The sequence below is a fragment of the Malus domestica genome, chromosome 13 (genome assembly GCF_042453785.1).
Source record: "Malus domestica chromosome 13, GDT2T_hap1".
In the NCBI taxonomy this organism is placed as follows: Eukaryota; Viridiplantae; Streptophyta; class Magnoliopsida; order Rosales; family Rosaceae; genus Malus; species Malus domestica.
Genome location: NC_091673.1, coordinates 1,393,203 through 1,534,178, shown reverse-complemented (window position 1 = coordinate 1,534,178; position 140,976 = coordinate 1,393,203). Strand labels below are relative to the sequence as shown.

Here is a 140,976-nt window from a genome sequence, read left to right as displayed (position 1 = left end):
TTTTATAAAAAAATAATATAAAATATTAACGTGGCTTAACCGTGACCACACAAAACAGGAGGGCACGGGGAGGGCACCGAAATGGGAGGGCAGACAATCCAAGTCCAAATTTCATGGATCCTTTTTAGCTTTATGTCCTTTGGTCTGCCACGCACCATAGATATCACAGGCTATTAGTTGGAAAAAAAATTGAGAAGAAAATTTTAAGCATCTACTTTTTGGCTGAGATGACTGGATTATGCTCTTGAACTTGACCAGCCAACTTCCAAGCTAACAAATGGCTAAATAATCTGAGTCCAATCTTATATTTATTTATTTTGTTTATTGTCACGAGAGAAACACTTAAAAAAATACACCATTTACCAAAAATTACACACTGATAAAAAAAGTTTAAATAGTCATCAGACAATCATAAAGTACATGATCACTCATCTTGGATAATTGAATGTGTTTTTAGTGTTTCGATCTCTACCTTTAATATTAGACTCAACAATGGATTACTCTAAATTATTGATCACCAAATGACCAGAAACAAAGATTTTGTACACCTAAATTTCACTCTAAAACAAATGCCACTTGATCATGTTAAGTCTTTATTTAGTTGGGGTCGAAACAGATTATGCTTTTTTTTATTAACAACGAGGCATAAGCTCGATAGAAGAGAAAATATTACACAGGAATATCCTCATGCCACAAGACCCAGCTATATTTGCAACTAGTAATCGACGATTAGGAAGAACTTGCTGAAGAAAATACTGGATCCAAACTGCATGACAAATCAAAACAAGCTAAATCATCAACAACAATAAAAAAAATTCACAAGACCAATTTTAATACATAAGAGCACGATAGAATCCGATTCACTATAACTTCACTGTATAAAATCTTAACTCGACCAATATTAACACAAAAGCCAAAGACACATGATCCGACGAGATTATGCTTTTTATGTCAAATGTAACAGCCCGTCCCACCTAATGTCCCAAACAAATTAGTATTAAACACAACAAATCAGCATCCCTCTCTCTCTTACCAACCAAGGCACGCTGGCGGGTTTTCCGGCATTCAAAAGTAAGCATTTTTCTATAGGAATATATAATAATGTCATTTTCCTATACAAATACCAGATCCAGGAATTTCTCTCTAATTAGACCAACAAACGCAGTTTTTATTTTTAGAACTAAACTGATTCTCCTAATGAAGCGGAGTGAAAAGCCGATACATGTTGGTTGGTTCAAAATAGTGTTTAAAATGTCAACATATAAATTTATGAAAATATCCATAATATATCAAACATCAATTGTTGATGAAAATTATGAAATTTGTCATAAAATGGATTATCAATTCATCAGTTTTAGTCTAAATTAAATAAATAATTTTCAAAAAAATTCAAAATTTTGAAATCCAAGCTGGGTTGTGACAAAAATTTTAAAATAAATCGATAAATGTCTTTGATATTTAATAATTGAGATGAAATTTATATTTCACCTCTTTTTAATATCGATCTTGAATGGGAGAGATTTTTTAGTGTGATCAGCAACGAGATGATACATTACGTGTCACTATACAAATGATGAGATATGTGTGTTAAAAAATTAGTAACTTAAAAAATAAAATTTTTCACCACTTATATAAAAACACGTTATACCACTATGTCACAATTAAAAATTTATCCTTGAAGGGTATATACTTTTACTAATTAACAGCAGTGAAAAACTGACAGGTACGAAGACGCGCCAACCAGAAGAGGAGGAAGCGGTAAATCAGGGGAAGTTGGTGGCAGTGAAATTTACCCCAACCGGCCCTAACATTTCCAGAACGAAATAAGCAATATAAAAGCAGGGGGCTCCTCTTCGCATAATTTCATCTCAAAAAACTCAAAGCGAAACAGAGGATTTGATTCGAGAGAGAGCCGCCGCGAAACCCTAACCCTAAATTCCCAATTTTCTTCCCCCTTTCGATCGGATTTCCTGTTTCTGTTCCGATTGATCCTCTCCAGAAACTCACGGTGTTCTTCCCTTTCTCAAAACTTCATCACGATTCGAAGCAAGCAAGTTGTTGATGGTAGAAATCTTAAGCGGCAGTAATTTCATGCGCTCCCTGAAACAATCAAGGGCGAGCGCTATTCTCCCGATCTCAGCCGCGTCCGCATTCGCTTTCGGCTCCTGCAAGGAAGGCTGGTACTACCGCTGCCTCGGCGTCGACCCGTAAATCTACGTCCAGAGCTCTCTCTCCCTCTATCTTCCTCTTTCTCATCGTCCGTTTTCGATTATCGCACCCGGATTTTCACTAATCGTCGCCGCCGTCCGTCGATTTTTTGATTATTTTGTTGAATTGAATCAGTAACTTGTTGGGAAAGAGGGAACTCTGAAAGAAAAAAAAAAACAAATTTAGATTTTCTGTTGGCTGGCTTTTTGCTGTTCGATTGATTGATTTGATTTTGATTACGAAACGACCAAGATGTTGCTGTACAAGCAGAAGAAGAACCAGAGCACCGCCAAGGGCAACAGGCTCTTGATCAGCATCACTGTGCTCGGCAGTGCCGGCCCGATCCGCTTTGTTGTCAATGAGCAGGAGGTCATCGCCGCGGTCATGGACACCGCCTTGAAATCCTATGCGCGTGAGGGCCGCTTCCCGGTTCTCGGCTCCGATCTCAATGACTTCCTGCTCTACTGCCCCGCCGTAGGACCTGAAGGTAACCAATCCTTAATCACTTTTGAATTCACCAATCTAATCACTTAAAAATTCCTGTTCTTGATTCATGTCAACCCAATTTTAAGAATTGAATCTTACCCTTTATTTCTTACCATTCCAATTTCAAAACCCGTATCTCAGTATTGACATAAATTTATGAAATTGAATAGTATCACGGTGTTCTTAGTTGAAATTGGTTCTGTGTTTATGCATTCTTTTTCAACGTGATTCTCCGTGATTGAATTCTGGTCGCGTTTGTAAATTTGATTGCAGCTCTGAGCCTGTGGGACACAATCGGAGCGCAAGGAGCTCGTAACTTTATGCTGTGCAAGAAGCCTCAGCCAGTGAAGATGGAGAAGGATGAGATACCAGCAGCTGCAATTACTCGCAAGGGTAGTGGGAGCTGGAAGGCATGGATCAATAAGTCCCTCAATCTCAAGGTCTCTTCCCACTAAATTAATTTCTCAGTTAACGGGGAAAAAAGGAGAGCAATTTGTGGTTTGTCTAGCTTTTGTTTGAGTTATTTGGTGTCTTTGTTCATTAGTTGCAGAGTCATCGTTTCTGGCTGCAACCTGTTTTTTTCCGTCAAGTTTTTGTTTTTCGAATAAATTACAGCTTGGTTGTAATGTTTTGTTTCTTTCATTTCCTTCAGTGTGCATTAGATGAAACTTTGATTTGGTTCGGTTGCATTAATCAATGGTAGTTCTTTTTTTCGTGATTAAAACGATTGTTGTAGCTGGGGCAGTCTGTATTTTCTGACATAATGCGTTCAAGGTGGCAATTAAGTAGGTAGGCTTAATGTTGCTGTTAAACTGTCGTTTCCTTGTTCTTCTTGCAAGTTCACAAACCTATCACCTTCATGTGATGATATTCGGTAGGATTGCCTGACTAGAACGGCTCTGACATTTAGTGTGCGGGTGGGGTTTGATTAGGTGGCACTCTCACATTAACTGGAAGGGTATGTGGGGTCGGTTGAGATTAAAATACAAGGGTGTACATACCATATTTTTTTAAGCATTTTAAAACAAATTTGGGGGAAAAGGAAAGGGATCCTCTTGGGATCCACTTTGTTGATCTTCATATGTTAGCTGTTTATCGTATATCGTGCAGTCAGTTTTTGTCAGATATTATTTGTGTTTAATTTTAAATAAAAAAATTAAATAATTTCTGACTACACGATACACGATGAATGACTAAGATGTAGGGATCCTCCGGATGGGATCCAATTCCGAATAGGGGTGTGCTATCCACATATCTCATTTTACTTCTCACACATCCCTTGATAATTTATGTTCATTGATCTTCTTCATTTCATTCGATCCGACGGCTGAAAATTAAAAATGTGTGTGGTAAGTAAAATGAGATGTGGATATCATACCCCTTCCGAATAAAGTGTTAAGGTTATGCTACCACAGCCATCATACGATAATTGATGCATGTGAAAGCTGCTGAATTATGGGCATGCGGGGAGGATTTAGTGACTGCAGAGTATCAACGCGATTGAAAGTTGAAACTGCTTTCCTGCCGAGTTTGAACGGTTTCTGATTCTCCACTCCAGGAACATGCGAATTATGCTATTTCCCATTCTTTTTCTTGAAAATTATATTATTATTTGGTATACGGCATATATCGGATCAATGAATGAAAAGTAATTTTTTTTTCCAAGAATAGAATCAATGAATGAAAAGATGAATGTACGGCAAAAAATTCCACGGGTCAGGCCCAAAGAGGTGTATAGCAAACAATAGACTACACAACAGTGTGACAAGAATAGAAACAATGAATGAAAAGTTGAATGTACGACATGAGTTGAATGTAGGACAACAAAATCAACGGGTCAGGTAGGCCTGGTATTTTGGACCCAACCCGTTAATTCAATCTGACCCAACCTGTTAATATTTGTATTTGGGTGGATGTTTAACGGGTCGGGTCACTAACGGATGAACCCATTAACAACCCGTTAAATAACAGGTCACTTTGGATCAACCCGTTAGACTCGTTAACACCCGTTAGCACCCGTTAGTTGAGGATATTTTAGTAATTTTAGTAAAGTTTTAATAACAAAAAATAAACTTTATGCAAAAAAATAATAATAATAATTGTTAATGGGTGAAACGGGTCGGGTTCGGATGACCCGTTAGCTTAACGGGTTGGGTTCGGATGATCCGTTAACTTAACGGGTCGGGTTGAACCCGACTCAAACCTAATAAACCCGACCCGTTTACAGGTCTAGGGTCAGGCCCAAGGAGGTGTATAGCAGACAATAGACTACACAGCAATGTGACAAGAATATAAACAATGAATGAAAAGTTAAATGCACAACATAAGTTGAATGTAGGACAAAAAAATCAATGGGTCAGGCCCAAGGAGGTGTATAGCAAACAACAGACTACACAGCAGTGCGACACTTCTTACCAACCAAACGTTGCCGTTAAACTATCAGCGAAGGTAAAAAGGCCTTGTGCTTCTTTGCCGAATGCGACTACGGCTCCCGCCCCATTCTCTAAACAGTTGAAGAAAACAGACGAAAAAGGGCGGCGTGAATCTTCCACTGAATTCGACACAGAGCTAGAACAGATTGGTTGGGAAGTTCCATGAGCAATTTTACTCATCTTGATCAGGTTGATCATCCGAACCTGGTCGGACAATTTTCCAATGGGACACTTACATGTTTACATAGAGATGTACCCGACCAGACTGAAACGTTAATAAACACATTCCACCAAGTACCTTCTCAATTTTCCGTTCTCACACCACGTAATCAGTTACAACAAGAATCAAGTTTTATCTCAGTAAGTAAGGTCGGCGGTTTGAATCATAAATGTCATTGCTCTCGTTTTTGTGCCAAATCTTATGTTAGTTTCAAGTATTCTATATTTTTTCTTACAGTCTCTTATAAAGTCTTCTTAAGTATTCCTCTACACCACGTGATCAATTACAGAATATAATTTCCCCACCATACCACTGATACCAGAAGCATCATCTATATTTGTCGTGATGTATTTCAATAGAGTATGATTTTATCCCTTTCTATTCCCTTCCTCTTCCCTCTCCTTCTCTAATATTCTATTTTTTATCTTTTGTCTCTATATCAATATAAGATGCTGATGGAAATTTTAATTGTAACTGTTTAAATAACAAGAACCGAGAGAGAAAAAGATTAAGAGAAAAGATAATCATTGACAATTTATACGGCCACAAAATAAAGTAGCTCTCACATTATTCCGATCTGACAGCAACAATCATCTCTCATAGTACCTATCCTAAATTTGTGGTACAGTTGTCAAACCGAGCACCACTGGCAGGCACATGTGCGTGTTGTGTTCATGACGGTACATGTTGGTCGTACAATTTCCTTGTCCCATCAATTTTAAAAGCCACGAACCTCTGTTCCTTTACCGTGCATCTGGGTCCAGAATTTTCTGTCTGCTATGAGTCTTCCAGACTCAGATGATTTGCAATTTATGGTTATGGTGTCTCTCTTTGATCATCAAATCTTAATCAACAATAAAGTGGACGAATCTCCTCCTGTTGAAGAATGATTTACATGTAACGAGTTCATCATCTTTTAAACATTTTGGTTTAATAATATATGACGGTGAATCTTTTCAATGTAAGTTGTTTTTAAAATCGCAGTTTTGGCTGGGCTCCTTTCTCTGCTTCAACTTTCAACACGCGGTGCAATCAAGCCCACCAATTTCTTTGATCATTACTACTGTACATTTAAGTGTTATGAGCTCAAATTTGAATTTTGGCCACAGCTTACAAGTATATGAAACTGGGCTCATAAGGTAGGTAATGACCTAGAAATAGTACACATCAATAACAAAACCGAAGCCCAAACTACTTATGGTTGTAGCCCAAAGTTTCTCTTTGGGAATATTTTGTGTAGGATTGTCCGACCATGTTAAATCGGAAGTTTTTTTTAACACAAGTATGGAACTCTAGACCCCATATAATCTTACTAAGTTTTTTTTTAATGTAAGGTCTCCAAATGATGGCTTCTTTTGAAATGCAATCATCCATAGTGCGATATAAGGACAACTTATTTTGCATAAAATTTCATAAACCACACTCCTCTATGTTTTTTGAAAGGGTGGTGCCATCCACACTCCCCTCTCAATTTTCGACAGTCAGATCGAATGAATTGAAGAAGATCAATGAACAAAATTAACAAAGGTGTGTGAGAGGTAAAAATGGGTGTATGAATAGAACGACCCTTTTTGAAAGCTTGAACGTGGATAAAACAAACCTGAGTTTAGTCAAATTGACTAGAGCCCAATCAACTTTGAACATCCTTTTTACAGTTAAGTTTAATGTAACATAAGATATTGCTCGAATAAAAAAAATCTCCAACGTGAATAAAAGTTCAAGTAGTTCTCTTGTTTTCAAACTTTTGTCACTTCAATTTCCATTATGGTTTAGTCTTTAGGCCAAAGCCACTTCCTTTTTAGAAAGTTTCTTCTTCTTTAATCTTTGGGTCAATTTTTAAGTAAGATTATGGAGTTGAAATTACTCTTAGATTAGTAATTTTACTTGGTCTCAATCAATTCACAACATCCAAGTGGTGCATTTCCAAGAAGGAGATTGGAAGAAGGAAAAACGTGAAGAAATTGGCAAGTTGGAAAGGAGGGAAGGAGAGTAGAGCAAAATGGTCAAAGATCTCTCGAAACCATGCTTAAAGAGGCAGGAATTAAGACATGCAGCACGTCGTATTCAGGATGTCCCGACATGCAAACAACTGTTCCCAAACGCACGAGTGATTCCGACTATTTAACAACGACATGTATAAAATCTCATCCATTAATTCATTATCCATGGAATTTGATAGATGTTTGTGAAGCAAGTTTGCTGGTGACTGTTGAAAAATGCGGCTAACCCTGCAGAATTTGATGGCAACAAATCACTTCCTCCAAGCTTCCATTATTACTCTCACTTGACTTCTTAACCCAAAGTTGCTAACTATTTTAGTCTGACTTGGCTTCCTCGTAAAATAAATAACTGTTACTCATCAATATTTTAGGTGACTGAAACAATAGCTCACTAGCACCGATATTGTCTTTAACTTGCGTATTCTTACCTACTAAAACATTGAACATATACAACGTTCAATCTCAAAATAAAGTAATTTCAACACGCTCTATTTTACCTTTTGCCTGCTTCCCTTGATTTTAGTTGTTGATTCTCCCTTGATTTGTTCAATCGATTGATTAAGAAAAAAAAAAAGTAAGGAGTGTGCAGGAGATCAATCAATTTTTATAAGTAATTTTTCTCTTAACAAAATATCTCGCTGCAATGTATGGTAGGACGAACAATTTATTATATATTGCATTCTATTTTATAAAATTTTCCATTATGAGAATTTAAAATGATCGACAATACCAACTTCCTGCACAAATACTTTTGTTTTAAGGAAAAAGGAAGAAGAAGAAGAAGAAGCTAAAGTCTCACGTCTGCATTTTGCTAGATTAATATTTTCGGCCCCCATAGTATTGAGACTTTTTAATCAAAACATTCTTTGAGATTGATATTACTCCTTAGTGTGGTCCTTAACAATGAAATTGATAGAGATGGTCTCAGAGTTTGTCCATCGTAAATTTGGTCTTTCCGTAAATAATATGTCAATATCCTTATTAAATTGTAACTGAACGGCCATGTGACCATCTTTTTACAGGTATTTTCGTCAAACCAACTCCTTCACTTTACGAGGATATTGACAAATTTTTCACAGAATGACGGAATAACCAAAACAATTTACGATGGATAAACTCAAGTATCATTCATATCGATTTTCATTATCAGAGACTAATATGAGAAGTTATGTCAATCTCATATACCAGTTTAACTAAAAAAACTGATCTTAGTGATTCTTTGCGGAATGGGGACAAAGTAATGGGAGTATGGGATGGAGAAAAGAGCATGAAAGGTTTCGAATAAAAGTAAAGCTCTAGTACAAGGGGTCAATAAAATTATAATTTAAGTTTTCCAAAAAATAAAAAATAAAATAAAATTATAATTAAAAAAAAAGTCCTTGGTTAAATTCGAACAAGTTGATATTAAAAAAATTATAAGCGCACCATTATATATTATTGCATGTAATTTAAACATCACAGATTATTAAAAATGTACGTGGGTTTGTCACATAATGTACGTAATTATCTGGTCCAATGCCCTACGACTAAGATGGCTCGGGCGGCCATCAGTGCTTCCCTCTTATTCTCTCACTAATCTCCTCCTTTTTACACCCCAAAACCAAAAGCTTTTGACCATTTCCCTTAATCAAATTATGATTTAAATGTTAATTAACAAATAACAAACAAGCGGATCCGTGTCACTATTTTTTGTTTCCACAACCCATGACATATTGTTTTGTGGGCATCTGGATTTTTTTTTTTTTTATGTTCTGATTGTATCTTACACTGATAGGGCAGGGGATATTTTGTTTTATTTATTTATTTATCATGCAGCATTAGTGACATGCATATAATTACAAAACGTTTAAGTCCAATCTAGGTGGCTAAAATATAATACGATATAATGCACAAATGAAAGGAAATTTAGGTGCTATACCAATTCCCCAGTCATAATTTCTGATATGTTTCTTTTTAAATTTCAACGTGGGCAAGCTTAATCCAGCTAACATTTTAAAGAGAAATTTGGGCATATAACATTATTAGAGCAACTCTCACATTGTATATGATTAGTATGAAGTGACCAAAACCCAAATAGTATTGTACTTATATAAGCAGTATTCTACATGTGACGCTATTGCAGTTTTTCAAATTAAAGAGAGCTCTAAAGTTGTATTCTATGAAATCACTAGGGGATGACTCAGTGGTTAGGGCAGAATTTCATGCACGTATTCTATACTGCACGTGTTGAGTTCGATTTTAGCGCCGGTAAATCACACGAGGTGGCAGGAAGTGGCTGAAATACTTTTATGAGTCTTCCCGGCCAATAAAAGGATCAACTACCATGACGAAGTCACCAATTTATCCTTTTAAAAAAAAAGTTGTATTCTATGTAATTATTGGTGGGTTCCTTTTGGGACACAAAATATTAGTAATATACTACATGAAATCTTGTATATATTATGTATATCATACCATTTGAGAAAGAGATGCAAATTAAATTTGAATTATGTCATACTTCATCTGATATTCCAAGGCAATCGAGCGTAGTTATACTCAATGACTCATATACTATTAGTTGGCCTGGCCATTACAGACAACAATTAGACTACAGAGAATATTATGTTAACTGTACCTTTACAAAATTTAGAATCTCAAGTTGAAAAGGTAGTCGTAAACTCCTTCAACTTCATGAGAGATTTTTCAGTGTGCTGGGCATACGACGCAGTATACTAAATGTCATAACAATTGGCTAAAAACTTGAAGGAAAAAATTCTACCAATTGTATCATGACACTTGATATATTAAACTGTATTTTCGGTACACTGAAAAATCTCTCTAACTTCATGTCTTCAACTCATTAGAGTGTGAATAATTAAAACAAATTAATTAAATAGTAAATTATTGTGCAGTCCATATACTTTGAAGCTAGTAATTAATTATTAAAGTATGCAAGTAAAAAAAGATATAGATTTGTTGCATTTGCTTTAGGGTTTACTAACTCATGGTGACTTTTGCTCAGTAGTATTAATGATTTGAAAGAGAAGGAGATAGTAAAGTTAAAGCACTCCCCAAACTTCATCCATTGGTCGGAACACCCTCGTACCTTCTTGGTAGAAGTAATACACGAGAGAAATTTGTGTAAGAATTCTTGAACCATATCATTCGTAATTTTGTACGACACTTTTTACAGAATTATATGACATCTTTAAATGTTAATTTCAGCCAAACTCACACGGTTCCCTTTATCGAAGATATTCTCTGCACTTTAGAGCCTAACTCGTTCTTTTTTTTAATTTAAATATAAAATAAAAATAAATTTATCTATGATCTCTTTGATATATATTGGAAGTGAGCACATGCACATGCACATGGTATTGTTTTCACCCCATGGAAGTAAGAGTTTGGGAATAAAAAAGTTTGAGTTCTATAACATCATGATTCATCCCGTGTACTATAGTTTATATTATCACGTTGACCGAAGCTATGGGGCTTCGAAATGCCTTAAATCTAGCAAAACAACGCAAACTCGGGAGAACCATGGTGGAAGGGGACTGGAAGGTTGTTATATGTTATCACTGGAAGACGTGAGATCTTTTGGAGAATTAGAACTATTGTGCGGAGGACGTTAAATGGCTTGCTTCCTCTTTTGCTTCGGTAGAGTGGAACTATGTCTATTGGCAGGCTAACTTTAATGCTGTTGCCATCACCTATTTAGGTCACAGATGCAACAATTTGTAAAAAGAAAAAAAGAAATGCTAAGGGGTTTCTTAAAAATAAAACTTTTTATGAATTCTCTGTCACTTTATAATTTAACGTCAATTCTCATGTCAATATTATATATATATATATGTATGTGTATATACGTATTCCCCTAATGGAAGTAACCTAACAAAAGGGGAGATGGAATTATTGCACTTGTTACTTGAGGAAAACCGAAGAGAAAGGGAATATTAATTCAGGTAAAGTTGGAGAAAAAGTGAGATAGATCGCGGCAAAGAACATAAATAAAAGCGAACTGTTTTTCGAGAAAAGTGGTCACAAAAAAGAAGAAAAGTTTGACATTGAAATTGGCCTGCCTTTTCACTTTTTTTTTTATTTTTTGGTGGTAAACGCCTACCTTTTCACTTTCTCATGATAGTGCTTTCTTCCCCGTTCCCTGCATGAGCTAATAAAACAGGATTCTTCAACACTGATTTTCCACAAATGTAAAAAGTTACTGCAACACTTCATTAAATTCACACACACATATATATATATATCATCTTTCTTTTTTTTCAGATCAATCGGTGGCAAAGCTACGTTAATCCTTTTTTTTTTTAATAGAAAAGATCACACACACGCACATGTATATCATCTTTCTTTTTTAAGATCAATCGGTGGCAAAGCTACGTTAATCCTTTATTTTTTAATTGAAAAGATTCATATAGGTATTTCAATTTTTTTTATAATTCATCAATGTTAGAAATCGAACTCAGAATAAACCGTGTAAAATACAGATCTGAAATTCGCCACAGCTACTGAAGCACCAAACATATAACATGAAGTGCGACAGTAGCCTAGTACGAAATCAAAGCACATTTGACAGTTTGGGTACAACCGTATCCCACCCTACAACAATAGGCAGTGGATGGTGGAATCCAGCCTAGATAGATCATAATCTCAGGGTTGGATTAGTGTTTTGCTCTTCTACCTTTTTCCGTTTTAGTTCCATCACCATGCCACAAGCAACCTAACCCTAAGTCAAGACAAAATTTCAAATGCAAGATAAGGACTCTTAATTGCTTGAGTTATAAGTCATTTGCCGTCACTTCATCGAGCTTGATTCAAACATAGGACTTTGGAGAGATTCAGACTAAACACGCTTAACTACTTCAATTATAAGTCTCTTGGCCTCGCCAAATCAACACGTACAATGTCAACGAAGCTTGTTTCAAACACACTGACTTCAAATACAAGCTAAACACTCTTCAACACTTTGACGTGCCCACATGAGGCAATAGTTGTCAAAAAAGAGTAATCGAATTTATTTTTACCACCAACTTATGTATGAAATATAAACATTCGTACACATCCACCTCTTGCTACACAGAAATAACCCCTAACAAATTGAAGTAAAAAGGTTAAAAAAAGAGGCTGATGGTGTTCTCAGCCAAACATTTTGCTGATGGTGTAAATGGTGGGCCTCTTTGGGTGTCCCAATCTCAATCTCCTAATCGCATCCAGCTCAGTACCACAGACATATGTCACATTTGGTAACCCCACCACCATCACCAGGGTTTGTTTGGTGGGCACCCAAAAAAAAGATCAAAGTTTTTGAAAAGTTGACCTAACTCGCTACTCAACTCAGTGAGCGATGACCGAGTTGGAAGAGGGTTTCCAAGCCGAGGTGGCAATGAGCGGGCGAGTGTGCCAGCCCAACATCAGACACCCGTCGTTCTCCTCCACCCGATATCCATCTCCGCCGGCAAACAACGCCAGCAGCATACTCGCTTGCTTGAACGCGTTCGACCCGAGATGAACGGGGACGAAATCTGCCGAGTCGAACCGGGCTCTCCACTGGGTCAACGTCTCGTGCCTCTCCACCCGGTCCAACCCTTCGCACGCCACCACGTTGCAGATTTGCTTCCCCAAGTAAACCTCCGACATCACCTTATCCTGGCTGTTCGCCGACCCCTCCAGCGAGTCAAACAGGGTCGAGTAGTAGTGGAGCGACTCGTTGAACCGGTCCATAAAAACAGGACCGTTGTGGTTCGCCTCCTGCTCCACCACGGTCAGGATCTCCGGCTTCATTTGCTTCACCACTGATAGCACCTTCTCAATCGCGCCGGGTCGGGCTAGCAGCTTGTGCAACTCGAAGACTGAGTTGACCGCCACAGATTCAGCCTCACTCGGTCTGAGTTCGAGCATCGACGCGTCCAGATCGGCCAAGCTGTTTGCCACAAATCCTCTGTATTCAAACTCAACGTGGATGGTTTCAGCCAATTGGGCGAGTTTCCATCCCACTTCCTGAAGGTGGTCGGAGTTATCCGAAGCCGGCGGCCCTATACCCGTGAGCCGAAAAGCGGGCGGGCCGCCGGGTCGGAGCGCCAACGCCTGCATCAGAGCGGGCCACTGCATCCCCTGGTTCATGGAGAAATCGATGACGTGGACTCTGGTTTTGCCGTGTAGGGATTCGAGGATGGCTTGATTGGCGGTGAAGTGGGCGAATTTCAGGTAGGGGCAGGTCTCGTAGAAGTGCATCTGCAGCATGTCGGAGAAGGAGTGGTCGATCGGCGGCTGAGGGTAGACTCTGAAGATTCGATGGGCCAGGGCTTCGGCGAAGAAGGTGGCGACTTTACGCATGGCACCTGCTTGTGAACCTGCCAGGTAGCCGATCTGGGTCACCAGGGCTTTGGCAAGGTTGAAATTGTTCTGCTGGACGGCTTCCGCGCAGGCCATGAGGCCGTGGACGAGTCGGACTCCGTTTTCCTGGGAGTCAACCAGGAGGGCTGGGCGGGTTGATGATGACTCGGCGGGGGCGGGGAGGGAGATGGGTTGTTGTGGTTGTGGAAGGGAGGAGGCGGCGGGGCGGTTGAAGAGGAGGTCAGAGGGAGAAGACCCGGATGAGGATTTGAGACGCTTGGGCTCCCGCGAGGAAGAATCGAGGCGGGTTTTGGTGAACACGGCGTTTCCGGGGATGGATTTGAAGTCGTAGTAGCTGGAAGAAGAGTTGCAGTCTTCGAATACATTTTGGGTGGGTGATGTGCTCATGGATTTGCTCTTCCGATGATCTGGGAAATCGACAGTGGTGATGGACGACTCCGCCGGAGCTAAAAAGGGGTCGTCAACGAGCTGGACTTGCTGCTGACTAAGCTGTATCCCAGCGACGGCGCCGCCCATTAAAGGATCGAAATTAGGCGGCGGGACGTTAATCTCGGAGATCATGGTCTCGAGCCACGTCGACAGATCCGACGGGTTATAGTGAACGGTGTCAGAAGCGAGCTGAGAGAGTCCATCTTCCTGAGCACAACCCATAAATTCTTCAAGCTGCTCAAGCTTCTGAGCAACATCCGCCATGTCCGAAGACCGAACCTTGTACCCCAACACCGCCAGAAGCTCGTCCATCCCGCCGTCCATTCTCTGGGATTCGTCCTCCCACATCTTGGCCTTGCCGAAGCCACCCCCGGCGGAGGCGGAAGCCATGGACGGGTCTGGATGCTGCTGCGGCAGCGGATACTGATTCAGCTGATGAATCTGATGCTCCCCTTTCATTTTTCTGAATCAATTTCCAATTTTGTTGAATTGGGTTTGCAACAAATTCCGAGTCGAGAAATGGAGGGCTCGGAAATGAAAGAGCGCTAGGAATGGGTGAGGAATCTGAGCATTGGGGATTGGGGAAGAAGGAGGGCGTTCGCTTGGTTTTTCACTACCACCACTACCAGCTAGCCCTCTTTGCCAGTTATAATATTTTAATTTTCTCATTTTTTCTTATTTTTTGAATGTTGAAATAAATATAAAATTAGAAAAATAAATATTAAAAAAAGGTGCTCCGTGACGGGGGCGCGACCTCCAATGAAGTACGCGGGCAAACAACAACCTAAACACAAAAAGATAAACTTAAACAACATTATTTTACATTTTTTTTATTTAAAAAATTTTAACAAAAAACTTCTGATACTGTTTATTTTAGCGAAAAATCAAATTTTTTGTACATTAAAAACTCAATCCTAATATTATTCATTTTATTTTTATCGTTAAAACTCAAAGTTTTCAAATTATTTCTATTAATTTTTATTTTTATTTATTTATTGGGCAAAATAAAATAAAAAAGTGATCACAGGCTCTGCAGCCTCGTATTATTCTAGTGATCTCCTGCTGCCTTTGATTCGTTTTTACTTCTACAGGCACGTGATTTGGGGGCAGTTTCAAAATTTCCTTGGTTCAAGGATCCTCCCATCTTAGATATGATGTTATTATTAAGATAGTAATTTTTGGGCTTACTTTTTTACTACTTTGACGTTTCAACAGAACAAGTCAAAAGAAAATCAAACTGATAGAAACCATGAAAGCAATGTATATATAAATTCTCATTTTAATTCATGAGATTTAAAATTAATAGAAGTAATCTTTAAGTTTGTAAATTATCAATCATTTTGATCCTCTTGTGAAAGGCTTCCATTATATGATGATAAATCGACAAAAATACTTACAACTTTTTACAACTTTTGTCAAAAGTATTTGAATCCATTGTTTATTAAATTTAGAGTACTTTTATCGTTTTTGTTTTTCTATTTCGTTGTGCAAAATGTTTAAACTATTAAATTGAGGGTATTGTTATCATTTTGATCATTATGTTTAAGCAGGCATGGAGCATTCTATTAGGGTATGGTTTTTCTAATCACTTTGTGTAGAAAAATGTTAAATTACCCTACCATTTTGACGATTAAATTATGATATGTAGCCCAACTCGCTTAATCGTTTATCTTTTGCTTAGGACTTTCTCTCTAGTTGCAACTTGCAATTGTTACGTCAAAAAGAAAAGACACGTGATGTCATTGGAGTTAAAAGATTAGTTGATTAGAGGGATTTACTTTTACTAAGCTAAAGGTCAAAGGAAGAGAGCACTGTTCATTTAACAAGGACACGTCCATGAAGTATTATTATTAAAGCTGTTGATTATTGTCTTGGTGGCTTGATGTGCACTTAATTAAGTGAATTAAGATGTAAACATGATGAGATTACGCGGATTAAGATAAGTGATTGCCGCGTTGGAAAGTTAATGCATCTCTTAATTATGGTCATGGTTTGCTATTAATTAACTAAATATTGTTCAATTTGCCGAAAATACGGTTCGATTACACTTGGTATAATAATACAAATAGTTGAAAACTTGGAGAAAAAAAAATTTCTAACCAATTGTATTATCACTTGGTGTTCCCCCCCCCCCGACACACTAAAAATTTCTATTAATTTTCATAATTAATGTGGCCAAATCGGATACAATCAGATGTATGGAACATAAATTTAGGTAAAATTATGGTTACTTTAGAATTAATAACACTTAATAATGCTTAAGCCAGATCACTAAAATGCTGTTGAGCTTTGAAATCGTGCAGCCAATGAGGTCCAATAAATGTGGAGATATTTTTTAATGTGATTGATACACAGGTTGATATATGACGTGTCATTATACAAATATATGATATGTGTGTTAAAAAGTTAATAATTTAAAAAATAAAAAATTTCACCACTTATGTAAAAACACGTGGTATACATTTTGTATTCCGATCACAATGAAAAATTTCTCATAAATGTGGACGGATCCAAATCTTTCGTTTTTCTTTGCCTTGGTTTTATTAGAGATGACAAAGTTTCAATCATCTGGAAACTAGTTTTTGCGTCAATGTGAGATGTTTTATCATTTATGGGTGATTTTGGTTATTAAAACTACGATTAAGAAAGACGAAAACTTAAATCTTGTGATACTTGAAGATCTGAGCGTAGATAAGTTGGGCTAAGACAGTGTGCCATGTCTCAAGATTCAAATTTAAGTCTCTTTGTTAAAAAATGTTGTTTAATTACATTAAATTATCACTCCAATAAGTATAAACTTCAGAAAATTAAGAGGCCCAGCAAAGAAAATTATGAATTCCTTCAACTGCCAGTGGTCAATTATTGAGTAAGACCTAGTTTGAGAGTGAGGTGCTTAAAAAAAAAACACCTATGAAAAAAAGCTGTGAGGATTTTAGGTGTTTGGTAAACTGAAAAAAAATGGCTTATTTTGGAAGCTGCTGTGAGAATAAGCTGAAATCAAAGGAAAAAGCTGAAGCTGCTATTTGCAGCTTTGGAAAACTGGCTTTTTTTCAAAGCACACGGAGCTACAGTGCTCCTTTAATGAAAAGACCCACTATCAGACTGCTTTTCTTTCCAAAAGCACTTTTACAAAAAAGTTTACCAAACGCTCTGCTGATTTATTTCACAGCCGCTTATTCTCACAGCACAGCCGCTTATTCTCACAGCAGCTTTTTTTCAAAGCACAGCAATACCAAATCAGCCTTAAGAAACGCATGGATTGAATTACGGCCAAAAAACAAGAAGAAGGGACGACACATATGCCCAAATAATGCAGGCACAGCAGAGAAAACTCAATTATTGATTGTATAATTATAATTTATTTAGACTTGTTTTTTTTTTAATAATAAAATAATTTACACTGAATTCATATAAGTTAAGCTCGTAAAATAGTATCAAGCATTTGACCTAGTGATAATTATCACTATTTAATTTGAGGTCTCAATTCGACTTACTGATTGACACAAATTGTCGTATACACTAAGCGTTGACCATTTGAGTTAACTTTGCAAGTAAATGTGAAAATTAAGGATCGATTCCTTAAGTACATTTTTTTTCTGTTTACATAAAAAACAAGACGAAAGTAAGAAGAAAAAAAAATCATTTTATGATTACATACGTTATTCATTAAACCAATGACATAACATAAAGTTTTAATCATTTGATGAGTACTCATGTATACAATATCATACACTAAAATCAATTGAGCATCCATGTGAAGCACTACCCTTTTCAAAATAAATTATTGCATTCGAGTGCTCATAATTGATGAGGGTGCTTTCTATTTTTAGTTAATAAACTTTTTACTTAATCTTTATCCATCATTATTCACTGTATTCCGAGTGCAAACCATATTCAACTTCTTAATCTAGCTTCGAATAATAATATCAAAAATTAAATTAAATTTGAAAAAATAATTGAGTAAGGGGTTTTTTTTTTTTGGTCAGAAGGCATCGACTACATTGTGTATGTAATTATGTGCTATCTATGTGGATAGAACTTCAGACAAAACAATCCATGTATATTGTTCTTATCGCCAAAAGATTTTAAACTAACACAATACTTGTAGGAAAATGGTGCTCATCTTTGGCCTTATACCTAAGTTCCACTTCCAAGAAAATGCAGATGGTTTCGTAGTTTTGCCATTTCCTTTTCGATTCATACAGAATCTCGAAGATAAGTCTATGACAAGTTCCTCAATGCATGTCTACCTTTCATTGCTTCACCTTTTCTTGATAAACCTGGCGAGGAACTGTCTCAGGCACCCGCGGAAAGACATCAAAATTTGGCACCTGCAACACATGCAACGACATAATGCAGTTAGGATGATCTCAGTAACCATGCATCCGTTAAAGACGAGTTTAGAGATGATAAATAAGGCACTTACTTAAAGAATTTGCTTAACCTTTCGGTTAGAATCATGATTCATCTACTACAGATTTTAACTGTTGTCGGAACGTTGGGATCTGGTCTGCTTTAACATCCATGACTAACCCCATTTGCTGATAGTTTCTTAGCTACAATGCAACCACGCAATCAACCTTAATTGCACCACCAATAGCTAGACATATTTGCGGTAGAGTTTGAATGTCTACAGAATAAGGTACTTTAGTATAGGTGTCGTGAAAATGCCAAGACCCATTTGAGCGAAGTGTGGACATAATAGCAACGAGGTAGTTTTCCTCCTTTTCTTTCCGATCCTCGTTACATATCATATAGTAACTTCAGAATATATTTTGAAATGTCCGCCATCATGTCAACAAGTAAGTTGGGTTGGTCCATTATCCACCAGTCCTTGATCGAGCGCTTGGTGATTCAATTGCATCACAGTTGATTCTCGAACAAGAACAGCGCTTAGACATTCAGTATGACCGGTTATTTCAGCAAGAGGGTAACAGATGAAATAGCTAAGGGCATTCTCTCCACCAGCTCATTCCCTTCCCCTTCATTGGATTAACTGGCCGTGGGATATCTTCCGTAACTTCAGAATATATTTTGAAATGTCCAATCCCTTTCTTTAGTGGTGAGCTAGTGAAAGCGTTAGTGGATTAGTTTTACGATGAATAGGAATCTATTTCAAAAATCAGAACAGGTTGCCAATACTACTACTTGCCTCAAGAGTTGGCTGCTCAGTGTGCAAAGGAAATTCGAAGGACCAAGAGCTCAGCTGAAATGCATTTAAGAAAACAGTGAGCGAATGAAACGCAAGAAACATGGAACAGTGCTTATGTCAAATGATCAGTACCTTGTGAAAGATGTCATCTTCTGGCTTTATAAATATTATTGCCTCGTCACTGACTCACACCCTTTTTCTGGTGTGCATTCCTTAGCTGTAATTTTGCATCAGAAACAAAATAAATAGATGTAAGCGAGAGAAATACCGGAGCTGGCTACAAAAGGTGAAACAATAAATGTTAGTTATGTAGAAGAATTTGTTCCGAGCATGTATGAAAATAGACACAAGTTATCAGTCCCATATCATTGAATCTAACGTCATCTTCTGTATCCCAAGAGACTTCATCAAAGACCGCATCATAAAGAGGTGGCAAGAGCTGCAGTGGCAAATTCGTCAGCCGTTGAGAGACCAAATGACCCACACTCTTTGCTTCCTTTCCCAAATGCGATCTCAGGTCATCTTTCACATCCTTCTCTTGACAACTTTCAGGAGAAACTCCTTAACCTCCGTGATACATTTATGGCCCCAATAAGAATCAAATAAACACAATGAAGGATCCAAATAGTAGGAAGAGGAAGAGCAAAAAAGATAAATTTTCACTGTATAAGATAAAAAAAAGAAGGAAAAAAGCTATGTAAAGATAAGAACACGCCAATCTATGGATAAATGGCAGAACGATATCAGAATAACTGGAATACAAGATATGGATCACTTGCCTTATATCTTTCCAAGTTAAGGGCAGTAGCAAGAGCGAAAACTCCATTATCTTCATCAGCCTCTATTTTAGCAACAGTTCCTACAGACTACAGTGGTCTGTTCCAATATTAAGTCTGCAAAACCACTCAAATCCCATTCTTTAGATATTTATAGCGAAATGGCACCGCTAGATCGCGTAGCAAGCTAACCACCACAAGGACTATGCCTTTTCCTATCATCGAGGTATGTCTGAAGCAAGGGCTTCACTCCATGACAGTCATCAGGTTTTGGATCAAAGAAAGCAAAATCTGCTTGGACGGTTCCCTTCCAAGATAAGAATAAAAATACTAATCGTTACGATATGAGTGAGTAATCACTTTTGTATTTCAGTTATCCTCGTATTCACGTACAGTATGAATAATGGGCACTACGAGAATTTCCCATCCATTATCACGGAAAAATAGTACAAGAAGAATTTGCTCACATCAAACTCTTCTTCATCAGAAGACTCGGACTGTTCTTTCTTGGCTTCCGAAGTTTTCTTTACTCAACCATTAGCTAAAAAGCATAACAGGGGTAATTATATGCCCATGTACGTGGTAAGACCTGTGGAGGTAGGTGGTGAACTTTTTGGGAGGTCCGTGCCTTCGGTGGTTGTCCATGCAGATGGAGACAACGTGAGCGACGTGACGAGCAAATGGAGAAAAAGTCAGAAGCTGATACCGGCAATGCCTTGTTTCGTATTCACAGCGTTGGGGCGAAAAACGAATAAATTGTAGCTCAAATGGACAGGGCAACAATTTGGCTTAGTTCAACCAAGCATTTTCCTAAACCTTAAACCCTAAACCCTAAAAGCTGAAAATAATATAAACCAACTGATTCAAACAATTTCTCCCCGATTTTTCACCAACTAAACAGAGAGCTGCATTGCTAACGAAAGATGAATAATTTAGTTATTAAAAACGAACGACAACAACAAAGGAGGACAACACAAGTAAAAACAACATCGAACTCGCAATTCCGCCATAGCATATAGCACACAACAAAGTCGCACAGCAACTCAAAGTCTCCGATTCCGACTTTTATATGCATACAGTAACTTCAGACCACTCATTATTTGGTTGAGTCGGTGATCTCAAAAAATACATTTGTGAGAGTTGAACTCAAATTAGGAGTTCTAACTTGTGTTGTTTGTTATTGATGCACTTTATTCAATTAAAATTGTTATATCTTTTTTTATTCTATTTTACAAATTTTGTCCAAAAATTAGTAAATCAATAGCCAAAAAAGGGAAGATTACCTAATTGTTGTCAATCAAGAGTTGCTTTGCGAGGTTATCCACCCGTTTTGGCTCTTAAGCTAAGGTTGTCCCCCATTTCATCAATCCAACTTTCCAAAATTCGGTTATTGTTGGCAAATTAATTACCAAAATAAAATCGACATATATACACCAAATTCATTACAAATTGATCACCTTCCGCAATTTGATCACACCGAACACATATCCCTTAAAATCTTCGTTAATTCTGAGAAGTTATGGGGTATTAAGGTACTGTAGTCATATTACGTCACTCATCCACGTGTGATAATATTAATAAATAAGTTAAATCTATTTAAGAAGTTGTTCATTTTTGGAATAGTAGATGCGCTCACATTTGGAGGCGGAGGCAAAATCCAATTAGAATCACTTAGAACTCCAACGAGGAGAGAATGAGATTGATTGGAGGGTGTGTGATTGAATTCAAATCGAACTGTATCTGATGACAGAGAATCAAATCACCGATGTAATTATAGAGAATGAGTATGTATGATGTGCAATATATAGAGAATGAGTATGTATGATGTGCAATATATTATAAGGAAAACTAACGAAAAATCATCAAAAACTTTAGTCTTAATGAAAAAAAACAAATAAAGGTGTAAGTGAATAGTACCAAGAAATGTAAAAATATCATTTTTCGTTAAAAGTGAACAATACCAAGAGTGTTTCGTTAAAACTCCCATTATTATAAAGGAAAACTAATAAAAAATGCTTGAAAATTTTGAGTTTTAAATATAATGACAAAATAAAGGGTAAAGTGAATACTACCATGATTAACTTTTTAGTGTAAAAATGTGATTTTTCGTTAAAATGAACAGTACCAGGAGCTTTTTGTTAAAATTCCCTTATTATAATGCATTCTTGACGAAGGTGCATTGGCTTAGGCATGTAAGAAATGCTTTTCTATGTCTACGCGTATACGAACAACGTGTAGAGATAATATGTGAGCCTATGTTAGGCGTAGAGAATATGAATTGTATATCCACCATGAGAGACTCAGAGAGAAGATCTCAGAGATCCCTGATAAATACTAGGTTGGAGTATTTATAGATATATTGAGAGAGCATTTCCAATTAAATCAGGAGATTATGATTACATTGAATCCCCAAAATATCTTAATTTGACTTGAATTAGGTGTTCCTCACTTTGGAGACAAGTAACATCTTTAATGGACTCCAGACTAATATGTCGGACTTCGCTTGGTATTCTGACTTCGTATGACTAGCCTGAGTAGTTTGATTTGACTAAGGCGAAGCCTGATTTGAATGATGTGTAGTAGGGGTGGGCATAAAAACTGCCAAATTGCAAAATCACATCGAACCGTATGAAAAAAAAACTAAAATGAATCGTGTTGACTGAAAAAGTCAACTTTGAGTCAAAAACCAAACTGGACCGTTCAAACCGGTTTCGAATGAACAAGAACTGATTGGAACCGAACCAAACCGTTTTATTAATAATAAATAAATAAATTATATATATATATATATATATATATATATATATAGACACACACACACACATGTCATGGTATAATAGGTTAAAAAATTAGTTTCACTAAATTGAAAAGCAAGGGATCTCATCCCAATTAGGGTTCACCCACCTCACTCTCACCTCACTCACGTCTCACGGCCTCACATCAGACCCCCCATTTCACACAGCCAACTACCTACTCACAGCCTTTCATCTAGAATTTCTACGATTCCTCAGGTAGCCCACAACCTTAGGTCATCTATAATCGAATGGTCCAGATGGTTGAAAATAGCCCTAAAATCGTCTCCAACCGAGGGCTAGGCCAGAGGGCTCGGGAATCTGGGAGGGCCCCAGGGAATTTCAAATGGCCAAAGGGTTGGTTGCTTTTGGCCAGCCAGCCAGCCTCGGGCTGGCTATTTTTTTTTTTTATAGTCTTCCCATTGCTGTCGATTATAACCGACATCATTAAAGAAAGATTTTTTAATACTGTCGGTTATAACCGACAGTAATAGTTATTCAAATGCAATTTTTTTTAATTACTATTAGTGTCGGTTATAACCAACACTAATAGTTTGAAATTTTTTGAATATAACGGCTAGTAGCCGTTGTATTAACTTTTTTTATATGAATTTAAACTTCTTTTTTTTTCCTTTTTTTTTCCTTTTCATATGAATCAAATTTTGTTTCATATTTTTTTTTCAATTCTATTTTACAAAATTTGTTTCAATTTTTTTTTAAATTCTTTTTTTTTTCCTATAACTTCTATTTTACAAAATTTGTTTCATATTTTTTTTTAAATTCCATTTTTTTCCTATAACTTCTATTTCACAAAATTTGTTTCAATTTTTTTTTAAATTCTATTTTTTTCCTATAACTTCTATTTTACAAAATTTGATTCATATTTTTTTCATATAACTTCTATTTTACAAAATTTGTTTCATATTTTTTTAAATTCCATTTTTTTCCCTATAACTTATATTTCACAAAATTTGTTTCATATTTTTTTTCAATTCTATTTTTTTCCTATAACTTCCTAGGCCATTTATAAAACATTAAATTAAATTAAGTAACATGAAACAATATTAAACACTATGAAACAACATTAAATAACATTAACCAACATACAAATTACACAACATAAAAAAACATTTAACAACATGAAACTTAAACAACATTTTTAAAAACATTTAACAACATAAAACTTAAAAGCCTACTCCATGCTTCTTTTGGCCCAAAGATGTGCAACAAGATCCTGTTGTAGGTACTTATTTGTGGCACGAGAACGTATCATTCTATAGCGCCTCATGTACTCATTTATAGAAATACTACCAGTTCTTGGATTGAAAGGCAAATTAGGCCCATCATATATTTTTGCTAGAGCCCTTCTTGACTTATTTGGATCTTCTTGGTCGTCATCGGACTCTCCATCAATATACCCATCTCCCTCATCCTCCACTATCATATTGTGTAATATGATGCAAGACATCATGATGGAGTTCAAATTTTCTCGACTCCACCCTCTTGCCGGTTCGCTGATGATCTTCCACCGTGCTTGTAGAATACCGAAAGCTCTCTTAACATCTTTCTGGTATGCCTCTTGGTGTAAGGTAACAACTTTTCTGCGTCATTCCTAGGGTTTGGAATTGCTTGGACAAGTGTCGCCCACTTTGGGTAGATGCCATCTGCCAAGTAATACCCCATACTATATTCACGGCCGTTGATGTAGTAGTCAAGTTGAGGTGCTTTACCTTTCGTCAAGTTATTGAAGAGGGGTGAACGCCCAAAAATTGTAATGTTATTTTGGGATCCAGGGACTCCAAAGAAAGCATGCCAGATCCATGTGTCATATGAGGCGACTGCCTCTAACACAACAGTTGGCTTTCTCGACCTTCCGCTAAAGCCTCTTTGCCATCCGGTGGGACAGTTCTTCCAATCCCAATGCATGCAGTCTAATGACCCTATCATGCCCAGAAACCCACAGTCTTCAGCTTTGCGAATGAGCCGATTCAGATCTTCTTGATTTAGCTATCGGAGGTACTCGTCTTTGTAAACCTGAACAATTGTGTTACAAAATTCTTCAAGAGTATTAAGGCATGTAAACTCATACATACTATGGGTTTCATCCATCGAATCAACTGAGGAGCCATAGGCCATCATTCGGAGTGCAACAGTAACCTTCTGATGAGGTGAGAAACCAGGGCGGCCTGCTCTGTCCCGCTTCTGTCGAAAGTATGGATTGACCTGCTGAACATCACCAAGTAAACGCTCGAAGACATGATGCCTCATCCGGAAGCGACGTTTGAAATCCTCTTCTGTGTACACCGAGTTGGGGTTGAAGTAGTTGTTCATCAGATTGGCATGCGCCATCGCTCTGTTTCGTGGTTTGTAAGAGCGACCAGCAACAAAGCCACCCCATTGAGGTTGTTCCTCAGTTGGCTGACACACCATGGCTGCTGCCATGTTTTGTTTGTTGCGCCTTACTTGAACTTCTTCATCAGACTCCTCATCTTCTCGTCTCATTTGCGCCCATTTTGCTTCCAATTTGGAATTGGATGAGGACCGCCAATTGGAATTGGATGAGGATCCAAAGTTGGAATTCATTGCAAACTTGAATTGAAAGAGATTGAATTGCAAGAGATTGAATTGAAATAGATTGAATGCAAAGTTGTGTGAATTATAGCCCAATATCCACCCTATTTATAGCAAAAAAAATTCAAATCCAACGGCTAGCTGACGTCAGCATGATGTCAGCTACCAACGACTAGCTGACGTCACTTAGCCGTTAGATTTGAATTTAAATTGTAGTTTTTAAATAATAAATTATGTTTGGCCCTATGGCCATTTGGCCATCGCATCGGTTGGAGACAGTTTTTTGTGACAGGGCTAAAACGAGCCATCTGACCCTTTGGCCCTCGGTTGGAGACGGAGGCAAATATGGCCTTGTACTGTTCATTAAAATATTAATATCTTAGGGAATCTTGGAGGGCTAGAGGACTAAAACGAGCCCTCTGGCCAGCCCTTGGTTAGAGATGGCCTTAGCTCTCTACGACGGCCATCGTCATCCCTTATCCGTGACAACTCATGACTCTTCGTCCTCTGTACTCCCTCCTTGGATTACATAAGTTTCCTTGTTTTTGATTGCAAACTTGCTCGTTTGCAATTTGTTGTTTTCTGACTGCTGTTTTATTTCGAGCTTCATATGTTTTGTTAGTTAAGTAGTGATGTAGCAGAATCAAAGGTTGAATCAATTGGGAATTTATGTTGTGTATTAGTGTCCAATTATCTTGAGACAAAGTTTGATGATGCTAAGTTTCTAGACTCGATCGATCTTGGTAGTTCTTGATTGATTTGGGGCTTTATGATTTTGGTAGATATATAGTTCACTGTTTTGTATTGATTTTGGTAGTTCTTGATTGATTCGGGACTTTATGATAACAAAGACGAGGTTGTGAAGAGAGAAGAGGTTCTTGGCTGCATCGATCAGGTATAGATATATAGTTCATTGTTCTATTGTCGGATGTGAGAAAAATTAGTAATTTGCTGGTATTGGAAATTACTTAGAATTTTATTGCAATTGGCGGGTCGATTTAAAGCATTATCAATGTGGTGTTGTTTTGTACTTACTGTTAATTGTGTGTAACTGTGACCTAAAATAAAATAAGTCGCTTCCTTTGGGACTCCTAGCTTATGTTTATCATTATCGTCGTCATTTACACGCCATAGATTTGAAGTCTTGCATTTCCCTTTGGTTGGATGGTACTTTCGTTTAATGAGGTAATTGGTAATACTGAGTTGTTTTTTATGTAGATTGTGAAGGGCTGGGTGAACATGAAGCAATTGACAAGTCAAAGAAGCTACACGGATCGGATGGTGAAGGATGCGAATGCTGTCATTTTCACTTTTGGGTCTTATTGTCTTGGGGTAAATATCAATTCCAATGATTACTTCTTGCAAGTGGTCACTGGTGTTGGATTTGGTGCAACTTTATAGAATCAGTTTTAGAAGATATATTTGAATGCATGATGATTTGATATTCAAATAATTTAGTATTCAGAACCGTAAACTGGCAAGAACTTAATTACACACAGTGAGACAGCACAACTTCTTCTTTTCCCAATATTGCTAAAAAAATCATCTTACACAATTACAATCCTATTTTTTTTCCGCATATTTATGTTTATTTCAACAAATTCATTTTTTTCGTTGATTTAATCTTACAGCTAAAAAATATAAAATTGTGTAATGTAAATCATTTCACCGGTACAAAAAGATAAAAATACTTTATCAGAAAACTAACATTCGTCTTTGATTTTGTCATTCTGTTTGGACCCAAATTTACATCATCGGCCCGTGTAATCGAGACCGTAGAGTAAACATAGTTCTCAGCCGTCGGATGGAAAAGTGAAAATATTTTTGTTAAAAGATAATATTATGGTTTTTATCATGATTATCTTTTAATTTGAATTATCTTGACATATTCTTAAACGGGATGGATATGATGCAAATTATATCCTCAAGTAAGAGTGTTTGGGCTCAAATTAACATGTTGGGCCGAGTATAGAACCACTCTCGGCCCGGGAGGCCTGGCGACAGGGGAGCCTTGGATCATTTAGTACGTGGGCTCCTAAACCTAGGTCGGCTAGGTCATATTACATTTACTAGTCGAGTCCTAACGCGATAAGTAGTCTCGGCAAGGGTAATAACCCGGAAGTGAATCCGGCTCAATAGAGGACTAGGCTCACAATCCTAGTAAACATAGGACTGGTCGAGTGGGTGTTTGATCAGGAGAAGAAGACCTAGTTCGAGTAGGGTTTTGACTCGACTTCAAAGGTATCTAGTGCTATAAATAGAGGAGGCTGTGCATCATTCAAAGAGACCTCCAACACACACAAAACTGCCCTGCGCAAACTTTCTCAACACCTTGAGATTTTTTATTTTCTTTTTTCGCCGACACATCTTCCGTTGGCATCAACAGCACTGTGAAGGCAACCGGTGATATCTTAAGTCGGCATAGATAGCTCTGTCACCGTAGAATCAGCCGATCTCGCAGCATCTTCCGTTGGCATCAACAGCACTACGGCGAGGACGACTGGTTACCTATCCAAGTCTCGGTCGAGAAGGATTTCCGAATCCTCATTGGTCGAGGTCATCTCATCAGCCTTCTCGGCGAAGTGGGGTGTTACCAGGTTACTGTATTCGGCACATTGACAGCCGAATTTGAGATTGAACTTCGCAAATTAGCAGCCTTGTCTTCAGGCTCTAGAACCCAAGAGGCCGAGAATTGTTCCTTCCTCGGCCGCAATCGCAAGACACAGAAGTCAGCAGCGCGCTCAACGCAACATCATCAAATTTACTCCTCGGCCGAGCTCGGCCGACGAGTTGGCACGCCCCGCAATCACCGAAGGACGTAGTTAGCTTAGAAAATACTCGGCCTGCGCGCCACGTAGGCTTGGTAGATTTTAGGGTCAACATTTTGGCACGCCCAGTGGGACCCAGTGCTAATACTACGAAGTTCATATGATATATCAAGATTCCAATCTGGCTCAACGTAGCCGATTGTACGAGCTCCTAGAGGAATTGAGAAAACACAATGAGGAATGTAAAAGATCTTTGGAAGTGGAAAAAGTTCTTCGTGGCCATGGAGAGATGCAAAAGTCATTCGCTTGCATGTTGAGAATAAAAGCTCCTGTTACCCTGCAAAGGCAATGGGTAAATGAAGACAGGGCTCGATTTAATGCCTGGCTAGATGAAGAAAATTTTCCTTACGTTTCTGATTACAGATCAATTCCATTTGAAAAATGGTTAGGCTCAAAGGCCGGGGGGCAATTTTTCGCTCCGGCCGTAATCAGACATCGGCCTAAGAAAATTGTTAATTTGGCCGAAGAACAAAGGCCACCTATTTTTTCGGTCGAGGCTAAAGATATGGTCGGCCACGAAGAAAAACCTAGGCCACCTATTTTTTCGGTCGAGACTGGAAGTGTGGTAGGCCTAGAAGAAAAAGTTAAAGTTTCTGAGCCACAAATCGACTCAGAAAATGATTCGTCAGAGGAGTGCTCCAATGACGAACGAGGCCGAGATATTGGCCTAGCCCAAGAATCTACGCCAATTGATATGATTATTGGCGATAAAGTCGATATGGAGAAATCCTATTCGGCTAAGTTGTTTGAATTAAACGCCGAAATTATGCCTGGGGGGCATAATACTTGTTCCACACATTCGGCGGCCGAAAATGCAAAATATTTCATCAAGTCAGAAATATTGGGAGATGATCTTTTATTCGGTTTTGGAAAATGTCAAAGTGAAAATTTTGATGTAAAAAGATCTTGGCTTGGAATAAAGCATCGTTGGCCTCCTCCTGACTACGTTTCGGCCACTTTTCTTTTCGTTTGCTAAAAATATAATTATATATAATAAATTATTTTCTTAACCATTCGGCCCTTGACCGATACTTAAGAAAATAAGAGGGGCAACAAGTGGTGTGCTCGGCAAAATTTTGGTCATTTTGTTTTTAGCCGAGCTCGACAAACAAGCCGACCCGAGAAGAGTTATTTTCGCTGCTATCAATAGTACCATGCCTATGGTTAAAGTGTGGGGACAAGTTTCAAAACCATTTAATCAGGAAGATGCTAGGGTCAAAGTTTGGCCGAATAAGTCATGGTTGCTGTTTTGAGGTTATATATATATATATATATATATATATATGTATATAGTCATGATTGTTGACAATGGGTTTGATATGCATATATATGTAGGCAGGCCGAGCTGCCAAGAAAAGACTCTTCTCGACCTCGGCCAAATTTATCCTCGACCCCAATTCCAATTCTTCTCGACCCTGGTTCATAACTGTTTATCTTCGGCCATGAGTTGTTCTTTGGTCGAAAGGAGCCGTGAGTAAACAGCAGCAAGGGATGACGGTCAAAAGTACATCTGATTAGGCTGGAGATACTTAATTTCCTTAATCATTCGGCTTACGAGCCGAAGTTCAAGGAAACTGGGGGGCAATGTTTGGACCCAAATTTACATCATCGGCCCGTGTAATCGAGACCGTAGAGTAAACATAGTTCTCAGCCGTCGGATGGAAAAGTGAAAATATTTTTGTTAAAAGATAATATTATGGTTTTTATCATGATTATCTTTTAATTTGAATTATCTTGACATATTCTTAAACGGGATGGATATGATGCAAATTATATCCTCAAGTAAGAGTGTTTGGGCTCAAATTAACATGTTGGGCCGAGTATAGAACCACTCTCGGCCCGGGAGGCCTGGCGACAGGGGAGCCTTGGATCATTTAGTACGTGGGCTCCTAAACCTAGGTCGGCTAGGTCATATTACATTTACTAGTCGAGTCCTAACGCGATAAGTAGTCTCGGCAAGGGTAATAACCCGGAAGTGAATCCGGCTCAATAGAGGACTAGGCTCACAATCCTAGTAAACATAGGACTGGTCGAGTGGGTGTTTGATCAGGAGAAGAAGACCTAGTTCGAGTAGGGTTTTGACTCGACTTCAAAGGTATCTAGTGCTATAAATAGAGGAGGCTGTGCATCATTCAAAGAGACCTCCAACACACACAAAACTGCCCTGCGCAAACTTTCTCAACACCTTGAGATTTTTTATTTTCTTTTTTCGCCGACACATCTTCCGTTGGCATCAACAGCACTGTGAAGGCAACCGGTGATATCTTAAGTCGGCATAGATAGCTCTGTCACCGTAGAATCAGCCGATCTCGCAGCATCTTCCGTTGGCATCAACAGCACTACGGCGAGGACGACTGGTTACCTATCCAAGTCTCGGTCGAGAAGGATTTCCGAATCCTCATTGGTCGAGGTCATCTCATCAGCCTTCTCGGCGAAGTGGGGTGTTACCAGGTTACTGTATTCGGCACATTGACAGCCGAATTTGAGATTGAACTTCGCAAATTAGCAGCCTTGTCTTCAGGCTCTAGAACCCAAGAGGCCGAGAATTGTTCCTTCCTCGGCCGCAATCGCAAGACACAGAAGTCAGCAGCGCGCTCAACGCAACATCATCAAATTTACTCCTCGGCCGAGCTCGGCCGACGAGTTGGCACGCCCCGCAATCACCGAAGGACGTAGTTAGCTTAGAAAATACTCGGCCTGCGCGCCACGTAGGCTTGGTAGATTTTAGGGTCAACACATTCAAAAGAACACTTCGTGGAAGTAATTTACGTACATATGTTTTACTTAAAAAAATTATTAAACTATACAACTCATAAAATTTCAACAACAAGAGTTCGTATGGTATACAAATTCTTATTAATTTCGGATTAGGGATAATTTGATCCGACAAAGAATAAGATTAGGACTAATTGATTTATAATTTACTGGTTATTTTCAAATTGGTAATACAAAATCCAAACGGTTGGTAATGATGTAATTCCTTTATAAAACAAGGGTCAGATTCATCCAGTCAACGCCCTTAAATTCACTACCACCAACCGAACTTCAATTCCTCTCTCCGTCGCTCTCTCGATTTTCTCAGTTCCGATTTCTTTCTGTCAATTTTCCCGAGAAAATTCAACACGGACAACCAAATCAAATCATGGAAGAAGATCAAGCTGCAGCTTTCGAATCAATCGGGAACGGCGACCATTACGACGCCGCATCCACCGCCGTCAATGATTACAGTACCCATCATACCACCACCAACAACGACCACGGTTGGCAGAAGGTCACCGCGAAGCGCCCGAGGAAGAAGAAGGAATCGAACGCGGAAACAATTAACAATCAGAACAAGCTGGTCCCCGGCGTCGCGAACGCCAACGGAAACGGCGTTTTCCGATCGCTGGAGAAACAGTCGGAGGACCGGCGCCGGCGGATTCTCGAAGCTCAGAGGGCCAATGTCGACCTTGACGATGTTGCTCCGGCGAGATCGAAGCTCAGGTCTGACGACGAGGATGGGGATAATAGCGATGACGAAGCTGCGGCGCAGAACGTGAAGACCGAGGAGGCGAAGAAATCCAAGCCTAAGAAGCCGAAGAAGCCTAAGGTCACGGTGGCTGAGGCGGCCGCTAAGATCGACGAGACAAACGATCTCGAGGCATTCCTCATTGACATTTCGGTGAGTTTTATGCTCTGATCTAGCTTGATCTATTCGTTTTCAATTGAATGCGATTTAAATTTCCAAAATTTTGAATTAATTTGGGGATTGTGAATTGCAATAGGCTTCATACGAGTCGAAGGAGGACATACAGCTGATGCGTTTTGCGGACTATTTCGGCCGCGCATTCTCTGCGGTGTCTGCCTCTCAGTTTCCATGGGTGAAGATGTTCAAGGAGTCATCGGTGGCCAAGCTTGCCGATGTAAGTTTTGAAATTTATTCATTTATATACCTGATGCATTGATTAAAAGGTCGAATATCTGTTTTCGGGGTTGAATTGCTTGTGAACCATTACCATTGTGCATAATGGCTTTTTTCTGTTCAATATTACTAATGGCATTTATATTAATGAGATCAAAATTCCGTGGAAAGCTTTTCTCTTTGGATATATAGTCGAATAAAGCTGTTTGTCTGTTGTTTTTGGGGTTTCTTCGTATCGTTCCTACGATTTTCAGCATACTTCCTTCTGAATATAATTTCACTTCTTACCGAAAACAATTGTGCGTATTATTTCTGGTAATGGTAGAGGTGGTATTTATGGCCTCAAAGGTGAATCGGTTGGTGGATAATGTTATAATTTGTTGAAAGAACGTTTTATTCTAATATACATACATGTGATGATAAGGTTGATATTTGCAAGATAGATAATTAGTCTCTGGCTTGTGACCTCTATTTTATGGGGCGTAATAACTTATTGGTGGAAGCAATTTGAGTGTGCATGCTCCTGGACGACCTAATCACTTAGTGCTGTTTTCTTTAACAGATCCCCCTTTCTCATATTTCTGAAACTGTTTATAAGACATCAGTTGACTGGATCAACCAGCGTTCCATTGAGGCCCTTGGGTCTTTTATATTATGGTCCTTAGAAAGCATTCTTGCAGACCTAGCGAGCCAAGTTTCTGGCACGAAGGGCAAGAAGGCTGTGCAGAATGTGTCTTCAAAATCTCAGGTATTTCCCCTCTCCTCACTTTCATCTTTTACTTGTCCAGGAATTGGTTGATAAATTCAGTGTTAATGTTAAGGTACAATCACTGAATGTTAAGGTACAATCTGCGATTGTACCTTCACAAATACGTACTTGTTGACTGCTGATAAAAACTTGAACTTTGTTGAAATCTCAGGTTGCAATATTTGTGGTTGTAGCAATGGTATTGCGTAGAAGACCCGATGTCTTGATTAGTATATTGCCAGCACTGAGAGAAAATTCAAAGTATCAAGGACAAGATAAGCTTCCAGTAACTATATGGATGATAGTTCAAGTAAGTGGTTAACAATATAATACTGGTTTTAACGATCTTTCTTCATGGAAAAAAGAACATTAGTTCTTATGTTAATGTTAAATTTAATCGATGTCAAATATGTCTTGTTTAGGCTAGTCAAGGGGACCTCGCTGTTGCGTTGCATGCATGGGCACGCAATGTGTTGCCTTTAGTCTGTGGAAAAAGTAGTAATCCACAGTCCCGAGACCTTGTTTTGCAGCTAGTGGAGAGGTATTAAAAGATGGTTATCGCTTCGAACATTTTTGGTTGCCTTTACATTCTTCAACACTGAAATTTGTTACTTTGGTTGCAGAATTCTGTCTATGCCCAAAGCTCGTACTATTTTAGTAAATAGTGCTGTTAGGAAGGGGGAGCGTTTGGTGCCACCTTCTGCATTGGAGATACTTATGGGAGTTACCTTTCCTGCACATTCAGCTAGAGTAAAGGTAATTAGTTTTAAGGGAAGATTCACTTAATTTATTTTATTGCACTGTACTTAAGCACGATATTTTTACAGGCCACCGAAAGGTTTGAGGCTATATATCCAACCCTAAAAGCGGTCGCTCTAGCTGGCGCCCCTGGAAGCAAAGCAATGAAACAAGTTTCACAGCAGATGTTGAGTTTTGCTGTCAAAGCTGCAGGAGAAAGTACGTAAATTTGTTTTGACTTCCTTTGTATTGAAGTTTTTGTTTCCTAAGTAGGGAGAAATCGTAGGTTCATAAAATGGGATTGAGATAATTCTGTCTCTCACAGGTATACCAGAGCTATCCGATGAAGCAGCTGGAATTTTCATTTGGTGTTTGACCCAACATGCTGATTGCTTTAAGCAGTGGGTGAGATGTTCTACTTCTCATTAGCATCGTTGCATTCATCTTTGGGGTTTGAAACTGCACCGTTAGTGAATATATCAATCTGATTTCTGTGTTGTGCATCAAATGGTAACAGGACAAGGTTTATGAGGAAAACTTAGAAGCGAGTGTTGCTGTTCTGAAGAAACTTTCTAACCAATGGAAAGAACATTCTGCAAATCTGTCTCCTTTTGATCCTATGAGGGAAGCTCTTAAAAGTTTTAGTCGCAAGGTAACATTTTTTTTTTGGATTTCATTATCTTACCAAAACTTATAGATGATTTAGCTATGGGCAAACTATAACTTGTTGTATGCTTGTAGAATGAGAAGGCATTGGCTGGTGAGGCAGAGGATGCACGCCAAGAAAAGCTCAACAAGGAAGCAGACAAGTATTGTAAGACATTATTGGGGAAGATATCACGGGGAAGCGGGTGCAAGAAAACTGTGGCCCTTGCTGTTGTTGCCTTGGCTGTTGGTGCTGCTGTCATGTCCCCAAACGTAGAGTCTTGGGAATCGGAGTTGAAAAAACTAACAGCGACTGTCAGCTTGACTATCAGCTCTTTCTTCGAATGAACTGTGATTTCCAGTTCCGAGAATCTTTCATTAGCTGGACGAGCGAAGCTGGTTTAGAAGCCGATGGTGCAAAGTACCGACTTTTATTTCTCTTACAAAATAGAGTATGATGAAGAAAAGTTCTGCTAATTTACTCCAGAATAAGGTGGCGACGAACAGGAAGTTCTATTTATACTTTTATCCCGACGGGATACAGAACTAGACGTAGTTGAAGGTCAATACTTGCTTGAAGGTTTGATTTGGTTTGAGTTTTTTGTTTTCGGTTCAGCTTTCATGTTTATTTAGATCCGTTTTAAGTTATTCACCGCTAACATCTACAAATACCAGCAATATGTTTATGAGAAGTCAGAGACCGATAGAAACATGTATTCTCGGATTAGTGTTTCATTTGAAAAGGAATTTTGAATTTAAGGTTTGATTCTTCATCATATTCATTAGAGTTCTGGATTTAAGTTCATATGTATCAAATGTGTCATTGAGGTATAACATTGTAAATGTTCAGCTGCATCCGCCGCAGCGTTCGGAAATACATATGTACTACAAGAAGCAAAGCTTATAGAGGATCTGCATTTTCTATGAGGACTCTTCAGGTTCTGCAAATGGGTACTTTAGAAACCCGGCTTTTATTTGGTCAGGAATCCACGTCTGCTTTTCAATAACTCAAATTTGGAGAAATGATTTCCCTACAATTCATTTTTCTTTCATCATTTTGTATTTCGACTCACTTTTGATTTCATTTCGAAGACGAGAAATAAGCAGAAGTGTGCGGAATCACTTCCCCAAATTTTGGTGGTTTGTTTAGGATAATCAAGAAGAAACCAAATGAGATGATTAAAAAAGGGGCACTTGCGCAGGGAAGAACAAGAAGACAAAACATGAACTGAAAGTACATCTCTAGGAGATTTCTCTTGTACCACCTAATCCGAAGCCAGTTCATGATGATTGGCTGCAATCACACAAAAGTGCTTTTCTTTAAAGCTCCGTGGCATGTCACAAAGAAAGTACAAAAATAAGGAGACGTGTACTTACTGGCATGATAAGGAAGTACCAGAAGGCAACAACTCCTGACTGTATTAAAACCCATGTCAAATCTTCCTCGTAGTTTATACCAGTGACAGCAAACGCAGGCTGCTCAATCTGCTAAGACAGTTCATGATTAGGCCCATTTGGGAACGCTTATTTAGAAAACACTTACGCTCACACGCACATACGTTAAAATTGCTTTTATTAAAAACACATTCAAGTTTATATCAAAAATCCAAATGCTTCCCAGATATACAGTTGGGAATGCTTCTTCAAAAAGCGTTTCTATGAACGGAAATACTTTTTAAGTTTAAAGGATAAGCAAGATTAGGAGAAGCAGAGATGATGAGTGGCTTACAGTGGCCAAACCTTCTCCAACTTGAATTGCCAAGCTAGATTTCTTCAGGTGGAATAGTCGGTTGGCTTTTGACTGATCTGAAAAGGAAAAAGTTCGGATCCTTTTAACGATCTGGATAATTTTTTTAGAATGGAAATTGGAGATTGAGAAAGAAAGCTTGTGCCTTTTCAGGCTTGACATTGATGGCATGTCTGTGTTGGGAAGTGACTGGAAGAGAAGAACGCCGGGAACGGCTGAGAGAAGGCAGCGCCGGAGGAATTTGGAAGCTGAATGAGCAGCTCATTTTAGAGCTCTCTTTCTTTGTTTTTCTGTTTTCTTATCCCTAAGGTCTGAGTTTCTTGGCAGAAAATGCATGGCATTTATTGACGAATGAAGTTAAAATACATGATAAATAATAATTTGTTATCAAACTTATAATTTATACTTTTAACCAGGAGAATCTTGTTAGATTCTTTTTGTGATGATATAAAGATCATTCAATCACATATATTCATTGAACATCGTACGATGATATACGATAAACAAATGTAATTGAAAGATCCTTAAAATCTTCACAAAAAGAATCAAACGAGAATCTTCGCTCTACTTTTACCACGAGAAATGAATATAAAAACCAGAAAAGAAAACAAAAAAAGAACAAAAAAACCCCAAAACCCCAGACAGGCTTAAAGATCGAGTCTTGAATAGAACCCACAACTGGAAAAGCTTCTTCTAAACCCCAAAAGCTCACTGCAACTCTGCAACTCTGCAACTTTCCAATTTCTGCCTCAATCAGGTAAAAATGTTGGCCTCGGCAGTCCAACCGCCGTTAACGGTGAAACCGCCTCATCTCCACCAGTCCTCACCCTGCATCTCAAACACCCACATGGAAGTCATTGCAGCTAAACCCACCAGACCCAGAAACAGAAGGAAAGCACTATTCTTCCATTCAATTTGTTCCCAATGCCTCAACCTCAAATCATTCTCCCGCCGCCAATTTCTCACAAGGGTCAGCGGTAGCGACGGCGGCGGTGCGGCTGATGCCACCCCACAACAGTATAAACCACCCACTGTAAGTTTTCAATTTCGTCCATTTATTATCAAGAATTAATCTTTTTGGTCGTTAATATGTTTCATTAAGATTCATCCCAGAAGATTATATTTCATAAGGATTAAAACCCACAAAATTATATTTCATGAGGATGAAATGTGGACTTTGATAATCTGATTCTCGCCACTTTTGATTTGTAGGACACTAAAGAGATAAAGAGTAGTTCTTTGGGTGACGGGTATGTCGGCTTGTTTATTCGGATGCTCGGTCTGGCCAATGATTCCCTTGATAGAGAGCAGGCTATAGTGGCACTCTGGAAATACTCACTTGGAGGGAAGCAATATGTTGATGCCATTATGCAGTTTCCTGGCTGCATAAACCTGATTGTAAACTTGCTGAGGTCGGAATCCAGTTCTGCGTGTGAAGCTGCCGCTGGACTTTTAAGATCGATATCCCTTGTTAATTTGTATAGAGATGTGCTGGCAGAGTGGAGCAACTGAAGAGATAACGGATTTGCTAAATCGACCGTCTTTGAATCCTGAGGTATAGGATGGGTATCTCGCTCGTGGAATCGCTTTCCACATTTTTCTTGATGTAGAAAAGTGAGGTAGGTTGTTATAACATTTCTGCAGGTGAAGGAGCAAGCTATATGTACTTTGTGGAACTTGTCCGTTGATGAGAAGTTCAGAGAGAAAATTGCAAACAGTGATGTGCTGCCATTACTTGTTAAGTCCGTGGATGATGAGGACATAAAGGTGAAGGAAGCAGCTGGAGGGGTGTTGGCAAATTTGGCATTAAGTCACTTTAGTCACAGCATTATGGTTGAAGCAGGTGTTATACCAAAATTGGTGAGACTTCTACTTCCATTTTTTATCGGCAGATGATATCCTGAAGTCTAATATCCCCCTTCACAACAAAGATTGGTTTGCTGCTTGTTTGGTGAAACTTGGTTCTCTTTCTCGTCCCAGACTAGAATTCGAGGACCCAATCAACATGGAAGTAACTCTCCACCAGACCATTCCAAGACTCATGGAGCAGCTAAAAACCTCATTCGTTCCAGAAGAAAAGGAAGCTGCAGTTGTAGAACTCAACAGAATAATCTCTGAAGGGGTGGTTGATTCCACTCGAGCCATTGCTTCCGAAGGAGGCGTATTTCTGTTGGTCAAACTGATTGAAGAAGGGAGTGAGAGGGCCATTGAAGCAAGCTTGGCGATACTGTATAATCTGAGCATGGACAGTGAGAATCATTCAGCAATTGTAGTTGCCGGAGCAGTTCCCGTTTTGAGGAGAATTGTCCTATCACAAAGACCACAGTGGAACCGGGCACTTCATTTGCTGAGGACTCTACCTACATAAGGAGACGCTGCCAAACCTTATGGTTATGAGATAATTTTTCCATTTTTGCCATACTTAAAGCTACGAATCTACCCTTAAATTGAAGGGCGAGGTAACTCCCGTGGAGAGCATACTTTTGTACTGGGGCAGCTGATGCCGTTAGTATATGTACGGATTGTAATCAAGCTCCTTGCCCTTCTGTACAAGCACAGGAATGTAAAAATTTTGGTGGTTAAATGGGAAATAATTTTTTGACATCATTTTTCTCGTTCTGCACTACCCTGTTTAGTTCTGTCCCGAGATGACCATGGGATGAAATTTCGTCGGTTTTTTAGGTCTGAAAACCCTTTCTTTTCGTAAAACTGTGGATTGTTTTCTTGCTACATTATTTTAGTTTTCTGTAGATATTTATCGGTTGGACCCGGCCAACTTTTTAACTTATAACCGTCCAACTGCAGGATAGACAGTATTTGAGACGCTCCACCACCACCCACCATGTGTAGCTTATCCTCTTGCCTTTCCCTAACCAAAAACCTTGCCCATGCTTCTCTTTCCAGCGACAAAAACGATTCACCGCCGCCACCACCGCCGCCATCTCTCCAAGCCAATACCACCAAACCTCCTCTTCCCAGCAGAAACAATACACCAACTATTCTAAGAAAGAAGCAGCAAAACCAGCTACAACGCAAGCCGAGGCAGCCTTCTGTCATAGAAATCGAACGAGCTATTGGCGGCGGAAGGTTCCGCGATGCAAACCCAAAGTATGTGACAGTTATACTACTGGTCTTGTTCATATATGTACTTCGCTGAATTTCTCGACTTGGTATCCATTTTTTTAGCTGGTTTTAAGGTTACAATGCTTTGTTTGTATAACTGCCGCTGCGTTCTTCGAATTCCATTTTCTTGTCGATAGTTGATAAACCTGATATGGTTTGTGTGGTACATCATTCAGGGACTTGGAAGAACAGAAGAATGCGAAATTCGACATGTCTATGATGAACTTTGCTAGCAAGTTTGAAGGGCCGGTGGAGAAGAAGCTCCGCGAGGCCGGAGAGTGGGTGACCGATAAAACTGAAAAGAGTTTCCGTTTAAATGGTAATATTCGTTTTCTTTCAGTTTGTTTCTGTCGAAAAATAGATAGCCATCACAAAATGAAGGGTGTGATGTGAATTACCAAATGCAGCTATCTATCAATTAGAGTGAACTATATTTTATCTGCCGATATAACTAGTAGAGGCGCAAAATTGAATGCAGTGTATTCATACAACCGATCTCACTTAGTGGAACAAGGCTTGATTATTATTGTTATTATTGTCCTGAATTCATGAATCCCGCCCGCCATTGATAAAATGTGATTGCTTGTTGATTTGTGCATGATTTGCTACTAGCTGCAACCTTGTAAATCATTGATGAACTTATATGTGTATTGGTTTTTGTGTGTTTGCTTGCTGCTGCAGGCAAAAACGTTCTCAAGTTTGTGTTCTTCTGGTTACTACCAATCTGGAGTTTCTCACTCTTAGTGGCCGCTGGGGCCATCAAGCTCAACTCTCCACTTCTTGATGACCTCATCATGTAAACTTGTCACTTAAATTCTACTTCCATTACAATTGCTCTCGCTCTGTATTTTACAATGCGATATTCTAAACGGCTTCAATTTACGGAAAGAAATATTCGGATTTGGGGGCAAGCGGCAGGACACGCTTATACCTAATACAGTTATTAACATTTCTTCTTCTTTTGACATAGAAAAAATCAAATTGTTGCCTGAGTATTTTTTTGGTCAAATATTTTTTTGTTTACTGGATAATTTTCTGTTCAACAGTCCTAAACTTCTGGATGCAGAATCTTTGAAAACAAAGCCCAAAAGTCTATTAAACTGAACGTGCAGTATACGAATATCTATTTTTTTTAATAAAATTCTTTACACAATTCTACTTTCTTAAGTTCTTCATCTGTAAGGATCAAATTCATATCAATGATACGATCATATTAGTTTAGAATCTAAAATATTAAAATATTTGACAACGTAATGAAGCATCACAACTTAAAATGAAGAAAACCATCGTGATTATGGAATTAAGGAGGAAAACAATAGTATAAAGTTCTTTTGTAAGGATCAAATTTATATCAGTGATACGATCATATTAGTTTAGAATCTAAAATCTTAAAATATTTGACAACTTAATGAAGCAGCACAGTTTAAAATGAAGAAAATCATCGTGATTATGGAATTAAGGAGGTAAACAATAGTATAATCTTATGATTAATATGAATTTGATATTCATAAATTCTCAAAACGAAGTATTCTTTACGATATATGGTGGAATTAGGTAGTTTTGTGACCGTGTCCTACGAGACTCGGAGGAGGATATGTTCCTTGCTTGTAATGGTGGTGAACGTGGGACATTAATCATATTATATGTGTGATATGACGCACACCAAAAGCAGGTCATAATTTCATAATTTCCAACCAATAAATAATAATTAAATTCGAGCAAAAAAAAAAAATTAAATAAAAAAAAAGTGACTACTCACCTCAGGAAAAAATGAAATAAAAACGGAAAATCGAATTCACAACGACACCGTTTCATTGTTTCTGCTTCGCAGTCTGTCGTTCTTGAGTTCTTCTCTTTCTTTTCTCTTCGCATAATTTCTTCAAAGTCCTTCGCTTTCCTCTCTCTTCCTCCAACCCATCGGAGCCACAGAGAGAGAAGAGAGAGAAACAAGGTCTGCAAGCCAGGTCACTGTGTCTTATTCTAGAGAGAGAAAGTGGTAGTGAGAGAGAGAGAGAGAGAGAGAGCGATCTGAGCGGTGGAGGAATTGGGGTGGTCCAGAAGAAGAAGCAGCAGAGAGAAATGGGGACGCTTCAGACGTGGAGGAAAGCCTACGGCGCTCTCAAAGACTCCACCAAAGTCGGCCTTGCCCACGTCAACAGCGATTACGCGGTGCCAATTCCTTTCCTTTTCTTTAATCTCCGTTGATTTAATTAATTAGAAGCAAAAACATAAAGATTAGATTTTGGTAATCCGAGGAATTGGATTTTGATTTTTGGATTTGGGTTTGTTTTCTAAGAATAGGATTTGGATGTTGCGATAGTCAAAGCCACCAACCACGTCGAGTGCCCGCCCAAAGAGAGACACCTCAGAAGTCAGTTTCTAATTTTTCAGATTTTTCAGATCCGTTGTTTTATCAAATGGGTGGTTGGATTTTGATCCAAAGATGTGATTTTTACATTTGGGGCTGTTTTGTTGGATGCAGAGATTCTGATTGCCACATCGTCAATGCGACCGCGGGCGGATGTTGCTTATTGCATTCATGCTCTTTCAAGAAGATTAAGCAAGACCCATAATTGGACGGTATGCCGTGCTTCCCCATTCAATTGCAAATTTGCAATGCCATACATTTTAATTTCGATTTTGTATTGGATGGTTATTGGACTTAATTTGTACCTATTTCCCTTGAATTTCAAGTGGGGTTTGCTTAATATTGTTGTTTACCATGCCTACTATATCATTTGAGTTTGCTTGGAAATACAGTTGGTTGCTTTAATAAACCGTGTAAATGTGTCTAAGTTAATCACTCAAAGTATTGTGGTGTTACTCAATAACAGTACAGTGAAATACTGACATTAGGTTCCTACGTAAATGTTCTTCATTTTTCGATTTGTTCCACTAGATGCCTCTTTTTGATCTTTTTGTGCAAAGGATTTCTTTTGATGCCCAAACAAAGTAAGTTTATGTGTTTTTAACTATTTTGAAGTGAAATCAGTGATCTTCTACTGGTCTGGTTCAATTTTGTCTCAGTTTACGTTGTATGATGCAACACTTATTTGATTGTTTTCTTTTGGCTGTATATGGCTCATCATTTTTCTTATGGATTAATATGCGTATGTAATATGTACACATATGTTTTGATTTCTGTTAAACTTAGATTGTATTATTTTCGCGTTTGAGATTGGCAGGTAGCTTTAAAAACATTGATAGTCATCCATAGGACCTTGAGGGAGGGCGATCCTACTTTCAGAGAAGAACTTCTAAATTTCTCGCAGAGGGGACGAATTCTCCAGCTTTCTAATTTCAAAGACGAATCCAGCCCCATTGGTGAATTTCAAATGCCTTAAATCTCTTGAATTCTCTCTCGTCTTTTGCATGTCAATTGTCATTACTAGCTATTAGTTGATTGAAATTATGACATTGATTTTGAACTCAAAATTGAAGAAAAACAAACACATCTGTAACATAAAGATAAATAATATTCCCTTCTGTTTGCCTTTTCCTCTTCTCAGCTTGGGATTGCTCTGCCTGGGTGCGTACTTATGCATTGTTTTTGGAGGAACGGCTCGAATGCTTTAGGGTTCTGAAGTATGACATTGAAGCTGAACGTCTTCCAAGGCCTGCCCAGGGCCAGGAGAAGGTACTTTACCAAATCTTCATGGTTCATTACTAGTTAGGGTTTGGTGATAAAGATGCTTTCTTTTTCCTCAAACATAAGTTATTATTTTATGAGGAGTCACAATCTTTTCTTTCATGCGTTTAACTACTAACAGGGATATAGTAGAACCCGAGAACTGGATAGTGAAGAACTGTTGGAGCAATTGCCTGCCTTACAGCAGCTTCTGTATCGTCTTATTGGTTGCCGGGTAACATAATTGGAACCTGTGGTTTATCTGTTGCACTCAAACATGTGTATAAATTATGAAATATTCATTTCGTGATACATTATTATATCTCTGTAAAGTTATAAATAGAGAGAATATTACAACAGTTTTATACATTTGTGCAAAATGATTGATTTTGCTTCTAAATTTGCAGCCAGAAGGAGCAGCTTCCATCAATTACGTTATACAGTATGCTCTGGCCCTGGTATGTCCCACATCTTCATTTTAGTTTTGTTTTCTCTCACATATGACAATGTTGTTTAAATTATAAATGGAGTATCAAGTGCTGAAAGCAAGCTTTAATCCTTATACTATTAAAGTCAGTTTAACAAATAACAGATAAAGGCTATATTTCATATCTGACCTTTTGAGTCTCTACTTTCAGGTATTGAAAGAGAGCTTTAAAATTTATTGTTCCATTAATGATGGAATCATAAATCTTGTTGATAAGGTAAATATATTATATCATTCAAGCTAGTACTTTGTTACCAATGGCTATATGTTTCTCAAATCCGTTTTTGCTGCAGTTTTTTGAGATGCCAAGACATGAAGCAGTTAAAGCCCTTGATGTCTATAAACGAGCTGGTCAGCAGGTAGACATCCGCAATCATTTTGGGTTCTCATGAGTTGACTGCTATAGCATCAGTTATTAGTTTAAGTTTGCTGCTCTGCTAAAGATATATTGGTATTTGCTGCAGGCTGCAGGTCTTTCTGATTTTTATGATGTTTGCAAAGGATTGGAACTTGCTAGGAATTTCCAGTTTCCAGTCTTGAGAGAGGTCTTATAGGTTTCCAGTGCATTTATTTATATTCCTTTCTTGCCGTTTTCTCAGCTTATGCTAAGTACTTTATTTTAACTTTTTCAGCCTCCGCAATCCTTCCTCATAACGATGGAAGAGTATATAAGTGAGGCACCTCGGGCTGTAACTGTTCCAAATGAGACATTGGTTGGTGCTTATTCTTTTTCTATTTTTGTTATGGAATTTTCGAAGTGTTTTGAGTTTTGATCAGTTAAGTTCTTTACCAATGGAATTTTATTTTGTAAAAACAAGTATAGATAATTTATATCTGCTCATTGTGAACAGCTTTTGACATATAGACCAGAAGAACCCTCAGAAGACGCAAAGTTATCCGGTGATGAATCTGAGCCACCAGCTTTAGACATTGTGCCTGTGTCTAATGTTGAGGCGGAAGCTCCTCTGCCACCGCCACCTCCACCTCCTCAAAGTAGCATGGCCACTGGAGATTTACTGGTAGATTATCAGTTCTGCTTTCTATGAATTTTCACTCTCTTTTTGTTTCTTTTATTCTACACATTCTCTCAGTGTCGCTGATTTCCATTTTTTTTTCACCCCAACCAATCTCCTTCTGTGGATTCAGGGATTGGATTATAGCGCAGCTGATGTATCTGCGATTGAGGACAGAAATGCTTTAGCTCTAGCTATAATTACATCTGAAGCTGGTACCATTCTGTTATATTATTTATTTATTATTTGGCATTTTCTGACTTCCATAGTTCCATTACTCTTAAATCTCTTCTGCTTTTATTTGCAGATGCAGCCCCAACATTCAATTCTGGTGCAGCCCAAGCAAATGGTTTTGATCCTACTGGATGGGAACTTGCCCTGGTCTCCACTCCAAGTACCGACATTTCAGCACCTAATGAGAGGCAATTGGTAGGCCCATCCCATGCTTTCAGAATTTATAGTTTTTATTGTTTACTATTCCTGTTGTCGATGACCATTTTACTATTAAGTACACGTCCCCAACAGTATGATGTAACGATTTTTCTCTCTATATTTGATTTGCTTCCATAATATGCAAAGATATTACTGGGCTTCGGTTTATACATCACCTTGTAGGATTTTTGTCCTTCTGATAGTGGCTTGCAATTTGATTGATACATGTTTTTGGTTCTTGTCAGGCTGGTGGGTTAGACTCACTTACTCTGAACAGCTTATACGATGAAGGAGCGTATAGGGCGTCTCAGCAGCCTGTCTATGGAGCTCCAGCCCCAAATCCATTTGAGGTCCAAGACCCATTTGCTTTTTCAAACAATATTGCTCCCCCACCCGCAGTTCAAATCGCGTCAATGGCCCAGCAGCAGTCCAACCCCTTTGGTCCTTTCCAACCTACCTACCAGCAGCCACAGCCGAATGTGATGATGGGTGCAACAAATCCTTTCGGGGATACTACTGGGTTTGGGACATTTCCTGCAAGTCCTGCTCCACATCCGCAATCTAGCAATCCATTTGGAAGCACTGGCCTTCTGTGAGGACACATGGTTTGATCATCTGAAATAGTGTTAATCCACGCAACGCAGTGACGTTGGTTTTGGTGTATTTGGTGAGCATAGCACATATGGGTTTTTGGTATTTGGTTTTTGGGAATGGACGGTGTTGGGCATGAACATAAACACCGTAAATAGTGAAGAATGTAATAATTAGTTGACACATTTTAGAAATTCATGTAATTTTCTTTAAATCAAAAGAAAAGGTTAATGTATTTTTGGAGCTCTCTTTTTCTCATGTGTCTTCATTATTTTTACTCTCACAAGGGAACGGGTTCCATTATACATGAGACTGTACAATCCGGCTGTAAGTTGATACAACTTAAATTGTATGAACTCTCACTCTTTACGAGGATGTATTATCTTTTGCAACTGGTGACACCACGTGATAATTATTTAACAGACATATACTGTATTATCTTTTGTCATTGTAGTATGGTGGTAAGTATTCTCGCCTGTCACGCAGGTGACCCGGGTTCGATCCCCGGCAACGGCGCCAAAAATTTGCTTGCTAAACTCAAGTGCAGGTGTCGCGTAGCAGTATAAACTCGAAGTCCGAGTGTCGTATTCCTCAGAGAACGTTGAAAAATAATGCAGAATTATCAAGATTGAAACAAAGAACAATATCAAATGAGATGTAAATTATAGAAGAAAAGTTCAACAAATAAAAACACTAAAGCATCAGGGTTCCACCCGCATACAACTATGCAATTTCACTATTTTGATTCCTTTTTATAACTCGACTAAGATACCAACAACAAGTGATCTCAACCGAAAAATATAGCAATTAAGTTTTCCTCATATAAAACCTCTTGAAAGGTGATTTTCATTGTAGATATTCAAAACAAAACGCCCATTCAATATCTTATATAAATAATCCCAAATATATTTTGTACTTACGACAACAAAATATTAATAAATTACTCCGTCGAAATCATACCAATCTACTAATTTATTCAATTCACTAAAAGCATGATGTGAAACAAAACTATAAGAAAAACATGATTAAACTTATGAATCATAACCAGCATTCATCAATCCGAAAATAGAATAAATAAGAAATTTCATTGAAAATCCACAATGTAAAATTGACATTGAAACTCTGAAATAGAATCGAAATAATAAAACTACATAATCGTAATATAGGTTTTCCCCCTAACCTTAGCTAGGAGATTAGTTCTCCATAAACTAAATAGAAAAAGAAAGGTCTAAAATTATGAAAGAGCCAACCACCTTTGGAAAACAATCAAAATGAGATTATATAAGCTGCTGCCGTAGCCAACCTCCCTTCATATTCTTCTTGAATAATGGTCATTTATCAACCCATTATTAATATGTTAATGCCAATTGTAACATCTCACATTGCCCAGGGGAGTGATCCTTAAATGTATATTTCTATCTCTACCTAGCACGAGGCCTTTTGGGAGCTCACTGGCTTCGGGTTCCGTAAGAACTCCGAAGTTAAGCAAGTAGGGGGCCAGAACACTCCCAGGATGGGTAACCCATTGGAAAGTTGCTCGTGAGTTCCCAGAAACAAAACCGTGAGGGCATGGTCGGGGCCCAAAGTGGACAATATCGTGCTACGGTGGTGGAGTGAGCCCGGGATGTGGTGGATCCTGGGCTGGGATGTGACAAATTGGTATCAGAGCCTAACCCTGGCCGTGGTGTGCCGACGAGGTCGTCGGGCCCCTTAAGGAGAGTGGATTGTAACATCCCACATCGCCCAGGGGAGTGATCCTTAAATGTATATTCTCATCCCTACCTAGTACGAGGCCTTTTGGGAGCTCACTGGCTTCGGGTTCCATAGGAACTCCGAAGTTAAGCGAGTAGGGGGCCAGGTCACTCCCAAGATGGGTGACCCATTGGGAAGTTGCTCGTGAGTTCCTAGAAACAAAACCGTGAGGGCATGATCGAGGCCCAAAGCGGACAATATCGTACTACGGTGGTGCAGCGAGCCCGAGATGTGGTGGACCCCGGGCCAGGATGTGACACCAATCCTCATAACCCTCTGAATAATGGTCATTGATAAGCCTTAATACCATATTGAAATGGTAATGGCTATCCGTTTCTTTTTCTTCTTCTTTGCCTTCTCCTTTCTTCATTTCTTTTCGGTAATTGACATAGAGTTAATCACCAATTTATTGTCTTATGTCTCACCCTTTAATTGCCTTGCAACATTCTCATAGTCTTGCACATGAGCATTAATATAACATCAGTAAAAAATTAAAACAAATTAGATATAAAACCTATTTGACCGGTTATACATGATAAAGCACAAATTTGATAAATTACTTGAGAAAAACATGTAACGGGTATAATCAAAGCGCATTAGACATACACTTTTGAGCAATTATCACACAACAACTATGATTGTCGTCAGTAATGTCATTAGGACTATATATTAGTTTCAAGAAAGTTATTCTCGATTACAACTTACGAGAGTGGTTAGTCAAGCTATTTATTGAATATTCTCCGACCATGTTGTCTTACTGAATATTCTCTGTTGCTTGGGATTTGTAAATCATGTATTATCTAATTTATAAGAGGGAAAAAGATCATCTTCGGATCCCTTCCACCAAATCAATCAATTCAGACCCTTGAAATTTGATCCAACGGCTATAAACAGGGAGCCCATTTAAAAGTTATAATAACTTTAACCGTTTGATCAAATTTCAAAGGTCCGGATTAAGTGATTGGATGGATTTGGTGGAAGGAATTCAGAGAGGATCCCCTTCCTTATAAGAGAGATAAGTAGAGTAGAGGCTGCTGGTGAATTGTATAATTATTATTAATTGGTGACCTTTTGACTTTTTTATTTTGGTTGGATACCTAATAATGTCCCCGTTATAATCCTTTGAAATTTCTTTTCCTTTATCCACAATTTTAGCAAATTCATGGTCGGTTGGAGTTGTATTTGATGCTGACTAATGACTTTGCCACTAAGGTCTAAGTTAAATTGATTTCTGCTTAATTTTGGTTAGGTGCCGCCATATTTTCTGGAATTGGATCCCATTCGGATTCACTTTATGTGGATCCCAGAGATCCCCGCATATTAACTATTCATCGTGTATAATGCGGTAATAAATCATTTGATTTTTTTTATTTAAAATTAAAAACAAATAGTATATGATGAAAACTGACCACACGATCTACGATGAACGACTTGGATATGGGGATCTCTAGGATTCCCACAAAGTGGATCCGGAGAGGATATCTTCTTCCATATTTTCTTTTTTGGCCAATGGATGTGATTAGTCTAAAAATTAATAATGTTCTGTTGAGAGTATCAATCTCACATCGAATAAAATGGGACCTTGCACGGGCTTATAAGTAATTGAGATAATTCCCATATTGCTTTTATGGTGGAATCTTAAATTTCTTCATGGTATCAGAGAAAGTTGTCTCATGTGTGAACCCCAATGGATACACGTGCTCTACGTCACTTGATTTGTGTTGTCCGCGTGACCACGTGCTAGGTTTGAAAATTTGCCACACATGCGGGAGTGTTGAGAGTATGAATCTCACAATGGAGAAAGAAAGGGACCTTGTATGTGCTTATAAGCAAGGAAGAAAATATCGGTAATATCGGAAATATCGGTAGTTCAAAAACACGGAAATATCAATGAAAATATCGGGATAATATCGATATCGATAAAAATTACATGGAAACCACGGAAATTGTAAGAAAAACTTAGAAATTTTTATTGAAACTTTGCAGGATGTTTATTTAGTCAATTATCTATTAGTTTATCACAAAAAATTGGAAGGAAATACATTGCATGATGGATTTAACATTATCAAGTTGATTATATAGCGAGCTGACAAACATTGTGAGTATAGAAAATATGTAATAATTAATGAAAGAAGTCTAAACACCATAATCATTTATATATAATGAATTAGTACAATATTTTACACTTTATACATTGCATGGTAAGATACATGAGTGACTTAGTACCACATAGAGTTCCTATGAGGTTCAAAATTTTGACTATCTTCATCATCTCTATGTGTAGAGTGAGTGTATTGTGAAGAGTAGTTATCAAATGATAAATCCCCAAAATAATTTTGCATGTAATTGTTAACATGCCACTCATATGGATCTGAGATTGGTTGACCTTGTCCATAAGCAAAATCATTTGAAGATTGAGTCTCGGATTGTCCCCATGAGTCGCTCGATTCCATCCCAAAAGGAATGAGATATGAAGGGTAGGGAAATGGTTGGTTATGAGTATTACCATAGTTACTACTTCTCACTCCAACAGAGTCCGAAGTTCTAGATAACGAGTCATCTTCTTGACTTGACAAAATCCCCTTGCCTCTTTCTCTGCGAGTATAGTCCTTCCCTATGGTACCAATTCCTGGTCCTGCCCACCTACTGCCATGGTCATCATCCTGTGTTGCATGCGTGAAGTTTGCTTCACAAGTGAAGGGGCTTATAAATCTGGGAGGTGGTCCATAATAGTTTCCATATCCAGCTCCACTACCTCCAGCTCCACTATGTCCTTCATCATTCCCACCTCCGGTGGTAGGTGAGTCTCCTGATCTTGTACTAGAGCTATCATTAGTATCAGCACGATGTTGTGGTTGTGTAGGATTGGAAGAAGGTGGAATTCCAGTGTTTCTTGGTCTTGGGACAAAAGTTCTTCCAAAGAGTCAGCGCTGCTAGATCCCACCTCCTCCTCTAATACTATTTATACATTTATCCCTTCATTACGTGCTTCTTCAGCAACTCTGGGAGCTGGGTTGCCTTCATCATCATCTAAATGAAGAGGTCTAATCCATTGAAAAAGTTGGTTACCCTCTGTATCATCATCTTCACCAACAATATCAAACACATCTAGTGGGTCACCACGGTCGACATGATCTATTTCTGCTTCCTTATCTCGAATTTGCAGCTTCATGTTGTAGTAGCAATAAACTAATTTTTCCAAGCTACTATGAGCCAACTTATTTCTTTGCTTTGTGTGTATGAGTGCAAATGTGCTCCAATTTCTTTCACAAGCAGATGAGGAAGCTGTTTGTGATAATACTTTGATTGCTATGACACACCCTAACCCGAAGACTAGGACATGCTGGCCGTCACGTGAGCGTGACGTAACCATAACGCAAGCGGAAACGATTTAATAAAAAAAAATACGAGTCAACGAAAACCACTAATTGCAGTTATTTACAACCTAGCATTCTATGTGCATAAGAGTGTACTAAACACACATAAACAGAGCATAAGCGTCTAGGTGCAGTCAAGTAGGACCATAACTATTTTACAACACCCTCGGGTGAATCCTACATTTATTTAGTCTGTCAGAACGCCGAAGCAGTCCTCGTAGGCCACCAACGCCTCAACTATCAACTAGAACCTGGAGGGGCGAAAAACAGAAAACGTGAGTGGGCGAAAATAAAGCTTTTCCAAAACATTTCATAAATCCACATTTATAACCCCTTTTTGGAAAACCTGTATACTTTCCCAGAAAAATAGTATATAGCATATATATCTCAACTGTCTCGATCAACAATCTTATAGCAGATTCAATAAAGAATGTACCATGCCAAATTCAGCAGTTTAGTATGAATGCATTGACATAATATAAATCAGGTAAAAGAAATAATCAATCGGAGGCCCTCTAATAGCCCTGAACGATTGAACCTAGAGCTCAACATCTATCAATCTCACTCTCTGCCGGAGTCACTCCGCGTGACCTGTCCGGCCTTCTGCACATAAGTCGGAACCACCTAATGCAGTCTGAACGACTCATGGTAATATTCGCTCTAGTGCTTCTCTCATCAATCATCTGTATACAATAACCTAAGGTCACCCACCAGTCATAATCTCACTAACACTCTACGACTGGCCCGTCGTACCCACTCCGCGTGGACTGTACGACCAGCATCTACTTGGATCCAAGGCGAGCGTGCGATGCGGTGAATACTATAAGCACTAAACCATGGTGCAGGATATGAGCTCAATATATCATCATCCTCAACATAACAGTAATTAAATACTTACCTGTGCGTCCACAGCACCATCACACATATATGCATCATACGACAGTTCATAATATCCATAACATTCTATGCATGGCAATCACATCATATTTCATTTCATTTCAGTATATTTTTCATTTAAATTTGATTTCTGGGGAAATCGAGTATATAGGTATATATATATAGAAAGCAATGCCCACTCACTGGTATGTCGCCGGGTCGTAACCCCCTTGACGCCCCTGGATGTGCTCGTCCTCGTTAAAAGTTCCACCTAGAAGTGAAATAACTTAAAACAATCATTTAACGCACATTTAACGCACCTAAACCAACTAGGTAATAAATTTTTCATACGATGCTCAAATTGGGTATATGAATATACCACAGTGACCTACACAACCTCAGGATCATCCCCATATTTTTAAAATAATTTTTGGATGCTCCACGCGCCCCCACGCGCCTGACGTGGCACGGACCTACGCGCGGCCCACGCGCAGCCACGTGCCAGGCACACTGACGGCTACAGTGAACGGCGTTAGGAATATTCCCGGAATATTCCGTTAAAAACTAACGGTTTCCATTAAAGTTAACTAACGGCGTCGGAATATTCCGTCAAACTTGACGGAAGATTCCCTGTCTTCTCCGGCGAGTCGCCGGTCGCCGGCGGCTGTTCGCCGGTTTCTGGAAAATTTTCAAATCCACTATTCTCCTTCGTTTTTCAACCAATTTCTTCGCATTTTATACCAAAATGAATCATTTAACATGTACTATCACGTTGGAAGGGTTTTAAGGCCTAAAAACTACGAGATCATACCTTCCAAAATTCCTCAATTTCGGCCAAACTCGAACCCGACGATCCCGACGTCCATTTTGTTCAAACGAGGCACTCCGAGCCTCCTTGGAACTTCCTAAGACTCGTGGTGATCTCAGATTAGCCTAAAACACAACGAAATTTAAGTTCGTGAACAGTGTCAATTCACGGGGTGTTTTGAAACTAGGATTTCAGAAATGAAACTTACCTGAAACTTATACCCCCGTGCTCGTGAAGTTCCCAAGATCACGAAGATGATCTTAGATTGGACGTTGGTGCACGTTTGTGGTTGTTCTTGGTGTTTGTCCGAGAGCTTGAGAGAGTTCGAGAGTAAGAGAGAGAGTGTTTCTGAGGGAGAGATGAGGAAGAAAGAGGGAGAGAGACAACCTACGGGTTTTGGGGAAGGATTTCAGGAGGTGGGGATCCCACCTAAGTCCAATACAAAATTATTAGACCAAACAAATGTAAATCTAAACCCTAGTTTAAGTCCCTAACATAAAATAATATTCTAAATAACAATAGTTTAGGATCTTTAGGTAAAACAAATGTCAAACATTTACACACCTTAATCCCGTTTAAGGTCACATTGGTCATTTCACGTCCTCGGAATTAAAATTCCGGGACGGGCTGTGACATGCTAACTTTCTCACAGTTGGTGCATCGGTCCCATACATGATCCACCATTCAGCTACAATGAAAAACAATGTTGATAAGCCTAATAACTCCAACAAATTCTATTATAAACTTATAGTAAAATATGTTTATACTCACTAGGAGACATATTTGTTCGAGCAACAACTGATGTTGGTTCTCCAAAAGTTCTTCTTGCATCTTTAAACCATGTTAGCTGAATTCAATAAATTGTGTTAGTTTAATCCAACAAAGTAATTATTATAATTTAAGTAATTGTGTACCTCATTTCCAAATTGGCCAACTGCTGGTGATGCAGGGTCTAATTTAGAGTATACATTATGTACAGCACGTATAAGGTTACCATCATCTCCAACACCATGTCTGTATTGGTATCGGGGATTCAAATAATATGTTGTTCAAAGAAACACATACTCTAATAAGAGAAATAATACTTATGCAACTAAAGAAATGAATTGCAAATTATGACATAATTTATACCTGCTGCATGCAAATCGTGGTATAATGTTTTATACCATCGGTCTTCAATTATCTTTATGACCCACCTTGCACCATGTTTTCTTTCCAATTCATCATTCACTACACGCATCAACTCATATACTGCCCCCATAGTAAGATACACTTCTGTGTCAACGATCCGTAAAACTTTGTAAAGAGGTTCAAACACTTGACACACATGTTCTGATTGAGTCCAAAAAGCATGATCAAGCACTATACTTTCCACCATATGACCTGTATTTGAGCGGCTCAAATTGTGGTTGGCCCAATCGTCACTAGTGAACAGTTGCTTCAACCCTGTTTTCTTTTTTAGTAGGCTGTCTAATGCAATATAGTTGGTGGCGAATCGAGTGGTAGCTGGACGAATAATTTCTCCTTTGCAAAATTCACGCATCTTTGCCAACAACCAACTGTGATTGTAAATATAATTTGTGATCGTTCTAGCTCTTTTGACCACAGTAGCAACATTCTCTCTCTTCCCCATTGCCTCAAACATGAGATCAATACAATGTGCTGCACATGATGTCCAAAACACATTATGATGCTTCATTAACTTTTTTCCAGCTTTGACAAATACAGAACCGTTGTCGGTCACGACTTGGACAACATTATGCTCTCCCACCTCCATGATTACATCCCTCAATAATTTGTAAATATACTTGTAATTCTTTATATGGTCTGAAGCATCAACAGACTTCAAAAAAATTGTCTTTCCCTTGGAGTATACCATGAAGTTTATGATACACAATCTGGTCGGGCCGGTCCATCCGTCACACATGATTGTGCAACCATTAGTTTCCCACTTTGATCTCAACTTGTTAACATACTTGCCAATGTCTTTATACTCCATATCCAAATATTTGTTTCTTATCTCATAGGGAGTGGGAGGTTGTACTCCAACACCGGCCTGTTGACATCCCACTACCATATTTTTGAAATGATGTGATGATGCCTTCGCAGCAGAGACATTTTCATAGATAAAGAACTTGCTAATTAGACGCCCCATTCCCTCATTCACATTACCTCCAGTGAAATAACTCCAAACACTCTTTTGACGTGCTTTGGATGACTTATATAAACTTGGGGCTATTGGTGGTGTTGGTTGTGATTCTCTAAGACTGCCTCCCCGTCTCATTTGTGCATCACCACTTGTCCCGGAACCTTGTGCTCTATTAGGAATTTTATGAAGGTGTTCTCTTTCCCATGTTGACTGTTTGGAGGCACGTAATGCTTGTTTCAAACTGCGTCGTTCTTCAGGTCTCATGTCATCATCACATTCGTCCTCATCGTCATCATCATCACTGTCAATCGCTTGGCCATAGACTTCTCCCCGTAGCCCAGCTCGAATATTTTCCATTCCCTGTGTTATCTTTTCCTTCTGCTGTTTTTTATTTTTTAATAATGTGCTGATGAATGCCTTCACTTCTGGGGGGACATTATCGCATCGTTGGACATTTTTTGCTGGATCTAATCCACTAAGATGGTACTTAAGTCGTGTCACTCCGCCACTCTTCATTACCCGACCATAATATTTGCAAATTGTGCCATGTTTGTTTCCGTCTATTGGGTATCCATGTTCCCAAGCTGGATCACGTTTAGTAGCTCCACTGGACATCGTAAATGTACCTACATTTATTTTTCATGAAAATTAGACAAATATTTTTTGGCCAAAAAATATAGTAGTGATGACGGTTATATAAGAGAACCTAAATAATAAAGTTATTCTACAGAAGAATTAAATATGAAGTAAAGAAAATGATTGTAAAAATTTAAGTAATTAAAAAAATAATATGGAATAATAAAACCTAATATTAATGAATAATAATCCAATTTGATAAAAAAATAATCCTAATATAAATGATGAATAATATTCCTTTTTGATAATAATCCTAATATAAATAATCCTAATATAAATGATGATAATTATTTTTCATGAAAATAATCCTAATATAAAACATAGTGATGAATAATATTCTTTTTTGATAATAATCCAATTTAATAATAATCCACTTTAATAATAATCCAATTTAATGAATAATCCAATTTGATAATAAAAACAACCTAATATTAATGAATAATAATCCTATTTGATAAAAAAATAATCCTAATATAAAACATAGTGATGAATAATAATCCAATTTGATAATAATCCAATTTAATAATAATCCAATTTAATGAATAGTCCAATTTGATAATAAGCCAATTTAATGAATAATAATCCAATTATCTTAAAAATAATCCTAATATAAAACATAGTGATGAATAATAATCTAATTTGATAATAATCCAATTTAATAATAATCCAATTTAATGAATAGTCCAATTTGATAATAAGCCAATTTAATGAATAATCCAATTTAATGAATAATAATCCAATTTGATAATAATCTAATTTAATGAATAATAATCCAATTTGATAATAAAAAAACCTAATATTAATGAATAATAATCCAATTTGATAATAAAACCTAATATTAATAAAATAAGAAATAACATTAAACATATTAAAATTATCCTAGGGAATAATTATACAACATTACTTAATTACTTAAAAAAATTAACATGTAATTGTTAACATTACTTAACTACTTACAAAAATTAACATGCAAGTATTAATTACTTAAAAAAATTAACATACGAGTCCACACAAATTTATTTGTTGTTGTATAAATTACAATAATATAAATATAAGTTTGTAAACTTACCTTAAATATGGAACCCTTTGTGTTCAAGCTTTGGAATGGATCTGGAATGGCTTTGAAAATGGTAAGGGAAATAAAATAATAAATAACATTAAACATATTAAAATTATCCTAGGGAATAATTATACAACATTACTTAATTACTTAAAAAAAATTAACATGTAATTGTTAACATTACTTAATTACTTACAAAAACTAACATGCAAGTATTAATTACTTAAAAAAATTAACATACGAGTCCACACAAATTTTTTTGTTGTTGTATAAATTACAAGAATATAAATATAAGTTTGTAAACTTACTTTAAATATGGAACCCTTTGTGTTCAAGCTCTGGAATGGATGACTTTGAAAGGGGTAAGGGAAGAAGAAGAAACGAAAAATGCTCTGAATGGCTCTGATACTCCACCTCTTGAAAGAATATCACAATGGCAGCTTTGAAAGAATATCACAATGGCTCTGATACTCCACCTTTTAAAAGAATATCGGCACACGGTTTTGAATGAAACCACCATTCATGGTCTGAAAAGAATACAAGTTATAATTGTAAAAGTGGTCTGAAATTGTCAAAATAATTGTAAAACTTGTCGGGAATCCTGAGTGAGTCATGTGTCCTCCTGACAGGAGGAACCCACACACACACACACAACGCACGCAACCACACACGCACACAACGCACGCACACGAACATCACACACGCAGACACGACCTCTGTCTCTCTCTCTCTCGATCCTTCTCGATCTCTCTTCTCCCTTCTCCCACACACACACACACACGCAGATCTCCGATCTCTCTTCTCCCTTCTCCCAAACACACACACACACACACACAGAGATCTCTCGATCTCTCTTCTCCATTCTATGATCTCTCTTCTCCCTTCTCCCAAACACACACACACACACAGATCCGTAAAACTCTCTTCTCCCTTCTCCGATCTCTCTTCTCCCTTCTCCCAAACACACACACACACACACAGATCTCTCGATCTCTTTTCTCCATTCTCCGATCTCTCTCTTCCCTCTCCTTTCTCTCTGCATCGAGACCCACACACACACCACGGCCTTCTGCTCCTCCTTCTCCTTTCTCTCTGCACCGAGACCCACATACACCTCTCATTTCTCTCTGCACCGAGACACACACGCACACCATTGCACCTGCTCCGGCGAGTTCCTTCAATTTCTCCGGTTAGGTAAGCTTTGGGTTTTTCATTTTATGTTCTAGATCGAAGCTTAGATATGAAATTGAAGTTCTATCTCGTCTTTTTGCAAGGATTTTGGGATGAAATCGACTCGGGAATAGGCACACCCATCTCCGGCGAGGCCGTGGGTGTCGAAGAACTTTCCGAACACCTCCGGCCGTTTCACAGCAAACGGACGTTATAAAAACATTCCTCTCGTCTTCTATTTCATGTTCATACCTAGATCGAAGTCTAGGGGGTTGTTTTACAGTCGGCCGGAGCTGTAGAAGCTCCGGCGTTCGTCTCCGACATGCACAGTTCTGATATTTCACGATATTATCGATGTTATCGATATTATCGCGAAATTTGTCCGAAAACCCCTTGGATACCAGTTAAAATATCGGCTTGGGCAAAATTCGATAATATCGGCGATATATCGTCGATATTATCGATATTTTCTTCTATGCTTATAAGTAATTCGGCTACTCCTCATATTGCCAATTGAATTTATGGTAGAACTTAAAACTTTTTTTTTTTTTTTCAAAAAAAATAAGCAGTAACGTTATATATCATGCAATATGCATGCGTGAAAGAAATGTAAACATATAACCAAAAACCGCTTCCTCTTTGCTTTCGGTTCAAGTAGTCAAAGAAAGATATCTGAATTTGGGCAGGCAGGCTCACCGTCTACGAATTAGTGCGCCCTGCGCATGAAAGTTGAAACTTGACCAAGTGCATTCACTTATCTTATAGTTCATGACAACAATTAAACTTCTAACGACTTTCAATTCAGGCAAATTTTTAACGACAATCCTTATCATCACATTGTGAAAGTAGATGACAGATAACGTCATATAACTTTACTAACCGGTTAATGCTTTAACCGTATAATATAGTTATCATATGAAGTACATATATACATGCGTTTTAAATCTTGGAGTTGTAAATCAAGTGGTAGCAGATAGGAGCCTAAAAATGAAAGGGTTTCCAGAATATTATTATTATTAATTATACATTATGTGTTCGTGGGTTGAGCGTGGGAGCTTGTGGGGAATTTTATTAAAAGCCAAAGAAATGGAAGGAGCAGAAAGTTAAAGGAGGAGAGGGTGAAAGAGCAGATCGGCATAGCAGGCAGGCAGGCAACAAAAGCAAAAGAAGAAGGGGCCATGCTTATACTGTCCCACATTTTCAAACACTCTCAAACCACCATCATTACCATCACAAACCCTAAATTCCTGTCGATTCCCTCTCTCTCTCTCTCTCTCTTATTTGCTTTCTTAAGTGCTGTTAATCATAGGATTCTTAGCCTTGTAAGCAAAAAGCCTAAAACTCGTACGAGAATTAACCTTTGGTTGCCAAAAGAAAGAACCAAAGGAATATCACAGATGTCTCGAATGTTGCTAATTATTCTTTCGATCTTTCAAATTAGAGATCGATGCTTAACCGTGATCTGAAACACTACGATTGACAAACATGCATGCACGTACGATAATAACAAGGGAAATTAAATAGATCTGGAAAATAAAGCTTGAAAATTGAACAGCAAATCGCATAAGCAGGTCACAGTTTTTTTATTATGTTTTGCTAGCCAAAAGAAAGTGTGAACATAATTAGACATGCATGATAATTCATCATTTACCACCCGTGTTGTAACTAAAACCACATGCATGCATATATAGTCAAATTCTACCCCTTGGTACCGTAGGAAAATATTATATATATATAGTTTTGGGGCGATATGATGGCATGTATACATCTTTGTCAACAGTCCACATTTGAGGATAATTTTTTTTCCTTCACTAAATGCAAAGTTGATCGCTTTCGAGTCTAGATCTAGCAGCTGAGACGGTCCATCATCGCCATTTACAAATTACAATTGTTAATCAATCCACGCAAAAGAACGCAAAAACCAAGCAATGAGAGATTTTTCGATGTAACGAGAATTCTACCGATATACCAAATGTAATAATCAAGTAGTTAGAAACAAAAAAAAAATTCCATCAATTTTATGACACTTGGTGTGCCGGACCATATTTCCGGCACACTGGAAAATTGTCTGGCTACGCGAATTCTGACACCAGTCCTTTGGAGTAAGAACTATCATTTGGAATGCCCAATCGGCAGTATGTTAGGCATAGGGTCCCTTGTATAAATGATTAATTTAAAATTTTAAGCAAAATACTTTGTGAAAATTATATGATTAGTGATATCTTTATAGCCACGCAAGTTATGTACATGATGCCCACAGGACCATCATATAATCTATATTTCAATAAATATATATGGATGCGGATGCTACCTAATTTTTCTAAGTCGTCAATTTTGAAATGTTCGATTTCAGAATTAGTTAGGAGTTCTGGTGCATATATAATATATATTTTGGTATTCTTTTTTGGAATTGTTATTAGCACTCCAAAAATCTCATTTGACACTCCAAACTTTTTATAAATAGAAAGAAAAATACACTTGTGAAGAGTGTAAAATGAAAATTTTGGAGTGTTAATAACAGTTCCATTCTTTTTTTTTTTCTAAATAATGTTCTAATTAAGGTGGATGGAGTCATGAAATTTGAATTTATCATCTTTATTTAGTTTTGTGGGATAATTAGATTAACATTGTCCTTTTGGTCTAAAAAATAAAAGACAGTAATAAAGGAAAAGTGACACTCGTAATCAAGTTCTGAAACAAAGTTTGACAATTGTAACAGTATTAAGTTTCTACCACGAAACTAAAATTAGCTGTTGTTTAATTTTATTTAGTTTTTATTTATAAACAAATATATAATACATATATCACACTAAAGAATTTATATATTTGACAAATTTAGAATTTATAATCATGTAATCGTATCAATTATTTGATGCCCTTCTCCTCCTCTCGTATTCAGGCTTGCGACGGCGCTTGGAACCCATGGATCAATATTGATTGGAAGAACCTAGGTAGGCTTCCAACACGTCAGATACACTTAAAGGATTATTTGAAGTTTACAGTTGCATGCATTATATTTGTTTCTCTCACTGTTGGAACGTATAAAGACTACTCAGAAAGAAAGAAACCCTAATCTAGCTAGAAAGTCTGGTCTCATATATAGATAGAAGCTCATCCATATATATAAAAGAAATGGACATTTCATAGTGAGAATGTTGTTTGTTATCAAAATCATTTATTGGTTTAACACGTATAAATGACTAAACATATCTAAATTGGACGATTTTTTTGCAGATATGATCGTTAGATGATGATAAAGAGAATGATATATGATCTTTAAATGTTGATAAAAAGAATGAACATATGAGATTATGATGTTCGAGCAATAAAAGTTCGTTAATCATAAGTGAGGGGGACAAGTAAGTTCCTCCATAGGAGACACAAGCATTATCTATTACATGGAAGTGATTCTACACACTCACATTTTTTTCACTCTAAGCTCTTCTTCTTCTTTTTTATTTCTTTTACCACTCGATTCAAATAAATCAAAGGCGAGGTTGACAAAAGAAATAACTGAAAAAGAATACAGAAAGAGAAAACGAGATCGTAGAAAATTAGAAATAACTACCCTAAATTCCAGGTACATAAAAGATGAAGAGGAGTTTTATAAGAAAAAGCTTTCATGGGAGACGAGAGTTGGATTATGGAAGTGGAGCATCTGGATGGATCATATAAACTGTGACCCACACTTTACTGTGCGAGTGGTCCACCTACTCAATGGTGTGGTTGATGGGCCACCCCAATTTTGTTGCTCAAATTTAAAAAAAATTGGTGTGGGAGCTGTCAAGGCCGCCTAAGATTCCTACTTGTATTCATACACAGTTATATCCCCTGTTCCCTACCATAGTCTAGTTTAACTACAAAATCCCCAATTAATTATCATATAAAAATGAAATTATAAAAGAATTTGTGCGCAAGCAGGGGCAGATTCATCTGGGGCTAAGTGGGTCAGCTGATTCAAATTCAGAAATCTTTCATAGAAAAGCTGTATGTCCTTTGAAAATATGAGATGCTCTTACAACTATCTTTTAACTGCTCTATAATTGCCTTCATGGACATTGGGTTGGGTAGCTGCTAGTCTCATATCTTTGTATGCATTGCTATGGGTATCTGTCTATAGGCTCACCTGACATCCGCTAACATTTGTTGGCATGCTTGCGCAAAGAATCTATTGGCATATGTCGATAAGTACCAAGACTCAATGACATGCTAATTTGCATGTTATTCCGTCCAAAAAATTTTAAACGCTGCGCCTGCTCTTCTTAGTGACCTCCAAATTAATATTTTCTAAATTTGCTACTTTGTGCAAACAATGCGTAGTATTATAATTAATTGATTTAATTCACGTCTGCAAATAAAATGACGAGTAAAAGAATACTTGGCATATTTTAATATAAAGTAGAAACCATGTTCCATTTCCACAGCAACCGTTACTTAATTCTTTGAAAGAAAAAAAACCATCACAGATGATACTTGAAAACATTCTTTAATTTTGCTCGACTCAATCACATATTTCTTTCTTTTCTCAGCTCAGAGTCTTCTTTTGTTGTCCAAATTCCACTCCAAACCGCCCTCCCTTACTACTATTTTTCTCTGAATCTTTCCCTCTCCCCATCCATTTTTCTTTCATTTTCTAATCTGCAACTCTCTCTGTATATACCAGAAACAGAGCACGATCAATGGCTGCCAACAAGTTTGCAACCATGCTGCACAGAAACACCAACAAGATCACTCTCGTTCTAGTCTATGCTCTCCTCGAATGGACTCTGATCATCCTCCTCCTTCTCAATTCCCTCTTTTCTTACCTAATCATAAAGTTCTCCGATTACTTTGGCCTCAGAAGACCCTGCCTCTGGTGTTCTAGGCTCGAACATATCTTCGAGCCCAGAAACACCAAAAGTTCTTATAGAGATCTCGTCTGCGAATCTCATGCCAATGAGATATCCCATCTGGGTTATTGTTCAAATCACCAGAAACTTGTAGAATCGCAAGATATGTGCGAGGACTGCTCATCGAAGCCGGATTGCGAAGAATGGTCAAAGAAGTTTGCTTTTTTTCCATGGATGAAGCAAATTGGGATGATTCGGGATAGCGATGAAAAAGTCACTGACAATGGAGAGGAGAAGTTGAACTGTTCTTGCTGCGGATTGAGTTTGGACAAGTTTTACCCTTCTTGTATTGTGATTAAACCTTCTTGGGAGGTTTTGGATTATACTCAGAAACAAAATTTGAGTTTGGAAACGGGGGATGATCATCAGACGGAAGAAGGTGATCGGTCGGATCGAAGCGGATCGGATTTTGTGATCGGAGACGAAGAGGGAGTTGAAGAAAAGAAGGGAGAAAATAGGGGTTTTGAAGCAGAGGATCATTCTGCTACTTGTTCTGTATGTGACTATGGCTGCAAGGAGACGGAGATTGTAGCCATTGGAGATGAACAAGTGGTGACAGACATAGAAGAAGAACAAGAACCCACAAAAGATATTGTATCTCCAAAAATTCGACCTCAGGATTTGGAGTTCTACATTGATCAAGACGATTGCCGGTTGGTTCTGGTTGATTTGATTGATTCTCCCGCCACCATTGAAAACCAGAGTCATCAGAAGTACAAGAAGGTGGAAGAATACCAAGGAAATAGTAGCGGTTGTGAAGATGTTATACTGGATTTCGACATTGCGAAGCCGGTTGTGGAGAATTGGCGCGGTTCAGAAGAGTCTGTGGCATTGCTTTCGTTCGATGAGAGTAAGGAAGAGGGGAGTAAGGTTTCAGTTCTTGATTTGAAGGATTCGGATGAGACTGGCATCGCGAAGGAGGGAAATGAACAGGTTGGAGCTATAGCAAATGGTGAAATTGTTTCAGATGTTCATCTAGGTAAACATGTTTAATTTCATTCACTTATAATACATAGACAATGTTTTGATTTTTTGGATGACAAAATCTCAATTGTGGCATTCAATGCATGCAGCAATCGAGGATGAAGTCCTTCCTGGCAACGATGAGATTGAGGCGGAGGTCGCAATAGGGACAGAGATTCCTGATCAGGAACAGAATGACGAAGTTCAATCGGCTCAAGAACTCTTGAATTCGCATCCGTGTGAGCAGGAAGACCCTTCTACAAGTTCTGCCATTCTACATGTTTGTGATCGTCATGGTAAGCCTCGAATCCTGGCCTAAGCACGTTCGCAATCTCAAAATATTACTTATGTCCGAAATTATTTTAATTTTGTTACGTTGTTAGGTTCTGAGCGACCAGAGGAAGAATTACTTGAATTCAAAACCTTGTCGGCTGAAACGAGTGAGAAAGAAAAAGAAAATCATTTCTCATATGAGGAAGATGATGTTCTTGACACACCTACTTCAATAGACAGTCTCCACCAGTTGCATAAAGGAATGCTACTATTCGAGAGACGAGAACTGGTAACAGAAGACTCATTGGATGGAAGTGTTATGAGTGACATTGAAGGCGGTGATGGAGTCGTGACAGTTGAGAAATTAAAGACGGCGTTGAAAACTGAACGGAAGGCTTTGAACGAATTATATGCCGAACTTGAAGAAGAGAGGAGTGCTTCTGCAGTGGCAGCCAGTCAGACAATGGCAATGATAAATAGGTTACAAGAAGAAAAGGCAGCAATGCAGATGGAAGCTTTGCAGTACCAGAGAATGATGGAAGAGCAGTCTGAGTACGACCAGGAAGCGATGCAGCTCTTGAACGAGCTTATGGTGAAGCGGGAAAGGGAAAAGCAAGAGCTTGAAAAGGAGCTGGAAGTATGTCGAAAGAAGCTGCAGGATTATGAGGCCAAAGAGAGAGCGATGATTTTGAGGAGACTGAAAGATGGAAGCGTGAAAAGTAGAACTTCATCCGGTGCTTGTAGCAATGCTGAGGATAGCGATGGACTATCTACTGATTTGAATAACGAATTGAAGGAAGAAGATTGCTTATACGGGAATGAAGAAAGTAGCAATCAAAACACCCCGGCAGATGCAGTTCTATATCTGGAGAAATCTTTGGCTATCTTTGAGGAAGAGAAGTTGTCCATTCTAGACCAGCTCAAGGAGTTGGAAGAGAAGCTTTTGACCTTGAGCGAAGAAGAGGAAGAAGACTGTTATGAGGATATAAACCCAATCGAGCATTTCTTTTCGGAGAATGGAAATGATTACCATGAAAGTTCAGATGTCAGAAGTGAAGTAAATGGCAATGGCATTGCAAATGGCCATTCCAAAGAAATGAATGGAAATCATGATCAAGATAGAAAAATCAAGGGCTTGAAAGCAAAGAGACTTCTTCCGCTATTTGATGCCATCGAAACGGAATCAAAAGACGGGGAATTGAATGGAAACACAGAAGGGTATGATTCTTTTACATCACAAGAGTCGGAGAGCAAGAAACTTGCTATCGAGGAGGAGGTTGATCATGTGTATGAGAGACTACAAGCACTTGAAGCAGATAGGGAGTTTCTAAAGCACTGCATTTCCTCCTTGAGGAAAGGAGATAAGGGATTACTTCTTCTCCAAGAAATTTTGGAACATCTTCGCGATCTGCGAAGTGTAGAACTCCGTCTGAGGACCACGGCTGACAGCGTTCTATAAAGAGTTCATAGGTAAAATGGCAAGCCCTTTAGCTCCAAGGTGTGAAAGTTCTTACTACATTACAATTGTATTCGTTTTTAATTCATAATTTGTCTGCTTTTGTAAGTGCAGATTTTGCTGCATTTGGGTTAAAACAGCTGCGAATATAAGCGGAACACAAATACAATTCTGCAGTTTGAACAATTTCAAGTGGGGGAATTTCCCTGGATGGAGAGGGAGGCTCTTCCTGGCCATCATGGTGGACTACAAGTTCCAGTCTGCCAATTTGTTTTTCAGTTTTTTGGTGAAAGTAAGTCCAATTTTTTGTGGGCAGCGCTTATATCAAACACCTTTTGAAGGAAAAGGGGGATGAGAAGCGTATGCATGTAGGAGAAAACTTCGGTATGAATGCATTACTATAGCGGTTCTCACATGGAATGAACCGAAATACACGGGGTCTCATTCTTATGTGAGAGGTGCCCTACAAATGACGTTACCATGGTGTCCCTACCAAGTTTTTCTGGTGTGTGTAGTGTAGGATAGTGAGGTGGAGAAGCCACCCTGTCAAAATGTACGTTGTGAGGAGAAAAGGCCTGGCTTGCAAAGCTGGCGATCGAGGTCCAACAAAGATATTCCAGTGCCAGGTACATAGCATCATTAGTATATTAGACAGACAGAATTAGGACACTCTTTTGCTAAGTTTTGTTTGGAGGAAAGGAAAAGAAAGGAAAGTGTGGAGGGGATTTTCTAGTCCCCTTCATATTCTCTTTCAGTCTTTAATTTGCATCATTTGATCATATGGGATTTGTTTATTAATTGTTATTTGAGGGGTCAAAGTTGAGTTACTACTTGTATACTATATGTATCCATCTGTAAGTATATAAAAGTGCGTGTTTGTTTATACTTTGTTGGAGTTACCTTGTATTGTGTTTTTTGTTTTATAGTAGATGATTGTGTCTAGGCTACAAGAGTAAGGTTGTGTATGGCAAACATTTTCACTAGACTCTTGTAAAGCGAAGAGCCTTATTAAGTTGAGGTTGCCTACTGTTAATGATTGTTTCTTATGAATGTGTGTAAATGGTTATAAAATATAGGAAAGTGGCAGATTCATATCGTAACTATACTAGCTAGACCAGATGTATTCTTTCATGTCTGGTTAATTCGTTCTCTCTCGCAATTTAAATTAGTTTACAATAAAACATCGTATGTAATTTTAAAATACAAAGAAACATCGCTTTCAATATTACTTGGACGTTTCTTTTGAGTATAAAGCAACTGGTTGGTTGGTATAGAAACCAATAAAACAAGATAATTGCTAAGGACAAAAGTCGGTGGTCTAATACCAGCTAATATTATTTTTGGACCGAGGGCCGAGGCATACCTAATGGCTGTTGAGAAAAAAAAAATTCTGTGTTTCGAGAACACAATCTTATAGTGTAATAATATAATTTGTTGAAAAATCTTTTAGTGTACTAGGTTGTATTTTTGGCATACTAAAAAAATCTTTTGGTATCGAAACTGTTGAAGCAGGGGCAGAGACAACATAACCATAATTATCAGTTTTGAGGTTGTTTAATTTAATTGTATGTGATTTAGTTTCCAATTAAGCAACAAGCAAGAGATGTCTTAGCAATTCCCCTGCAGGTTCTGCATTCAGTCAGCGAGGAACAATATTGTGCTTAATTTGCTGCTCTACCGCCGGCTTTTTGTCAGTTTTGTGAGGGTTGGCTACAAGGAGAGAAGCATATAGATCCAACTGAAGATGCTCTGCTTTGTCAAACACAAATTTCCATTAGCGAGAATGTGTAACAATATTTCAAGTCAATCATTGTTATGTTAAAAAGTCAAAACATATGACAATGCGAGATTTGTTTGGAACACATTTACAGTGACATTCCCGTCACACTGACATTCCTTATAAAAATTTGGATCTGTGCATTGCCTTTCTTTTTGTAATAAAATTTTGCTCTTTTTTTGGTGTGGAAGATGCTTGTTTGAGTTTTGCTCTAATCGTAGAAAAGAGATCTTTTTCGGATCCATTCCACCAAGGTCACCGGATCAAGTGATTTGAGCATTTCAAATTTTATCTAACAGTAAAAAATTATTACAATTTTTAAGGAATCAAAACAAATGAACCGTTAAATGAAATTTGAAAGGCCTGGATCACTTGATCCAGTGACCTTGGTGGAAGAGATCTGAAGAGAATCTCTTCTTCTAATCATATAGGCACGTGATTTTGAGTCTCGACTTTCGGCGGTGCTTGAAAGATGTTTAAAAGGATATTCAAATCAAAGCTTATTAGGTTAGGTCATGTTCTAATCATGATTCACATATTTACAAACATACATATATATCGATATATATGTTCTAATCATGAAGCCCCAAGGATCTAAAAGATGCTAGGCGTTAATTGGGCAGCGGACTGGGGCCTAGCGCCTAGGCAGATTAGACGAATTTAAGTAAATCTATTATATTTCGTGTAAATAAATGTCTGTTTATAATTAAAATATATATAATTTCATCATAAACTACAAGATAGAATGACATATATATTATGAAGTATTGGAACATAATGAAAATATGGGGAACATGCATATAATGTGTGTTAATTTAGGTATTTAACAAGTCTCTTACACTTTATTGAAAAAAATAAAATGCAAAATGAAAGTTATATGTTTTCTGTATAAGTAAGTCGCAACTTAGGCAGGTGATTAGATGGGTTTGGACGAGCTAGGCGGGCGCCTCAGCAAATCTAGACTCGCTTTCTTAATTTTCAAAAGCCTAAGTATTAATCAGGCGGTGACCAGCCGTCTAACGCTTAGACGGAGCCTATGCCGTGCAAGACGGAGATTTTTAGAACAGTGGAAGCCCAAAGAAAAAAGCATTAATAGGAGTAAGTAGTCGTTCTCCTTACTTACATGTGAACGGCAGTTTGAAAAGTGTGTAAGAACAACTTAATTTTTCTTGAGTAGGTTGAAATCGTACAAGTTAGATAAGTACGCACTGCGGCCTCATAAAAATCTTATTGAAATCAAAGGAACAGTAATACACGTATTATGAAACTAGATATCTTCTTCAACAAATCCATAAGAAATTATGGTGGATCATGAAACCAAGTGCATTGACGATTAGACAACTTAATTTTTCTTGAGTTGGTTGAAATCATACAAGAAGATAAGTACGTTAGAGTAAATGTAGAAGTATAGAAAATAGCGAACTTTAACGAAAAGCACCTGGTATTGTTCACTTTAACGAAAAAACACATTTTTACACTAAAAAGTCAATTCTGGTACTATTTACTTTACCCTTTATTTTGTCCTTATCATTAAAACTCAAAGTTTTCAAGCCCTTTTCATTAGTTTTCCTTAGAAAATAAGCTGAAATATGACCTTAAGATATGACTTGAATCGTTTTTTTAAAGTATTATTTGTCCCCATTAAGGGTTCTTGGCAAATTACTTCCAAGATATAATAAAGTATGAAATATTCAATTAGCAAAAACGAACTACATTTCTTTATAAATAACTAGAAAAAAATTGTATGAATATAATGGAGAGAGACGAGAACAAAGAAGTTGTGTAGAAGCAAATTTCTGAATAAATACACTCTTCTGCCAATGTTATCAACATATAGAAGGAATTGCAAATGTTTAAATTAATTAAAAGTACATGACCTTTAAAGTCTTGTTAGTACAAAAAATTCACGTCTGTTTGAACATAATACCATGCATTATCTTAAAAGGTGTTATCGGATGGAGAGCACCAATTACCCAATGATCATATCTGTTAGCTAAAGAAATGCACTTATTGTCCATCAATCATGTCTTTTCACGTAACTGAAATTATTCAACAATTCTTCTCTATTTTAAGGCTACATAATAAATGACATTATAAAATTTTTCTCTTTATGATTAATCACAAGAATACCGATATAATTATGCATACAATAAATGTGTTTTTCGAATTAAATTTTTAATTAGTGTAAGTAATTCAAAGTTATAACGAATGCGATCTGACCTAAGTTTAAACATTTTTGGACCGAATGCCTTATAAAAGGCTGCACATTGGGTCCTCGTTAAAATCTTATTGAAAATTTCAACCTAATCAAATAAACGATAACACACGCATTTCAAAACTAGATATTTTCTATCAACAAATCCATGAGAAATTATGGTGGATCATGAAACCAAGTGCATTGAAGATCACATAAAGATATTTTTTGCAGCTTCGAGATTTCTAGTATGTTACATCAGATCATAGTAGAATTGCTTGCAATTTTATGTACATTAGCTTTCCTGTAAGCACGTACAAAAAGCCTTATTTTTCAATCATGACGCGCATTTGTATTTGTGAATAAACATAAAGATCGATGTCCTAATTAACGGCTAAAAAGATATTTTAAGTTCTTCTTCACAATCACACGTAGCGCATTGTACATGAACATTGATTTGATGTTAATGTATGATTTGATTGTCAAAGTAGGAAAATAACGGATTCTGGAATCGTGACCGTTCATCGTATATCGTGTGGTATACTTTCATTAGGTATTCATTTAAAATTTAAAATTTAAAATTAAATATAAATAGTACCTAGCAAAAGCTGATTGCACAACGGTCACGATCACGGAATCCCTAGCCGTCAAAGTGTTCTCACTGCTCTTACTTATGATTTTGATTGTGTAAGGACCAAGGAGGGGTGGCAACTTAATTAACAGAAACTTCCCATGAGGGAGAGACCTATTTTGATTTCATTCATGAGACTATGACCTAGTTTGGGAGTGAGGTGCTTAAAAAAAAAGCACCCATGAAAAAAAGCTGTGAGGGTTTTAGGTGTTTGGTAAACTGAAAAAAAAAGGGCTTATTTTGGAAGCTGCTGTGAGAATAAGCTGAAATCAAAGGAAAAAGCTGAAGCTGCTATTTGCAGCTTTGGAAATATGGTTTTTTTTCAAAGCACCCGAAGCTACAATGCTTCTTTAATGAAAAGACCCACTATTTGACTGCTTTTTTTTTTCCAAAAGCACTTTTACAAAAAAGTTTACCAAACACTCTGCTGATTTATTTCACAGCCGCTTATTCTCACAGCACAGCCGCTTATTTTCACAGCAGCTTTTTTTCAAAGCACAGCTATACCAAACCAGCCCTATGAGAGGTTATCAGAAAAATTTAGCAAGGCTGTTGGTTAGTCTGCCTTTTCACAACCAGAATTAACGTAACATCAAATGAGATCAAAACACAAGAATCATATTTTAAAATTTGTCGTACAAATAACGCAGTTGGGCATTTCGAAACTTGAATTTATGTAATCTACTTTTTATGTTCAAATGTGAAGTTATTTACTTGCCACTTGGTAAAAAAAATGTTTAGGAAACTCTTTCAAAAGTGGAACTTTTTTTAGACTCTTTGTCATCTCATAGTTCAACGTTAATTCATGTATTAATGTTATAAAATTTTGTGTCGAAAATATGAGACGATAAAGAACGTATTAAGGTCATCTCCAACCGATGGCTAGCCAGATGGCTCGTTTTAGCCATCTGGCCCTCCAAGATTCTCCAAGATATTAATATTTTAATGAATAGTACATGACCATATTTGCCTCCGTCTCCAACCGAGGGCCAGATGGCTCGTTTTAGCCATTTCACAAAAAACAGTCTCCAACCGAAGGCCAAAGGGCCATAGGGCCAAACATAATTTATTATTTAAAAACTACAACTTAAATTCAAATCCAATAGCTAAGTGACGTCAGCTAGTCGTTGGTAGCTGACATCATTTTGTGACATCATTTTTATGTTCAAATGTGAAGTTATTTACTTGCCACTTGGTAAAAAAAATGTTTAGGAAACTCTTTCAAAAGTGGAACTTTTTTTAGACTCTTTGTCATCTCATAGTTCAACGTTAATTCATGTATTAATGTTATAAAATTTTGTGTCGAAAATATGAGACGATAAAGAACGTATTAAGGTCATCTCCAACCGATGGCTAGCCAGATGGCTCGTTTTAGCCCTCTGGCCCTCCAAGATTCTCCAAGATATTAATATTTTAATGAATAGTACATGACCATATTTGCCTCCGTCTCCAACCGAGGGCCAGATGGCTCGTTTTAGCCCTTTCACAAAAAACCGTCTCCAACCGAAGGCCAAAGGGCCATAGGGCCAAACATAATTTATTATTTAAAAACTACAACTTAAATTCAAATCCAACAGCTAAGTGACGTCAGCTAGTCGTTGGTAGCTGACATCATTTTGTGACATCATTTTTATGTTCAAATGCGAAGTTATTTACTTGCCACTTGGTAAAAAAAATGTTTAGGAAACTCTTTCAAAAGTGGAACTTTTTTTAGACTCTTTGTCATCTCATAGTTCAACGTTAATTCATGTATTAATGTTATAAAATTTTGTGTCGAAAATATGAGACGATAAAGAACGTATTAAGGTCATCTCCAACCGATGGTTAGCCAGATGGCTCGTTTTAGCCCTCTGACCCTCCAAGATTCTCCAAGATATTAATATTTTAATGAATAGTACATGACCATATTTGCCTCCGTCTCCAACCGAGAGCCAGAGGGCTCGTTTTAGCCCTTTCACAAAAAACCGTCTCCAACCGAAGGCCAAAGGGCCATAGGGCCAAACATAATTTATTATTTAAAAACTACAACTTAAATTCAAATCCAACAGCTAAGTGACGTCAGCTAGTCGTTGGTAGCTGACATCATTTTGTGACATCATTTTTATGTTCAAATGTGAAGTTATTTACTTGCCACTTGGTAAAAAAAATGTTTAGGAAACTCTTTCAAAAGTGGAACTTTTTTTAGACTCTTTGTCATCTCATAGTTCAACGTTAATTCATGTATTAATGTTATAAAATTTTGTGTCAAAAATATGAGACGATAAAGAACGTATTAAGGTCATCTCCAACCGATGGCTAGCCAGATGGCTCGTTTTAGCCCTCTGACCCTCCAAGATTCTCCAAGATATTAATATTTTAATGAATAGTACATGACCATATTTGCCTCCATCTCCAACCGAGGGCCAGAGGGCTCGTTTTAGCCATTTCACAAAAAACCGTCTCCAACCGAAGGCCAAAGGGCCATAGGGCCAAACATAATTTATTATTTAAAAACTACAACTTAAATTCAAATCCAACAACTAAGTGACGTCAGCTAGTCGTTGGTAGCTGACATCATTTTGTGACATCATTTTTATGTTCAAATGTGAGGCCATCTCCAACCGATGGCTGGCCAGAGGGCTCGTTTTAGCCCTCTGGCCCTCCAAGATTCTCCAAGATATTAATATTTTAATGAACAGTACAGGGCCATATTTGCCTCCGTCTCCAACCGAGGGCCAGAGGGCTCGTTTTAGCCCTGTCACAAAAAACCGTCTCCAACCGAGGGCCAAAGGGCCATAGGGCCAAACATAATTTATTATTTAAAAACTACAATTTAAATTCAAATCTAACGGCTAGGTGACGTCAACATGATGTCAGCTAGCCGTTGGTAGCTGACATCATGCTGACGTCAGCTAGCCGTTGGATTTGAATTTTTTTTGCTATAAATAGGGTGGATATTAGGCTATAATTCACACAACTTTAAATTCAATCTATTTCAATTCAATCTTTTGCAATTCAATCTCTTTCAATTCAAGTTTGCAATGAATTCCAACTTTGGATCTTCATCCAATTCCAATTGGGGGTCCTCATCCAATTCCAAATTGGAAGCAAAATGGGCGCAAATGAGACGAGAAGATGAGGAGTCTGATGAAGAAGCTGAAGTAAGGCGCAACACACAAAACATGGCAGCAGCCATGGCTGCGGCCATGGTGTGTCAGCCAACTGAGGAACAACCTCAATGGGGTGGCTCTGTTGCTGGTCACTCTTACAAACCACGAAACAGAGCGATGGCGCATGCCAATCTGATGAACAACTACTTCAACCCCGACTCGGTGTACACAGAAGAGGATTTCAGACGTCGCTTCCGGATGATGCGTCATGTCTTCGAGCGTTTACTTCGTGATGTCCAACATGTCAATCCATACTTTCGACATAAGCGGGACAGAGCAGGCCGCCCTGGTTTCTCACCTCATCAGAAGGTTACTGTTGCATTCCGAATGATGGCATATGGCTCCTCAGCTGATTCGATGGATGAAACCCATGGTATGTCTGAGTCTACATGCCTTGATACTCTTGAAGAATTTTGTAACACAATTGTTCAGGTTTACAAAGACGAGTACCTCCGAGAGCCAAATCAAGAAGATCTGAATCGGCTCCTTTACAAAGCTGAAGACCGTGGGTTTCTGGGCATGATAGGGTCATTAGACTGCATGCATTGGGAGTGGAAGAACTGTCCCACTGGATGGCAAGGAAGCTTTAGCGGAAGGTCGAGAAAGCCAACTGTTGTGTTAGAGGCAGTTGTCTCATATGACACATGGATCTGTCATGCTTTCTTTGGAGTCTCTGGATCCCAAAATGACATTACAGTTCTTGGGCGTTCACCCCTCTTCAATAACTTGACGGAAGGTAAAGCACCTCAACTTGACTACTACATCAACGGCCGTGAATACAATATGGGGTATTACTTGGCAGATGGCATCTACCCAAAGTGGGCAACACTTGTCCAAGCAATTCCAAACCCTAGGAATGATGCAGAAAAGTTGTTTACCTTACACCAAGAGGCATACCGGAAAGATGTTGAGAGAGCTTTTGGTATTCTACAAGCACGGTGGAAGATTATCAGCGAATCGGCAAGAGGGTGGAGTCGAGAAAATTTGAACTCCATCATGATGTCTTGCATCATATTACACAATATGATAGTGGAGGATGAGCGAGATGGGTATATTGATGGAGAGTCCGATAATGACCAAGAAGATCCAAATAGGTCAAGAAGGGCTCTAGCAAAAATATATGATGGGCCTAATTTGCCTTTCAATCCAAGAACTGGTAATATCTCTATAAATGAGTATATGAGGTGCTATAGAATGATACGTTCTCGTGCCACAAATACGTACCTACAACAGGATCTTGTTGCACATCTTTGGGCCAAAAGAAGCATGAAGTAGGCTTTTAAGTTTTATGTTGTTAAATGTTTTTAAAAATGTTGTTTAAGTTTCATGTTGTTAAATGTTTTTTTATGTTGTATAATTTGTATGTTGGTTAATGTTATTTAATGTTATTTCATATTGTTTAATGTTGTTTCATGTTACTTAATTTAATTTAATGTTGTATAAATGGCCTAGGAAAAAAATAGAATTGAAAAAAATTATGAAACAAATTTTGTGAAATAGAAGTTATAGGAAATAAAATATGAATCAAATTTTGTAAAATAGAAGTTATAGGAAAAAAATAGAATTTAAAAAAAAATTGAAACAAATTTTGTAAAATAGAATTGAAAAAAAATATGAAACAAAATTTGATTAATATGAAAAGGAAAAAAAAAGGGAAAAAAAAAGTTAAAAAAAAAAAAAAGGCCTAATAATACAACGGCTACTAGCCGTTGTATTAAAAAACATTCAAATTATTAGTGTCGGTTATAACCGACACTAATAGTAGAATTATTAAAAAAAAAAAAACCTGTTTAATGCTGTCGGTTTTAACCGACAGCAATAGAAAACATTAAAAAAAAAATAAGCCAGCCCTCCAGCCCTCCAGCCCTCTCCGATCCCGTGGGGCCCTCCCAGATTCCAGAGCCCTCTGGCCTAGCCCTCGGTTGGAGACGGTTTTAGGGCTATTTTCAGCCCTCTGGACCCTTCGGTTGGAGATGGCCTGAAGTTATTTACTTGCCACTTGGTAAAAAAAATGTTTAGGAAACTCTTTCAAAAGTGGAACTTTTTTTAGACTCTTTGTCATCTCATAGTTCAACGTTAATTCATGTATTAATGTTATAAAATTTTGTGTCGAAAATATGAGACGATAAAGAACGTATTAAGGTCATCTCCAACCGATGGCTAGCCAGATGGCTTGTTTTAGCCATCTGGCCCTCCAAGATTCTCCAAGATATTAATATTTTAATGAATAGTACATGACCATATTTGCCTCCGTCTCCAACCGAGGGCCAGAGGGCTCGTTTTAGCCGTTTCACAAAAAAACCGTCTCCAACCGAAGGCCAAAGGGCCATAGGGCCAAACATAATTTATTATTTAAAAACTATAACTTAAATTCAAATCCAACAGCTAAGTGACGTCAGCTAGTCGTTGGTAGCTGACATCATTTTGTGAAATAGAAGTTATAGAAAAAAATGGAATTTAAAAAAAATATGAAACAAATTTTGTGAAATAGAAGTTACAAGAAAAAAATGGAATTTAAAAAAAAAATATGAAACAAATTTGTGAAATAGAAGTTATAGGAAAAAATAGAAGTTATATGAAAATTTTTGTAAATAAAAAATAATAATAATAATGTAAAAAAAAGCTCCGTTAACATTTTTCTTCCTAAATTTGGTTGGTCAGTTCAGTTCCCAGTTCCGTCACATGAATGAAACAGTCGTTTATTTAACCGCATACACTTTTGACTTCTTGTATTTTCCAGTAAAACAAGACAAAATAATAATAATAATAATAATCCACTACTGGTCAACATGCGGGTTTTCATCTAAGTCAACACGTTCTATAAACTACTCTTCTTCCCAAACTCTGTTTGGTTCGTTTCTTAAAGTCATAAAAATCATTATCCAACACCACCAAATCCCACGGTTTGCAATTTTCCGCTGGAAACGAAATTCGCCACGCCCCACCTGAAAATCTCTCTCTGCTCTCCTCCTTCTTCTGTGTTCATTTAGGGGCTTGGGCTGTTCTAAATGTCACAGAAAACCATGACCAAGTCCAAGAATTTCCTCAACAATCTCTTCAAAACTTTTGGGTTCGCCCCCAGCAAAGGTAGAAATCGAAACCCAGTTTGCAATTTCGTGAATTTCAAAAACCCAGTTTGCAGTTTTGTGCATTTTGGTCGTCTTCTACTTGTATCAGATGATTGATCTTTTTTCCCTCTGATTTTTTGTTTGATCAGACGGACAGAACGAAGAGGACTTGGAGAAGATTGCTCAGCAGGAACAGAAGCATTTCCCATTCGAAACTTTGGCTGCCGCTACGAAAAATTTCCACCCCAGTCATAAGCTCGGCGAAGGCGGTTTCGGACCCGTTTTTAAGGTACTAAATTACTTATGTTTTTCGTTTGACTTATCTGTTTGGTTGCCAAGAAAATTTTGGGAGAGAAGTTTTTTCAAGCTCACATTTTTTTTCTTCTACTGAACTCCCAAAACTCGTCTCTCTAGTGATTTTATGATTTTTAATTAATGATACAAATTATTTAGTGAAATAAATTAGGAGAATTTAGCTTTTCATCATTAATTAAAATCATATTCCATTTTAATTTTTGATCAAGTTCTTGGGTATTAATAACATTATTAATTATTTCAATAATAAAATATTTTTTTATTTCTAAATATATTCATTTAATGTTAAAAATGTTATAATTCGTATATTTATATTTATGAGTAAATTTTTTATCATATATTTTTAGTTTTAGTTTGTACCCATTTTTAATTTGTAATTCTTTTTTAACTTGTACCAATTTTCTTTTCAATTTTAATTTTTACCTATATATTAATTTATTTTTGTGCCCATATTTTTTAAAGTTTATTTGTATTTGTATGCATATATTTTTTTTATTTGTATTTTTTATTTTGCTAAATATACCCATGCTAATTATATGTACCCATTCATGTAAAACTTTTTAATTTTAAAATGTACTCATTCTTAAATATACCAATTTGTTGTATGTAAAATGTACGTTTTTTTTATATAAAATCTATTCAATTTTTTTCTAATCCATTTTTAAATTTATATGGGTACATTCTTTTTTCTTTGATTTTAAAATGTATCCATGTCAAGTTTAATCGAAGAAAATTTACTAATATTATTAAGCGTAATATCTTTCTTTTTTTTTTTTTGTGATTTTTGAAGAATGTACCCATGTTTTGATACAATAAATTTTTTGGTTAATTTTGATGAATGTACCCATGTATATATACACACACACACACACAATAGTATATTTATATTTTAATATTTTTAATCCCACAAATTATGTTTTTTATTTATTTAAAATCTCATTTATATGAACAACAAAAATTTTTAATTTTTAATTTAAAAAATATAGTAACGTACATAGAAATAAATTATCACATTATTTTCAGAGTTCTAGATAAAAAATTAAAAAACAACAAGGTTTCAATCAAAGAATATTCATAACTAAGGACCGCATCCAAAGTCTCCAAATAAATTATTATCCTTTTGTTCCGTACAAAATATTTGGGAAAAATGATGGAATGTCTCGCATCCTTTATAATTGTTGCAAATAGTGTTTAGAAGATTGTTCCTTAGCTTATTTAGTTAATGATGATGGTTATTAGTTAATAAGAAACACATATTTAGATTAGTTTTCGGCTTAATCATGCACTTGTATGCACCACCACCAGCTGCTACTTTCGTTTAATCCGCTGGTTTCTTGGGTGCTAAGGAATTAGGGTATCTTTACGAAAAATGGAAAGGATTATATTGACAATATCACGGATGAATGTTATCCCGATTCGCTCGAGTAGCGAACATGTATGTCTTTCGTTTCATTTAGGAAGTTACACCAAAGGTGAAGTCACAGATGACTTCACTGCCACTGTAGTGTTATGTAATGTTCTAAACTATAACATTTTTGCGCATTTGTCTCCCTGATAACATGTATCTTACGAGCAGACATACCACCGAGCTTTCGCCTTGTTAACTAGATCCTTAAATTCTCAAGGGACAAAGTAAACGGGGCAATTCATGTGTCTTACCGCTTGTGTGGTGCGTCTTTCTCAGGGAAAGTTGGAGGATGGAAGAGAAATTGCGGTGAAGAAGTTGTCACAAAGTTCAAATCAAGGAAAGAAAGAGTTCATGAACGAGGCCAAGTTGCTAGCTCGTGTGCAGCACCGTAATGTTGTGAATTTGTTGGGCTATTGTGCACACGGGGTAGAGAAACTACTCGTTTACGAGTATGTCTTAAACGAGAGCCTCGACAAATTTCTCTTCAGTAAGCACTCATAAATCCTTCTATACTTTACTATCAATTATTATTTGGCAACTGCATCAATTACAACAGATAAGGCCTCGTTTGGCACAGGGTATAAGACATCGGATAGTACTATATAATACGAAACAAGTGTTTGGTGAGTCTCGTACTAAATAAGCATCGGATTATTAGTCTAGCCCTGCCTATTTAATACCCCATTCGCTTGCTTATTTATCCCAAGCAAAACCTTGGTATTATTTAGTCAAGTTCACCGTTCACGCCTAAAATGAAAGCACGACCGCTCTTCTCCAACCCATTCGCCATCTGCTATGTAGATCGCGAACACATTTCTCTCCCTCTTTCTCCATCCCCACCTTCGATCAGCATCAAGAAGATTTCGAATGAAATCCAGAGGTGGCAGATCAAACCCAGGTCCCGCCGATCCTATTCTGGAGACATTTTCTGAGTTTTTAGCTTAATTGTTCCCTGATTTTGTTGATGTGTGGTGGGTAAGCTCAAAGCTGGGTGAGTATTCAATTGAGATTTTGAGGGATTTTAATTCTTTTAATGAATTTAGGGGTATTCAATCAGAATTTTTAGTGATTCTCTGAAATTCAATGTGTATTCAATTAGGATTTTAAGATAGTTTATTAAAATCCTTAGAAATCCAAGTGTATTTAATTAGAATTTTAAAGAAGTTTATAACATTCTAGGTGTATTCAATTAGAATTAGAATTTAGAGAATTTGGAAAAGTTGAGGAATTAGAGGGAATTAGAGAGATTTTGCAGTGCATTTTAAGCATCCACAAATCTCACCTCTTCTCATGAGATTTCGAAGGAATTGAATCAAAATTTTACATAAAATCTCTACAAATCAGTTAAACTCCGTAAAAATCCATGGATTTATAAATTCATTAAAATCTCTCAAATTCTCAATTGAATACACCCCTTCATCTGGGTCTTTGATTTCAATGGATTAGAAACTCAAATTTGGGGTTTTTATTTCATATGGGTTTTTGGTTGCACTGATTCCCCTCTAAAGCATGGAATTTCTACTTCAGTGTCGTCATTTTGCTGGGTTTCTTGTTGCTGCCTTTGTGGTGGGGTTTGGTTAAGGGGAGCAGACGAAGAAGAAGGGAGAGAGGGAGGGATTTGGGGGGTGCGGCGGAGAGATATGGGGAACAAAAGAGATGATTTCAGTTTTTTTTAAATTTTTTTTTTAAGTTTGATTCTCCTATCCGATATAATACCAAACACAGTATAAATAATACGGTTATTAGTCCGATACTACATCAAACATCTGACTAATTTAGCCAGTACTATCCGATGACTATTTATCCTATCCGACATTAAGAATCAGTACAGTCCGAGCTGCTAAACGAGGCCTAATGCAACCATGTTTAGTGTTCTACTAATAATTTTCTCATTTTCCATTGTTCTTATTTTGATGTTAAACGCTGATCAGCAGAATTTAGCAGAAACTTAAAGTTGTCCGGATTTCATAATTTTGGATCAATTTGCTTTAGATCTTGAAGGTCATACATAATAGAACCCCGAACTCCATCATATTTCCTGATATGTTTGTCTAAATAGTATTCGGAATTTGGTCAAGCTTGAGATATATCGCGGAAAATCAGAAGGCCTAGTTTGAAGGCTCTTTGAATCCTAATGATTCGTCGATTCTTAAAGATTACTTTGAATCAATATTTTTGTAGTTTTCACGTTTCCATCAAAACCTGGTGAAGGAGATGGCTCCTAAGACCTTGACTTTATCCACATTCTTTCAGCCCAAGCAACCAACAGAAGTTTCTAAGTAGTGACACAACCTTGCCAGCTCACAACGGAGAACAATCTGCACCATTTGGTCAACCCCCATGACTTTAACACCTAACTGGCAAAAATAGATATATTACGTGATGCTTATCTCTCCCGTTTTACTTTCATCTGGTTTAATGACTGGCAACAGACTTCGTTACGTACTGACAGTGATTTTTACGGTGTTGGTGCAGAATCAAATAGAAGGGAGGAGCTTGACTGGAAGCGGAGGTTTGATATAATATGCGGTGTTGCAAAGGGCTTGCTTTACCTTCATGAACATTCGCATAAGTGCATTATACACCGCGACATCAAGGCCAGCAATATTCTACTAGATGATAAATGGGTCCCCAAGATTGCTGATTTCGGCATGGCTCGCCTATTTCCCGAGGATCAGACGCACGTCAATACCCGCGTTGCTGGTACCAAGTATGGTGTCTTGTGCCCTAAGTTTTATTTCGTAAGTGTGTGGGGTTGAAGTACTCGGGACCTGCCTTGTTTACTTGGTTTTAACATGAACCTTTTTAATTTTCTTGAAACAGCGGTTATATGGCTCCCGAGTATGTTATGCACGGGCATTTATCAGTGAAGGCGGACGTGTTTAGCTTCGGTGTTTTGGTTTTGGAGCTGATCAGCGGCCAAAGGAATTCATCATTCAACGCAAATGCTGATGCGCAGAATCTGCTTGATTGGGTAAGATTGTAGATCAAACTATCATCTGTTGAACCAAGTATGAAAATTCTGTGGCGGGCGATGATTGCTCAGCTGTTTGTCGTCGAACATTTCTTGCTGAAAGTTTTTTCTACTGCTAATCCTAAATTTGTCTACTGCTGATGCAGGCGTACAAGCTTTACAAGAAGGAGAGAAGCATGGAGATTATGGACCCGACGTTAGCTTCATCAGCGGTCTCCGAGCAAGTAGCGATGTGCATTCAGATGGGGCTGCTGTGCATACAAGGTGATCCCACATTCCGCCTCACAATGGATCGTGTGATTGTGATCCTATCCAAGAAACCGAGCCATCTGGAAGAGCCAATGAGACCCGGAGTGCCTGGATCAAGATACAGAAGATCTCGCCGACCAGCAGGGGGAGGGGTTTCTTCCACTACTGCCGGAACTTCTGGTGGATCAAATTCCCGTTATTCAGATTCGAGCTTTACTGCAACCGGAACCACTTCAGCAGCAGCCCCGGATAAAGATGTCCGTGGGAAACGCCCGGTGGAAAGTTAGGTACATACTCTTTGTAAGAGGTTTTGATTCTTCTTTTTTGGTATGATAGAAATGTAAAATTTGTCGAATATCATGTAAATAGTTTGAGAGGGAAGTGAAATAGGTAACTGATGCTACAAATCGTTGCAATTTTGTTTGAACTCTAATTCTTTCATATGAACCATTCAAAAGAAGGGCTTATCATCCATTTGTTGCATTAGCTAGAGTGGGCGTATAATGTATTATCTTGTATATATCTGAGTTCAAATTTTCCTCTACAAAAGCATTGCGTTGGGTATGGGATGTTTTTTAGTATTCTGAATATTTTAATCAATAGATCTTTATTTAAAAATATAAAAATCAAATATGTCAGTTAGTTTGGTGGACCGGATGAGATTGGGCCTTAAGGCCATGATTAGACTGGCGGATATTTGTAAAACAAGATTTGTAACAGATGTATAAAATGGGGGACAATTTCTATTCGTAAGGACAAAGAGAAGGAAATATTGGCACGAGAGAGGATCCGAGAGACATCTGTTCATCGTACATTTTGCGATTAGAAATTATTGTAAATTTTTTTATTTAAAATTGAATATAAACAGTACTTAACGAAAAATAGAAACTTCAAGATCCTCGGACGAGAATCCTCACTCCATTGGCATAATGAGTGAGACGGTGACGTGTCAACTACGTATGGAGAGGCACTTTGATATCCGACACGTGTGCACACCAAACTCGGTCGCTCATGAGAAAAGTCAGTACATTGCACTTTGCAACTGACAGGTCTACGTGAATTAGTAAAACAGTAAATAATGCATATACATTTTTGAGCAGACAAAGAATTGAACGTAATCCATTCGTATTTTACCCAAGGCCGGCAAGAGAGGATGGTGGACCCCACTAGTCAAAGCATCCATCACCCATCACCAACACCAACACCATCACCACCAACATTGTTGTGAATGTGGTACCATAGCGTAGATCAGGATCCTCTCCTGAGCAGATGGAGAGGATTCTCCTGACTAGGTCCATCGGACCGTTAATTTTTTATCCAACGGTTATAATTATTATAACTTTTAGAGGGGTTTCGTGTTTGTAGCCGTTGGATAAAAAATGAACGTCCAGGATCCTGGTCCAGCATGGTCTATTGGGAGGTGGAGCCCTTTCATTTTTATACTATTCATATTCTCTTCTGATTGTGTTGCCCTTCCATTTTCATACTCTTCATATTCCTTCATGTTTGTGTGGTCACAGTTAAGTCATTTCAACATTTTATATTCTTATTACTTTTTGTTTTATTATTTTTATAAAAAAATCAATATAAAATGTTGACGTGGCTTAACCGTGACCACACAAACAGGAGGAGATGAAAATAGTATGGAAATGGGAGGGCAGACAATCCACCTCCCTCAAGAATTAGGATTCTATCCACTTTTTTTTTCTCTTTTTTTATTCAAACGGTTAACGGTGAATTATGTCAACATTTTGTGTTAATTTTTTTTAAAGAAAAATAAAATGGAGTGTGAGGAGGAGAGGGAAGGATATAAAATAGGAAGGAAGAGAATTCTAGTTCGTCTCCCACCAGATAACGTAATTATATATACACTAAGACGTAATAATATCTAAAAAAACTATTTTTTATTTTAACAAACGATATTATATACACTAAGACGAAGATATGAACGCTTAGCTTCACAATAAGTTAGTAATAATGTAATTTAAATTTACCTTGGACGCTAATCAAATTTAATATTTCTCATTCAAAAATAAAAATAAATATCACTAAATAAAAATACTAAGTAACTAAAAAAACCTAAAATTAAAAAGAATAAAAATAAAACAATAAAAAAACAAATTGCCACATGCGTTTAGTCAACCCGATTCAAAAGTTGAGAGACCATCTGATTCCACCAGTCAACCCCAAGCTCGCCAACCATTCGATTTCTCTTGAAAGGATGCTCATCCTAGGTACGGAACAAATGGTCGCTAGCTGTATAGATACATATCCCCTTGTGGGAATAGGGTCATCTCGGGATTCTTTTTGTGGGGCTTCGAAAAATCAATTAATCATGTTAGTTTATCGAATATCATACGTTTAAAAATTATTTTAAATTATTTTATTTAAAATTAAATGTAAATACTAGTTAATAAAAACGAACCGTACGATATATAATAAACAAACATCGACAAAGAAAATCTGAAGAGAATCCTCGTCACCCGCTGTGTTCTAATATTATGGTGTGGGGACCACACATGACCCAAACCTCCAGTTTCTAAAGCGGGCCTCGCACTCCGCACTTGGATGCTGGATCTGAGAGACGACTCATTTTTGAATCCCCAAAGAATCAAGGCTTGCCGCTCTGTATGGCCTTTGATGTCATGTCACCATCCTACTGGTCAATTATTTTACCATTTTACCCTCTTTCACCGTTTCGGCCAATCAGCCTCTGCGCCTAGCGAAGGTAAAATACATCAGAAACCCTATTCAATCCTCCTACTCGAATTATTCGAAGCGCTTCGGACAAGGCAAGATTTTAAATTGAGGGACTTTTATGTCATTTCCCCCAGTTGAGTCCTTCGTCCACGTTATCGATCCATGTGACCACCGCTAAAGGGTCCTTCACCGTCGGATCGCAACACAAACTCGCGATCCCTGACCGTCGGATCTCTCTTCTCCATCCCCCTCCCTATTTCCCTTCCTGTCGTCAAAGGAAAACCAACCTTTTAAATCCTCACCTTCTTTCCTCATCCGCTCTGCCTGACTGAACTTCCCACCAAACAAACAGTCTCTCTCTCTCTAGAAAACGGTTTCGCTTTCTCTCTCTAGAAAACGGTTAACAGTCCCCATCTCTCAGTCAGATTCTAGTGAGGAAGCTCCCATGGCGACGGAGAACTCCAACAATCCACTAGTACCGCCGCCGCCAGTTCCCTCTCTCCCCCAGTACCCAGAGGTCCACAATTTTCCTTCATTTTCTTTTCTCGGCATCCAAACAGGTTTTCCCTTTTAATTCAGCTTAATTTCAGCTGGGTTTTGCTAATTTTACTGATTTTTCTGTCCATCAGATGATTATGGCGGCAATCGAGGCCCTGAACGACAGCAACGGGTCAAGCAAGTCCGCAATCGCGAAGCACATCGAGTCAACGTACGGAGATCTGCCGGAATCTCACGTGGCCCTCCTCGCGCACCACCTCAACAAGATGAAGGACACCGGCGAGCTCGTCCTGGTCAAGAACAACTACATGAAGCCCGACCCCAACGCGCCGCCCAAGAGGGGCCGCGGCCGTCCTCCCAAGGCCAAGACCCCAGTCCCAGCTGGCACTGTCTCCTCCCCGCCCAGGCCACGTGGCAGGCCCCCCAAGCCCAGGGACCCCTTCGCACCGCCACCTCAGCCCAAGACACATTCCGGAACTGGAAGGCCACGTGGCCGCCCTCCCAAGAAGGCCAAAACGACACCGTCTTCTGCTCCGGTTTCAGTTCCCACCCCAGCTACGGCAACCGGCGCGCCGAGAGGCAGAGGAAGGCCGCCGAAGGTGAAACAGACCGCCGTGGCCCCGGTCGGTTGTTGAGCCATAGCTCAGACAGTGAGAGAGGGAGAGAGAGTGTGCTAGTTTTAATTTAATTTTAATTAGTATGTTTAGAATCTAGCTTTCGGCTAATTGATGATTTAATTAGCTTCTTTTCTTAATTTTTTATTTAATCTTTGTTTTCAAGTTGGGGTATGTGGGTGGAGGGTCGCTGTTGTGAGGTTGTAATGCGACTGTAATCCACCATGTAAATTGTTCAGCGGCTTCTTGGGCTTTTCTGCCTTTTGCCTCTCTCTAGGTAAAAAAAAAGGGGGTTGAATTTAAAACCAGACTGATCCTGATTACTTTTTCGCTTTTTATGTTTCTCTTCTTTTAAACTCCATACTTTCGCTCCCTTAACGCTTTTTCGACCTTTTTTTCAACGTGCTGCAATGTGGTTGGTTTGTTTGCTTGAATATGGTTAAATCACAAGGTTTCTTACTTTGTGATCATCATCAAGGTTTTTTGCTTTACGAGAATCGAGAAAAATGTTTGTCGTACATAATCTTACATTTCATTTTTAAAGATGTTATTTTCACAATTTAAATGTTTAATCTTTTATTTGCTTTATGAGGATCGAGAGAAATGTCTGTCGTATGCAGTTTTACTCTTGTTTTGTAAAGAGATTGTTTTTCGTAATTCAAATGCTTAATCTTTTGATCATAAATGAACAATTTTTCTGTTGCATCAAGTTTGGTCTCGATTGGGTAAAACATTGATGGTGAAAAATAAATAAAGGGCCTGATGCGTTGGTGCAAAAATAAGGTTTGGTGGTAACAATTGATTCTTTCTTCAGTTTGAAAAAGTGTAGGAAGTCTTTACAGATGTTGTTGTGGATTAAAATACCAACATATTCGCCTTTTGGATTGCACGCCTGAGAATTCTGTCCATTTTTAATCTTTCATGTAAAATTCTTGACTTTGGGCCGAAACGAATGCATGTTGATTAATCTGAATATGTAAGGTATCAGCCTTGCTCATATTTTGGCATATAATTATCGACACACAAGAAATGAAAAAAAATGAGTGAAATGAGCGTCGGAAAGAAACGAATACATTTGTGATTTCTTTCGATTCAAGTAAGTAAACTGTTAACATGTTTGAAAAAGAAAGGAAACCAAAAAAAAAAAAGAAAAAGAAATCTTACTTTGGCTAATATTGTTACTGAAAAATCATTGATTTACTAGATAAGTACATATTACTCAAAATTTTTACAGTTATAAACTTATATACCGCACAATCAATTAGCAGATGTGAACTTTAAAATATTTACAATGGTTGATATATTTTATCTTGCTAGTGGTCTAAAATGGATGAAGTAACTGGAGAGAAAACCCAGGAATCAAGTGATACAGGTCTTTAAAAATTTGATTTAATGGCTAAAAATTATTATAATTTTTAAAAGTTTTTACTAACTTCTCTGTTTTTAGCTGTTGAATCAAAATTTTAAAGGCCGAATCACACGATATCTGGGCTTTGAAGCGAGATCCGGAGATCTTTCCGAAGTGACCAAAAACATTTTTACTAAATGAGATGACCCAACGACTACATGTCACTAAAATAGATCAAGTGATGTTCTGTTAATAGTTCTTGTCCTTGCGTGGACAAAGATACGCAATTTGAATGGACAGTTGCAATGAAAATGACTATTGGCTTGTGTAAAAGTATTCAAAATATTTTTTTAGAATTCACTTGCATTTTTATTAAAAGACAGGGAATTTGGGAAAGCCGCATATAGGTTTGTCAATTTGGTATTAAACTCAAGATTCACGAGAGTTAAACTTATGACGTTTCACTTACAATATATTTTTTTTGAACAAACGATATTATCTATACTAAGGAGGAGATGGTGAGCTTAGCCTCATAATGGGCTAACAATAATGTATTTTAAATTTGCTTTTGGACAAAATCCAATCTAAGACCTCTCACTTACAAGTGAAGAGAAATATTACTAGAATGTAGTAGTAAGTGACACGTTTCACTTACAATTAGAGTGAATAAAAATTAAAGAAACATAAAACTGAAATAATTAGTTATTAAATGGGCCATAAACGAAATTTGTTATGAAACAAATCCTAAAATATTTCTTCAAACAATGAGGAAAAATAACATGGAATAAATAAATATGTGGAATGGAAGGAGAAAACCGGAAGTTGGGGGACTTGGGTTGCAAATAAAAAATATTTAGCGCTCAATCGACGGGGTAGTGAAGTAAAAACACAAACCGTGGGAATCGCTCTTTCTTGGTCTCACAAAACACGCGGGTGAATATCAACGGACAGCCGGTAAAAGTGGAACAAAGATCAACGGCCAAAAATAATAAGAATACGTGCGTAACGTGCCACGTGGGGAATATTTTTACAGGATTCGGACAAACTTCGTCCGTTTCCATCTTCCGGTTCACCCTCCAGTTTTCGTGTCCGAATATTTGTCAGATTCTCTTTATAAGGATTTCAAGAATTTATGAATTGTATTCGTTCGTATGTCATATGATTAAAATTTATTTTAAATATTTTATTAAAAATAAATATAAACAGTAATCAATAAAAATTGAGCATATTAATATTGATAAACGAATATAATTCACGAATTTACGTAATCCAAACAAAAGAACCGCAGAGAATCCTGTTGGCCAGTCTTCAACGCACCTCTTTTACGTCTCACTCACTCGCCTAAGCGTAAACCGTACCAACATCGCCACCTTCAAATTCCGTTATAAATTTCTCTCTCTACGTCTCTCGTTCTCTGTGATTTGAATCGCGGTTCGTTCTCAGCGAGCAGAATGTCGTCGGGGAAGGTTAAGAAGGTGGAGACGACGCCGTTCGATGGCCAGAAGCCCGGAACCTCTGGCCTCCGCAAGAAGGTTCGCCTCTCTGTCTCTCTCACTTTTTTTTTTCAAATCGTGATCTCGTTTGTATGAATGCTGGATCTGTTGCGTTCGAGCAATTCTTAAACTCTGTTTGCTGCGATCAGTTTTTCGCTGTTCGATTTGGTGAATTCTTGCATTGTTTTCCGATGTTTTGCTATTTCCAGATCATTGATCGGTGTATGAAATTGAAATTGTTTAGGTTTGATCTCTGTTCGATCAAATCGATCCGTTTGATCCGTTTGATCCGTTGATCCGATCTTTAGATCTTTCTAAGCTAATTAGGTCTTATTTATAGTGCAGAACAGGACTCCAGAAGTTTATGAACTAATTACATCTTAGTTAAACTGGTTTAATTCTAATAGACACTCTGTGTTGGTGATTGCTTCGGTGGAAATTCGATATGATTTTCGGTAGACTAGAGATTGGCTGTTAGAAAATGTACGCCTGTTTTCTTAAGCTAAAATACACAACTGAGATTACTGTTTTGACTTTTCCTTATTTATCTTCATATTATGGTGGCTGGAACTTTTCAGGTGAAAGTCTTTACGCAACCTCATTACTTGCAAAATTTTGTTCAGTCAACATTCAATGCCCTTCCATCGGATCAAGTTAAAGGTAGGGATTACTAAGTCATGCTATTTTCGTCGATCTTTTTTCTCTTGATGAACAAAATGGAGTGAATTGTCTTCATTTGCATTCTTGCATTTGAACTTCCAAGTCAGTTTATGCAGATAATACTCATTTTGTTGTGTTCGATTCTACTGAGTTACACTTTATCGTCTACTTGTAGATGCCATTTAGACACATAATTTTGTTATGTGATAAAACAGTGAAATGAGGCTTTATGTATGTGCAAAATTGAACGGTATGGAATTTAAGTTAGATTAAATGCAAGGCTCCAATGTTAGAGGTGATGGTGTCAAGGCTGCAACAACGTTGGTGGCCGCTTTGTATAGAGTTAAAAATAAGGGTGAACAGAAAGCTATTTTAAAATAATGTGGAATTAAATTTTTTTTTTCACCCAATTCTTAAGATATAATTCCTCACTTGGCCAAAAGCAATACATTATCCCTCATGCTGAACTCCCCGTTCCTATGTGTAATATTTTGTTGACTTAGTTTCAAGTGTTTTTGTTGTTTTAGAATGTTTCATTAACTTATCATTTTTTTTTTCTTCTTCTAGGTGCCAGAATTATTGTATCTGGTGATGGTCGCTATTTCTCAAAGGATGCCATTCAGGTGATTTTGCATTCCATGATATTTCTGAATGCAATTTTTTTTTTTTTTTTTTTTTTTTTTGTGATGGTATATATAATTTGTACTGTCTAAAGAAGGAAACCGAAAATGTTGTTTGGATCTGCCTACCTTTTTGTTGCTATTGACAACAATTGGGCTTGTGAAGGGCCTCCCCCTTGAGCCAGCTAGAACCCCTTTGTTTTTTGGTGGGGGAGTCAAGGGTTTATTGCTTCTTCTAATATAACTTGTAATGAGAATAATAATGTCTTCTATTTATACTATGTTTTTTCCATTACAGATCATAATTAAGATGGCAGCAGGCAATGGAGTAAGAAGTGTTTGGGTCGGTCAGAATGGGTTGCTTTCAACTCCTGCTGTATCAGCAGTCGTACGTGAAAGAGTTGGTGCAGATGTAAGTTATAGTGAATTAAGATCTAGCCCTTATTATAATCATCATCGCTATTAATATTTTTGGTTGTGAACTGCTTCACCTGTCTGTAATTTTTAATCCAGGGATCAAGGTCATCAGGTGCATTTATATTGACCGCCAGTCACAATCCAGGTGGCCCGAATGAGGTTAGTGATGCCTACATCAGTAAACTTTTGTTATAAACTATGATTAGGAAATTTCGGGAATTCTCAGATGCTGCAAAGAGATGGATGGTAACATATTTCTTGGAAGTGGAATAATATGAAACATTAAGTTTGTTTGGAATTAGGATAGCCAACAATAAGTTTGTTTGAAAATAATTGAAACAATTATAATATGTTCAAACAATTGGCAGAGCCGACACTTTGTTACTTGATACTGATTGGGAACTTATCCTCTTTTTCGTGTCCGTATTTCAGGATTTTGGGATTAAATACAACATGGGAAATGGTGGACCTGCCCCCGAGTCAATCACTGACAAGATATATGAGAACACAACAAAAATAAAGGAGTACTTTACAGTTGACCTGCCTGATGTAATCAATCAAATCTAAGCTCCATATTTTTTTTTATTTGCTTTAAATCTTATTACAAGATTGCTGTCCTTTGAGTTCCATATATTGTAATAACAGAACTTCCAATGTATGTGACAGGTGGATATCACTAAAGTAGGTGTGACCACCTTTTCTGTGGAAGGAGGGACTTTTGATGTTGATGTTTTTGATTCGGCGAGTGATTATGTGAAATTGATGAAGTAAGCTTATCTCTGAGAGGAATCTTCCTCTGTGACTTTGGTTACAGTTTTGTGATCAATATGATGTTATCAGCTTAATATCAGGACAGTGTTCATTTGACTTGAATTCTCATTCCAGGTCAATCTTTGATTTTGAGTCTATCCGGAAGCTGCTATCATCTCCAAAATTCTCATTCTGGTATGTAGATAGCTGCTGAATTGCATTTTCTTTAATGCAATAATTCTTTTAGGGCACACACATGGTATCAATGGTGGTATGACTTATCTCTGTTGTCATGTTAAAGTTATGATGCACTACATGGAGTTGCTGGAGCTTATGCAAAACGTATTTTTGTGGAAGAGCTTGGCGCAAAAGAAAGCTCATTACTGAATTGTGTACCCAAGGTATTTCTATATTCTGGAAAAGGTTTTTTTCATGGTTTAATAAATGCTTTTTAAAGTGATTTTATTCATTTGGTTCACCTGTTTCTCTTGTGATTGACTTCATGCAAACAGGAAGACTTTGGAGGAGGGCATCCAGATCCTAATCTGACCTATGCAAAGGAGTTGGTTGCACGTATGGGACTGAGCAAATCAAATACTGCAGATGAGCCCCCAGAGTTTGGTGCTGCTGCTGATGGTGATGCAGATCGTAACATGGTCCTCGGTAAAAGGTAGCATCAGAATTGTGATTGTAATTCTAATCTTGTCTTTAACTTGCACTCTTAACTTGTCTTGTTTTATTAGGTTTTTTGTTACCCCTTCGGATTCTGTAGCCATCATTGCTGCAAATGCAGTTGAAGCCATACCTTACTTCAAAACTGGTCTGAAGGGAGTTGCCAGGTACTTTATTATGCTGCTTTGCTTGCAGTCTATTCATTTCAGAACTACATATGTTTGTTAGAAGTTTTTTGTTCATGGCCTAGAGTATTTGTGGATTTCACAATTGGAATTATATGTTCTTGAGTTTTTATAAAATGTCTGTCTTTTGGATATATATTTTCATGCCCAGATATTCTTTATTATCATCTTTTGACGTTTTCCACTTGTAGGAGCATGCCTACCTCTGCTGCCCTTGATGTTGTAGCCAAACATCTAAATTTAAAATTCTTTGAGGTAGTCTCTCTCTCGTATGTATACACACACACACACACACACACACACACACAAATATCTGCGCGTGTATTCGTGTGCTGCTGGCATAGTAAACATGTAACTTAGTTGTATTTACTACAAACATCTAAATTTAAAATTCTTTGATGTAGTCTCTCTCTCGTACGCACGCACACACACACACACACACACACACACACACACACATACATACATATCTGTGTGTGTGTGTATTCGTGTGCTGCTGGCATAGTAAACATGTAACTTAGTTGTATTTACTATAAACCCCAGGTACCCACTGGCTGGAAATTTTTTGGTAATTTAATGGATGCTGGATTATGTTCAGTTTGTGGGGAAGAAAGTTTTGGAACAGGTCAGTTTTTCAGGAAGTACCCTCTAAATAATATTGGAATTACTAAAAACTTGCACAATCTCGGATCATTGTCATTTGTTGTGTCCTTGATCAGGTTCCGATCATATCCGTGAGAAAGATGGTATCTGGGCAGTTTTAGCTTGGTTATCCATACTTGCTTACAAAAATAAGGAAAATCTTGGTGGGGAGAAGCTTGTCAGTGTTGAGGACATAGTTCGTAAGCATTGGGCTACCTTTGGTCGCCATTATTATACTCGATACGACTATGAGGTTTGTTAACGTTTTAAAGTGGTCTCCCCAATGTTCAACTAGATAATCTTGTATTGCTATTAATTACTGTATATTTTTTCTTGAAGAATGTGGATGCAGGTAAAGCAAAGGAACTCATGGCTTCTTTGGTGAAATTGCAATCTGACCTTTCTGAAGTCAATAAGTATGTTTACTCTTGTCATTTGTCAGACTATGAACAGAAACTTTGCTTCTTTTATTGACATACTGGTGCTGCTTATTTGTACAGGATTGTGAAGGGAATACGTTCTGATGTCTCTAACGTTGTCAACGCTGATGAATTTGAGTACAAGGATCCTGTTGACGGTTCCATCTCAAAACACCAGGGCATCCGGTACTTGTTTGAGGACGGATCACGATTGGTAAGTTGACAGTCTTCTTTTTGTATTTTGAAATTAAACTTCTTGGATCTTGCTGGTCTTGCTTGAGCTGATCAATCGTGCCCACTCCTCGAACTCCATTGCAGGTTTTCCGCCTCTCAGGAACCGGCTCAGAAGGTGCCACAATCCGACTCTACATTGAGCAATATGAGAAGGATCCATCGAAAATTGGCAGAGAATCTTCAGAAGCGCTTGGTCCCCTCGTGAGTTAAATCATTAATCTCATAATGTTAAATGAAATTTAGTGGCTAATTTTTTCGGGCTGGCTCTGATTCGCTCCATGGTTATACAGGTGGAGGTTGCTCTTAAGCTTTCGAAGATGCAAGAGTTCACCGGACGATCTGCCCCTACTGTTATCACATAGATCCACATCTCTAAAATCACATAAAAAAGGACCGGCTTCTTATCTTCAAATATATTAGTAATAAGAGAACTCTTTTTGTAATTTTGACGGGTCTGTTGGACTCTCATGTCTACAATTTTTGTTTGTCCAAAATAATGCGAATTTTGAATGGTACTTTGCAATCTCTTGTCCAAATCTCGTGTCCTTTAAAGTTTAAACCACTTTTTCCCCTCGAAAATCATTTTCATTTTGACCTAACTTGTGAAATCTGCTAAACTTCCCGTTCAAGATGCTGACATGGGTTCATAATTGCAATATCTATTCAAGCAAACCTATGTCAGCATCTTGAAAGGAAAGTTTGACGGATTTATCAACGAAGCGCGACATGTGGCATAGTAATAGCTACAATCAGCGCCTGTAATGCTCTACTCGTGAGCAGCTCGATTAGTAACCAATTTCATCAAATTGGTCCATGTCATAACTTATTCGCCCAAGATTTACGTGATTACTTTTTATGATATTTCTTTAGGCATCAAATAATATTTGCCAAGTGTGCTTCCAAAGATTCGTTTCAAATTTTCAATACGTCTATGGCATAATATCATCGACTCATATTACCAAATCTAAGTTTATAAAATCATGTGACAACGTATAAATTAATAACATCACGTGATAACATACATCTAGAGTTTGAAAATACATCTGCATTCACAAAAAAAAGATAAAGGCAACTCTCTAGATATCCACTTCCAAAAGGAAACTAACACAAGCTGTGACAATTTTCACTTTAGGTCACCATAGACCCCACCTAAGTTACGCGTGTGACAAGTCCCCCTCTCTACTAAGTCAAACAACTCTCCACAACCACATTCATGCATTATCACAGGCCAGTTGTAAATGGGACTCCAGTCCCCGGAATCCACGAATCTCCGGCCAACAAGTTCCCAACCGTGAACTTCCCGGCCTCCGTCGCACTCCTTATTACACGATAACCAGGCCAGTTGACCCTCCCTCCCGTACCAGCCCCAGCGCCGGAGTTCATGTACTCCCCGTAATAAAGTGTGGAGAGGGCAAAGCTTCCACTCCACGGAAACCAACCTGCAGGGTCGATCAACCCATCTAGATTACTCTTCATAATTACCGTCCTAGAATACTTTTTCCACGGCCTACCCAAATAGGTCTTGAACGAACCTTGTACAGGTCTCAAATCTTGTGCAGCCGTGATTCGCGAGTTATGGATAACAATGCCTGTGTTTTCATTAGGGTCGGTCCTAGATTGCGCCGTTATGGTGTTTATTTGGTTGCTCATTGGTTTCCTCGCGTAGATGTTGCAGTTTTGGAGCACAGCCGTAGCGTCGCCGCAGATGAAGTCGACCGTGCCGTGTATGTCACAGTCGCGGTAGAATTGGCGTTGGGAATGCACGTATAAGGTGTCTTGGTAACCCTTGAAGCTGCAACGGTAGAAGACTGAGTGATCGGAGCTGGAGCGGAGTGCCACGGCTTGATGCTTCTGTGGTCCGGCTGTGTTTTCAAATGTCATGTCTTGAGCAATGAAGCCTTCCCCGGTAACCCCTGAGATTTAAGTGCACGGTTTATTGATTTTGTGAATGATTAGATGTATACTAGGAGATAAACTTGTAACTATTCACGTGGCATGTAATTAGCTAGGTTATCTTTACAAGTTTAAATCTTGTCAAGAAATGAAAAAAGTTAGTTAAAAAGAAAAGGAAGATTTAGTAAATAGCTTTATAATTTGTGTACTCATGCATTCATTTCAAAGGCAAAGGTAGTTTTTCACATTGAACATGACCTAATTAATTAAATTTTAATCTTCTTCAAGGATTAAAGTTCAAAAACTCCTTAATTAAATTGGTCGAAATTAACCCTTCAACTTATTCAAAGTTTGTTAGTGTTTCAACTTAAAACATACCAAATGTAGCAGAGCGATATGTGGTTGAACCATCTTGGCTATTTTTATTCCCCGTGACAATCGTTGCATCGATACCATCTCCGATGAACATGATGTTCTTCATTGTTTTCTTAATCTCGACATTTTCTCTGTAAACTCCTGCTTTCACGTGTATAACAAACCTTTTAGTTGCCCCACTGCGTAGCTTGTGTGCTGAATTCACAGCCTCAGAAATAGACTTGTAATTTCCAGACCCGTCTTGTGCTACTATCATATCAGCTTTTGGTCCACTACTTCCCGATTGGAGTAACCTTCGATCGGCGGCTGAAACCCATTCCGGGAACCCATCATCTGAAAGCAAAGTTCGTCGTCTTCCACGAACTTGTTTGCTAAAATGTAGAGCTGATGGAAAAGTTGAGACCTTGTGTACTGACAGTGAGTTGCTAAGCATCTTGGACAAGTTGCTTGAGAGGGTGACATAGTTTGGGAAAGACTGCAAATGAGAACTAGAAATGTTGAAATCGACGAAACCATTTTGGCATGTCTTTAGATTAGCAAGCGATGCACTCAACCATGTATTGGCATCGAAGGAATTGGAGGAGCCGATCGAACGGTTGAGCTTGTCGACAGTGTCCTCGTAGAGCTCCAAGCAGTCATTACAGGCCAACTTGGCTCGCTCATCGTCACCGTCCAATGAGTTCAAGTTCAAGGACGAGACAAGTTGATGAGCTTTAATGGCTTGTTCCATGGTGGCTTTAAGTACCAAGTCACGAAATGAAAACCTTTGTTGATAATCTAGGGTTGATAAGAGGTTAGTGTTAATATAATGGTGGCATACTTGAGGGTGTGGGGTTTGGCTGCATGGTGCAGTGATTCTACAAGAACTATGCTGCAGCATGAATAGAAGAGAATAGAAGACAAGAAAATATGCATTGAACTCCATGGCTTGAATTTTGAGTAATGATCTTCAGAGGGCCAATGGGGACTCTTTTTATAGACCACAACTTGCCTTTTGTAGGGCTTACGTGGGTGGTGTACGTACGTCTAGGGGTCGGGGAAAAAAGGAGTAATTATACTTTATGCATGATCATTATTGTTTCTATATGCCACTTGGTTGCGGATTGAGATCCCTTCTAAATCTCACACTCTAGAGCAAACTGATTCAGCAATCCGGACTATTCAATTTAAATTTTACGGCCTACCTCACACGCAAAACCATGCTCTCATCTCTCTCTCCAACACCCTCGTCTCTCTCTTGTATGGTCCGAATTGCTGAATCCGGTGACTTCAGAGTGAGATATGAAGAGAATCTCAATCTCTTGGGGCGAGTTTTTTAGGCCACAACAATTTCGCATTTATGAAACTCTATTATACATAAAAAGTGGTAACAAGAATATAAGATGGTGGAAGCCTAAAATATATATGCAGACAATTGGGTCGGAGTCATGAGTCTTTGTAGTTTGTACTTGTATGATCAGCTGTATATAAGCAAGGGGGATGGAAGATGATTCCTTGCCACTTTGGCTATGGAAGTTATTGTTTTTTAGTGATTGCTCTGGTGGATAGAGCTTTCATTTGGAACTCACAATGTTTCGCATTTAAATCCTCTCGTGCTCCTTAGTGTATATCATTCGGAAGTTCTTTTGTAAGTCTTTATACTTGTGTTGCTGCCAGCGATGACTGATTAAGGTTGCTCTTTTGGACATTCCCCCACTGGTACGTACTTTGTAGTAAACTTATTATCCGTTTTAGGACTTGGATAAGACCCCTCAACAAGAAAAGGAGGAAAGTTAACGCGCTGGTTTATATTTCTTGGCGCAACTGAAAGGTTGCTCTTTTGTGACCAAAATATCACATGCTCGAGTCATGAAAACATCATTTTTGCAAAGCATGGGTAAAGCTGCATACGACAGACGTTCCTCCCCCGATCCTCGCAAAACCAAGAACTTTGTTGGCTTGGAGTCACCCTTGATACACACACACACACACACACGGTGATTGAAATTAATTAGTCAGCTATTACAAAATATTAATCAATCCAAATCAGCCTATGACTCTGTGCCATCTCCCTCCCCTAAAGTAAAGCGCCTAAACCTCTGAAACCTTCTCTGTTGTCAGTCTCTAGCTCTGGCTTGAGGTCGGCGGCAACCTAGCCCTTCCCTCTTCGCCCTCCTCTCTTTTCTTGTTTCATCCACCCCCTATTTCATCACTATCTCCCATCTTTCCCTGATTTTCACCCTTCCTCCTCTTCTCTTTTTTCCACCCTTGTTTCCTTACTTTCTCCCCTTCTCTTCCTCTCTTTCCTCCCTATTTCCCCACCTCTCCCATTTCCTCCAACTCCACCACATCTTTTCCCTCTCCAAGCCACCTTGGTTGGAAATTTAGATTATCTTTATTTGCTTTTAGCTTGCGTTTGTTTTATGTCTGAGCATTTTGTGTCTCAGGTTACTCTAAGCTTGGTCTCAGTCTTTCCTGAATTTATCTTAGATTCGTTTTCTTTGTCTTGTTCCTCTCCAAATATCGCTCCTCACCGTGAATCTTCTACTAGCTACCCTTTTAAAGTGCATTTTGCACTGTTTGGTAGGATTATGGGAGCGCTCCCAGCAGGGGTATCTTGCCTACACCCATTTTCCGTTCATCCATTTGGTTCTTTGGCCCTTCTTATAGGTGGTGGTGACAGATCTGCGGTGGCGGTGCGGCTGTTTTGGTGGAGGTGGTTGTCTAGGTTTTTTTGTTTGGTTTTGCTAGGGGCTGCTCACTTTGGGCCCTCCTCATTATAGTTTTCGTTTATGGAGTTGGCTATATTGGACTCTCTTTTGGAGTTGTCTTTATCTTGTATTGGCTTTCTCTTTAAATGAAATTTACATTGTTTGTCAAAAAAAAAAAATCAATCCAAATCAACTTTGTAGTAATTGGTGTCAGTAATTATTCGAAAAATGAACACGTATGTACCAAAGAGGGCCAAATAATGGAGATGTAAATTTGATGTCTAATATTAGTTAGGAAGAGTTTGTCAAAACCCTAATCTAATTTTCATATTCACACGCAAATGTACCAAGAGACTCGTGAATGGATAAGATGGATTCTCATCTTTTACAGGTTTATTAGGTGTACACCTCATGAATTGTAAACTCTCGACCACCTTTTGATAGACCACGTAGTTTCTACTCTTAAAACCCTTAACTACAATTTTGGTACACGCGGCTTGTCATTGGCCTCAACTCAAATTTTTTTGGTATGCATGTGAAAGATGTTTGGTGTGCATATCTAACATCGTTGATGATACTATTTTATTCAAATTATAATATATACACTAACGTTTACTAATATCTCCTCAAACGTCGGCCATATTAATTATGTCGACCATTTTAATCATAATAAATGATACACAACGTAAGAAGTATCTTTGGTGGTTTTCCTCTTTTCAGCCCAGGAGGACGTTGAGAAGGACTTTTGGTCCTTTGGTTAAGAGTGTGAGAGTGCCACTACGTGGCAAAGGTAAAAATAAGTCGACCAAATTTTGGCCTTCTAAACTTTTTGCATTATGAACCCTTTCGTCGTTTAAAAATAACAATTTTGTTTTTGTTAGGAATGAAATCTACGACGTGTCAATTACATTAATATCAATTGTCATATGAAGTATATAATTTATTTTTAAGAATAATGGATATGTTGTACACTTTTTTTTTTAAATCATGTTTCTAATTTAGATACCCAAACTATAAGTGGTAAAATACTAATAACATCAACGATGGCAAAAGTAGTCACCAAGCTCACAACTGAAACCTGGTAGTTAGTCTTTATGCAATCATTATACCCATTGTAGGGAAATATTATAGGCGTTCGAGTCGTTTAAACAGCTTCTTTGAAAGGCAGGAGCAAGGCTGTGTATGATAAACGTTCCCCCTCTCTCATGGCTTTCGCAAAGTGAGGAACCTTGTTGGCTTGAGATCGTAGAGAAATAACATTGGATATGGATACCTACCAAACTAGGGGAGTTGCTAAGCTCGTCATTGACTTCAATCACTTTTCCTGACACAGGAGAGTAAACATCACTGGTTTCCTTGACACTTTCGACTGCTCCAAAGCCTTGGCTGCTTCACAGCAGCCCCAACTTCTGACAACTCAACATGCACATCACCTAAGTGATTTCGAGCATGATCGGTTATTCCAACAGTTGCGCAGTTTCCATCATCTTTCACCCACTCATGGGAGTCGGCATACTTGAGATCCTTCACAACAGAAGCAAATCCTTGAGGATGGTTTGGATTCTGAGGTAGGAAGCAGCCCTTGACGCCCACAGAAAACTTGAAGCCATTTGTGAAACCCAACAAAACAAACACTACCGCTCTTTTTCTCTATTTTAATAAGTAAAAAAAAACTCTACATTGTACAATTTTTGAAAGTTGACCATTGCTATTTGTTTGAAAGAAAAAGAAAAAGAAATGTAAGAACACTCTTTAGTCTTCATGACAATAAATGAATTTCTTAACTTTAGGATATGTAACATTGTAATCTAAAATTCTATAAGATATAAAATATGCATATGCCTACGCTAGTGTTCATGATGCATACAATACAATACATTAACAAGTCAACTAGGTTATGCATAAATGCCATTACACGTGTCAGAGTCTCAGACCATCAAATTAAAAAAAGTAGACGTAAATTGGGTTGGGTCGGGCTAGCCAAGCCTTGAAGGGAAAAAGCCCCAGGCTCAACCCATCTTTTGAGAAAGTTTGGGCCTAAAAATGGGTCGACCAAATTTTGGCCTTACAAAAAATGTACTCAATTTTTACCGTTGTAGCTTCAAATGCTACAAAGACACGTTGTACGTGTATGTCGAATTAAGTGCTATTGTGACAGTGATATATACAACACAATAGGCTTCTTTTTTGGCAACACCGTAGCAGTGCTCCTACGTGAGAAAACCAATGAAAAACCAAGTGACCGTGATGATGGCGCAATCCAGGGATGAGCCTCAACGTCTGAGTGACATCGTTATTCACAATTGCCATGTCACGACCGCTAAAGATTTAAGACTTGTGTAAGGCTCATTTCGGACGTATTTGGGTCGGCCATGGTGGAAGTACTTGAGGACGGTGATCTTGAAGAGTACTTTGGACGAGTTGGTTGATCCTGTCGTTGGTTGCCATGGAATGGAAGTGTTGGTCTGTCCACACTTTACTACGGTGAGTACATGAACTCTGGAGATAGTGCTGGTACTTGGGAAAGGGTCAAGTGGTCGGGATAACACGTGATGATGAATGTTGTGGATACCAAAAAAAATTATACAAGAACTTCTTAGGTGGAGACTCGTGGGTTTTGGAGGACTCCTTGACAATGGTCTATATTTGTCGAAATAAGCATTGTAGTTCAGAATTCACATTAATTTGAAAAAAGCAAATATGCATCGTGTACATATATAATTGGATTATACAACAACAACAACAACAAAGCCTTTTCCCACTAAGTGGGGTCGGCTATATGAATCCTAGAACGCCATTGCGCTCGGTTTTGTATCATGTCCTCCGTTAGATCCAAGTACTCTAAGTCTTTTCTTAGAGTCTCTTCCAAAGTTTTCCTAGGTCTTCCTCTACCCCTTCGGCCCTGAACCTCTGTCCCGTAGTCACATCTTCGAACCGGAGCGTCAGTCGGCCTTCTTTGCACATGTCCAAATCACCGGAGCCGATTTTCTCTCATCTTTCCTACAATTTCGGCTACTCCTACTTTACCTCGGATATCCTCATTCCCAATCTTATCCTTTCTCGTGTGCCCACACATCCCACAAAGCATCCTCATCTCCGCTACACCCATTTTGTGTACGTGTTGATGCTTCACCGCCCAACATTCTGTGCCATACAACATCGCTGGCCTTATTGCCGTCCTATAAAATTTTCCCTTGAGCTTCAGTGGCCTACGACGGTCACACAACACGCCGGATGCACTCTTACCCTTCATCCATCCAGCTCGTATTCTATGGTTGAGATCTCCATCTAATTCTCCGTTCTCTTGCAAGATAGATCCTAGGTAGCGAAAACGGTCGCTTTTTGTGATCTTCGCTAGATTGCTCCGGTCATTAGTGTGGATAAGTATATAAATGGATAGAGATAGGAAAGCAAACACAAGATGTACGTGGTTCACCCAGATTGGCTACGTCCACGGAATAGAAGAGTTCTCATTAATTGTGAAGGGTTTACACAAGTACATGGGTTCAAGCTCTCCTTTAATGAGTACAAGTGAATGATTTAGTACAAATGACATTAGGAAATATTGTGGGAGAATGATCTCGTAATCACGAAACTTCTAAGTATCGGAGTGTGGTGTCGTCTTGACTTGCCTTATCTGTCTCATAGGTAGATGTGGCATCTTCTCTGGAAGTACTCTTCCTCCATCCAGGGGTGATATCTTTAACTGGTGGAGATGCACAAGGTAATGTATCAATTTCACTTGAAGCTTACTTGTAGTTTCAAGCTTGGTCAAGCGCGATACAAACCATGTAGTAGGAGTCCCCCAAGTCGCCGAGCTAGGGGGTCTGCTGAAAGAGGTGACAGACAAGGTAAGCAATCAGAGCTCCGACTGATTGTTCACCTTCTCCCCATCTTGCAGCAGCATGAAGGATAAAGAGAAGAAAAATGAGAAGAGATGATATGAGATACTTTTGCTTTTGAAGAAGTAACTTTCCACAGGCTTATTCTTGAACTGAGCTGGAGGGTTTTCTGGTTTCCTCCAGAGTATAAGGCCGACTGAAGAATTTGAGGGTCAAAACAAGTCCATCAAATCTAGAGTACGTTCCACCCTGCTGATATGGGATACTTTTGCTTTTGACAGAGTAATGGATGTATCGGCACGTGTGCTGTTACGCTTGTCTCCACATGCTTCCTTGTATCCTTCGCACTTGCCCTATCTGTTCCTCAAGCAGATGCGGAAATCTTCCCTGGAAACATAAGATGTTGAAGATGAGTACTCGAGAGCAATGCCATGTAAGTAATCAGGTAAGGGGTTCCAGGCAGTCAGTTCCTGGCTGGAAGCTTGATTCCAAGTGCTGACTGATTGCTCTCTTTCTCCTTGTCTTGCAGGTAAAAACAAGGCCAAAGGAAAAGACAGGGAAAAAGCATGATATGGGATACTCTTGCTTTTAACCCTGATGATATGAGATATTCTTGCTCTAGTATAGCTTGTTTGCAGAGGTATTATCGGGGGGAAAGAAAGCTGAATATTTCGAAAGGCTTCGTTGGGAGTGCCCTCTTAGATATGATGAAGGGTTGAGCATTTTTGCAGGTCTGCCTGTCCGTTGGGGATGGAGGTCGACATATATAGGAGTCTCCCTAACAACAAGTAGTAATGCTATTCATTTACCCTGCTTGGTCATAGCACGGTAGTGGGAGCTGCCAGTTTCACATGTTTTAACTCTGTCAGAGCACTTTGAAAAAGTGGTCTGTGGTATCTGGCTCTCGAGATTCGGAGAACGATGCCTCTTCGATTTTTGAGAAAGCAATCATGCTGGGGGTCTGGCTCTCGAGATTCGGAGAGTAGTGTCTCTTCGATTTTTGAGGAAGTAATCATGTTGGGAGTCTGGCTCTCGAGATTCGGAGGGCGGTGCCTCTTCGATTTTGGAGCAAGCAATCCTGTTGGGAGTGTTGTCTCGAATGTGAGTAAAGGTTGGGCATGTTTGCTAGTCTACCTTGCCCCGAAGCACAAAGGTTGACACACAGGGACTTTCCAATTATCTAGCAATGGTACTGTTCCTTTACCCTATCTTCGCTTTTGAGAAAGTAGTCATGTTGGGAGTCTGGCTCTCGAGATTCGGAGGACGGTGCCTCTTCGATTTTGGAGCAAGTAATCTTGTTGGGAGTGTTTTCTCGAATGTGAGTAAAGGTTGGGCATGTTTGCTAGTCTACCTTGCCACGAAGCACAGAGGTTGACACACAGGAACTTTCCAATTATCCAGCAATGGTACTGTTCCGTTACCCTTGTGGGTAATAATATGGTAGCTAGACCTTCAAAATTTATATGTCTAAACTTTGTTAGTGCTGTTTCTTTGCTATTCTTTTACCTTTCTTGGTCAGAGCGATGTAGTGGGAGCTGCAAGCTTCACGTGCTCAACTTTGGCAGAGAACTTTGGCAAAGTTATCTGTGGTACCCATGAGCTATTGTTGCGTGTGGGAAGTGGGTGATTGAACAGTAAGATTCATGTGCTTTCTACTTCACCAGAAGTCTTCGACAGAATGCCCATAATTTCTGCAAAGCTGAGTGTGCGTGTGACAGGTGCTGACAAGGCTAGAATAGTAGGTGCCTCTTCGATTTCTGAGATCGGCCCTCGTGGTCTCTGAGCAGCCCAGCTTTTGAGAAAGCGAGCGCCTCTTCGATTGATTCGGAGAACGATGCCTCATCGATTTTTGAGAAAGCAATCATGCTGGGGGTCTGGCTCTCGAAGATTCGGGGAGCAGTGTCTCTTCGATTTTTGAGAAAGTAATCATGTTGGGAGTCTAGCTCTCGAGATTCGGAGGGCGGTGCCTCTTCAATTTTGGAGCAAGCAATCTTGTTGGGAGTGTTTTCTCGAATGTGAGTAAAGGTTGGGCATGTTTGCTAGTCTACCTTGCCACGAAGCACAGAGGTTGACACACAGGGACTTTCCAATTATCCAGCAATGGTACTATTCCTTTACCCTCTCTTCGATTTTTAAGAAAGTAGTCATGTTGGGAGTCTGGCTCTCGAGATTCGGAGGACGGTGCCTCTTCGATTTTGGAGCAAGCAATCTTATTGGGAGTGTTTTCTCGAATGTGAGTAAAGGTTGGACATGTTTGCTAGTCTACCTTGCCACGAAGCACAGAGGTTGACACACAGGGACTTTCCAATTATCCAGCAGTGGTACTGTTCCTTTACCCTTGTGGGTAATAATATGGTAGCTAGACCTTCAAAATTTATGGGTCTAAACTTTGTTAGTGCTGTTTCTTTGCTATTCTTTTACCCTTCTTGGTCAGAGCGATGTAGTGGGAGTTTCAAGCTTCACGTGCTCAACTTTGGCAGAGAACTTTGGCAAAGTTATCTGTGGTACCCATGAGCTATTGTTGCGTGTGGGAAGTGGGTGATTGAAAAGTAAGATTCATGTGTTTTCTACTTCCCCAGAAGTCTTCGACAGAATGCCCATAATTTCCGCAAAGCTGAGTGTGCGTGTGACAAGTGCTGACAAGGCTGGAAAAGTAGGTGCCTCTTCGATTTCTGAGATCGGCCCTCGTGGTCTCTGGGGAGCCCAGCTTTTGAGAAAGCGAGCGCCTCGTCGATTTCTGAGATCCGCCTTCGTGGTCTTTGAGCAGCCCAACTTTTGAGAAAGCAAACGCCTCTTCGATTTCTGAGATCAACCCTCGTGATCTCTAAGCAGCCCAGTTTTTGAGAAAGCAAACGCCTCTTCGATTTCTGAGCAGGCGCCTCTTCGATTTCTGAAGCTCCGTCGAGTGCAGATTTTTATAGGGGCTGGCATTAAGTTCCAAAGCACACTTGAATCTCCACTAGTAGAAGCTTCATTCTTGCACTTCTAAGATCTTGATTTGTCCGACCTCTTCTCTCTTCAACACCTTTGAAAATGTCTGGCCCCTCCGACCGTCGTTTTGACTTGAACCTTGTTGAAGAGGCAGCCCCGCCTTCTCCAGACAACATATGGCGCCCATCATTCGTCTCCCCTACTGGTCCTCTTACCGTTGGGGATTCCGTGATGAAGAATGATATGACCGCTGCGGTGGTGGCCAGGAACCTTCTCACTCCCAAAGATAACAGACTACTTTCCAAACGGTCTGATGAGTTAGCTGTTAAGGATTCGCTGGCTCTCACTGTTCAGTGTGCAGGTTCTGTGTCTAATATGGCCCAACGCCTATTTGCTCGAACCCGCCAAGTTGAATCATTGGCGGCTGAAGTGATGAGTCTCAAACAGGAGATTAGAGGGCTCAAACATGAGAATAAACAGTTGCACCGGCTCGCACATGACTATGCTACAAACATGAAGAGGAAGCTTGACCAGATGAAGGAAACTGATGGTCAGGTTTTACTTGATCATCAGAGATTTGTGGGTTTGTTCCAAAGGCATTTATTGCCTTCGTCTTCTGGGGCTGTACCACGTAATGAAGCTCCGAATGATCAACCTCTGATGCCTCCTCCTTCTAGGGTTCTGTCCAGTACTGAGGCTCCAAATGATCCCCCTCCGGTGCCTTCTCTTTCTGGGGCTCTACCGACTGCTGAGACTTCTCCTAAGCAACCTTTGTGAAGGCTCCCTCTTGTGTGTTTATTTTGACTCATGTATATGTACATATTTGTAGCTTATCGGGGATATCAATAAATAAGCTTTCCTTCATTTCAACGTATTGTGTTAAATACACCAAAGCCTTCTTCGCTAAGTTCTTTGAATTTTCTTTTGTTGAAGCTTGTATGTTGAAGCTTTCTGAGTAGAGCATGTAGGTTGGGGTAGTGTTCCCTTAATTTCCCGAGTGAGGAAAACTTCTCGGTTGGAGACTTGGAAAATCCAAGTCACTGAGTGGGATCGGCTATATGAATCTTAGAACGCCATTGTGCTCGATCCTGAGTCATGTCCTTCGTTAGATCCAAGTACTCTAAGTCTTTTCTTAGAGTCTCTTCCAAAGTTTTCCTAGGTCTTCCTCTACCCCTTCGGCCCTGAACCTCTGTCCCATAGTCGCATCTTCTAATCGGAGCGTCAGTAGGCCTTCTTTGCACATGTCCAAACCACCGTAACCGATTTTCTCTCATCTTTCCTTCAATTTCGGCTACTCCTACTTTACCCCGGATATCCTCATTCCTAATCTTATCCTTTCTCGTGTGCCCACACATCCAACGAAGCATCCTCATCTCCGCTACACCCATTTTGTGTACGTGTTGATGTTTCACCGCCCAACATTCTGTGCCATACAGCATCGCCGGCCTTATTGCCGTCCTATAAAATTTTCCCTTGAGCTTCAGTGGCATACGGCGGTCACACAATACGCCGGATGCACTCTTCCACTTCATCCATCCAGCTTGTATTCTGTGGTTGAGATCTCCATCTAATTCTCCGTTCTTTTGCAAGATAGATCCTAGGTAACGAAAACGGTCGCTCTTTGGTATTTCTTGATCTCCGATCCTCACCCCTAACTCGTTTTGGCCTCCATTTGCACTGAACTTGCACTCCATATATTCTGTCTTTGATCGGCTTAGGCGAAGACCTTTAGATTCCAACACTTCTCTCCAAAGGTTAAGCTTTGCATTTACCCCTTCCTGAGTTTCATCTATCAACACTATATCGTCTGCGAAAAGCATACACCAAGGAATATCATCTTGAATATGTCCTGTTAACTCATCCATTACCAACGCAAAAAGGTAAGGACTTAAGGATGAGCCTTGATGTAATCCTACAGTTATGGGAAAGCTTTCGGTTTGTCCTTCATGAGTTCTTACGGCAGTCTTTGCTCCTTCATACATATCCTTTATAGCTTGGATATATGCTACTCGTACTCCTTTCTTCTCTAAAATCCTCCAAAGAATGTCTCTTGGGACCCTATCATACGCTTTTTCCAAATCTATAAAGACCATGTGTAAATCCTTTTTCCCATCTCTATATCTTTCCATCAATCTTCGTAAGAGATAGATTGCCTCCATGGTTGAGCGCCCTGGCATGAACCCGAATTGGTTGTCCGAAACCCGTGTCTCTTGCCTCAATCTATGCTCAATGACTCTCTCCCAGAGCTTCATTGTATGACTCATTAGCTTAATACCCCTATAGTTCATGCAATTTTGTACGTCGCCCTTATTCTTGTAGATAGGCACCAAAGTGCTCGTTCGCCACTCATTTGGCATCTTCTTCGTTTTCAAAATCCTATTGAAAAGGTCAGTGAGCCATGTTATACCTGTCTCTCCCAAAAGTTTCCACACTTCGATTGGTATATTGTCTGGGCCTATTGCTTTTTTATGCTTCATCTTCTTCAAAGCTACAACCACTTCTTCCTTCCGGATTCGACGATAAAAAGAGTAGTTTCTACACTCTTCTGAGTTACTCAACTCCCCTAAAGAAGCACTCATTTCATGTCCTTCATTGAAAAGATTATGAAAATAACCTGTCCATCTGTCTTTAACCGCGTTCTCTGTAGCAAGAACCTTTCCATCCTCATCCTTGATGCACCTCACTTGGTTTAGGTCCCTTGTCTTCTTTTCCCTTGCTCTAGATAGTTTATAGATATCCAACTCTCCTTCTTTGGTATCTAGTCGTTTATACATATCGTCGTAAGCCGCTAACTTAGCTTCTCTGACAGCTTTCTTCGCCTCTTGCTTCGCTTTTCTATACCTTTCACCATTTTCATCAGTCCTCTCCTTGTATAAGGCTTTACAACATTCCTTCTTAGCCTTCACCTTTGTTTGTACCTCCTCATTCCACCACCAAGATTCCTTTTGGTGTGGGGCAAAGCCCTTGGACTCTCCTAATACCTCTTTTGCTACTTTTCGGATACAACTAGCCATGGAATCCCACATTTGGCTAGCTTCCCCCTCTCTATCCCACACACATTGGGTGATTACCTTCTCTTTGAAAATGACTTGTTTTTCTTCTTTTAGATTCCACCATCTAGTCCTTGGGCACTTCCAAGTCTTGTTCTTTTGTCTTACTCTTTTGATATGTACATCCATCACCAACAAGCGATGTTGATTAGCCACGCTCTCTCCTGGTATAACTTTGCAATCCTTACAAGTTATACGATCCCCTTTCCTCATTAGAAGAAAATCTATTTGTGTTTTTGACGACCCACTCTTGTAGGTGATCACATGTTCTTCTCTCTTCTTAAAGAAGGTGTTGGCTAAGAAGAGATCATATGCCATTGCAAAATCCAAGATAGCTTCCCCATTCTCGTTTCTCTCCCCAAAACCATGGCCACCATGAAAACCTCCATAGTTGCCTGTCTCCCTGCCCACGTGTCCATTTAAATCTCCTCCTATAAATAACTTCTCCGTCTGAGCAATTCCTTGCACCAAGTCTCCAAGATCTTCCCAAAATTTCTCCTTCGAACTCGTATCCAACCCTACTTGAGGTGCGTACGCACTAATCACATTGATAAGTTCTTGTCCTATTACAATCTTGATTGCCATGATTCTATCTCCTACCCTCTTGACATCTACAACATCTTGTACCAAGGTCTTGTCCACGATGATGCCGACACCGTTTCTCGTTCTATTTGTGCCCGAATACCAAAGTTTAAACCCTGAGTTTTCTAGATCCTTTGCCTTACTACCAACCCACTTAGTTTCTTGTAGGCACATAATATTTATCCTTCTCCTCACCATAACTTCCACTACTTCCATAGATTTTCCCGTTAAGGTTCCTATATTCCACGTTCCTAAACGCATTTTGCTCTCTTGAACTCTACCCTTCTGTCCTAGCTTCTTCACCCTCCCCCATCTAATAGGATCAAAGTACTTCTTTTGTGTGTCCCGGGTAAAGTTGATAGGAGCATATGCTCCCAAACAACTTTGAGTGGAGTCGTTCGAAAAGAAGTTTCTATGGCCCCCTTGCTCATTTAACACTGCATCCGGGTGCCGATGGAGATACAGCGACCCTTGCTCACTTATCACTGTGCTCGGGCCACACAGCGCGCCACTTACGGGTGACGCCCTAGCTTTAGCGCGATTTTGTTCTGGATTCATTTTCATAAGGATTCGACGTGATCATGGAGTGCCGGCTTTGTCTACGAGTACAAGGTCATTTCTCCCATCAAAATAATTTTGTATCGTACTTATGTAGCTCATTTATAATAAGTCTTCATAAACTCGCTAGCAACTATATTGTACTACAAGGTTTAAGCCGACCCAACTCGTTGCACAACTTTATATTGGTCTTGCTTGTACCAATTTTGGCCGACCCAGCCTTTGTGCACCTTTATTGTCTCGTCATTTTTATTGTACTATAGTTACAAACATCTAGCAATGGAGTTTATATTATATCAATATTACTCATTTATATTCCTTCTTTTTAGCGTACAAAATTTGGGTCGACTCAGCCTGTTGTACACCTTTATTTTTGCATCATTTTTATTGTACTTCCATTTACAAACATGTACCACAGGAGCTTATACCATTTCGATATTAGTCATTTCTAGTGATCCTCTTTATGAAAACAATTCTCATAGCCGCATTAATATATGTATTTATTTTTAAAAGTCTACAAAATTTGAATTTTGGGTGAACACAACTTTTTCTTTAATTCCAAGTTGTTCAAAAGGTACGTTCAAGTATTGTTTTCACAGAGAAAGTAGGATATATGAAAGCGCCTATGAGATATCTTTCTGCTATCTTCTATCTCTGTTATCCCTTTTTATGTTTCTCATCTGGCTTTCGTGTGATCAAATGGATAGAATGTCGAGATATAGATTAGCGGGTAGAGAAGTTTCTATCCTACTATGCAGCAACAAATTTGCTGCAACATTAGTAATTTTCCAGGTCCCATTGATGGTTGATGGATCGTTTAAATACGAAATGCTTCTCGTGAACTCTTAGCAATCGATCTGTCTCTGGGCGCCAAGATGGTGATCTATTTCTGACTTTCTGTTGTGTGTCTCAATGCCGCACACTTTTATTAGCTCCCTTTGTATTTTTATTTCACGTGAGGTGCTGTTCTTGTCTTTCAGCTAAGCTAAATCCAAACATTGTACATAAAACCTGCCAAACAATCGTCTGGACACTATGCCCCCCCATCGCTCTCACACCATTTTTAATATGTTGATGGCCTCATGAGTCATGATATACACATGTATATTTATATATTTTCTAGCATCCATTCATCCATCCATCTCTGTGCCCAACAAGTGTCTGGCCCAAATACTAAAATGAACCATACTAATAGTCAATTAATTATTGTTTAATTAGTTTCATTAAATAATTAAAGTTATTAATAATTGTTTCACCATTCAGCTTTTGAAGAAATCATTACGACTCTTATGTCGAAATGCAGTTCAAGTTCAAGCCACTCTATGCAAATCAAGACAAGGGCAGCTCTGAAAGCCGGAAGGCGGTTAACCTAAGCCTAAAAATCTGCTATCATAAGTTTAAATTTGTGCATATTTATTACTTAGGCCAGGATAAACGGCGCTGCTCCATTTTTTCTTTGCTTTCTTTCTCAGTTGTTTTTTAATATATAAACAATACTCTACTATAAATTCATGTAAATTCAATAGAGAAAATTCAAATTTAAATGCTTCTTGACCATGATATGTATCCTCCTTAAGTACTTTGTTCAATAAAATTATCGTATACTCTCAAAAAAAATGCATAGAAGATAAACCAACGAACCGCATTATTCTAGCCAATTTGACTAAGTCAAGTCGTCTTTCTTTGACATTCTTCTTAAACAACCTTTCCTTGATAAATTAATTGAGTATGTATATTGATGTTAGCTGGTATGTTAGCTTTGACGAATAATCAAGTGTGTATATTCATGTAACGAATAATTTGCATGCCCATATAATTATCAGGGAAAATATAATTCTCTGTCTTTGATCTTGGACAGGGCGACAGACCATTGGCTCAATGGCTACTAAATTAAAGCAGCCAACGTATGAACTGATTTTCTAAGATTTGGTTAGTGTCAATAATTCAAAGCCACTTTCTAACCAATAATTAGCATTTATTAATCTACTATGGAAGATTAATTTGTTTGTTTATAAAAGTACAATCGACAAGTGTTAAGCGGGAAGTTTGGCTTCATGTTTTTTATTCGTAAAGTTGTTAATAATATAGAATGTTGGTTCAGCAAAATACAAAACCCAAACTAAGTGACAGCAAATCATGCTGTTATAAGCATAGTTTTCCCGTCTAAAATACATATTGGCTTTTTGTCAACATCGTCCCTAGATTGGCATTATTTTCACTTCAGTCCTTTACAGTAGAAGTGGTATTTGAGTTTGTTCAACGTAAATTAGTTTGGTTATTTTGTGAAAAATCTGTCAATATTCTCATTAAGTAAAGATGGTCATGTAGTCATTTATGTGATGATTTAACAGATCTATTGACAAATTTTTCACGCAATGACCAAAATGATTTACAATGAATAAACTCCTTCTATGAATTTTTATTGTCAAGAATCAAAGTAAAAAATTATGCCAAAATCCCAAAGAACAATTTAAGTTTAAGCTAAAAAGCCAAGATACATTTGACTGAGAAAGCTTCTTTCTTTTGGAATTCCCCTCTGCTCTTCTTCATCTGGTTTTCAAGTTTCAACCGAAAAGGAAAATAAAAGTAATTAATGGACGTGTTAGTTTATCTACTTTTAGGTTTCCGATCGATCTGAAATTTAAAAGATTATTTACGTAGTTGAGGATGGTTGTCGCTTAATCAAACGAGCTAATGAAAAGCAAGTTTTCCACGGTAATTTGTCAGTTCTAAGCACTGTTCTAAAAATCCCCGCCTAGCGCCGCCTAGGCCCCGCCTAGGCGCTAGGCCCCAGCCCACCGCCCCGATTAATGCCTAGGCCCCAGCCCACCGCCTAGACCGCCTAGGCCCACCGCCTAGACCGCCTAGGTACCCGCCTAGCCCGCCTAGGCACCCGCCTATATCCGCCTAGGTTGCAACTCACTTAGACAGAAAATACATAACTTTCATTTTGCATTTTGTTTTTTTCCAATAAATTGTAAGAGACTTGTTGCATACTTGAATGAACAAACATTATATCCTTATTTCACATGTTTTTATTATGTTCCAATACTTCATGATATATATATATATGCATTCTATTTTGTAGTTTATGATGAAATTATATATATTTCAAGTAGAAGCAGACACTTATTTACCTTAAATATGATAGATTTACTTAAATCCGCCTAGTCCGCCTAGGCTCCCGCCTAGGCCCCGCCTAGCCGCCTAGGCGCTAGGCCCCAGCCCGCCGCCCGACTAGCGCCTAGCGATTTTTAGAACCTTGGTTCTAAGTTCTTACTTTGTCAATTCACATGACATATAGGGTAATTGAAATTACATCTTCATTTTGCTTTTTTAATGTTTATGTTGCTGAAATCCACACAATTCAGCGAGAAAATACGTACAAATTATAAACGGTAAAATGCAATTAACAAACTTACTAATTACAAATTCTAACGGTCGAAAACCTACTAAAACCAGAGACGGAGGCTCAAATTTGATCAGGGTGCGCCCTTCTCAGCAACTCTGTTAACCAACGCCAGCGCATTGCTGGTTACCTTCTTCACATCCTCCACCCGTTTCGACACGTCGGTCTTCAAAGGCCCCTCCGCCACGTTATCAAATCCGTCCGTACAGGTCTCCTCATTCGTAAGCGCGGCGCTCATCCACGTCTGCACGTTGCTCATCTGGAACCGTAACGACGACGACCCGCGGCTGGTGGAACCGAGCTGGCGTATCTGCTTGAGCGAGTCACGAATCTGGTCTATGGCGTCGCCGATGGTGGATAAGCAGTCGTGGAGGGCGGGTGGCGCCCGGGGGTCGGCGCCGTAGTCAGCTTGGCGGGAGATGTTGGAGAGGTAATCGGCTAAGCTCCGGGCCCTGGCGAGGCTGACGCCGATGGCAACCTTGGCGAGATGAGCCGAGTTGTTCTGGACGGCGCTGGCGTAGCGGGAAAGGGAGGTATAGCAGACGTCAGGGTACAACGTAGTGCCGCAGCTTGTACGTATAAAGTCTGTGTCGTTGGACGGGGATCCGCCGGTGGGTGTTGGGTGGAAGAGGAAGAGGAGGGAGATGAGTGAGAGTTGGAAGAGGAGGAAGTGGGTGGTCATGAGTTTGGTAGTGTACATGTTTTTTGGGGGATTTAGTATTGAATGGGAAACTCTGCTCCTTCTGCTCCATGTGGTGTAATGGGGGTGGGCTTAGACTAAATCCAACCTTGGAGTAAATTCTAAATTTTTCCTTCTATTCGTCCTCTCGCTATTTCTCTTCAACCCGTGTTGTAAAATTAGGTTAAGGGTTAAAACCTAAAAAAAACACTCAAATTTCCTCCAAGATTTAGCCCAAAAAATTTGGTGGAGCCCAGAGAATATGGCTCACCCACATGGGGCTGTCTGCCCTGATGTCTGATGGGTAACTGAGCCCAACGACTCTTTTATGATCTGGCGGCTACAATCAGTTGGACCTTTGGTTCATCCAACTGTTCACATTCAAACTTTTTTTGTTTGTTTTATATTTATATATTTATTAAATTCAGCGGCTGAGATATAATATAATTAAATCTAACGGTAAAAAAAAGATCTAATTATCCAAATTTAAATTCAATGGCTAAAATAATTAAAAAAAATATTTAACTCAAAATTCACCTAAAAACTCAATAAATACCTATGTATTTGTTCAAACATCCACACAAAACTTACTTTTCTCCTACAATTCTTCCAAATTTTCTTTCTATCATCTTCCAAAACCATTTCTTCCCATTTCCATTTCTTCCTATTTACAATTCTTTCAATCCCTATCATGTGTTTCATATTCTTCCATAGTGTGTCATGAGTTTCATGTGTCAATTTAGTGATTTTTCAATACCTATGTATTTGCTCAAACATCTACACAAAACTCAATTTTCTCCTACAATTCTTCCAATTTTTCTTTCTATCATCTTCCAAAACCATTTCTTCCCATTTCCATTTCTTCCTATTTACAATTCTTTCAATCTCTATCATGTGTTTCATATTCTTCCATAGTGTGTCATGAGTTTCATGTGTCAATTTAGTAATTTTTCAATATTTATTGGAATTTAAATATTTTTAGGTCAAAATGTTCATAAAATTAATTTAGGATAGTCTATATAATTTTTTGTTAAAGTTAAGTTAAAAAAAAGCCTAAATTCATTATTTAACAATTTGGGGCTAAATTTTTTAGGCCAGTTAGAGCATAAAAGTTGTTTGTGAGTTAAAACATAAATTTTTTGGACTAAAAATTTTAGGTTTTACTCTAAAGGTTAGAGATGATTTTAAGTGCAGAGTATGCTCTTGTTTTTTCTTTTTCTTTTCTATATTTTATTCTTGTTTGCGAGTGCTTATAGAATATCGAAAAGTAAAAGGACATGATGCGAGTGTTTATAATATGGAAAAGTAAAAGGACATGATTTGTCCAATTCTAATAAAAGAAAATTTCATAATTAGAGTCGTTTATTTTTTTTACTTTTTATTTAAAGATCATTTGTATAGGATGTTGATCGAATCAAAAATCGTTATGTATAAATTAAATTAACGGTGTTGGTCACTGAAACCCCTCTTTTCTTGTTGTTTATTTGATACTTAGATACATGTTTGTGGAAATGATATTTGAATGATGATTAAATAAATGTGCGGTTCAAGTTATAAAATTGTATGGTAAAATACGTTACTCACAAATGGTGAATAGGATGGTGCACCTCACACTATGTGTCCTGTATTCCCGGTGAAAAATAAATTGGTGCACCTCACATTGGGAGGGAGACCTAGTCGAGGAGAGATTTTTCAGTGTGTTTGGAACGTGGGCGGTACGCCACACATGTTAATATATAATTAGAGTAAAGTTTTATCTTTTTAAGTGTCTTTCTAATTGTATAATGACATGCAGTGTTCCGTCTGTGTTCGCTACATTGAAATATCTCTCCTAGTTGAGGTGTGACAAGGAGGTTTAGGTGGTGAGGGAGGGAGATGTGGGTGGAATGGAAACTTCCGATCAACTCTCTTTGCCCCCTTACGTTTGTTCTTGGACAATCACATTCCTTTTTAGCTCTCACATTCGATAAATGCTCATGCTAATCATATAGTCAACCCTAACAGCGGTTTGATAATAGAATTCAGAGAAAGGTTTTTACTCCAAACACGAGAAGAATGAAGCATGGTCTCCATGAAAGAACAATAATTTTTTATTAATCAATGATGAGATGTCAATAATTTGTTTTAAGAGAGAGAATTGTTGGACATCAAATGGTAATTAGATTGAAGTTTAAATTATTAATAAATTTTTATTTCACAAGAAAGAATTAAGTGAACTTTAACGAAAAGCTCTCGGTACTGTTCATTTTAACAAAAAATTATATTTTTACACTAAAAAGTCAATCTTTGTACTATTTATTTTATCATTTATTTTGTCTTTATCGTTAAAACTCAAAGTTTTCAAACCATTTTCATTAGTTTTCCTAATAAATAAATGAAAGGTTAACGAGTTAGTTTTTTTTAGGGAACTTTAACAAAAAGCTCCCGGTATTGTTCACTTTAACGAAAAATCACATTTTTACACTAAAAATTCAATTCTGATATTATTTACTTTACCATTTATTTTGCCTTTATCGTTAAAATTTAAAGTTTTCAAACTCTTTTCATTAGTTTTCTTTTTTTATTTTTTTTTATTTATACCTAGGGCATAATTTAAGAAGGGAGCCTATAAGAAGATATTATTTTAATTTAGAGTGCTTTTTGAATGTCAAGGATTGTATGTAATGGCGTTGTTATGTCTCGTCACGTGATTGTTAATTTATTTATGAAAGTGCAAGCTTAAGCAATCATAACATCATCATTAATTATTGGTCGTAGCCACTCTGATCAGATCATTCATATCCAAACAACTAATTTTAACCATGAAAGTGCAAACTTGGCAATGCGCGGTTTTAATAATGCCTAGTCTATTAGCGATCTAGTTTTTCATAATTCGATAATTGTCGTTGCTAATTTCATGTTTTATCATTTAATCTTAAGTACCATAAACATTTATGGTGATTAAATTTGTAAACTAAATGATGTGTCACCAATAAGAAATAAGCACGTTAATTAACACTTAAATAATAATTCATTCATCAACTTCTATGTTATTTAGTTTACAAATTTTAGTTTACAAATTTAATCTCTCTAACATTACCCTTTGGATATTGTGCATAATTGATCAATCTATATAGTTTTACATTTTAAATGAAAGGTAGGCTCAACTAGGGCGCGTCGTTAAGTTTTTTGGCAAGTACAAGCACATTGCTAGTAAGCTTCTTCACTTTCTACGCTCGATCGGACACGTCGGTCTTCACAGGCCCTACCGCCACACCCTTGAAGCCGTCTATACAAATATTCGCGTTGGTAAGCGTAGTGCTCAACTATGTCAACACGTTACTGATCTGGAACTGGAATGACGGGGTGCCAGAGGCGTCGAGCTTGTTCATCTGATTGAGCGAGTCGCTAAAGCTATCGACGTTGTTGCCTAGACCTTTGCTCAGGTGCTACGGGCATTCGTCGTGCGCTGGTTGGTTGGGTGAGGGAAGCCAGAGATTTAGGCGGCCATGTTCTTAGCACTAGTTAGGCCGGCGATGGTGGCGTCCTTTGCAGCCTGAATCTTTTCATTGGATGGAAAAGATGATGGCAATGAGATCCTCTGGTGGAGATTGGGTGGGAGAGGAAGAAGAAGACGAAGATGAGAGACAGGAGAAACAGGGTCGTCATTTGTGGGACTCATTCTCCCATCAATGTGAGACTCATTTTCAACATTGAATCCCTTTCTCATGCTGGCGAATTCATCTCTTAGCCATCGCCTCAGCCATCATCTGAAATTCTTCTTATTCTCTCTGTTTCTCTCTAGAGTCGTGCTTTTTTCTCTCTTTCTCTCCCTCCCTCCCTTGCTATCGTTCTTTCCCTTGCATATTTAAGTTCGATTCACGAAGGATGACGACCTGCTGCCGGTGGAACCGAGCTGGCGAGTCTCTGCTTGAGCGAGTCACAAATCTGGTTGACTGCGTCCCCAATGTTGGAAAAGCAATCGTGGAAGGCAGGTCGGCGCTGTAGTCAGCTTGGCTGGAGATGGAGAAGTAGTCGGGCCCTGGCGAGGCTGATGTTGATGGAAACCTTGGCGAGATAAGCTGGGTGTTCTAGACGGTGCTGACGTAGGGGTAAATGGAGTTATAACAGAGGTCAGGATACAATGTGGTGCAGCAGCTTGTACGGATGAAGTCTCTATTGTTGGATGGGGATCCAATTGGGTGGAAGAGGAAGAAAAGGTAGATGAGTGAGAGTTGGAAGAGGAGAAAGTGGGTGGTCATGAGTTTGATGGTGTTCATGTTTTTTAGGGGATTTAGGCCATCTCCAACCGATGGTTGGCCAAATGACTCGTTTTAGCCTTCTGGCCCTCCAAAATCATCCAAGATATTAATATTTTAATGAACTATACAGGGTCATATTTGCCTCGGTCTCCAATCGAGGGCCAGATGGCTCGTTTTAGCCATGTCACAAAAAACTGTCTCCAACCGAGGGTTAAAAGGTTATAAGGCCAAACATAATTTATTATTTAAAAACTACAACTTAAATTCAAATCCAACGGCTAAGTGACGTCAGCTAGCCGTTGGTAGCTGACATCATGCTGACGTCAGCTAGCCGTTAGATTTGAATTTTTTTTTTTTGCTATAAATAGGGTGGATATTAGGATATAATTCACACAACTTTGAATTCAATCTATTTCAATTCAATCTTTTACAATTCAAGTTTGCAATGAATTCCAACTTTGGATCCTCTTCAGATTCTAACTGGAGGTCCTCATCAAATTCCAAAAGAGAAGCAAAATGGGCGTAAATGAGACGAGAATATGAGGAGTTTGATGAAGAAGTTCAAGTAAGGCGCAACAAACAAAACAGAGCAGCAGCCATAGCTGCAGCCATGGTGTGTCAGCCAACTGAGGAACAACCTCAATGACGTGGCTCTATTACTGGTCGCTCTTACAAACCACGAAACAAAGCGATGACGCATGCCAATCTGATGAACAACTACTTCAACTCCAACTCAGTGTACACAGAAGAGGATTTCAGACGTCGTTTCCGGATGAGGCATCATGTCTTCGAGCGTTTACTTCATGATATCCAGCAGGTCAATCCGTACTTTGGACAGAAGAGGGACAGAGCAGGCCGTCCTGGTTTCTCACCTCATCAGAAGGTTACTGTTGCACTCCGAATAAGGCCTATGGCTCCCCAACTGATTCGATGGATGAAACTCATGGTATGTCTGAGTCTACATACCTTGATACTCTTGAACAATTTTGTGACACAATTGTTTAGGTTTACAAAGATGAAAACCTCCGCGAGCCAAATCAAGAAGATTTGAATCGGCTCATTCGCAAAGCTGAAGACCGTGGGTTTCCAGGCATGATAGGTGACACACCCCGTCCCGAAGGAGGGCATGCTGGCCGTCACGTGAGAGTGACGTAACCATTTGCACAGTACGGAAGCTTTAATTATACAATTTATAAGTTGATACACCCGAAGGTGAGTCCTAATTTTGTCCAATCTGTCAGAACCCCGCTGTATTCCTCGTAGTCACCACACCTTTGTGATTCCTGAACCTGGAGGGGCGCAAAACCAAAATTGAGTGGGTCAGTAAAACAATTCTTTTCCAAATCCAAACATTTCTCAAAACGTTGTAACCCCTCTCCGTAAAACCTGTATACTTTCCCAGAAATGTAAAATATAAATATACATATATATTCTCAAAACTTCATTTTTACTATCTCAACATTATCTCTTTATCAATCATGCCATGCCATGTCATCTCAACATTTCTCATATTAATTATGCCATGCCACATCATCTCAACAGTAATAAGGTATGAATGCATCAACATAATCATATCAGGTGCAAGAAAGTAATCAACCGTAAGCCCTCTAATAGCCCTATACGGTTGAACCTAAAGCTCAAAATCTATCATTATCACTCTACCGGAGTCACCTCTGTGACCTGTCCGGCCTTCTGCACACAAGTTACGCTCTAGTGCTTCTCATAAATCATCTGTGCACATAATCTAAGGTCACCCACCAGTCGGAATCTCACTAACACTCTCGCGACTGGCCTGTCGTACCCACTCCGCGTGGACTGTACGACTAGCATCTACTTGGATCCAAGGCGAGCGTGCGATGCGGTGAATACTATAAGCACTAAACCATGGTGCAGGATTTGAGCTCAATATATATCATCATCATCATAACAGTAATTAAATACTCACCTGTGCGTCCACCGCACCATTTCATACATATGCATCATAAATCAATTCTTACTTGTGCGTCCACCGCACCAATTCATACATATGCATCATATATTAATTCATGCATGGCATTTCAACTCACATTTCTATATACTTTTCATATCAATTCTATGCATGGTATTTCACTTCCCGTTTTTCCACATAACTCATATGCATTTCATTTTAAATATATTTTCATTTCAATTCAATTCCTGGGAAACGTCAAGTATATATATATATACGGAAAACAAAACTGCCCACTCACCTGGAGTTCGCCCTACAACTCCCTAGCACAATACGCCAAGGCGTCATGACGATCGGCGCCTAAAACAATAATCAATTCCAACCTCAGAATTCATATCGATAGAATATATAACTTATATAAAATACGTCACTACGTAGATTGATCCGGAAGATCCACCCCTCAGATTTTAAATCCATAACTTCCAGAGGTCCACATTATACCTCTAGGACAACAACCTAAAATTTCATTACCATCCAACGGTCGGATCTCCGTCAATTTCCAAAACTAAGTGACGGTTAACATTTTATATTATGGACTTACAATTCCAATTCCGGAAGATCCGCAAATCGGATTCCCAATCTGTAAGTTCCAATAATCCTCAAATATTACGTATTGCAACGTATCAAAGTTTGGTGACGATCCAACGGTCGGATCGTCAATTCACATTTTCACCTAAATGTGAAAATTATAAAACGTTATTTGAACACCTAACCAACAATCCTCAATAACTTTCTCATACGGTGTTCAATTTAGGTATATGAATATACCACAGTGATCTACTCGACGTCACGAACGTCGACATATTTTTAAAATAATTTTATTTTTATTTTTTATTTTTACTGTAGCACCTTCTTCTTCCTTGGGTCGCCGGACTGGTTTTTCCGGCGGCCGTTTTCCGGGCAGTTTTTCAAATTGCCATAACTTTGTCATTTCTCAACGAAATCAAGTGATTCAAAAACGAAAGTTGTAGCCCTTGAAGAGACAAAGAGAATGGTACCTTGCACAACACCTAGTTCGCCGTGGTTTGGCCGGAAACTGCCTCGAAAGCCTCGGAGGTCGCCGGAAACTGGGTATTTTTCAAATGGGTATAACTTCTTCAATACTCAACGAAATTGAGTGAAACAAAAAGGAAAGTTGTAGTACTTGACGAGACGAAGAGATTGATACCTACCTCGACTCCTAACTCGCCGGGGATTCACCGGAAAACGCCTCGAAAGCTCCGGCCAAACTTTGAACTTGTCGATCTCCGTGTTCTTACGTCCAAAAACTTCCAACTAAGCACTTCGAGCTTCCTTGGGACCTTACTAAACTCGCTGTGATCTTGTTTTAGCCTAAAACGTAACCAATTCAAAGCTCATGAACAGTGTCATCTCACGGCAACTTTAGAACTAGGGTTTTCGAAGTGAAACTCACCTGAAATTGGTATCCCCGTGCTCGTGAAGTCCCCAGGATCACGATGGTGGTCTTAAATGGAACGTTGGTACAAGATTGTGGTGGTTCTTGGTGGTTGCCGTGAGTTCGAGAGTAAGAGAGAGAATGAGAGAGTTTTCAGAAAAGAATAAGAGAGAGAGAGTCTGGAATGAAAGAAGAAGAGAGAAGAAAGGTTACGGGTTTTAGGGAGGGAATTCAGGGTAGGAGGCCCTACCTAAGTCCAAGCACAAATTAACACATACAAATATAAATCTAACCCTAGTTTAGGATCTTAAAGTAAAACAAATGTCATACATTTACACACCTTAATCCCGTTTAAGGTCACATTGGTCATCTCACGTCCTCGGAATTAATAATTCCGGGACGGGCTGTGACAATCTCCCCTCCTTATAGAATTTCGTCCCCGAAATTCCAATCACCAACCAGAACATCAAAACTCATAAAATAGTCTCGGATACATAACTCTCATCCGTTCTTCTGTCTCCCATGTAATTTTCTACTGAATGATTTCCTTCACAAAGCTTTTACTACTTACTCTGTCTTAATTCTTAGGACCTTCTTTTTCCAATCCAAAGTCGACATTAGTTCCTCACCAATCAGATCCGGCTTAATTCTCAATAGTTGCACCAAAGTCCCATGTAACGACTCTGCCACTTAGTGACAACGCATCGCACACAAAATACATTATGTGCCTTAGCCAATTCTGAAGGCATCACAAACTTGTATGCAACTTTATTGATTCCTTTAGTGAAAAAAAAATGGTCTGATGTGTCTAAATCTTATCTTGTCTCTTTTCCAATTCTCGTCATTTCTGTTCGCGGTGAATTTTCCAAAAATATCAAACCATTTACCTTACACACTCGATTAGTGGCATATCCATTTGTTGATCTCTTTTGCCATTCCTGGTTATTTCAGGTTAACTTAATCACCTGAATACTTTGAGGAAACTCATCCATAGTCTCAGGGTCTACTAAAACTCTTTCTTGATCGAATCCTTCTCTACCCAGAAACATTCCATTCACAAGTCATCAAAAACCGACTCACATGACACATTTCATGATCCTTATGGCGTTACTTCGGAAACTGCACAACCAACATACTTAAGAAACTCAGCAGTTCCGTAAACCAATTCTCTTTTCCATAAAACAAATAAGTAATGTTGCACTGTCTGGGAAAGGTTGTTACTCAACACTGGAGTAAATGTACTAACTTGTTACTTAACAAGTATAACTTCTTCTCGATCTTCCATTCTTAATTTTTCTTCCGTTGGTTTTCAATCCACAAGATGATACTCTTGGCAAACGTGCCAGACATTAATCTTACTGTAGTCTTCTCACCAAGTGCTTGAGCTAGAACAAACTTTACGATCACCCTGATCGTACAATCATGTTCATTAAGCAATACAATTCACTTTCGCTGCCTCATATCAAAATCCTTCCAAGTAATGGATATTGAAGACTTTTTGGATTCGTAAAAATCTTGCATTCTTACCAAATATAATGCCTTCATAACTTCACAGCAAGAATGGTAATCATGACTTCCAAGTCACCCGTAGGGTAATTCATCTTATGAGATTCCATTTATCGTGAAACATATGCAATCACCCTAACATTTGCATCAACATGCATCCAATACCATTCAAGAAACATCACTAAAAATTTATGATTACCACTATTCTTTGGGAATACCAAAATACGTGCATGAGTGAGGAAATACTTCAGTTGTTGAATCCTTTGCTCACAATTTCCTTCCCACTCATACATAACCTCTTTCTCAACAGTCTCGTCAATGACAAAGCAATGACTGAAAAATCTTTCACAACCATCCAAGATAGCCTGGTAAGCTAAGAAATTCCGAATCTCAATTACAGTTCGTGGTTGTTCCAATTCCTCAATTTCTGCTATCTTTTAAGGATTCACTTGAATACCTTAAGAATATATAACAAATCTCGGAATGCCACCTGATTCATCTAACTTTAGCATTTGCTACTTAGCATACAACCGACATTCTTCCAATCTTTATTCCACCGACTTAATACGTTTACATGCTCTGCTCTGGCTCAGAATATGCCAGAATATCTTCAATGAAAATGATATCTATTTATCAAGGCATTATTGGAATACTTCATCCAATAACTCATAAAACAGCATGAGTATCCATATAGCATCACCATAGTTCATAAAACAATCTTAAGAACAACGTCGCTCATAATCTTTAATTGGTAATAACCAGACCTCAATTCAATCTTTGAATCTTCGCAATTACTTCTGAGCTGGTTAAATAAACATCAGTACATCACCATGGATAACGGTTCTCAATCGTTACCCGACTCCATTGTCTATAATCAATGAACAGTCTCAAGATCCATTTTCTTCCTCACCAACAAACTGGGGCTCCTCAAAAGTGTTGTACTAGGTTGAATGAAACTTTTATCAACCAATTCTTTCAACTGAATTTCCAATTCCCTTAACTCATCCTGAACCAATCTCCAATATAGATTTATACCTGGCAACAAATCAATAATGAACCTCATATCTCTGCCTGAAGGCAATCCAGGTATACTTTCAAGGAAGACATCAAGAAAAGTCTAACTCTTTCGACATTATTCACACTACTCCAAACAACATCATTTAACACCACATGAGCTAAGTATTTTTAACAGCCTTTCAAAAACAATCTCTTTGCTCTCACAGCATAAATAACAGCCTGACTCAATCCATTTTGCATACTTACAAAAGTAATCTCTGTTCATCCAGATCGATGGAAAGTACTGGTTTCCCATAACATTTCGTCTTGTCACAATTATAACCAACCAATCTAATGGAACAGAATTAACTGATACAATATATATTTTATTATTATTAAGCATTCCAAATAAGTACAATACTAACATAAAATAATCTACCGGGTTGCTTGCTTAACGAATCCACGAATGAGTTATTAATATTACGGTCTGCAGCCCGCAATACTGATAAATCATCGTTGTCTCGATAAGTAGGCAACCACTCTCAAAGATATAACATTACTATTTTGTTACTCAATGCAAAATACATACACTCGTCTCAACTACATTTATTTACTACTCTCTAGGTAATAACATACATAATAAGAAATATATCAGCCGAAGTCAACTAGAATGACCAATACGGCTGATTCAACTCTTATCTCAATAATACGTCGGCCGGATCCACTCCGCGTGGTCGGTACGGCCGAGCCTATAACTCACCAATTTCTCATGTGTCAATCGAATCCACTTCTCATGGTCTGTACGGCTGAACATATAACTCATCAAATCTCTCTGTACTAACGGTCAATCCGACCAAACTACTAAATCCATAACTCTGCTGAATCAACACTATGATGTCATAGAAAACTGTTGGGTACAACTGATTCTAGGGACGATTCACAATTCTGTGTCCCCTCTGTTCACATAAACACATTCATTAATTTCACACTTCCCAAAGTGTTAATTTTGTACCTGCTGCACAAAGTACATTTCCTTTACTCGAGACACCTTGTCTCAAATATCTGGGATTACCAGTATACCCATCACTTTTACTCTGACCAGCGACATTAAAACCTCAGCTGGAAGAATTAACTCTAGCTTCACTTCTTTCGAAGCTCTGAATCTTTCTATCTCTTTGATATGACGAATCATTAACTTTATCGTCTTCTTTTAATTCCCATTCATTTCTTATTCTTCTTTATTCTCGTTGATCATGTTCTCAGAGTCCTCAAGACTCAACAGCATCTCGTATATTCCTGGTAAGAAGTATAATGGATAGTGGTCACCCAAAATACCACTTCCCTTTTTGCCACCCAGCTTAAAACAACATAACACCTCCACCAATAACAACAATATCTGGATGGAACAAGGCAAGTCTGAAAACTTTTTATAATATCCCTCGATCATCACCTTCCTTGTCTCATATTTGTAAACTCTTGTTTACTACCATCGATAAATGCCGGAGGGATAAACTTTTCATTAAACAAGTCCTTAAACAATTTTAAATCGGCTGTTCCTCCGGTGACAACAATTAATACTCCTGCTTCCATCAGGATACACGTTCATAACTCAAACCAGGTAGTCATCTCGACCCTTTGTCAGAAGGAAGATTCCTTTGACTTGCATAATCCGAAACATCTTTTCCAAATGGTTAAACCGTTACTTCGCTCCCTCAGGTTCATCATTTCTCTTAAGTGATTCAAATTCAACTCATAACCCATCTTAAAATGTCCCTTTTTATAATAGACTGAATCACCATAATAATAGTTTCCCCTAAACCGTTATATTAGGGAGACTAAATTCCTCTAACTAAGTGGCTTGCTACGAGGCGGTGTAGTTCTGACAGAATTCACTAGAACTTCTCAAAATGTCCAAGATTGCAACCATGCTCTGATACCAACTGACACACCCCGTCCCGAAGGAGGGCATGCTGGCCGTCACGTGAGAGTGACGTAACCATTTGCACAGTACGGAAGCTTTAATTATACAATTTATAAGTTGATACACCCGAAGGTGAGTCCTAATTTTGTCCAATCTGTCAGAACCCCGCTGTATTCCTCGTAGTCACCACACCTTTGTGATTCCTGAACCTGGAGGGGCGCAAAACCAAAATTGAGTGGGTCAGTAAAACAATTCTTTTCCAAATCCAAACATTTCTCAAAACGTTGTAACCCCTCTCCGTAAAACCTGTATACTTTCCCAGAAATGTAAAATATAAATATACATATATATTCTCAAAACTTCATTTTTACTATCTCAACATTATCTCTTTATCAATCATGCCATGCCATGTCATCTCAACATTTCTCATATTAATTATGCCATGCCACATCATCTCAACAGTAATAAGGTATGAATGCATCAACATAATCATATCAGGTGCAAGAAAGTAATCAACCGTAAGCCCTCTAATAGCCCTATACGGTTGAACCTAAAGCTCAAAATCTATCATTATCACTCTACCGGAGTCACCTCTGTGACCTGTCCGGCCTTCTGCACACAAGTTACGCTCTAGTGCTTCTCATAAATCATCTGTGCACATAATCTAAGGTCACCCACCAGTCGGAATCTCACTAACACTCTCGCGACTGGCCTGTCGTACCCACTCCGCGTGGACTGTACGACTAGCATCTACTTGGATCCAAGGCGAGCGTGCGATGCGGTGAATACTATAAGCACTAAACCATGGTGCAGGATTTGAGCTCAATATATATCATCATCATCATAACAGTAATTAAATACTCACCTGTGCGTCCACCGCACCATTTCATACATATGCATCATAAATCAATTCTTACTTGTGCGTCCACCGCACCAATTCATACATATGCATCATATATTAATTCATGCATGGCATTTCAACTCACATTTCTATATACTTTTCATATCAATTCTATGCATGGTATTTCACTTCCCGTTTTTCCACATAACTCATATGCATTTCATTTTAAATATATTTTCATTTCAATTCAATTCCTGGGAAACGTCAAGTATATATATATATACGGAAAACAAAACTGCCCACTCACCTGGAGTTCGCCCTACAACTCCCTAGCACAATACGCCAAGGCGTCATGACGATCGGCGCCTAAAACAATAATCAATTCCAACCTCAGAATTCATATCGATAGAATATATAACTTATATAAAATACGTCACTACGTAGATTGATCCGGAAGATCCACCCCTCAGATTTTAAATCCATAACTTCCAGAGGTCCACATTATACCTCTAGGACAACAACCTAAAATTTCATTACCATCCAACGGTCGGATCTCCGTCAATTTCCAAAACTAAGTGACGGTTAACATTTTATATTATGGACTTACAATTCCAATTCCGGAAGATCCGCAAATCGGATTCCCAATCTGTAAGTTCCAATAATCCTCAAATATTACGTATTGCAACGTATCAAAGTTTGGTGACGATCCAACGGTCGGATCGTCAATTCACATTTTCACCTAAATGTGAAAATTATAAAACGTTATTTGAACACCTAACCAACAATCCTCAATAACTTTCTCATACGGTGTTCAATTTAGGTATATGAATATACCACAGTGATCTACTCGACGTCACGAACGTCGACATATTTTTAAAATAATTTTATTTTTATTTTTTATTTTTACTGTAGCACCTTCTTCTTCCTTGGGTCGCCGGACTGGTTTTTCCGGCGGCCGTTTTCCGGGCAGTTTTTCAAATTGCCATAACTTTGTCATTTCTCAACGAAATCAAGTGATTCAAAAACGAAAGTTGTAGCCCTTGAAGAGACAAAGAGAATGGTACCTTGCACAACACCTAGTTCGCCGTGGTTTGGCCGGAAACTGCCTCGAAAGCCTCGGAGGTCGCCGGAAACTGGGTATTTTTCAAATGGGTATAACTTCTTCAATACTCAACGAAATTGAGTGAAACAAAAAGGAAAGTTGTAGTACTTGACGAGACGAAGAGATTGATACCTACCTCGACTCCTAACTCGCCGGGGATTCACCGGAAAACGCCTCGAAAGCTCCGGCCAAACTTTGAACTTGTCGATCTCCGTGTTCTTACGTCCAAAAACTTCCAACTAAGCACTTCGAGCTTCCTTGGGACCTTACTAAACTCGCTGTGATCTTGTTTTAGCCTAAAACGTAACCAATTCAAAGCTCATGAACAGTGTCATCTCACGGCAACTTTAGAACTAGGGTTTTCGAAGTGAAACTCACCTGAAATTGGTATCCCCGTGCTCGTGAAGTCCCCAGGATCACGATGGTGGTCTTAAATGGAACGTTGGTACAAGATTGTGGTGGTTCTTGGTGGTTGCCGTGAGTTCGAGAGTAAGAGAGAGAATGAGAGAGTTTTCAGAAAAGAATAAGAGAGAGAGAGAGTCTGGAATGAAAGAAGAAGAGAGAAGAAAGGTTACGGGTTTTAGGGAGGGAATTCAGGGTAGGAGGCCCTACCTAAGTCCAAGCACAAATTAACACATACAAATATAAATCTAACCCTAGTTTAGGATCTTAAAGTAAAACAAATGTCATACATTTACACACCTTAATCCCGTTTAAGGTCACATTGGTCATCTCACGTCCTCGGAATTAATAATTCCGGGACGGGCTGTGACAATAGGGTCATTAGACTGCATGCATTGGGATTGGAAGAACTGTCCCACTGGATAGCAAAGAGGCTTTAGCGGAAGGTCGAGAAAGCCAACTATTGTGTTAGAGGTAATTGCCTCATATGACACATGGATATGGCATACTTTCTTTGGAGTCCCTGGATCCTAAAATGACATTACAGTTCTTGGGCGTTCAACACTCTTCAACAACTTGACGGAAGGTAAAGCACCTCAACTTGACTACTACATACATCAACGGCCGTCAATACAATATGGGGTATTACTTGGCAAATGACATCTACCCAAAGTGGGCGACACTTGTCCAAACAATTCCAAACCCTAGGAATGACGCAGAAAATTTGTTTACCTTACACCAAGAGGTATACCGGAAAGATGTTGAGAGAGCTTTCGGTATTCTACAAGCATGATGGAAGATCATCAGCGAACCAGCAAGAGGGTGGAGTCGAGAAAATTTGGACTCCATCATGATGTCTTGCATCATATTACACAATATGATAGTGGGCGATGAGCGAGATGGGTATATTAATGGAGAATCCTATGACGACCAAGAATATCCAAATAGGTCAAGAAGGGCTTGTGCAAAAATATATGATGGGCCTAATTTGCCTTTCAATCCAAGAACTGGTAGTATCTCTATAAATGAGTACATGAGACGTTATAGAATGATACGTTCTCGTGCCACAACAAATAAGTACTTACAACATGATCTTGTTGCACATCTTTGGGACAAAAGAAGCATGGAGTAGGCGTTTAAGTTTTATGTTGTTAAATGTAAATGTTGTTTAAGTTTCATGTTGTTAAATATTTTTTTATGTTGGTTGATGTTATTTAATGTTGTTTCATATTGTTTAATGTTGTTTCATGTTACATAATTTAATTTAATGTTGTATAATGGCTTAGGAAGTTATAGGAAAAAAATATAATTTAAAAAAATATATGAAATAAATTTTGTGAAATAGAAGTTATAGGAAAAAATTAGAATTTAAAATAAAATGAAACAAATTTTGTGAAATAGACGTTATAGGAAAAAAAAAGAATTTAAAATAAAATGAAACAAATTTTGTGAAATAGAAGTTATAGGAAAAAATGAAATTTTAAAAAAATATGAAACAAATTTTGTAAAATAAAAGTTATAGGAAAAAATAGAAGTTATATGAAAAATTTTGTAAATAAAAAATAATAATAAAACTGTAAAAAAAAAATTCAGATGCAACGGCTATTCAGCTAGCCGACAGTAATACATTTATATTAAGTAATAGAATGTATTATTATCGGTTATAACCGACAGGAAATTCGACATATTTAAAAAAATTATGGCCAGCCCAGGGCTGGCTGGCTGGTTGGCTGGAAGTGGCCAACCCTCTAGCCTTTTGGCCATTTCCGATTCTATGGGGCCCTCTCAGATTCCACAGCCCTCTGGCCTAGCCCTTGGTTAGAGACGGTTTTCGGGCTATGTTCGGCCTTGTAGCCCTCTGGACCCTTCGGTTGGAGATGGCCTTAGTATTGAATGGGAAAACGCTGCTCCATTTGGTGTACTGGGGGTGGGTTTAAGTAGTAAAGTTGACTCTTGTTTTTTTCCTTCCTTTTCTATATTTTATTCTTGTTTTTGCAATTCATGACTTATAATATGGAATAGGAAATGCTTGTATTCAGGGAGAAATTTTTTGCTCTGATCAGCACACAGGCATGTGCGTCATATTTTATTATACAAGTGAATGGACACTTTAGAAAAAAACTTTCCTTCATTGATATAATAACATTTGGCATACTGCCCTGTATTCCGGGCACGTTGAAATATTTATCGTATTCATGGAGAAAAAATGATACTCTTACCATATTTTTCATACAACATTTGTATTACCTTTATAATAAATATGAGACCATCATGTGTTGGTGGACCCTATTTTTATTAGAGACGTGATACAAATGTGGTATGGAAAATGTGATAAGTGTAGCATTAGGCAATCTCCAACTGAAGGGTCCAGAGGGCCGAAAACAACCCGAAGACCGTCTCTAATCGAGGGCTAGGCCAGAGGGCTGTGGAATCTGAGAGGGCCCCACGGAATCGGAGAGGGCTGGCCAGAAAACCACTTAATCTTGTTGGTTATAACCGATAGGAATACATTTATTGTATTTAATATAAAATGTATTCCTGTCGGTTATAACTGACAGGAATTCTTAAAAAGAATTTTGAATCCAACGGCTAGCTGGCGCCAGTTACCGTTGGATTCAAAAATTATTATTATTATTTTTTAGGTTTTTGGGGCTTTTTTTTTTTTTTTTAAAAATTCTAAAAAAATCTATTTTTTTCCTATAAATACCTAAACCATTCATTTACCATTCCTCACAAAATTTTCACCATTCCTACACCATTTCAATTCTCATATTTTCCTTTCTCTTTCAAAAATCTATCCTTCAATTTTTTCAATAACTTTCAAATGACCTCGTCTGCAATGAAAGGTAGGGTTTGGACCCAAAAAGAAGATGAAGCTCTTTGCAAGGCTTATAGATGGGTGTCAGAAGATAGTGTGAGGGGGAATTGTCAAACAAATGACGGTGTTTGGACTCGTGTGTCCAAAAAATACTTAGAGTTCTATGAAGGCACCACTCCAGTGAATATTCGAAACCACGAGAGTTGTCTTCAAGATGGAAGAAACATCTTCAGCCAAGTTTGAACAAATGGCATCAAGCATTGTTAGCAGCCGCAAGTAGACATGAAAACGGCGCTAATTACTACGACGAAGTAAGTGTTTTCACAATTTATTTTAAATATTTAATTATATTACATTTAATTTCATAAATTAATTTCCTTTATTTTTTTTTCTAGGTACACCAAGCAGAGGAATTGTATATGGAGAGCAGCTCAAAACCTTTTTAGTTTCACAGTTGTTGGGAAATTTGTAAACGGTGGGTGTTATTTAAAGATCCACCATAGAGAGCTCCTACGCCGGTGTTCGGAACTATATCCTCAACTGCAGATATGAATGAAGATGGATTTCCAACCATTCAACAAACAGGGGTAGAAAATCTGTCTTCGGGTGAAGGTTCCATAACTAGGGCTATGAGACGAAACAAGGTGCGAAGGTTGAAGGAAAAGTGTAAGGCAAGTGATGATTACGCCGCTCAACATGAAGTGGCGGCCTCATTGCGATTATTGGCAGAGCAAAATGCCCTTGAGGCAGAAGAAAGGAAATGTAGGCATGAAGAACAGGCCAAACAAATACAAGAAGAGATGGATGATATGAATATGGAAAGGAACACTTCGAATTACACTCTAATGAGTAAGGCCTATTTTGATACGAAAAAAAAAAGAAATTATGAGCCGACGGCAGTTGTTTACCTCTGACTATACTCCTACGATGGCAGATGATGAAGATGATGTTGATTATAGATATTAAATTTAGGGTAAAGTACAAAAAACTACCTCAACTATTGGTGTCACGACACTTTCATACATCATTTTTTAAAATTGACAATGTGATACCTCATCTTACGAATTTGTGCCAATGTCATACCTCCGTTAGTTTTTCTGTTAATTTCTTAGTTAAGTGCTGATGTGGCTAGATTTTTTATTAAAAAATTAATTAAATATTAAAAAAAAACAAAAAACAAAATACAAAAAACAAAAAAAAACACTTCAACCCGTGTCCCCTTCCCCAAAAACCCATATTCCCTTCTCTCCCACCCAACCCTCTCTCTTTCTCTCTCTCTCTCTCTCTCTCTCGCCTTTCTCTGTTCTCTCTCCATGCATCCCAAAACCCAGAAACCCTTCCCACCCGACCTGTAATGCTCCACCCTAACTTGCCCCTTCTGCAGGCTAGGGCACACCAACACCAGCGACCCCTTCACCACTGCCATTTGCTGCACCAACATCCCACCATCCCTACTCGCCACCGCCATCAGCCACAAACCCACTTCTCCAAGCTCTCGTTATGAAGCTCTGCCTCAGCGCCTCGCTCGACCAGGTCTCCTCGACCCAATCGCCGACGACCTGCCCGTTTCGAACTCGCCAACTAGCGAAGGCATCCCGAGATTTACCACTAGCTCTCGCAGCAGTCCTCGATCTCCGCCATTAAAGTAGAGCTCCAGCACCTGATTCTATCGATTCTCGACGACCCGGTCGTCAGTCGAGTCTTCGCCGAAGCGGGTTTTCGGAGCTTCGAAATCAAGCTTGCAATTTTATGCCCTTTTCCTCAGATTGTCAGATACCCGCGCTCCAGAGGCCACCATCCTCTCTTTCTCTGCAACTTAGCTGATTGCCCAGACACGGGTCATCCGACCCGAACCATTTTCACTGACGAGGACCAAAATTCGAGGAGAATAAGAGAGGATCTCAGGAGAAAAAAGGGCAAAACTGGTGGCGGTGTTGGTGGTAGCGGGTTGGGGTGGTGGGTTTGGGTGTTGTAGCAGGTGGTGTTGGGGGGGGGAGGGAGATATGTTGGGGCTGGTGGGATCTAGGTTTAGGGTGGTTCTAGTTTTGGGTTGGGGGAGGACGGAAGAGGGAAGAAAGGGTGAGGGGGATAAGGGTGGTCCTATGCAAAAAAAAATAAAAAGAAATGATTTTTTTTTTTAGTTTTTAATATTTAATTAATTTTAAAAAAAAATAATTAAATTTTTAATAAAAAATATGGCCACATCAGCACTTAACTAAGAAATTAACAGAAAAACTGACGGAGGTCTGATATTGGCACAAATTCGAAAGATGTGGTATGACATTGTCAATTTTAAAAGATGAGGTATGAAAGTGGCATGACACCAATAGTTGAGGTAGTTTTTTGTACTTTACCCTTAAATTTAAGTTATTGTGGTTTTTAAATTTAAGTTAATGTTGTTTTCAAATTTAATTTGTAGTTTTTAAATTTAATTTGTCGTTTTTAAATTGTAGTTGTAGTTTTTAAATTTAAGTTGTTGTAGTTTTTAAATTTAAATAATATATTATGTTTGGCCATATGGCCCTCGATTGGAGACGGTTTTTTGTGACAGAGCTAAAACGAGCCATCTGGCCCTTTGGCCCTCAGTTGGAGATGGAGACAAATATAACCATGTACTGTTCATTAAAATATTAATATCTTGGAGGGCCAGAGGGTTAAAACAAGCCCTATGGCCAACCATCGGTTGGAGATGACCTTACTATTCATAGAGTGCACCAGCTTGTCCAATTCTTGTAATTAGTGTGCGTGTGTGTGTATATATATATTGCAAAAATTTTATAATTAGAACCTATCATTTTGTTTATTTTCGTCTAAAGATCATTTGCATAGGATGTTAATCAAATCAAAGATCGTCATCTCTCAACTAAATTAGCGGAATTGGTCATTGAAACTCTTTTTTCTTAGTGTTATTTGATACATATAGATGCATTTATGTAGAAATGATACTTGAATAACGACAAAGTAAATGTAGGGTTCATGTTATAAAATTGTACGGTAAAATACGTTACTCACAAGTGGTGAGTAGGATAGTGCACCATATAGAAGTGGATGCAAGTGTTGTCCTTATAATATTGTAAAGATACACTATGTGTCAAGTATTCCCGGTTTGGGGGGAGGCAGTAGATGCGGGTGGAATCTCTTTGCCCCATATAGAAGTGGATGCAAGTATTGTCCTTATAATCCGTAATCAAAATAGATGGAATTGGATTGAGGGAGAATTGAATTGAGAATAATTGAAATCCAGATTTCCATTAAAGCTTTTTACTACAGTTTTTTGGAATCAGAGTATAAATGGTCTTGTTTGAATATAAGTTGTCTACTAATTCACTTGAATCGGAATGAAAATTTGTATGATTACTAGAATGCCCTTTATTATAAATAAATATTTTATAAGAACTTATAGGAAATCAAGTCAATTGATATAAAATTAAAAATAAAAAACTAACCAACCAAACCCCAACCCAACCGTTCTCTCTATCTTTGCCTCAATCATCTTTCAACAATTTGAAATTCACGGTGGGTTTAAGGCCTATGGGAAGTGCTGGTTGTGGTGATGTAATTTCTTTGAAGTTTAGTTTACGGGGTATATCATGTTGATTTGAATGTGAGGAGATTGGTTTTTAGCATTGTGTTAAAAAGAAATAACCAAAATGGGTTCTTCTTCAGCTTTCGCTTGATCTTGTTTTCTGGTTGTCGTTGTTGTCTAGGAAGATGATGGTGGGTATGTGGCCTTTGGAAGACAGGAATGGGGCGGTAGTGAGGGAGAAGCAGACAGACTAACGCTGGGCACGAGAGCTGGTTTTATCATTGGAATTTCAGCAATTATGTGCGGGCATTATGGGTATGAAAAATGGATTTCCCCATTCCCTCATTCTTCTGGAACTCAAATACCACTTACTATCAAGGGATCCAATTCCTCCAAAGTGAGGAATTGAATTCCAAAATTTGTGTGGGTCCCACCATATTTTTGATTCCTTAAAATTTAGTAAACACAGGAATGGTTCTTAATCGGAATACGATTCCATGTTTTGATTCCCATTACGTATACGTAAACGCGCTCTGTGTCAAGCATTCCCGGTTTGGGGGGAGGCAGGAGATGCGGGTGGAATCTCTTTGCCCCCTCGCCTTTGTTATAGGTCAATCTCACCTCTGACCTCTCTCCATCTCTCACGTTACATAAATGCTCATGAGATATCAATAATTTGTTTAAGAGAGAGATAATTGCTAGACATAAAAGGTTAATTACGTTTGAAGTTTAAATTATTAACTTAATTCTTATTTCACAATAAATAAATGAAAGGTTATTGAGTTTTTTTTTTTTTTTTGGACCTATTGCATGATTTAAAAAGGAATGTAATGCTATATCAAGGGTGAGCGAAAACAGGCTCCATATATTGAACGAAGAAACACAACTATTACTTTTGAAGTGCTTTGTAAATGTCACACGTGATATATAATGGTGTGTCTATATCTCATCACGTGATTTTTTTAATTAATCTTCTTGAAAGTGCAAACTTAAGCAATAAAACTTCGTCCTTAATTCATGGCCGTAGCCACTCTATTCAAATCATTCATCCAAACAACTAATTTTAAGTATGGAAGTGCAAAACTTGGGAATGCACGATTTTAGTAATGCCTAATCATATTGGCGATCCAGTTTTTCATAATTTGATTATAGTTACACTTATGGTGACATTTGGTGGTTGTGCATAATAGATCAACATGTATAATTAACATTTGAAACGAGAGGTAGGCTTGATTAAGGCGCGGCCTTAAGATTATTGACGAGCGCAAGCGCATTGTGAGTAAGCTTCTCCACCTCTTGCGCCCGATTGGACACGTCGGTCTTCACTGGCCCTTCCGCCACACCCTTGAAGCCTTCTATACAAGTATCCTCGTCGGTAAGCGCAGCGCTCAACCATGTCAACACGTTACTGATCTGGAGCTGGAATGACGGGGTGCCAGGGGCGTCGAGCTCTTTCATCTGCTTAAGTGAGTCGCCAAAGCTATCGACGACGTTGCCTAAGACCTCTGTGCAGCTGCTAAGGGCGTCTGCTGTGCGCGGGTCTGGTTGGTGGGGGATTTTAGAGACGTAGTCGGCCGTGTTCTTAGCACTGGTTAGGCCGGCGCTGATGGCATCCTTCGCGGCCTGGATATTGTCATTAGATGGAGCTCCGATGGTAGAGATAGGGTGGGAGAGGAAGAAGAAGAGGAAGAGGAGAGAGAGGAGAAACTGGGTCGACATTTGTTTGGTGTTGTTCATGATCATTGAATGAGAATTCTGCTTCTTGATCAGTCTGCTTTCATGTGTTTTGGGTGGGGCATTTATGTAGCTGGAGAAGATATGTATTAGGGTTTATTTGTGGAAACTCGAGAAGACTAGTATTAGGGTTGATTTGTGGAAACTCGAATCTCGTCTGAAATTTCGACCAAAAAAAAAAAATCTCGTCTGAAAAAGAATTAATTAATTGTTTTCCTCTTAAAAATTTCCAATACTCTTTAGAAATCATTTCCAAATTCCTTTTTTTTTTTTTTGAACAAATCTTTTTCAAATTCTTTGAATGGGACTATCGTTGAAGAAAAAAAATGCAGTGCAAATGGTTAGTTATAATGGTTGTGGATATGATTTGTAGCCAAATTAATTAGACCAGTAAACTATTTCCTCTCAAGAAATTATTAAGTGTATTTAATAAACGACATGTGGGATTGCTTGGAGCCGGAGTGACTATTTAACACTTTGGTTATTGATGTAAACATTTCTGTTCGTATCTAATATTATTATCATTTGACAAAAAAGAAAAAAAGAAAAAAAAAGAACGACATGCTGCTAAATAAATTGTTTTACAAGTGGAAATGGCATTCCACAATTTTACCCTATCGATAAAAAAAATACAATTAATACTAAAAATGAAAAATAAAAAGAAAGTGAAGAATGTCCAGCAACAAGTGCCCAGTTCGAATCTCCCTCGTTATAGTTAATAATTTAAATTAATGTACAACAACTAGTCAAAATAAAAGTCAACCGAATTAAGTCTGAACAAAGAAATAGAGCATACAAGAGAAAGAAAGGAAGCATATAAGAGCTATTATTTTTAAGAGATCCGTGGAGGTCACTCGTATATATGCAACGGTGTGTGTATGTCTCAAATGACCATTATTTTTTCCAATAATATTTTTATTATCATCACAATATAACATAATATTGTACCACATCATTTGACAGTTGAGATACACTTCCACATCAATTAAAATTAAAAATAAGTCTTGTGGCAGTTGAGGTTGATAATTACATAAGTAAAAAATAATAACTTAGTTTTTCATTAATAAAAAAAAGTTGAAAAGGTCAATCAAACCCTAAATTTTGGATTCCCTCGTTGTAGCTTCCTCCCTTTCCCCTCTCCATCATCAATCATCTTCTTCCCAAGATCTGTTATTTCTTTTCCTCCAGATTGTTGTCCATGTCCATAGAATTATCTTCAGACTCAGGGTGATTTTTTTTTTTTAAATGATTTGAAAATTTTGAATTTTAATGATAAGGATAAAATAAATGGTAAAGTGAATTGTAATTTTTTAATGTAAAAATGTGATTTTTTGTTAAAGTAAACAGTACCATAAGTTTTTCGTTAAAGTTTTTTTTTTTTTTTTTTGGATTACTCCATTCATTCTTACGGATGAATTATTCAGAGACTTTGAATCGATGTGCTGATTGACAATATTAGACCCCCTTCTAAACCATATAATCTAAGCGTGCATAAGAGTGATACCAATAGTCATCAACAATTTTGTTGTCGGAGAGGACGGGGTGGACCACCAATAGACAGGAGGTTGAGAAGCAGTGTGAAGGTGGAGAGGGGAGGGGGAGGAGGCCAAAGGGAGGGAGGCAAGAAAACGTAAAATTAATTTAGGATTTGATGAACTTCTGAAAAATTAATCTTTTTTGTTGGAATAAAAGAATTATTCATTAAGAATTGAGATTTTGGTGTGATTATCCACCTCATTTCGCCACAAGATTCTTTTTAATTGACATGACTTTTTCACGTTGTCACATAATATGGTATGAAATTTTGATATCAATTGGTAAGAGTATCGTTATTCTTATATTTTTATATGAAAATAATACTCATTTATATCTGCAAGTGGCTCTTTACCACGATGATAAAAAGGTGTTTGAGTTTTTGCATGATGTTATGAGTTCAAATCTTGTCAATGACTAATCTAACATGTAATTTAATAAAATCTATCCAGTCGATGACTAATCTAACTAGGGGTGGATTTTTTTGCCAAATTGCCATACCAACCGTGCCATACCGATTTTGTGCCAAATTTTTTGTGCCAACGGTAATGGTACGGTATTGTACCGTACCGAAAGTTCGTGGTACGGTATTGGTAATGGATACCATTACCACGGTATTACCATACCGTACCGAAAATATAATATAATATATAATTTATATAAATTATATAATATATAATTATAATATAACACATATTTATAAATTATAATATATTTTCTTTGTTTGTTAAATGGTTTTCAACTTTAATTCTTCTTGATACTAATATGTTTTATTCGTTTGTAATATAGGCTTGACACAAACTCAATCTTCTACAAGTTCAATGTCTCCTCCAAAAGCTTCGACATCTTAAACTTAAAGAATTGATCAATGAATTTTACCTTTTGAAGTTTAGTTTCAATTTTCCTTTGGTTTGAAACTTTAACTTCTATTTGGATTGTTAACTTCTATTTGTTTTGGTTTGTAACTTCTATTTGGATTGTAAGCTTAATTTTCATTTTGATGCATAATTTGAATTATTGTGTGTGTGAATTATGAATGATGAATAATAGATGAATTTAGGCTACAATTTAAATTACTTCTTTATGTTTCCATTCTTTGTTTTAGGCTTATAATTTTCAAGTAATTCATCAACATTTCATGCGGCTGTAAATCCATTTGAAGGTGGAAATCCAAAATCCATTTGGGCACTTGTTATGAGAATCTTCTTCCGTCTATGCATTTGGTTTATATATCTTTGTCTTATTACAGAGGCAAAAAATATGAAATGTTGAACAAAGCAAAAACAGATTTTGTCTCAAAATAAAGTGACAATTACCATTGCCATACCATGCCAACCGAACATTTGGCAATACCAAACTTCGGTATACCGAAAGTTTGGTATGGTAATGGTAATAGATTTTACCAAACCGAAAATTTGGTACGGTAATTGGTACGAGAGTTTTGGTACGGTAACCGTACCGAACCCACCCCTAAATCTAACAAAATCTATTGTATGAAAAAAAAAAAAAACAAACAAACAAACTGTGTGAGCATGATGGAAACTGGGTTTCTGGAAAAAAAATTGATGTTAAAATTTTGAGGTGTATAACACTGTACATTAAATGAACACAAGGAGAAACCTTGTCAATTATATCAGCATCATTAACGAATGAAAGGGAGGAGCAACTGCCACGCAGGGCCCCTCCATCCACACCATATCTCATCTGCTCTGCACATGTGAGATAAACAGTGAGTCAACTCGTTCAGTTAGTAAATATTACAACAACAAAAATGAATAACTACATTTACTCGAATTTGAATCATCTTCTCGTTATTTTGATTGTAAAGTAAAATATTGTTTGTATGATGGAAAAACTACGACCACAGCAGTTAGAAACCAAAATATATTACAAAAACATTAACAAACCCAGAAGAAGGGTCCAAATATACAAAAAGTAACAGAAATTAACTGAAGTTTGTGTTGTTCCCACTGAGCGACACAGTTAAGCATGTAAATACATACAGACAGAGGGTAATGTGTGGTTTAAACCTCTACTAATCTTCATTAGTTAATTCACTAATAAACAAAACTACTAAAACCAGAGATGGAGGCTCGTTTTTTATCAGGGCGCGCCCTTCTCAGCAACCCTATTAACGAGAGCGAGGGCATTGCTGGTAACCTTCTTCACATTCTCCACCCGGTTCGACACGTCGGTCTTGAGAGGGCCATCCTCCACGTCATCAAACCCGTCCGTACAGGTCTCCTCGTCGGTAAGCGCGGCGCTCATCCACGTCTGGACGTTGCTCATCTGGAACCGGAACGACGACGACCCACCACCGGAGGCTGCGGTGGAAATGAGCTGGCGCATCTGCTTGAGGGAGCCACGAATCTCGTCGACAGCGTCGCCGAAGTTGGAGAAGCAGTCGTGGAGGGCGGAGGCGGCGCGCGAGTCGGCACCGTAGTCGGCTTGACGTGAGATGTTGGAGACGTAGGCGGCCATGCTGCGTGCCCGGGCGAGGCTGACGCCGATGGCGACCTTGGCGAGCTGAGCCGGGTTGTCTTGGACGGCGCTGGCGAAGGGGGAAAGGGAGGTGTAGCAGAGGTCAGGGTACAGAGTGACGCCGCAGCTTGTACGGATGAATTCCGCGTCGTTGGATGGGGATCCGATGGTGGGGATTGGGTGCAAGAGGAGGAAGAAGAGGAAGGTGAGGAAGAGTTGGGGGAGGAGGAAGTGGGTGGACATGCATTTGGTGTTCATGGTGTAGGGGAGTAGAGAGTATTATTGAACGAGAAGTGAGGACAGAACACACTGCTTCTTGTGCTCCATATGATGTTTGGGTTGGGGGTTTAAGTAGTACAAGTAGGCTCCTTTTCTCAGATAAAATATTATATAGAGTGCCAATTTATTTGTTGGAATATACGGCCTATGTTTTTTTGTATGAGAGTTTTAACGAAAAATTTCTGGTATTAGACATTATATATTTCTTTAAACAAAATTCCATATTTATATATTAAAGTGAGACTGAAATATCAAATGAGACGTAAAAGCAAAGGCCACCCATCTCGCGTGGGCGTCTGAATTGCGGCTGGTGGGGGGTGGTGCTTGCACCGAGAGATTTAACGGCGAGCCGTTGCCCACAAGACGACATCAACGGCTAAGATGCGACGGAAGCATCCACAGGACCACAATGCATAATGATCGTGATAATTGGACGGCTGGCGGCGTGGCATTTTATTCCTGAGGAGGGTGAGTCTCTTGACTTGAGAGTTGAAAGCTTGTTTGGCCTTCCATTCGCCCCACTAATACTAGTATTGCCAAGCGTGCAACTTTGTAGTATTATAGTGGAGGGTCCAAATTCCAAATACTCCATTACTAGTTCCACAACGCAACGTATGAATACTGGCATTTGAGCTTTGTAGTATCTTTTGACTTGTGTATAGCAAGAAGCATGCAAAGTTTTTATAGAATTTTTGTTGTTTTTTAATGATAGCGTTACCAGAATGCTTATAATCAAAAGTGTTTTATACAAAATATTCTGAAACGGATAATTGATGTGCAGTTTTCCTGACTCTTTCAGATATAGAAATGATTAGGTTCCCCACTAATAAAAGCAAAACGATATGTGAATATATAAATTGTTAGTTTTCGGTAATGGTTCGAAAGTGTGATTGCTAAGAGTAACAAGTTGAAGGTGAGCTTTATAAAATTTTCGATGGTGATATGGATGTATAATGGATGATCCAATATTCAAATACAATAAGATAGGGAAAAGGGACGACGACTACCTTTTGCCTTTTGGTGATGTTGGGAAATTCTGAATACTTTGCTTTGTTTAATCATGTTGGTGTTATGTTTGGTAATTAGTCCCAATTAAGCTACTGGGATCCTAATCCGAACTAACCCGCTTTTGGGAGAGAAGAAGGTATATATGATTGATTCACGAGCTTATCGGCGCAATTGACTCAAAACAAACTAATCTCAAAGATGAGGGAGACGTGCAAAAGCTTGTTATGAGTTTGTGTTTGTCTGCTGGGCCGGGCAGGTTTTCTTGGTTCAAAGTTGAAGTTTTTCAAAAGGGATACATGCATAATCATGACTGAGGGATCACATCAAATAGCAAGGTTGGGTTGCATGTGACGATTCGATTTAGAGCTATTCGGTCTCGATTTGGTTAAAAGATGTCTCTGTTTTGGATTTAGATCCTTTATTCTATTTTTCTCTGTCATGATCTGCTTGACTCCTATTCATACGACATCTCATTCAAATTTTAAGAATAATGTGTCGACTGTAAATCTATATGAGAAATCAAGTAGAAAAAATCAAGCAGATGATTTGGGTCTCTCTGTTTGACCTCGTATGAATGCAAAAAAAAACTATACATATTCACAACGAGTTTAATGCTAAGTTGTAGCCCATTGTAAGTATAAAGTGAGGTTGTGTCTTAACATAACAATATAGATTAGCAATTGAAAACAACCTTTTAAGATATAAAAAGATGTTTCCAACGGGTAATCATGCACAAATGGCCCACCCCCAATGGGCCACGCATCATTGTCAAAATTAAAACAACATTTAGCCTAATTCATTGCGTTAAACAAGGGGCAATCTCATCCGTAATTAAAGAGCATTTGAAGCAATATTCTATATCACGAGCTCGGTTGAGTACATTGAGGTAATGAGCAATGTGTACATTTGATTTACCTCTGCCTAGCTAGCTAGGTCAAAGGTGGGAAAATGTGTGTCACGTGATGAGTTTAGTGGAGGCTAAAAGTGAGAGAATATTTTTGCTCACCACCCTTAAGTAATGGTTATACATTATCACCACTTAAGGACTACGAGCAAAAATGCACCCCAAAAGTAAAGCTCTATCTTCTTCTTCTTCTTCTTCTTTCTCTGTGTTTCTTTTTGCTAGCCATCATTTGAGGAATTCTTGGATAGGACCGTTCATATGCAATTAATTAGTTGAGTGAACAACAAATTTTATACTGTGGTTAGTAATTAATTAGTTGAGTGCATTGTCCTCTATATTAGGATTATAGGTTGTTCTTATTTGGGGTATAAGAAAGCAAAAGCTGGAGTCTTTTAGTTCATACAACCACCGAACCCATATCATGGTTTCTCTGAATTTAGCAGCAGCTATATATAGCTTGAACTGCAAGTCTGTAATTATGTTGTGTTAGTTAGTTCATCTTTTTCTGCAGTTGGATTTGGAGCTGAGAGTTGACCTACAAGTTCAAAACTTTTGCTGCCGCAGGCTCAACTCA

At 38.3% G+C, this 140,976-nt stretch overlaps 15 protein-coding genes, 3 long non-coding RNA genes, 1 other non-coding gene and 2 pseudogenes across 23 annotated transcripts; 10 read left to right on the top strand and 11 right to left on the bottom strand.

Annotated features, from left to right (window-relative positions):
• The first annotated feature begins 1,710 nt into the window (after positions 1–1,710).
• LOC103420001 (uncharacterized protein At4g22758-like) lies at positions 1,711–3,418 on the top strand. The gene is made up of 2 exons (XM_008358078.4): positions 1,711–2,695; positions 2,968–3,418. Exons 1-2 carry the CDS (start codon positions 2,461–2,463, stop codon positions 3,147–3,149), a joined length of 417 nt encoding a protein of 138 aa, XP_008356300.2. The 5' UTR covers positions 1,711–2,460; the 3' UTR covers positions 3,150–3,418.
• An 8,756-nt stretch (positions 3,419–12,174) lies between these two features.
• LOC114820341 (DELLA protein GAIP-B) lies at positions 12,175–14,853 on the bottom strand. Its single transcript, XM_029090929.2, has one exon. The coding sequence runs from the start codon at positions 14,577–14,579 to the stop codon at positions 12,672–12,674; it is 1,908 nt and encodes a 635-aa protein (XP_028946762.1). The 5' UTR covers positions 14,580–14,853; the 3' UTR covers positions 12,175–12,671.
• Positions 14,854–18,577: 3,724 nt separating this feature from the next.
• Positions 18,578–24,284, bottom strand: LOC114820576 (protein BCCIP homolog; annotated as a pseudogene).
• Positions 24,285–24,319: 35 nt separating this feature from the next.
• On the bottom strand, positions 24,320–25,189 carry LOC139190421 (uncharacterized). The gene is made up of 2 exons (XM_070810697.1): positions 24,934–25,189; positions 24,320–24,780 (listed from the first exon to the last, which is right to left on the bottom strand). Exons 1-2 carry the CDS (start codon positions 25,187–25,189, stop codon positions 24,320–24,322), a joined length of 717 nt encoding a protein of 238 aa, XP_070666798.1.
• A 6,060-nt stretch (positions 25,190–31,249) lies between these two features.
• LOC103451563 (uncharacterized) lies at positions 31,250–35,030 on the top strand. The gene is made up of 10 exons (XM_008390977.4): positions 31,250–31,900; positions 32,004–32,141; positions 32,703–32,888; positions 33,061–33,198; positions 33,311–33,429; positions 33,512–33,644; positions 33,716–33,845; positions 33,952–34,031; positions 34,144–34,278; positions 34,368–35,030. Exons 1-10 carry the CDS (start codon positions 31,382–31,384, stop codon positions 34,617–34,619), a joined length of 1,830 nt encoding a protein of 609 aa, XP_008389199.2. The 5' UTR covers positions 31,250–31,381; the 3' UTR covers positions 34,620–35,030.
• A 403-nt stretch (positions 35,031–35,433) lies between these two features.
• Positions 35,434–36,377, bottom strand: LOC103452246 (uncharacterized). Its single transcript, XR_011574545.1, has 4 exons — positions 36,164–36,377; positions 36,001–36,077; positions 35,649–35,756; positions 35,434–35,565 (listed from the first exon to the last, which is right to left on the bottom strand). It is a non-coding gene; the product is annotated as an uncharacterized protein (transcript).
• A 271-nt stretch (positions 36,378–36,648) lies between these two features.
• LOC114820467 (vacuolar protein 8-like) lies at positions 36,649–38,620 on the top strand (annotated as a pseudogene).
• Positions 38,621–38,645: 25 nt separating this feature from the next.
• On the top strand, positions 38,646–40,088 carry LOC103451561 (probable NAD(P)H dehydrogenase subunit CRR3, chloroplastic). Its single transcript, XM_008390974.4, has 3 exons — positions 38,646–39,126; positions 39,318–39,460; positions 39,823–40,088. Exons 1-3 carry the CDS (start codon positions 38,861–38,863, stop codon positions 39,939–39,941), a joined length of 528 nt encoding a protein of 175 aa, XP_008389196.2. The 5' UTR covers positions 38,646–38,860; the 3' UTR covers positions 39,942–40,088.
• A 517-nt stretch (positions 40,089–40,605) lies between these two features.
• LOC139190641 (putative clathrin assembly protein At2g01600) lies at positions 40,606–45,527 on the top strand. Of its 3 annotated transcripts, none has more exons than XM_070811021.1 (15): positions 40,606–41,310; positions 41,443–41,512; positions 41,624–41,721; positions 42,327–42,465; positions 42,651–42,778; positions 42,912–43,004; positions 43,177–43,227; positions 43,408–43,473; positions 43,550–43,615; positions 43,721–43,801; positions 43,889–43,969; positions 44,108–44,275; positions 44,403–44,479; positions 44,578–44,698; positions 44,947–45,527. In XM_070811021.1, exons 1-15 carry the CDS (start codon positions 41,221–41,223, stop codon positions 45,295–45,297), a joined length of 1,680 nt encoding a protein of 559 aa, XP_070667122.1. In that variant the 5' UTR covers positions 40,606–41,220; the 3' UTR covers positions 45,298–45,527. The 3 variants fall into 3 exon arrangements, with proteins under 3 accessions (XP_070667122.1, XP_070667121.1, XP_070667123.1); XM_070811020.1 differs by having other exon boundaries at positions 44,403–44,484; positions 44,577–44,698; XM_070811022.1 differs by having other exon boundaries at positions 41,023–41,310; positions 41,438–41,512; positions 44,403–44,484; positions 44,577–44,698.
• A 4,915-nt stretch (positions 45,528–50,442) lies between these two features.
• Positions 50,443–52,454, bottom strand: LOC139190729 (uncharacterized). Its single transcript, XR_011575087.1, has 4 exons — positions 52,314–52,454; positions 52,109–52,230; positions 51,502–51,568; positions 50,443–50,672 (listed from the first exon to the last, which is right to left on the bottom strand). It is a non-coding gene; the product is annotated as an uncharacterized lncRNA (long non-coding RNA).
• A 9,061-nt stretch (positions 52,455–61,515) lies between these two features.
• On the top strand, positions 61,516–66,668 carry LOC114820496 (myosin-binding protein 2-like). 2 transcript variants are annotated; one of them, XR_003767894.2, is made up of 5 exons: positions 61,516–62,988; positions 63,083–63,268; positions 63,356–64,715; positions 64,816–65,327; positions 66,328–66,668. XR_003767894.2 is itself a non-coding variant. In XM_029091267.2 (4 exons), the coding sequence occupies exons 1-3, from the start codon at positions 61,800–61,802 to the stop codon at positions 64,702–64,704; spliced, it is 2,724 nt and encodes a 907-aa protein (XP_028947100.1). In that variant the 5' UTR covers positions 61,516–61,799; the 3' UTR covers positions 64,705–64,715; positions 64,816–65,586. The 2 variants fall into 2 exon arrangements, 1 of the variants encoding a protein (XP_028947100.1); XM_029091267.2 differs by lacking the exon at positions 66,328–66,668 and having other exon boundaries at positions 64,816–65,586.
• Positions 66,669–72,569: 5,901 nt separating this feature from the next.
• Positions 72,570–73,493, top strand: LOC139190420 (uncharacterized; the record flags this gene model as incomplete). Its single annotated transcript, XM_070810696.1, has 2 exons — positions 72,570–72,969; positions 73,183–73,493. Coding segments are annotated over exons 1-2 (711 nt in total), but the record flags the coding sequence as incomplete, so codon positions are not given.
• Positions 73,494–75,183: 1,690 nt separating this feature from the next.
• Positions 75,184–80,940, top strand: LOC103416666 (cysteine-rich receptor-like protein kinase 43). The gene is made up of 6 exons (XM_029091787.2): positions 75,184–75,539; positions 75,670–75,809; positions 77,520–77,730; positions 79,719–79,953; positions 80,067–80,217; positions 80,364–80,940. Exons 1-6 carry the CDS (start codon positions 75,461–75,463, stop codon positions 80,751–80,753), a joined length of 1,206 nt encoding a protein of 401 aa, XP_028947620.1. The 5' UTR covers positions 75,184–75,460; the 3' UTR covers positions 80,754–80,940.
• LOC139190639 (uncharacterized) lies at positions 77,727–121,976 on the bottom strand. The gene is made up of 6 exons (XR_011574979.1): positions 119,370–121,976; positions 119,128–119,287; positions 118,954–119,022; positions 118,197–118,255; positions 117,075–117,257; positions 77,727–78,033 (listed from the first exon to the last, which is right to left on the bottom strand). It is a non-coding gene; the product is annotated as an uncharacterized lncRNA (long non-coding RNA).
• LOC114820688 (HMG-Y-related protein A-like) lies at positions 83,238–84,586 on the top strand. Its single transcript, XM_029091853.2, has 2 exons — positions 83,238–83,683; positions 83,796–84,586. Exons 1-2 carry the CDS (start codon positions 83,612–83,614, stop codon positions 84,297–84,299), a joined length of 576 nt encoding a protein of 191 aa, XP_028947686.1. The 5' UTR covers positions 83,238–83,611; the 3' UTR covers positions 84,300–84,586.
• On the top strand, positions 86,886–92,254 carry LOC114820575 (phosphoglucomutase, cytoplasmic). Of its 2 annotated transcripts, none has more exons than XM_070811018.1 (18): positions 86,886–87,158; positions 87,698–87,779; positions 88,347–88,402; positions 88,698–88,811; positions 88,913–88,975; positions 89,249–89,365; positions 89,483–89,583; positions 89,702–89,761; positions 89,868–89,967; positions 90,079–90,236; positions 90,310–90,405; positions 90,615–90,678; positions 90,967–91,048; positions 91,143–91,318; positions 91,405–91,481; positions 91,566–91,698; positions 91,803–91,919; positions 92,009–92,254. In XM_070811018.1, exons 1-18 carry the CDS (start codon positions 87,078–87,080, stop codon positions 92,078–92,080), a joined length of 1,749 nt encoding a protein of 582 aa, XP_070667119.1. In that variant the 5' UTR covers positions 86,886–87,077; the 3' UTR covers positions 92,081–92,254. The 2 variants fall into 2 exon arrangements, with proteins under 2 accessions (XP_070667119.1, XP_070667118.1); XM_070811017.1 differs by having other exon boundaries at positions 86,936–87,158; positions 91,566–91,670.
• Positions 92,688–94,957, bottom strand: LOC139190638 (pectinesterase-like). The gene is made up of 2 exons (XM_070811019.1): positions 93,990–94,957; positions 92,688–93,631 (listed from the first exon to the last, which is right to left on the bottom strand). The coding sequence occupies exons 1-2, from the start codon at positions 94,909–94,911 to the stop codon at positions 92,940–92,942; spliced, it is 1,614 nt and encodes a 537-aa protein (XP_070667120.1). The 5' UTR covers positions 94,912–94,957; the 3' UTR covers positions 92,688–92,939.
• Positions 110,946–111,892, bottom strand: LOC103430626 (21 kDa protein-like). The gene has a single exon (XM_008368771.4). The coding sequence runs from the start codon at positions 111,746–111,748 to the stop codon at positions 111,122–111,124; it is 627 nt and encodes a 208-aa protein (XP_008366993.2). The 5' UTR covers positions 111,749–111,892; the 3' UTR covers positions 110,946–111,121.
• A 465-nt stretch (positions 121,977–122,441) lies between the features above and the next one.
• LOC139190640 (uncharacterized) lies at positions 122,442–126,266 on the bottom strand. The gene is made up of 5 exons (XR_011574980.1): positions 126,096–126,266; positions 125,854–126,013; positions 125,680–125,748; positions 124,923–124,981; positions 122,442–123,983 (listed from the first exon to the last, which is right to left on the bottom strand). It is a non-coding gene; the product is annotated as an uncharacterized lncRNA (long non-coding RNA).
• A 7,295-nt stretch (positions 126,267–133,561) lies between these two features.
• On the bottom strand, positions 133,562–134,337 carry LOC103451558 (pectinesterase inhibitor 3-like). The gene has a single exon (XM_008390970.4). The coding sequence runs from the start codon at positions 134,204–134,206 to the stop codon at positions 133,697–133,699; it is 510 nt and encodes a 169-aa protein (XP_008389192.3). The 5' UTR covers positions 134,207–134,337; the 3' UTR covers positions 133,562–133,696.
• Positions 134,338–137,600: 3,263 nt separating this feature from the next.
• Positions 137,601–138,582, bottom strand: LOC103451559 (21 kDa protein-like). Its single transcript, XM_008390971.4, has one exon. The coding sequence runs from the start codon at positions 138,467–138,469 to the stop codon at positions 137,834–137,836; it is 636 nt and encodes a 211-aa protein (XP_008389193.2). The 5' UTR covers positions 138,470–138,582; the 3' UTR covers positions 137,601–137,833.
• Between the last annotated feature and the right edge of the window lie 2,394 nt (positions 138,583–140,976).

Bases quoted from the DNA above. Each gene is read 5' to 3' on its own strand.
- LOC103420001 (XM_008358078.4), top strand. From the start codon at position 2,461: ATGTTGCTGTACAAGCAGAAGAAGAACCAGAGCACCGCCAAGGGCAAC. The intron at 2,696-2,967 runs GTAACCAATCCT...ATTTGATTGCAG, and splicing joins CCCCGCCGTAGGACCTGAAG to CTCTGAGCCTGTGGGACACA.
- LOC114820341 (XM_029090929.2), bottom strand. From the start codon at position 14,579: ATGAAAGGGGAGCATCAGATTCATCAGCTGAATCAGTATCCGCTGCCG.
- LOC139190421 (XM_070810697.1), bottom strand. From the start codon at position 25,189: ATGGCGCATGCCAATCTGATGAACAACTACTTCAACCCCAACTCGGTG. The intron at 24,781-24,933 runs GTATGTATGAGT...TGGGCATGATAG, and splicing joins TTCGATGGATGAAACCCATA to GGTCATTAGACTGCATGCAT.
- LOC103451563 (XM_008390977.4), top strand. From the start codon at position 31,382: ATGGAAGAAGATCAAGCTGCAGCTTTCGAATCAATCGGGAACGGCGAC. The intron at 34,032-34,143 runs GTGAGATGTTCT...AAATGGTAACAG, and splicing joins CTGATTGCTTTAAGCAGTGG to GACAAGGTTTATGAGGAAAA. The intron at 34,279-34,367 runs GTAACATTTTTT...GTATGCTTGTAG, and splicing joins TTAAAAGTTTTAGTCGCAAG to AATGAGAAGGCATTGGCTGG.
- LOC103451561 (XM_008390974.4), top strand. From the start codon at position 38,861: ATGTGTAGCTTATCCTCTTGCCTTTCCCTAACCAAAAACCTTGCCCAT. The intron at 39,127-39,317 runs GTATGTGACAGT...TACATCATTCAG, and splicing joins TTCCGCGATGCAAACCCAAA to GGACTTGGAAGAACAGAAGA. The intron at 39,461-39,822 runs GTAATATTCGTT...TTGCTGCTGCAG, and splicing joins AAAGAGTTTCCGTTTAAATG to GCAAAAACGTTCTCAAGTTT.
- LOC139190641 (XM_070811020.1), top strand. From the start codon at position 41,221: ATGGGGACGCTTCAGACGTGGAGGAAAGCCTACGGCGCTCTCAAAGAC. The intron at 43,228-43,407 runs GTATGTCCCACA...CTCTACTTTCAG, and splicing joins TACAGTATGCTCTGGCCCTG to GTATTGAAAGAGAGCTTTAA. The intron at 44,276-44,402 runs GTAGATTATCAG...CTGTGGATTCAG, and splicing joins TGGCCACTGGAGATTTACTG to GGATTGGATTATAGCGCAGC.
- LOC114820496 (XM_029091267.2), top strand. From the start codon at position 61,800: ATGGCTGCCAACAAGTTTGCAACCATGCTGCACAGAAACACCAACAAG. The intron at 62,989-63,082 runs GTAAACATGTTT...CAATGCATGCAG, and splicing joins TGTTTCAGATGTTCATCTAG to CAATCGAGGATGAAGTCCTT. The intron at 63,269-63,355 runs GTAAGCCTCGAA...TTACGTTGTTAG, and splicing joins ACATGTTTGTGATCGTCATG to GTTCTGAGCGACCAGAGGAA.
- LOC103416666 (XM_029091787.2), top strand. From the start codon at position 75,461: ATGTCACAGAAAACCATGACCAAGTCCAAGAATTTCCTCAACAATCTC. The intron at 75,540-75,669 runs GTAGAAATCGAA...TTGTTTGATCAG, and splicing joins TGGGTTCGCCCCCAGCAAAG to ACGGACAGAACGAAGAGGAC. The intron at 80,218-80,363 runs GTAAGATTGTAG...CTGCTGATGCAG, and splicing joins CGCAGAATCTGCTTGATTGG to GCGTACAAGCTTTACAAGAA.
- LOC114820688 (XM_029091853.2), top strand. From the start codon at position 83,612: ATGGCGACGGAGAACTCCAACAATCCACTAGTACCGCCGCCGCCAGTT. The intron at 83,684-83,795 runs GTCCACAATTTT...TCTGTCCATCAG, and splicing joins CTCTCCCCCAGTACCCAGAG to ATGATTATGGCGGCAATCGA.
- LOC114820575 (XM_070811017.1), top strand. From the start codon at position 87,078: ATGTCGTCGGGGAAGGTTAAGAAGGTGGAGACGACGCCGTTCGATGGC. The intron at 90,406-90,614 runs GTACTTTATTAT...TTCCACTTGTAG, and splicing joins GGTCTGAAGGGAGTTGCCAG to GAGCATGCCTACCTCTGCTG. The intron at 90,679-90,966 runs GTAGTCTCTCTC...TATAAACCCCAG, and splicing joins TAAATTTAAAATTCTTTGAG to GTACCCACTGGCTGGAAATT.
- LOC139190638 (XM_070811019.1), bottom strand. From the start codon at position 94,911: ATGGAGTTCAATGCATATTTTCTTGTCTTCTATTCTCTTCTATTCATG. The intron at 93,632-93,989 runs GTATGTTTTAAG...CTTAAATCTCAG, and splicing joins ATATCGCTCTGCTACATTTG to GGGTTACCGGGGAAGGCTTC.
- LOC103430626 (XM_008368771.4), bottom strand. From the start codon at position 111,748: ATGTACACTACCAAACTCATGACCACCCACTTCCTCCTCTTCCAACTC.
- LOC103451558 (XM_008390970.4), bottom strand. From the start codon at position 134,206: ATGATCATGAACAACACCAAACAAATGTCGACCCAGTTTCTCCTCTCT.
- LOC103451559 (XM_008390971.4), bottom strand. From the start codon at position 138,469: ATGAACACCAAATGCATGTCCACCCACTTCCTCCTCCCCCAACTCTTC.